The sequence below is a fragment of the Falco peregrinus genome, chromosome 4 (genome assembly GCF_023634155.1).
Source record: "Falco peregrinus isolate bFalPer1 chromosome 4, bFalPer1.pri, whole genome shotgun sequence".
NCBI classification, from domain to species: domain Eukaryota; kingdom Metazoa; phylum Chordata; class Aves; order Falconiformes; family Falconidae; genus Falco; species Falco peregrinus.
In genome coordinates, this window is record NC_073724.1 from 99790904 (window position 1) to 99935082 (window position 144179).

The 144179-nt window shown below is 41.4% G+C and overlaps 2 protein-coding genes across 10 annotated transcripts; one reads left to right on the forward strand and one right to left on the reverse strand.

Moving 5' to 3' along the window:
- Window positions 1–2850: 2850 nt before the first annotated feature.
- Window positions 2851–8539, forward strand: GPR12 (G protein-coupled receptor 12). Its single transcript, XM_027781566.2, has one exon. The coding sequence runs from the start codon at window positions 3239–3241 to the stop codon at window positions 4241–4243; it is 1005 nt and encodes a 334-aa protein (XP_027637367.1). The 5' UTR covers window positions 2851–3238; the 3' UTR covers window positions 4244–8539.
- A 31145-nt stretch (window positions 8540–39684) lies between these two features.
- On the reverse strand, window positions 39685–114534 carry WASF3 (WASP family member 3). 9 transcript variants are annotated; one of them, XM_055802846.1, is made up of 13 exons: window positions 114438–114518; window positions 113534–113662; window positions 92847–92993; window positions 91310–91396; window positions 90517–90588; window positions 67174–67316; window positions 60843–60977; window positions 56597–56750; window positions 54366–54483; window positions 48011–48186; window positions 44973–45236; window positions 43004–43374; window positions 39685–42280 (listed from the first exon to the last, which is right to left on the reverse strand). In XM_055802846.1, exons 6-13 carry the CDS (start codon window positions 67304–67306, stop codon window positions 42123–42125), a joined length of 1509 nt encoding a protein of 502 aa, XP_055658821.1. In that variant the 5' UTR covers window positions 67307–67316; window positions 90517–90588; window positions 91310–91396; window positions 92847–92993; window positions 113534–113662; window positions 114438–114518; the 3' UTR covers window positions 39685–42122. The 9 variants fall into 9 exon arrangements, with proteins under 9 accessions (XP_055658821.1, XP_055658818.1, XP_055658819.1 ...); XM_055802843.1 differs by lacking the exon at window positions 90517–90588; XM_055802844.1 differs by lacking the exons at window positions 90517–90588; window positions 113534–113662 and having other exon boundaries at window positions 114438–114534.
- Between the last annotated feature and the right edge of the window lie 29645 nt (window positions 114535–144179).

The window sequence follows — 144179 nt, forward strand, 5'->3', positions numbered from 1 at the left end:
AACAGGAAGTCACTGGGCCAGGTGATGCTTTGCACCCCTCGGCTGTATGAACAAGCTTTCCGTTCTTGGCACATGGGATCCTGGAAGCAGACTTGCCACTCAGGACATGGCTGGGGCACAGCCCCGGAGGAGCAGTCCCCACGTATTGCTAGTCACAGCTACCTGAAGGGAAGAAGTGCACATGCCTGAAGTCATCCAGACCTCCTGGACACTGCAGGCCACAGACTGCCTGAAGAATGAGTAACTTTCAAACTATGCCCTGAGACAGATAACAGCACTAGACTTCACAGCCGATGCCTCAGCATATGCCAATATTATGAAAAGTCATATTGTGTTACCTGCGATAGGCCAGAGTATCTTTGCTCATCACCATGACAGTCATAGCATCAGACAGGGATCCTAGCTCGGGTCCAAAGCCAGCACAGCCAGACCTCTGCTTCCTGTTCCAGCACCAGGCTGTTCTGTGCTAGCTTGAGGGCCAGCAAACATCTGTATCAATCAGCATGCTCACAAGAGAGAGACAGAAATCAGTAGCAAGACAGTGGTGCAAGAGCTCTTTAACTACAACCCATCACTAATTTTTGCATCTGTTAATCTTCACAGTGCCTAAAAGGAGATCTTCCTCTAAATTACAACCGTTCTGTATTGCTACAGGGTGAAATCCATGCCAATGCCATCTGCCCTAATGATGACAGTCCACTATCTCACTAAAAAGCGACAAACTGGCAATACAGGATACAAACATTAGCTTGTTTATAATGTGTTGTAATTGGAACGGAAATCATTCACAAATTAACTAAGTGAATAAACACAGCTCTCCAAAGTCCTAAATTGAAATATTTAATTGAAATGCTGGTTTTTCCTATTTGTGAAACAAATAATAAAACAGGATGAAGAAAAGCTGTTGTATTTTTTAAAGCAACTGTTCTAAATGTAAGAGTGAAAGATGCTGAAACACACCAAACATAGTCTAGATCACATGGAAGTAATTGTTACACTGTCACATAAGAAATCAGTAGATAAATCAGGAAGGCAGTGACCAACAGCAAGGTGATAACCGTTTTTAATCCTTGTTATAAAGCAGGAGGTTCACCAGAGATATGAATGAATTATCCTGAAGCATCCAGCAAAGTTTCCCAAGGCTTAGCACAATGGCTGAGCTAGACCTCAACGAAGGATGGCACTACACAGGCTTGTTGAGAGCATTACTCCACAATGGAGAAGGAAATCGTCCCTGTAGATTCCAGACATCTGCCAGGGTCAGATTTTCCACAGTGCTTTAGGTATATAGCAGTGTAAATGACGCCAAAGCAAGTTTTCTTAAAATTGCCCAGGCTCTTCTAAAGACCAGCTCATCCCACTATTCTGACATGTCCTGGAGGACACATTTCTCTCCACTGACAGTATAGGGGACCTTGGGGAACCATCTTCTGCATACAAACACCTACGTCTGGCGTCTAAAGCTGTTTGGTGTAATTCGCCTGACCCAACGACTTCTATGCAAGTTCAGTTTCTAACTCACTAGAAGTCCCACTGGCCTGCCTGCACTATCCAATATGTAAGAGCTTTGCAAGTCTGGCCACATGTCCCTAATGTCACCCTCTGAAGATGGCAGGCATCCCCATGCCCAGGCTTCTCCAGCAGGCTCTCTGCACGCTGTCAGATGCTACCTGCTCTAGATCTGATACTGTGCATTGTTCCCTTAAACATTTTATACTATATTTTCATTTTCATACGGTTATTATGAATTATAACCACAGATTCACAGAATGGTTGAGGCTTTAAAGCGCCTCTGGAGATGGTCTGGTCCAGCCCTGCTGTTTGAAGTATGGTTAGAGTAGGTCACTCAGGACTGCGTGTTTTTAGTATCTCCAGCGATGGACACCCCACAACATCTCTGAGAACTCACCGCTCGATCTCATAGTACTGGTAATTTTTACTCAAATCATTTTTAGGAGGCCCTGCTGCAAGCGAAAAGCCAGCTGATGACTGGAAGACCAGCAAGGGGCTTGGTGGGCACAGCATCGCTTTATTTCATGGCTTTTACTCTGCGACCACCCCCTCACCAAGGTGCACAGCTGCTGTCAACATTCAGCTGCCACAAATTAGAAATAAGAGTCAGGAACGCAGGGCTGAAGGGAGGGCTTTAACTTACACTCGTACCAACACCCTCGTCGCCCAAACCCTCCCCAAACCCCCATAGCCCCCTTCAGCACCTCAAACCCACGGGCAGCCGGTCCCTTCCCCCGCCCACCCCGCGGGGAGAGGCCCGGGTGGGCTGAGGGGAACGATCGCCTCAGGGCGGCCGCGGCGGTACCTCAGGGGCGCTCGCGCGCGGGGGAGGGACTTGCGCAGGCGCGCGCGCACGAGGCGAACTCCCCCCACCCCCCCACCCCCCGCATCCCCCCCCCACACACACACCCTGCGCGCGCGCGCAGGGGGCGCGCACCTGCGCTGCGCCCTACGGCCCCGCGCCGCGCCGTGAGGGCGGCCGGTCCCGCTGCCGCCTTGAAGGGACCGCGGCGGCCCCTCTGTTCCTTCTCCTCCTCCTCCTCCTCCTTCCTCCGACCCGCCGGGGAAAACCCAGGTGACCGTCGCCGGGGGTGCGTGGGGCGTGTGGCGGCGGCGGTGGGGATGTGTGGGGGTGTGCGCGTCGAGTTTGTAAGTTCGCAGAGAATATTCCCCAAACCCCCCCCCCCCCCCCCCCCCCCCCCCCCGCCCTCAGCCCCAGCCCGGGCGGGGTTTCCTCACAGGGGGTCGGTGAAGGATGTCCCCCCCCGCCCCCCCTGCCCTGGCCGCTCCCGCCATGACCAGAAATAACCCCAATTTGAAATCGTGGTTGCTGAATAAGGGGGTTTCCACCGCCCTGCAGCCGGCCCCCACCCCAGATGGCAGCGCTTGGCGGGGGGTGGCGGTGGGGGTGGCTGTGCTGTGGGCTTCCCCCCGTGCCTGTGCCTTCTTCCCTGTGCAGGTGAGGGGAATTACCGTTAAGATCACCCAGCCTCCATGTGCCGGCCCCTTGACAGATAATCTCGGGCAGTTTTAAATACGTTTTTCCCCTCTGTTATTTTTTTTTCTTCTTTTTTTTCCCTATTGTCACATTTATGTAACAAGTGCCTGTCTGCACGTTAGATTGGTGTTGCCGTCTAGGGCGTTGCATGCTCTGGGGGTGCTGCATCCAGTGCTGTGTCTGAACATTAAAAAAAATGTCTTTCCGTTGAAGAAGACAGGGGTTAAAATGAATGAAGATCTGAAGGTTAATTTGAGCTGGCTGCCTCAGGATCATGTAGAAGCCAGCTCTACAGAGAATGCCTCAGCCACAGGCTCCTCCCTGGTTCCTGTCGTAGACCCAGAGCCAGAGCTTTTGGTAAACCCCTGGGACATTGTCTTGTGTACTTCAGGGACCCTTATCTCCTGTGAAAATGCCATTGTGGTTCTTATTATTTTCCATAATCCCAGTCTTCGTGCCCCCATGTTCCTCCTGATAGGCAGCCTGGCGCTGGCAGATCTCTTAGCGGGCATTGGATTGATCATCAATTTCGTTTTTGCATACCTTCTGCAATCAGAAGCTACGAAACTGGTTACGATTGGACTGATTGTTGCCTCTTTTTCAGCATCTGTTGGCAGCTTGCTGGCTATTACTGTTGATCGTTACCTCTCCCTGTATTATGCTTTGACTTACAATTCAGAGAGGACTGTCACTTTTACCTATGCCATGCTTATATTGCTCTGGGGAGCATCTATCTGTATTGGACTGCTGCCTGTAATGGGCTGGAACTGCCTCAGAGATGAATCCACCTGCAGTGTTATCAGACCACTCACTAAAAATAATGCAGCTGTCCTTTCGGTCTCTTTCTTGCTTATGTTTGCCCTCATGCTGCAGCTCTACATTCAGATCTGTAAAATCGTGATGCGCCATGCCCATCAGATTGCCTTGCAACACCATTTCCTGGCCACTTCCCACTATGTGACCACCCGAAAAGGCGTGTCTACTTTGGCCATTATTTTGGGGACATTTGCTGCTTGTTGGATGCCTTTTACGCTCTATTCTTTAATAGCAGATTACACCTATCCTTCTATATACACCTATGCCACGCTCCTGCCAGCTACCTACAATTCCATCATCAATCCTGTAATATATGCTTTTAGAAACCAGGAGATACAGAAAGCACTTTGGCTCATCTGTTGTGGCTGTATCCCTTCTAACCTGTCTCAGAGAGCAAGATCACCCAGTGATGTCTGATTGGCAGCTAGGAGGACGCTCCTTAACATGTTACTTTCCAGACATTCTTGCGATGCTGTCTTTGGTTTAGATGCATTCATTAAATGGTGTGTGATGGGTTCATATAAAAACCACAGGATGCACTGACCTTTTTATAAACAGAAAACCCCAGTGACAAAAATGAATCAAGCGGTTTAAGGGAGATTTCCAAAATCAAAATAATCAGTGTTCTTACAGATTTATGGTGTTGCTCAGGGCCTTTTGTTACATTACCCAGACTTTGCCATGTTTGCCATGATTTTACATTAAGTTTTCAAATTAAAATCAAATGGAAACAGCATACCTCCTTTGAAATTGTTTATGTGATTTTGAGTTTAGTCATACTGCATGTTACAGTCTGTTGTCAGGATATTTTTTCCCTCTTTAATTCTTTTTAAAACCAGAAAAGAAAAAAAAGAAGAAAAAAGAAAAGAAAACCCAAGTCCTGTTACCCCATTTGTATATCATCAGAATACTCTTCAAAATAATGGCCAATTGTACTGATTTATATGGTATTTATTGTAATAATCTCAGTGCACCAAATTTGCTCTAAGTGAGGAAGTACTTGTATAGCGTTTTATTTCACATCTCGGTATGAATTAGCTTGATAATTGTTTTAAAGGGTTACCTGTTCTCTCCTGAGTTCTGGCTGGATGTTAAAACAGAAGATATGCTTTGCCTTCCTTTTGAAAAGTCAGCCATATGTTTTCACTTAGATATGGGACATCAGAGCTCATTATACTATTAATTTTAAAAGGAATTCAGGGGGGATCTTCGAAACTGATGAAACAATGTGGCCTCTTTTGGCTATGCATTTGTAATAGATACAACACTAACTTTCTCAGCCAAGTTTATCTTTTCAGAAGTGCGTAAGAAAATATCTAATAAAATAACATACAAATTGCTTGCAACATGTTTTTAGCATCTATGTGAAATGGTTTCCCTTAAGTTTGTTACCAAGTCAAAACTATTACCACTTGCTTTCAGCGTTCTGTGATATAATTTAAAATACTGACATTTATAAAATCTCAGAGCATATCTGGTTCATAATTTTATGCAACCAGGGCTGCAACATGAAACAATATTTTCTTTTCTGTCAGTTTCATCCATTACAGATTGTGATTCTTCACACTGTACACATGTCAGTTCGTTATAGGGTGATAGTTCTGGTCTGAAAAGCAGAGCTTCCTCTCATGAATGGTTAAATTTCAAACTGCTTCTAACCTTTGCTGAAGCCACATTAGAATGCACTAGAAATAAAACATTGTTTTTTAATTTGAAGGCTTGATTGTCAGAGAGAAAATCTTCCTGGCAGATGTTGTCATGAAACTTAAGGTGTACCCCAATGTCAGTGCATGGGAGTTTATAGTACCACTTCCATTAGTGTTGATGGGAGCTCAATGTGTTAATGCCCTGGCGTCAGTAGGAGGTTATGTTCTCTTGAATGTCAAAGTCAGCATACTGTATTGTTGCTTCAGTATCTTCCATTACAGTTTTAAAAACCCCAACAAACTCAAGTGTAAAACTAGCAATATTTACAGTTCAATGAAAAGAATATGCCTGTATAGTGTAGATAGTAGAGACAACTGTGTTGCTGGTCTGAATTTTTCCAAATGGAATCTGTCCTTTTCACATGGACATTTGGATGACTGTAGCTTTTTGTGGCAAAGTTTCTGTGACATTAAGAATCGTATGCTATACACAAAGCTGGATCTCAAATGTGAATGAGTTGTATGTAAACAAGGCTCTGTAGAAAATTTTATGAGCAATAATTGATTTTAGTTGCAATGCTGGGCTCAAATTCTATTATTGGTTCAACCTTCATGATATTTGGCTCATGCTTTGTAATCTGATTAGTTTAATAATTGCATGGCATGGTCCAGTAGAGCTGTGAACTTGCAGCTCCCTTGGCTTCACTGCAATTTACAGATGCTCAGCACAGTTAGACTGTGACCCCTGCTCAGTATAGGATATTGGTGTTCTTTATCTACTTCTGAATGCTAACAAAACTCTAGTCATTGCATTTTATTATGAATTTTTGTATAAGAAATAATCACTTCTTAAATAGCCATGCTATATGTATATGTGCAATTTTGCAAGTATGCAAAGCATTGAGAAGAAATACCAGTAAAAGTCATCAGCTGAATAATGTAGAGAGGCTGAATACTGTAGAATGGCACTTTTAAAAGCAAAAGATAGGTTAGTCATGCAGAGTTTACACCACACCTACCCCCTTTTCTCCCCCATTTATTCTTCTGTATCGAATTGCTAAAAGGTGTGATGAAGACAAGCAGCTACAACTGTGTCCAAAATTGAGTCCAGAGGGCAACTCCTGTTTTGCTTAAGTAGACCTGTTCTCAACCTCTTGGATAACCTCACAGGCACTAGTGTCTTTCTCTCCACAACACCTGTGTGGGCAGGAAGCCAGAAAAAAAATTATATAGGGGGAGATAGTGTCATCCCCTCTGCTCATGCTGGTTTACCCATCGTCCTTGTCATCTTCCTTGCTCTACAGGCTGCTCAAATCCACAGAGGCTCTCCAGAGTGCTGGGAGAGCTGACCTTTTCCTTGTGGCAGAGCAGAGAGATTTGTAATTGGAAGCTTCTCTCCTGAGGAGCAGTGTGAGTCAAACAGAGGAAAGAAGGATTAATTATAGAAGTCCCACAAAGCTAGCTCGTAGGGATGTGATTTGCCCTTGTTTCAGGAGTAATGCATGGTTACCTTTCACCACAAACAGATGACAAACGCAATTTATGCCTCCCAAGCTACTGCTGTGACTTCTAGTGAGGATGTTGTCTCTTCCAGAAGTATGTTCTTAAACTGAGACTCTGCATCATAGGCCAGAAGACCCTTGTGGAGGTCAGTGACACAGGTTTGCCCACAGCTGTCAGGCAAAACTTCTAATATGGTTTGCAGTACTGGGCAGATGCTATATTACACCCCCGTGAGTTCTTGGGAGCAGGGGCAGAGCTGTGGGTACAAAGCTACCTACCTCACTTGCACAAAACAAATGCTTGACAGACAGCCACTTCTTCGACCCTGCAGAATTAAGCAATTCTCTGTTGTCACCTCAGAATTACAGTGTAGCTCCTGGTTCTGTATGATGAGGTGCCAGTATCCATCCAAGATACCTCTGAGACTGGCAGAAATCCAGCCAGCTTGCAGGATTCTGTCTTTTTGTTGTCTCATCAAACAACACCTGTGTGTAAGACTAGGGCTGTTAGATTCACAGCTCTATGTACAGTGAAGTATCTTTCATATCTCCATTGTAATGGCAAAAGAATGCGTAATTTAGTTTAAAGAATTGCAGTTAATTTTTATTTATTAACATGCTTGAACCAAAGTTAGTAACAGGTTATATCTTGGTGGGAAAAATATACTGTAGTCAGCTTTTTCATATATTCATCCTCAAAGCTTGAGAGAGAATTTTAATTTTTTTCAATTATTATTTTTGACCATTTCTCCTAACAATAAGATTTCAGCAATAAGAAGAAATATGTATTTAGCACAAGAGCAATAAAGTCCTCCATGTTGCGGGTACCATAAAATGCTGAGTAAACTTAGAGCAACAGAGAGGATGCAATATATTTTTTAGACAAAAAATAGTAACTTGCATAAGGACTTAAAGTAAGCAGAAGTCTTCCCTTGTTAAGTAGTTGCTATTGGACCGATGTGGGACACTATTTCTGGTTGGTTTGTGTTAAAATTATTGAGTTCCTGAATGGGATTACTGAGCAATAATCTTCTACCTTAGTTCTTGGATCCTGAATTCATGTTATTTGCAAGAGGGAATTAGGTACTGCAGTGGAGATTTTGATTCTTTCATTGTTTGGCATTTAGTTGTGCAGCATTCTATGGATGTATTTGTTGCGTTCCGGATTTTCAGTTGTAGCTTAATACTGAGAATACTCTTCACCAAACAAAAACTGAGAAAATCCAAATTTGTCATGCCCATCAAGATGGATATGATAAATGGTGATAACCCATTCTGAAGGCAGCTTTGCCTTTAAAAGAGCAAGATTATGGTGTCATAGAAGAAGACCCTCACCAATACCAAGGGTATTTGGAAGCAAGCTGAAAGGCCTGCTATTGCTGCTCTATCTTCCTACCGTGGACACTTAGTAACCTAGGCAGCTGCATCCGTCCTCTGTGTTCAGGGGCCAGCTTTGAGGCATCTTGGAGTCACTAAAATTCCTCCATGGACAGCAGTGAACTTAGACTAGCAGCTGTTCTGTTCCCAAAGGGTTATTTTTCTGTTGCCTCATTTTCTTAGGGATTGTTTAGCTTTTAAGAAATGAATCCACAAGTACCTTATTTTTAAAAGTGATGAGCAACCTGCAGAGTGACTGGAAGTTGGGATTAAATAGCATCACTACAAATCAAGTCCCTGAAACATAACCACACACTCATTACTTACAAAAATTATATATAAAAAAAAATGGTTCTTTAACATTCAGAACCATATTTGCAAAGTCTTGACCCTGACTTTTATGAAGAGAAAGTATGCATGGTCTGGTTTTTATATGTACAATAAATAAAGGAAAATAAGAATTGGATGGAGTAGTCGCTACTTAAAAAAACACCAGCTATTCTGTCACTTTAACTTTATCTGAGATACCAAATGGTCCTTGAAATGCCAATCAACTCTGGCAATTTTCTAGAAATTCCTGAGTACCTACAAGTCAGTGTTAAGCTTTGTAGCTAAAGTAAGAGGGCTAGCATTGTTGCCAGTGCAAAACAATTTGGTGTAACAACTCTGCTGTGAGTGAGCAGGAATAAGAACAATATACCTGCACACTAGCTGTAGACAGATCAAGTCCTAGGTGTATAGGAATAGCATTACTTTAAATTGTACTGCTGTAAGACAATACCAGATAGACTCTCACTGGATATGGATCCTATGTTGTCAGAAATCAAGAATCTTTTAAAGTGCTACTTGCTAACTATTCAGGAAAGGGTGTTGTGGTGGTGTACTTTTTGAGAGGGATCAAGAATGCAGCTAGATTTATGAATGAAGTAATTAAGGATTATGTTACCTACATGTAGATTCATCCCATCTCTTTGGGAGAAGGTCTGAGAAAAATTTTAAGGTTTTACTTGGCTGCCTTTGGGAGCAGCCAATTCTAGAGCAAGAGGTTGCTCCAGTACATACATTCAATGCAGTAAATAATCTTATCAGTCTTTACATATTTACTAAAAGGAGCAAATAGCTCTTTTCAGTCAGAATTGTTGATTGATAGATCAACATCTTTTTAATAATACTGTAGGAGACACTTTGTGAAAACTGATAACTTAAGTGGAAAACTTAGAAAAACAAATTTTTCCTATGCTTAGTGTATTGCACACTTACTGTATTGCGTGTTAGCAAAAAGCCCTGTAACTTGGCATTAGGTGGCAAGGCCACTCAAAAGCATGTGAAATTCAGTGCTTAACCAAAAAAACAACAACAAAAAACCAAACAAAAACACAAGTGCAGATAACAGTGCATTACTATAATTGGGAAACACAATTTTAAGTAATATTTCAATTTCCTGACTTTTTTGTTCTGTTTTTTGAATGCCATTATATAAAGTGGTGGTTTACTTTCTCAGTGCCACGTTTAGTTTGGCTTGGTGGTAGTCCAGAGATGTGCAATAGAGAAAAAGTAAGATATCTCAAATTCTGCTTATAGAGAGGGGGACTAAAAGGAAGGGTCATGATTTATATGTCATGGATAAGTAGTAGTACAGAAAAGATACATTAGGTGTGTGAATCTCTCACATCTGTCAGTAAAAAAATGGTTGGATTCACAGTAAACTTGAAAGGTCTCGTTTCCGGAAATATTTTTCCAGTAAAAAAGGAAATTACTCCATAAAACTGGGTGTGCTCCTGGCTTCTTCAGATCAAGAATATGCAATTTTAATGGATCAGAAATCTGGATCAACTGCAAGGATATCTGCTTTCATATTAGGTAGATGATGAAAGATGAGAATGGAAGTCTTTATGGTTTGGTGAATCAGCCAGGTACACTCAGTGCCTGACCTTGGATGGGAATGATGCTTGAATATATGCATCCCCTGTGAGAAGGTTATTTTGAGCTGCCCATTTTGAACCTTACCCGATGTGCACAGAGTAGCTGAGAGGAGCCCTGTGGCTCCTGTTGTTCTGGGGTGTAGTGCAGCAGTCCTGTGTCCCTGAGGCTGGCAGTATTGCTGTTCCTGTTGAACGGTGTCCAGAGAAAAGAGAGGAGGAAATATGCACAGAAGTGAGGTCCTGCTTCCTTGAAAATATGACCTCATATGTTTTATTCGGAGTATTACTTGTTAGCACAGTCTTACATGGTTCCACTTGAAATCAGAAGAGGTTTTTTGTGGAAAAATACTGAAAATAGAACCAACAGCAGATTATTTTACAGTAAGTCGTTTTGTATTTCTGTTTTTTCTGAGGACCAGCTGAGTCTGTAACTTTGCAGTAACTGTTTTTTGAAAACAATATACCTTTGCACTAAAAACCAAAAAAAGTCCATGCTGCAGTTTATTCACAAAATTATTGTAATCTTGTAAGCCAGACAAGAGGAAGCAGTTGCATATTTCACCATTACACAAATTTCTTCTAGAAGAGAAGGAAAAAAAACAAATCGGAAGGGAGGTGAGATGAAACCATATTGCAGTTAGATAGTGCATCACTGCTGTGATGCCAACTAACTCAGAGTAATTGAGAGAATAAAAGGCGATTTTCCAGTGGAGGTTCTTTGCAAATGGGTTGAGAGAGGAAGACTCATTTTAAAACAAAGGTCAGTTAAACTTGCCATCCCAAACTCCTTGAACTGGCTTTTAAGGAAATTGTCCTCACCTCCCCAAACCTTTTGTTTTGGAGTCTATGTATGCCAAGGCAATTTTTACAAACTTGCTGACATGCTAGATATTTAACTGGACAAGACAGTGTTATGGGTTTCCTCCTCTCAGGGCCTATGTCCCAGAACTAGTGAACTGACTGATTTAACTGATATCTAAGTAAAACAGACCTTTCTAAAAAGCATTGTACTTATGGACATTCACTGCATGTTTAGAGGCTTCATGAAATTACTGGTATAGAGTAATTCAGCTGATGCCTATACAATTACAGGGTTGTGGGTTTTTTTTCCTTTCCTTTTTTTTTTTTTTTTTAATCTTTTTTTCTCCCCAGTAGTAGGATGCCTGGCACAGTCCTTTTTGTTTCAAGACAAACACTGGTTTATGGTTGGACTCTGATCTTAAAGGTCTTTTCCAACCTAAATGATTCTATGATTCTAAGAACCTGCCTCTCATAAGTACAGTGCTACATTCTTAGGTAAAACCTTATTTACAAAGGTTTTAATAGTTTGTTATAACCCTTTCAAATCTATCAGCGGCACTTTTTCGTTGAACAACTGTGGTGAGCCTTTGCTTTACACTGGAAATTTATGAGATGGCGGGGGGAAGCAAGTGAACTGCTACCATTTTCTTTACACTGGTGGTAGTCTTTTTCCTCAACCCTTTGATCCCAACCATATGATCTACCATAATATCTAAGCACAGGTCTAGTCTTGGTTTCTCAAGGAAAAAGCAAGTCAATACTAGCTGCACATGCTGAAAGCTGCATCCTACAAGGATTTACCTTAGAAAATGGAGGGGCCTTCCACTTTTAAGGAATAGATGCCAACAAAATAAATTTGTTTTTTAAAAAGCATAAACTAATTCTTAAAAGGAAATACCCATGTGCAGGTTTAACTTAAAGAACTGAAGTATAGTTCTATTACATGCTCAGTGGAGAAACAGTTTCTTATTTGCTATGCCATTAAGTTCATTATTATGAACTATTATACGTAAATAGCAAAATTAAATACTTAAATATAATACATGTACCTAATTATTATGATTATTTAGTTTACTTTTTATATGTATGATATGCTAGGTACCATGCTGTCTATCTTCAGTGTTGTCATGGTCAAAGTGTAACCTCTTTGCTGAGGCAGTTTCATATGATTAAAGAAAAGCATTGCCAAACTTGTATGAAGGTTGCAAACACTGAAAGATTCAGTGATAAGTAATTAATATTTCAACAAAGACAATCCAGAGGTTTTGGAAGGGAGGTGAATTCTCATGTCTTTAATTTGGACAAATCCCACTGCCAGCTTTGGGATTAAAGGAATGTGTTATATGGCCACATATGGGACAGAATACAAGCAACATATTTATCCTAGTGTGAGACTATGTAACAGTTACATGTTCCTGCACACACTGTTCCCTATTCTCTCACTCTGTCTCTCTCTCTCTCTCAGGTGATTTTGTAACAGGACTGCACAGATCGTGAGTCTGAAGAGCTGTCCACACAGTCATATGGCACAGGTGCACCTTTTGCACTGGCTGATGCTAACCTGGGGAATATTAAAATATCTAAAAAATCTTACGCATTTATTTTTAGAGGGTACATGAAATACACATATGCTTCAGGGGAATTCTAGGAAAAGGGACTAGGACCTTTAAGATTTAGGGCCAAGTTATGGAGCTTTTAACGCATTGATTACTTATGGTCCCCACAGAATTTTCCTTTTACTTCAGTGTTTGCTAAGGTAAACCCCATCAAAATAATCAGGAATTCAGCTTCTACTGCTTTTGGGGAAGAGATATTTCATAATATGCAAAGGAAAGCAGCATGGCCTGGCCCTTTGAAAACTGAGATAACCACCTCCTGAAAGGGATGTACTGTTGTGTACCCATGGAGCACAGGGAGTTGTGCCCTGTCCATGGGGTTTTGTTTTGCTGCTCCTTGGTTGCCCTCTGGCAATGTACTCCCTCAATATATGAGCAACACTCCGACCACCTTGTGGTGCCTCTGCTCCAAAGGGCTCATGAGAAAACAGCACAGAGGTGAGGCTTTTCTACAGTGTTGATTGCAGGGTGAAAGCATGCTGGGTTTGGAAGGGTGCTCTGCTCTCAGCAGAGAGCTTTCTGAGGACAAGATAGAAAAAAAGTGAGCCTTCTTCAATCATGTTCCAACCAAATTTCAGCTCCTTTCTTTTGTATTTCCCTTTCAATGTAAACAGAGACTCTTAGCTGAGGAGGAGAGTAACTCATTGCTAGGACTTAGCATGCTCCAGCGTGCAGCTTTTCACATGGCAGCTGTGCCAGAGCCGAGCTGCTGAACATACAGTAGTCTGCTTCTGAGCTCAGGGCTGGTCCCACAGGTTAAAATGTATAGGAGGAAAATGCGGTTTTCCAGAATGTGGAAACAGTATGTGTGATTTGTGCCAAAAGTGTGGAATGGGTATTGCAGCTGAAGAGGCAGGTAAATTGCCTAGATTGCATATACAGCAAAATACTTGGGCAGTCTCTAGGGTTACTTGCCTGTGCTCAGATACGTTTTCTGTTGAGGCGGATAGCAGTCCCGTGTATGTATGGAGCAAGAGAAGAATACAGACTTTTCTGTTGGGCCTCAGACGGAGACCATCAAAGGAAATGGGCATTCTTATTTTTGTCATTATTTCAAAAAACAGCCATATTGAACCTCTATCCATTTTGCATGTCTACATCTTTTTACTCTTTGGGGCTAAAATCTACAGTCATGTTGTCCTTTGTTTGGTCTCAGCTTTACTGTCTCACTAAAACCTACAAAAGTTGATTGTAAAAGTGTTTACCAAAAAAAAAAAAAAAAAAAGACATTTCATAGAATAAAATGTTATAACTGTGTCTCTGAAATAAAGCTATAAAACTTTGCATTTAACTTTAGGCCATGAAATCTGGAATACCGTGGCCTAGTAGAACCACTTGTAATTTTCTAGACTTGCTACTAGACCCTACATTTTTGAATTGTCAAATGCAATTTGAAATAACCGGTGGTTTACCATGGTCATCTCATGAAATTCTCAGAGAGAACTTTTCCTAGGAAACATTGTACAATTCATGTAAACTCCTGATACTACTGACTGCAGTGTGATTCCATGCTGAATTCTAAAAGCTTTAGCAAAAGCAGCTGCATGGAGGTAGTTCTTACGCTACACATCTCATGAGGAGCCAAATGGCTTTAAACCAGTGATTTAAATTCTGCATGTTGTGCTTTTCATATGAGAACCAATTACTGGTTTAGTACATAAAAGCCTGTGGTTATTTCTTATACTAATTTAGGACGGTTTTTTTTCATTTAACTGTGGCTGAAGTTTGAACCATAGCTTGCCAGTATATGAAGTAATTTTAAAAGGAAGTGAAACATCTTTGCCTCAGTTTCCCTTAAGCTTTGGATTGCAACTACAGAGTTTCTTGTTGTATACAAGATAGTCATTTAATGCACTTTATTTAAAAAAAGGCACAAATTATTTTGTTTATAAAATGTTACAATTGCACTAAGCTGTTAGAATCGGTTACTAAATATAAACTGTACAGTTTTGTAGTCAACATTGTAAGTGTTTAGTCATAAATGAATGAAACAATTACATGTTTCAGTTAAATGTTAATTTTCTATGTGGTATATGTAACCATAAATAAATTTTCCTTTCTAAAAAAGAATGGTTGTCTGCTTCATTTCATTTAATTTCATATTCTATTTCAAATGATAAAACAATATTCTTTCTATAAATATAAAATTAAATATGTTCCAGTGCAAAGAGATGGCAGATGACACTAACTAAACTTGGGGGATTAAATTCAGGTATGCAAACTTAAGTAGATCCTCCACATCCACTAACACCGCAGAAGGATACCAGGCACTAGTTTTGTACAAAAAGTCTGAAAGAAGAGCTAACAGGAATTCTTGAATGAAGAGTTATAAATGAAAGTCAGGGTGCCCTTCCAAGTCTGCCTTTCTTGTCCCAGTTAATTTACCTCTACTGTAATCCTCTTCTAACACACGGCAATGTATTGTCATTGTATATGCTCAGTTTTGGGGAACCAAGTTGACTATGGATATACAAGAGAGTCTGCACTGGGTCTTGCTAAATGGATGTAAATATTTACTATCTGAGTTAGTGATCATTAACTGGGAGAGGTAAGAGTTGAAAGGAAGTATGTTAACCTGGATTATATATATTTTTTTTTTAGAAGTTTGGTCCTGATCCTTCTATTAAGTAACTGCAAAATCAGATACATCATCAGAGTTCTGTTTTTCTATTTGACTGTTATAGACAGGCTAGAAGAAAATGGTGGAACATCTCAGTTTCCAAACTAATTTTCTTTTTAAAAAACTGTGTATTTTTGTTCTTATGAATTGTTTTCTTGAATACCCAGCTTATTTTCCAGGCATACAAATTGGTGGAATGAGCTACATCTCTAACTGTGAAACTGACTCTTCCATACTGTAGCCAGTGAAAATACGACTTCTGAAAGAAATTGGCCAGCGACTGACAGATAGCCAGGTGAGTAACAGAGAGTGAGGCTGATTCCTTTATACTATGCAGGACTACAGTCCTGCAGCTCAGGTGTATCCTGGAGGAGATCTTAGTAATGTTTACTTCTACCAGACACAGCTGTCTTCTCCACCTCTCACATCAGATATTTAGGCACCAGCCATTTTATCTAGAAAAGAAGAAATTGGTATTGTGGTACATGGGCAGAGTCCCAGTTTGTGTCTCCGCAGTTAAACTACAGTCAAAAGGACTACAGCACAATGGTGATCAGGATGTATTTGATAAATGGTTTTTGCTTAACTAAACATGAACTGCAATTACACAGTATAGACCCTTAGGAACTATAAGCCGTCCAGTCTACTAAGCTGGAAAATGAATAAAAATTAATGGGAAAAAACAATAGAGAGGGAGGGAAAATAAATGTTTCACCTAATGGAGAAGCCAATGTTGAAGTCATGTGACCAGGACTATTTGGGGATCTCTTTGGGCTTAATTGCGGGAGCCTAAAGTAGGACGATCAGCTGCACCTGTTTTAACCATATGATGTGTGTTTAATGTAATTTTGCAGTCAGGAGAACCAGGAATGAGCCTGGAACAGGAGAGGCAGAAAGCTCAAACATCTTGGTGTTGCTGTGTTGGTGCCACTTCCACACCTGACAGTGTTGGCATCAGCCTAACAGCTTCCTATAGAAATATTGCTAAGAAGGCAAAATGGCTGACCAAATCAATAAGTAGAATAGTAAAAACCTGCCAAAACTAATGGTACTGAGCCAGAATTCTAAAGAAATTCCTTTTTAAATGGTGGCAGCATTAATGGCGTTACAGAACTGGTAGGTATCCTGGCTGAGTTTTTGTTTAGTGCAGATAACGTCCTGCTTACAAAGCAATCCAGCGGTATCACAAGCTCAGGAAACAGCAGTGTTACTAAAAGAAGTGTTTTGGATTAACTGGGAACTTCAGGCATTGGCAATGCTTAGACCACCCAGAAACAACTAGTTTGTGCCCCCTGCCAAATGTATAGCTCTGCATGCACTGTGGTTGGATATCTGATGTGTCAACTAAGTTTGGAACTAAGCAGAGGGTAACAGCAGAATTTTTAATAATGGATATACAACAGAAAACTTCTGTGGCCAAAAATAAATGTTCAGTATATTTACAAGGATAAAATAATTGAAAGCTGTCAGGACATGAAATAATTTCCATACTACAATAAGCAAAAGAAAGTTTCTTTGTATGAGGCCCACAAGCAGAAATTAAGAGTGTAGTCCAGTGTTATTCTTTGGCGCAAGGAGGCTTGGCTGGAGCATTCCAGGTGCATGTGCCTGTTCTTGCATTTTTAAGTGTCTATAGTTCATGTCAGAGATGAGCTGCTGGGTTAGGTGGTCATTTGGACACAGTGCAGTGTATCTTACCTTCTTACTAAATTCTTATGAATAATCTTATTTATAGCAGGATATTGAAGAGTGTCTACAATCTCATTGCTGTTCTATAGCAGGAATCTTTGGTGTCTATGCAAAGTGTGAGGCCTGTGCAGTTAATGAATATTTTACATTCATCATTAAAAACTGTATAGGTAATACCATCAGTCTGGCATGTATGACAAAGACAATTCTATTTGCAGGTACTCAGGCTTTTGAAAAACTCCAATTTATATACACCTTTTAAAGATGCTTTGACATGGTCTAGGATCATATGGATCTAAATAATTTTTTTTCCTCTAGAATTGCTTTTGAAGCTGGCAGCTCAAACCTATTTTTTTTGTTGTTTTTTGCTTTTTGTTATTGAAATGTCACCTCATAACAGAAATGCGCCCTGGGGTTGTTACACTGCATTCCTCTGGCTTGGATGCGAGCTGAGCAAACCCAGTGCTTTACAGCACATTACAGCCGATACTTGGTTATTACGTGGCAATCAGCTTACCTGAGCAACTTGCGCTTGTGGATTTTATTGGGATTTTGTTCTTTCATATCTGCCAAAGTGTTTCACCCCCTTATTTTGTGCTAATTGTAAAGATGGTGGCCTTTCAATGGAGGGCATCCTTTATCTAACATCAAAAAATATTGTAATGTACCAGGACACTGTCTTCCTGTCAGTGGCCTAGCAGAGCGGGTTTCATCTTCATTTTTTATCATGATGTATGGGGTTTAAATGATGCTTGACAGAGAGCCTATATAAATACGTTTTTAAGATGCATTGAGTTTGCCATCATTGTCAATTTGAGCTGTCAAGTTCAAAAGCATCTCTTGTGATTTCCAGAGCAAGGATCATCACACTCCAAATCATTCAGCTTACAAGGGGAATGCAGACGATGTGGCAAGCTAAGGTAGGAGAGAGCCCGTACAACTCCAGTTTCGGGCACTAGGTGGGTCTAATTGAGAGAGAGAGGATTTCAAAATTTCAAACTAACCTAAGGATTCCCCTTGCTCCGCTAGATATTCTTACTCTGTCACCTTTGCAAGAGGCGTGACAAAGAGGAGGCTGGTCAGGAAGCCTTTGTGTTCCCCTCTTCTCTTTTACATGCCATCCATTGCTACAGCCTCCAGTTCCCATTTCGCTTTTTCCAAGAGCTGGCCTTTCTCAGTGGTGCCACTGGTGGTGCAGTGCAAGAACATCCATGGAAGCTACTGTTAGCCAAACCATGCATCTCCAAGGGCATCAGGCAGGAGGAGGAAGCATTTGCTATTTGCCAGTTTAAACCAACAGAAAAGTATGTCGTTCCTGACATTCCAAGACCCACTGCTCTTGAGAGACAAGCGAGGGCAAGCTGCTTCTTCATTCCCGCTGACCAAGATGCAGGGGATTATTGCAGAGGAGGGGCCAGTCCCTGCGCTGCATGGCAAGGTAGTATATGCTACACTGAGCCAGGGCCACGCAGCAGCAGCTCATCTCTCTCAATGCTTTGGCTCCTTCTGCAGCCTAGTTTCTTATGGAAAGAGATTCCAGGATTTATTGTCAATGTTGGGTTCCCAGTCCTTTCAGACAGCTTTCTGGTGGTGCTGCTGGTGGTGGTGGTTTTATGTCGTGACTCCTTAATGCTTGGTTCATTTCATTCATCATGCTCTTTCTGGACAGTTGTTAGTTTGCCTTCTATCCAGCCACAGCTTATGCACAGCCTTTACAGAAACACTGTTAGCCTTGCCAATAGATGCTTCTGGTCTTAAACCTGCAAACCCCTGTGCCTGCTATTACAGTGTAGTTCAGGCTGGTTCAATTTCAGCAGCTGCATGTCAGCTTTGGGACCACTCTCCTAAGCCTCCCACTTCCCCAGGAGCAGCAGCAGCCCTCCTCAGACGGCGACAGCAATCCACCTGTGCACCCTCCAGAGCTTTTGCTAAAATTGGCCATTTCTGCCAGGAGGCCAGAAGTTCCTGGGATGCTGGTTGCTGCTGCTGTAGTTACCATATCCCTGAGGCCTGGGAAGAGTGGGGTGTGAGAGGCAGACAGCAACAGGCACTGGTCAGGGAGGCTGATTTTTCTTGCTTTGTGATACCAAGTTGCAAGCAGGTGCAGGAATAGATATTTACTTGTCCAGGATATGTTTGCTGCTCAGACATCCATGGTGCATCTCCTAGAGGGAAGAGTCACCAGGCTTGTTGGGTATGTGTCATAAGCTAGACTTGTCTCATGGATGTGCAGCTAGGCTGTGCTGGTAGGAGTAGGGCCACAGCAGACAGTCATCAGCATTTTGGTTTCCAGTTTGCATCAATTCAGTGGTTTTTTTTCACTTTACACTGAATTTGTCTTACTAGGGAATGCTGTGTTCTTCAGAGATGAAATAAAGCATCCGTCAGAGCCTGGTAGTTTTCCCTGTTCTCTTCAGTGTTTTTCTGCTTCTACTTGATTCTATTAGAGGCTGCTTTAATGAGCAGTCATTAAACGCATGCGTCTCTCTCTCTCCAGAGATCTAAGCAGTGGAATCTCCATCATTTCCGCTGCTTCAAAAAATGATGTAGTGCTTTGTTTTAGTCAAGTTAACAACAGAACAAAATGCTTCTCTGTTTTCCTTTCAGTCATCTCCCCTTCAGCAGTCATTTTCAAAAAGACTGTTGCTTTTTCCTCTGCTTAGAAGTTATTTTTTACACCATTTAAAAGACAGATTAATCATATGATAAAGGACTTCCCTAAGCACAGGTCTTTCCCATGTGTCAAAATATCAGCAGATTCCGTATTTAACATCAGACACAGCTGCGCTGGAGCCATAGGTGAAGTTTCCTCTGTGAATGTGATATTATATCACTGTAGAGAGTGCTTCCTTTTGGAAAATTGTTCTGAGACAAAAGTCAGCACGGCTCTGACCCCCGCAGTGGAAATCAGCAGCAAAAAATCCTGAAGAGCAGCTAAGTACCTGTAAAGATGCTGCTATACATGGAAAGGTAGGGCTATGTATAGAATAATTCAGGCCATTTATGATAAAGTAAAAGTATTGTTTTCAAAGATACAGAAGCTTTGGCAAACACATATAAAGTACTTCAAAGCAGATGGCAATATGAGCAGGAAAAGGACATAGCATGCACACAGCAAATAATACAAATGTCTGCTGCTCTTCCTTCTTGCTTCCCTGACTAAATGCTTGCTGTGAGAATGGGCAGATAAGACTAGTGCTTTCTTTCACTGTGAATTTGCAGGATTAATGCCTAAAAGAAATTACAGTGAATTTAGCATCTTAAAAGTTCTGAACGATTTCCACTCCTGCCAAAAACTAGGTTCCATCACATTACCTGCATGTCTCCCTGACAGTAGCTTATATCATCTGGAAGAGTGCACCACCATGTCGCGGTTGTAAAGCTTAACATAAAATTACCATGTTGTCAAGCTTACAGTGTAAAACAGGCTGGCATCAGCCTTCTAGTGATGCAGAAGCAAATAGTAGCATAAAAAAGAGCCGGTAACTTGAAAGGCTTCCAGTTACAGGGTAGGGGAAAGGTACAGATACTTCATGGATTCTGTGGAGCTGTCAGGCCTTGTGTGCCATCTCCCCTTGTGCACTGTAGACATGTCGCCAATCTGAACCAGTGAAAAATCCAAGGGGAGATGCAGCAACTGGGAGTTTGTGGTTAGTGGATCAGGCTATTAGAAGCCCAAGGTTTACTCGACCCATTGAAACTTACAAAACCCCTCATCTCTAATAGGGTTTTACCAGATGCTTGCTAACACAGATGAAGAATGGCTTCATTTTTTCCTGGTGAAGACAGAACCCAAGAGGTGTTTTGCAAGCAGTGTCCATTGGTTCAGCTGCAGCAGAGGTTACTATTTCATGCAGAAAGGTCACAGGCCATCTGCAGCCTTCTGAGTCAATCCTTAAAACTCCAGCTAAAAACCACCTAGCAGCTGTATAAAGGACTGTAATTGCCCCCGGGTTGCTGCTGACTATGAGAACCAGAACTAGAAACAAAATCCTGCCCAGGAGAGATTACGGGTTTGTGGCTGATGGCAAAACCAGAGCAAATGTGTGAGTAGAAGAGCAGGACTGTACTTCACGTGCACAGCATCATGGCTAGGATATGGTTTCAGGAATAAATGGGGCTGAGCTGGTGCATGTATTATGTGAGTGTACATCCTCTATACGGTGAACATTGTAAAAGAGCCCATGCAGTAACGTGGAAACCTCGTGATAGCTTTGCTTTCCCTTAGTTCGCCATCAGAAGAAACAGAGATCTGGGTAGCTAGCTGGTGAGGTACGGAGATGACATTTGAGATGACTGTGAGACAAACAGCTGGGGAGCCAGCAGGGCAGCTGAGAGGGACCTGGCTTGGACCAGCCTGGAGGGAGAGGTTTTAATTCTGATGCCTGAGCTTTGAGCTAGAGGGAGGGCAGACAGGTGGTAAGAGGAGGGCACAGTCCTGGGGGTGCCAGTAGCTCAAGACAACGTCTTACCAGTCAAATTTAGCAGATGAGATGAATAGAGAGGAGCTGATGGGAAGCCTCTGACATTTATGTAAAATGTATAGACATCTGTGCTTTTATTTTACAAAGGCTTTTGAATATTCAAATTGTCATCAAGATAACTGGCCTAAGACTGTTCAACAAATCAACATCACCTTCTGCTGCATTTTGTGAGCACACACCTGTGTGGAAAGGTAACAGTACTGGTAAGTCATAGGGGGTTCCACAACAGCCTTGTGGAGCTTGGTTTATTCAGCCTGGAGAAGACATGGCCTCACAGGGACCTGGAGTGCCAATGGGGAGATTATCAAGGCGATGAATCCAGTATATTCAGTGGTGCGTGATGAGAGAATGAGAGACAACAGGCATAAGTGAACCAAGTGAGGTTGAGGCTGGGTATAAGGAGAAACCGTTTCCCCATCAGGACAGTCAGACAGTGACATAGGCTGGCCAGAGAGGCTGTGCAGCCTCCCTTGGACGTTTTCAGGACTCTACTGCACAAAGCTCTGGGCAACCTGGTCTGACCCTGCTTTGAGATGGAGATTGGACTAGAGGCCTCCTGAGGTCCCCTCCAGCCTGAGTTATCCTATGGTCTTCATGGAGAATGAGACACAGCTGTGGGTATCCAACCCTCTTACCATCAGTCCGTGGAAGGCAGACCGAGGTATAAAACAAGGCAGTTTTTTGGTTTGTTTTGGGTGGGATTTTTGTTGCAAAGTTTGATCCAAGCTGTCCCACAGCGTCCTAGTAATCTTGAGTCAGAGACCCATACCACGGTCCAGAAAGTTTAGACCATGACAGAGCAGTAGTTCTAACAAGGAGGCAGAGGTGAAATTATGTCAAAATGTCTACCCCCAAAACCAGTGCTTACAGCATCACAAAATAACTTGGAGTGGGTGCAGTGCTTAATGCAGTGCTCCAGCTGCATTTTCAGACCGGCTAAGTCTGAAATACTGGAAAGTATTCTCTAAGGAGAATAATCGCTGCTGGCTGCGCTCTTGCTAATGCTACCCTCCATGTTACATCGCTTCACAGGCCACCGCTGCCTCCCATTCAGCTTGCTGCCCACCGGGACCTTTCCAGCCTGGGCTGATGCATGGATTTATTCCATACCAGGTGTAGAGAATTTGCATGAGGTTTCTGTGAGTCTGTTCCCCTAGTTTACCAGCGTCCGTGTGAACAGCAGCCCTGCCCTCCAGCTTACCCATCCCTCCTCCGAGTTTGGTATCGTTTGTGAGCTTGCATGGATCCTGTCCTGGCGTTCAGGTTACCGATGGCAGTATCAGCCGCAGTGTCACCCTCTGAAGAATAGCTCTTGTCCTTAGCTGCCGGCTGGATTTCAAATTGATGAACCTTTGAGCCTTCCTGATAGTCCTTCCACTTTTTCCACCCACACTGCATGTCCACCTATCCACTCCCACTTCCGTGTCTGGCCACTAGTATCTCATGGGGAAACACCATTGAAAGCCTTGCTAAAGTCAAGGTAAATAGCTTCGCTGCTCTGCCTTGTCCCCACAGCCAGTTTTTCCACCATGGAGGTCATTGTGACCTTGCTAAAGCTGTGCTGGTGGTTCCTGATCACCTTCTGGCCCTTCACGTGCCTGGAAATGGTTTACACAGGACTTGGTTCAAAATCTTCCCAGGGACTGAGCCTGTAGCTCCCCATGTTACTGCCCTTTTTGAAGATGGGCATAAAAATTGCTTTTTTTCTAGTCACTGGGAAACTCCCTTGATTGCTGTGGCTTCACAAAGATGTTAGAGAGCACCTTCATGCACTGACAGAAGCCTCAAATTTCCTCGGCACCTGTGGGTGCCTGCTGGCAGGACATCCTTAGCCCTGAATTCCTGGAGTCTGTAGCTCGGAGTTGATACGAGGACAAGGCAGACAAATTTAAATGGTGCAGCTTGACACAGTGTGCCAGATATTACTGCGTGCCAATACCTAGTGAGTTTCTATGCCACCCGTATGATGGCAGGGTGCCTGTGCACACTGCAGGGCATGAGCCCAGGGGCTGCAACACCGTGCGATGAGCCCAATGGATGCAGCTCTTACCACCATGCTTTGAACCCAGCTTCTCTTGCAAGTGTGAAGATGGAGAAACCAGCCCTGGGCAGTAGAAGAGCCAAAGGCTTTTACCCTGAAGCCACACTTCAAGAGTCCCACAGCAGCTGCAACCCTTTGGCCAGATCAGAGATACTCCTTTTCCAGACAGATGCACAAACACTGTGCCCCAACAGCAAGTAACGCAGCATCACTAGACAGGCTGCAGCCCCAGCAGAGCTGCCCCAGTGCTGCTGTATGTCACAGTACCTGCTGCACAACACCTCCTGCCCCTGCTCTGAGCCAGCTCTTCAGGGGCAGGTTTGTAACACAGAGCCTCTCTTGTCTGGGAGTGACCTTCCGCACGAACAAGCTCTTCTTCCCTCTTTCTCCTTGCTCAGCATGGCTGCCCAGCTCTGGCAGGAGGTGATTCTGATGATGTCTCTGGCAGGAGGTGATTCTGATGATGTGACACAGTGTGTGCAGGTCTCTTGCTCCTTTAGAGCAAAACATAATCAGGCTTTTAAAAAAAATATTGCCCCAAATGAAAAATTCAACTAAATTTAGAGCAAAGCTGTCACAGGAGAAATACGGCTTGTTCCTCCCCAGGGCCTGGAGAGCTGCTTCCCACCAGCCCCTCAGCAATGCTGCTGGCTCTCCCATCCTTCTCTCTCCTGCTTTCCTGTCACCAGCCAGTGACAACAGAGGACATTTGATTTGGGCCCACGGGTTACATCCGTGCATCAGTGTTCAAAGAAGGATACACTTCGAGAATGCCCCTGGACCAGGTACCTCCAGCCACTTCTTCATAAGCCGAGTCCTTGAATGGGAGGTGATCGTGGCTTTTAGTTTCACACTGCTGAGATGAGACGAGCCCCAAATATTGTGACCCAGCCTGTTCCCGTGCTTGTAAAAGTATGTTTTAACATAGTCTGAAAAAGAACATTTATGGACAGTTGGGAGGCCTGACAACGCAAGTTGCTTTGCTTATCCAAGGAAAGCTGAAAAGTGACATGAATATAGCATTATGGGAAATACATTTGGAGAAAATAAGATAGATCAGAACAGCAGAAAGATCAGTTATGGCATGAGGCAGCATTAACATTTGGATTCTGAGTGGGAGAAGTCTCTCAATACCATTAAAAGCGTATCCTTTGTGAAACCAAATGGCTCACGGTCACTCAGCTCCAGCCCAAGTTGTAGGCATAGTTCAAGTCCTCAGGGCCAGATCACCTGGAAGAGTTAAGGCCAGGACTTTGTGTCTTCAGGGAACTTGGCACAACATACCCTGGTCTTCACCTTAGATTCATAGATGGCCTATGCTTAATACAAATAAAAACCCGTAAAGATCAATCACAATTACCAGTTCACCTTGATTTATTTTTCTGCTTGAAATAATCCGGGGATATCAGTCAAGTTGGTGGTGCCTGACCCATAATGGCTCTGACATTTGGCTCTCTTATTCACAGACTGGAAAAGAACCAAGCACGTGTAAGTAACTTAAAGACCTAAGGCTGAGGCACAAGGAGAAGTTTGCACAATTTCTGGATAGAGTGAGCCTTCTAGTCTCCAGGACTACCAACATGACATACTCAAAACACTGAAGTCATGGGGAGATGGGGGCAGAAAAAGGAGGAAAAATATCCTACTACTGCTAGCATTACCGATCAAGCACTAATCTCTATGAAATTAAAATGTTCTATGGCAGCTGGTGCTTTGCTAAACTAATATATATTCCTTAATACTATTTTCCATATTATCTCTCTAAGTAGAATTTTGCTGCAATAATATAATAAAATAATACACATCCACGGTTTATAGAAATTCCTGTTCCCTGCTCTAGCTTGACAATGGATCAAACGACCTGAGTAAGTGAAGTAACAGCCCATTTGTCACTGTCCCAGACAGCTGTATAAACCACCTTCTAGGAGTCCTGTTGAGAATGCTTCTGTATCTGATCTTAGGCTTTTGTCCTGTTGAAAAGTTTCATTGAAAGCCTTGACTCTGCAACGAGAAGTTGTTCCTGACTTGCGTTATGTGCATTTTTTAGAAGTTTTCACAGTGAAAAACATCTGATGGATACCTCCACGTAAGCCACCTGGACTGATTACAACAGGCCCACCACCATCCTGCCCAGCCAAAACCTGCTCACCTGGCAGCTCCCATCTCCATCACACTGGGAGAGTAACATTTCTGCAGGTCATCTGCAGTTTGTGACTAAACCCTGAGTCCCAACTCCTGAGTGACGTTAGCCCACTCTGAAGCACAACAGAAGTTGCCCTACACCAAACTCTCAGCAGCTTGCCCTTGGAGGGGTATGCAGCTGCTGGAGAGGTTCATCTCTCAGCCTGGGGACGGGAGGAGGCTTGTCCTGGGTTATAAACTGTGCCAAGTTTCACTTTAAAACAAAAACATTCCTTCCTAACTTTTCACGTAGAAAAGAAAAAACCACACACACAAAACTAAAAAATGGCCCTCCCTGCCGTTGAAGCCTGGGCTGTCTGACCTGGGTTACTCTGCTGGCCACCAAACCTCTTTTGCTTTGGGTAGGAGGGAAGTCTCTGTGAGGATGCAGAAAGTGAGACCTGGGGTGCGTGTGCTCACATCACTCTGTGAATACTTGTGGAAGTGAAAGTGTGTGGAGAGTCCCATCCTTGTGTCGTGGATTCCACAGCAGAGACTTACCAACAGAGAAAACGTGAAGATCCAAATGTACCAGAAATAGCAGCGCGCACACATTTACATCCGTCCATAAGGTGAAGGCCATCCATCACCATGCTATGCCTCAACAGGAGCTAGAGCAGCTGAGGAGGAGTTCCTGAAGGAGCCTGCTTAATACTGGGTTTCCCACAGGTTGTGTCTATGCAACAAAAAGAAGTATAGCTTACATACGCCCAGCAGAGTTGCGTATGCACTAGCTGGGTGTAGCGTACCTGCTTCCTACCTCTGGTATAGCATGAAATCTGGCATGAGCTAATACACCCTGCCAAGAAGCTGATCTTAGGATGCACCAGAGCATATTCTCACTTGAAAGACAAAGAAACTAAAATAAAGGAAGAAGATTTGTCTTTATGAGTACGGCTCCCAGGACAGCAGGGCTTTTCCTCAGCTCTACAGCACCAATAAAAAGGAATTACAGAAACTACATTACTAAAATTATCTTAGGTGTGTGCATATTCCTGCAAGAATTATGAAAAGATTAAAACCAGAGCAGCTAGTTAGCAGCGCTCGCTCATCTAAAAGATTTGCCTGCTGATGAGAGACAGATACTCTTTGTGTAATTCTCTCAAGCAGAAGCCAAGCACCGGGGGCCGAAGGAGCCCGTAGCTGCTTTGGGGCAGTCCTGGCACGAGCGCTGGGGCAGAGGCACCCTGACCACTGCCCAGGAGGACTGTGCAGGACAAACTGTGGTGCCACCTCCCTTTTAGTCCTGGTTTTCTCTTCTTTGTCCGTGCTGGCAGGTATTCTCTTCTCCCTTGTTTCTGCTTGCTCTCTGTCTCCTGCCAAAGTAGTTCAGGAATTAGCAGGGGATGATTTTTGGCCTCCTTGTCATTACATTTAATTAGAAGACACCCTTATTTGCTTTGCTTTCACTCTCCTGCCTGGCAGAGTAATTTGAATTTCACAGGCCTTGTTGAACTTGCAGAATTTCACTCGGGTCTTGTTGAACATCTCCTACCTGAAGTGAGCAGCACAGAGAGTCACGCTGAATGGCTTGGCAGCAGCAGCTGTGGCACAGCCAGAGCCAACAGCTGAAATAACACCTGAAAAGTCTACAGGATGGTTAAAAATTAACGAAAAAAAGAGAAATGCTGAACATGCGGTTAGGCTTGGGCTGTCAAAGTCAGTGCAGACAGGGAGAGAATCATGACTAGGTGGCACACAGAGAACAAACCAAAGCCCTGAACCCCTCTCCAACGTAAAGTGGTAAGAAATTTATAGCAGTGGTACCATCTACCTTTGTTCATAATTATGTGTGTGCCTGAAATATGACTTGCCAAGGAGCTCAGTTCTTGAATCCCTGCCTCCTCCCTGAATGGTGCAGCAGTGAGGCAGCAGTTCAGTTTCCACACTCCATCATTGCGCTTTGCCAGTGCTGCTACCCAGACTGATAACTTGTACTGGATCCCCTGCTGGATCTCCTGCAACTTTTTGGGGTTTGTTGCATATTTGCGACGCCAATATCATAACAAATCACCTGCTTTCAGAGACCAGATAGCTTTGCAATGCCATTCCCCTTGCTAGCAAGTTAATAATACAGCAACTTTAGGTGCTCAGATGAAGATGATTACAAACACAAAATGTGTGAAATAAATCGGGTTTTTCAGGAACAGTTACCTTGTCAGTGAATTCTGAATGCTAAAAGCTTTTCAGATCTTTGCCATAATAGTATGGATCATGTGGTACCGTTTCAGTTTGCTCTTGACTTCACTTTTGTCCATGCCTATTCTTAAGCCATGCTTCCATGGCTGAAACTTCCAACCTTCAGTAGTTACAAGTGAAATTTGATGCACACAAGCTTTTCTTCGGTCCACTCCTAAACTGATCCCAAATGATGAAAATTACTAGAGGGCCAGGAAAATCCGTACATCATCAGATGTGTCAAATACACCCTCTGTGGCAGGTGTGTACATGTGTTCACCCAGCACAGGGCAGCCTCTCAAGATCAAGAAAGTGCATCTTCACTAGAAGTGAATGAAAATACAGCAAAGCACGTACACATCGAATCCTAGAAGAGATTCATTGCTGAAAAGGTTATTTAGGAACAGAATGATAAAAAGAAGCCTGTCTGCTGTACTTTTTGCCACCTGTTCACACAAGGTTTTTTTAGTCTAGTTCACTTCAAGAAACTGCACTCATCTAGCACAGCTGAAATGCAAATACAAATTAAAATGTCAGCCCTGGAATTTGTTTTGGCTAGAGATCTACAGAGATAGGAAGATACGATAATTGTACAATTTTCAGACTCCAGGCACTTCAATAGACTTATCCGTGGATAAAATGCAGTAAATTGCCTTGAAAGAAATAATTCATTGAAATAACTAATTAAATGGGCGGCATCTTTAAAAACAAATAATATTACAATCTGTTTTCTTTTCTATAAAACATCAATCTGTTTAATCGAATTTGCAGTATCTAAAGGTTTCTTCCATATTTTATTTGCCTAGATAGGTCACAACCAAAAAATCAAAGGACATCCCCATTACGGTATGAGAAATAGGGAATGCAAAGTAGACAGAGGCTTTAAACGCTGCAGCAGAGACACAGTGTTACAGAAGAAACAGCCTGTCTATACAGGCATATGTATCTGCTGTACACACAAAAGCTGCATTACAGGTTATTAACCCAGCTGGCTCAGGACTTTAATTTCTATTCTCCAAGAAATTCTGAGAAAACCTTAGTCTAGAAAAGTCACAGTTCTGAGTAATTCACTTAGAAACCATTATAGGTACTCTGAAAAAGGAAATTTTTCAAGCTATTAAAACGGCCTGCCTGAAAAGCCTTCCAAAATTTCATCGTGCACCCAGCACTACCATCCCAAGGGCAAGCCCCACTGAACTCTCAGTGTTCTTTATAACGTGAGCTAGCGGACAACACACAGCAACCCACAGCCGTCTTTGATTCAAGTAAGACATGGAGAAATGGGCTCTGCCTCTGGTTCCCAAGACCTTTCCCAGCAGTAGAAGAGCTCTGGGGTTCCACTTCAAGGCATAGCAACGATTTGTCTAGGAGGCACAGACACCCCTGCCCATTTCCCTCACGCACTTTGCCCACCTTCTCCAAACCATGCTTGCCCTGCTTGCAGCTTGTCCTTTAGTCGACTGTACCAGGTTTTTCTGCTTTTGGTACCAGCAATCCCAGCTCCATCCTTTCAAACTCCCCTTACCCCTCCATTCCCAGCTGTAGCCCCCTTGCCTAGCTGTTCCCCATCCCTTCTTGGGCAACTAACCCTACTTCCATCGTATCATGCACCCATTCTCCCACTCCCACGGTTCTGTCATCCTCCTCCCCCTACTTCAGTCCTCCCACACCTGCTGGCACTTCTTGTCTCTTTGTGAGTCAAGGTATAGCGGATTTAAGGCAGACCTAACTGGGCTGTGCAAAGCTGGTTAAAACCAGAGGAGGAAAAAGTAATGTCAAGAGTCTGAGTAAGGTTAATCTTGGACTAATGACTGTATTCATCATACAGAAGAGAGAAAGAGCACCGCAACTTGGACTCACAGAAGCTGCAGAGATCCAGCCAGGTATCATCAATAGTGCAACACATCATGTTCACTGCGCTTTGCTACTGTGAATCACCATAAACTGCACAGCGTAAGATTTTATGTACCAACTGTGGGCATTCAGTCAATTTTAATTGTATTTCACATTGTGAAAAGCCTTTGGAGAGAGGCATTGTTCTGATGGAAATATTTCTTTCATTGTCACCCTCCTCATCTATTCAAGATCAAAGCAAACTGCAGAAAAATAGAGCCTGAAGAACAGAACGGTTGAAGCAGATTGTTATACGGCTCCTGTCAGCTCAAAGGAAAGAACAACAAAATCAGGTGGCAACACCACCTTTCTGAGACACCGTGCAGCCAGGTGCTGTGGTTGCCCTAGGAGCAGACCCCCTCCAGAAGCAAGCTGGACTGGGAATCACACCCTACGCTGTCGGGATGCACTGGCAATGTGGTCTTTGCTGAGGCGGCTGGGTTTAATCAGAATCCACTCCCTGCTCGATACCATTACAGCATTAAATCGAGTACAGTTTGCCTATGGCAAATCTCTCTGCTCATGGGTGGGCTGCGAATTAAGGGAGAGCCGAGGCTCCTGTTCAGGCAATGGTGCTGCCCACCAGCTACCCCTCGAAGTCAAGTTAGGCTGCAGGGATCACCTTTTCTTTTTGTGTTTATACACCACCCGGCATTGCAAGCTTCTGGCCATAACCTGAAACACTAATAAAGCCTGCAACATATTTCTTGTTCTGAAAGAACAAAAACCCCAGCTGGAAACTGCAGATATAATCAAGTTTATTAAGAAAGGAAAAAATGATCCTTTTTATACTATTAGTATTATTGGCTTGTAATCTCTTGATGCAGTTTAGATATTATGGAGTTTCAGATTTAATATTCCACCTAGAGGATGATATAAAAGCCACTATTGATTTCCACTCCCTGCAAGCAGGCTTCATCTCTATGTAAATTAAAGATTCTAGAATATATTTCACAATATAGATTAGTTGTCATTCAAGCATTTATCTATTCTGATACAAGCAGGCTGACTTATTGGCCAGTTCCAGACAATAATGCACCTAATGAAATCTGGTTAGGCCTTTGTGCATTAACACCTAAACTACAGACCCATCATAAAACGTCCTAAGGGAAATTTGGGATGGATTTCTTATGAGAGAAGGAGTGGTGTACACAGCAATGCTGTAAAAAGCATCGCTCACCATCATTGTCCCAGGGGAAAAACTATCCCCTTTCTTTTTACGAGAGGAGGACAGGGGAAGACACTGACATCTTCCATCTACTGATTATTCAAATCCTTCAAATATTTGGAGACGTTCCAGAAGACAGACAGACAGAAAGCGAAGCGGCAGCATAAACGCACTGTGTTCCATACAACACCCCAGCTGCCTTCTCCCCCGACAGCACACCTGGGGGAGTGGGGAAGGCCGGCACTGCCAACAGCTCTCCCCGTACCGCAGCGGAGGTGTTTCCTACATGCTCTTCCCTTACTGACCAGGAAACACTTTCTCTGCTTCCGAGCAATGGCAGAGGCAGTGGTGGGGCCCAGATCATCCGTCATTGTGCTGGGGAGGGGAGAGCTTAGCTCCATCGTGAAGGTCCTTTTCATATATGGGGAGAGGGTGGGGTGGGTGGGTGTGAAAAATATTACCAGAAGCACCAGGGACCACATCAAGCCCCGAGCAACTTGTCTGACCTCAGAGCTGACCCTGCTGCAAGCAGGGTGTTGGACAAGCGAACTCCTGAGGCTCTCTCCCGCCTGGATCACCCCGCGAATCCTATGAAAGAGCAGAGGAAAGGCTTCCTGCTAAGTCTCATTTCCACCACCCAGAGGGGTACTGGAGTCCAAGGAAACAGCATTAACTCTTGCTGCTGAACGTACTTCCCTTCTTGGCTAGGAGACGGGTTTCCAATGACCTCCCCCATCCAAACCTGTGCTTGCTCACACAAGAAGGGAAAATCTTAGGTCTGCCAAAACCTCACCCTGTCTTTCCAGTCCTTTTCTCAAAGGCAGCCACAAAACTCTTTCCTCCTCCTTGGAAAACAGCCTGATCAAACCCAACAAGGCCCTCAGATTGTTTCTCATTAGGTTGCTGATGGGCATTAGAAAACCTCTCAGCATTGTGAAACCCAAAGCACATCCCCCAGAGAAGAACAGCCAAGGTTTTCTAGCTTCATCTTAGGCACAGCTACAGCCATCAGAAGTCCAACGATGAAACCTGCTGTGCAAATGCAGTCTGTACTAACTATTTATTTAGTGATTTTTATCACTGTGTAACTGAGAAGCAGAACAGCACACCCACTGCTAGCCATAGCATCCCATGTAGGAAGAGGAACTTGCGCCATTTTTAACTGAAGCCCTGTGCTTACAGCAACGCAGTCGGTGAGCAGAGATGCTCAGCAACCCCACGGCTCAAGCACACAACTGAAGGCAACGGCCACAAGCTGACACACAGGAGGTTCCCCCTGAACATCAGGAAACACTTTTCCACAGCGAGTGACCGGGCACTGGCACAGGCTGCCCAGAGAGGCTGCAGAGTCTCCATCCCTGGCTATATTCAAAAACCATCTGGACATGGTCCTGGGCACCCAGCTCTAGGTGGCCCTGCATGAGCAGATGACCTCCAGAGTTCCCTTCCCACCTCAACCCCTCTGATTCTCTGAATGAAAAGCTTAAACCAGCCAACATTAAGCTGCTGCGATTCACCCCCCTCTCCCAGCTTCCCTGGAGGCCTCATCTTCATTTGTGCGAAGTCACACCACCTCACCGCTAGGGCAGGCTCAGAGGACTTGTGAGGACACTTACAGGCAGGAGCTCAGCAGAGGTGTAGTAACTTCCTCAGCTGTCATATCTTGTCCCATCAGTGCTTACATCTTCATGGCAGTTTTACATTTCAGAGCATCTCTGCCTTGTTCCAACTTTGTACACCTGCTTCCACCGCAGTCCCACTCGGTTACCGAGAGGGGAACAAACAGTTGAAAGATCTGCAGAGGACAGTTCCCATGGTCTCGGTCCTCCAGGAGTTATCAAATTAGTAGAGCGGAGCTCATGTTAGATCATGTCTTAATAGCTGGGTTTCTCTTATTTCAGCGTGCTTGTCCACGTGGGGCAGTGCCTCCACAGAAAATGGGTTGAAGAGAAATCATTTTATTAAGATGATCAGCAGTTTTAAAGACGCTGCAACTTGCTCTGCGGTTGTATGGAAAAATAAAGGCGTTGAGGGTTTGGGGAATAGCGAAGTGCATGAATCTCCGTATCTTGAACCTCTTTATCTCCTGCCCAGGTTGTCACACAGCTCAATTTCCGTCAGAACAAACTCTCACGATTGCCCCCTTTGTCCACTGGAGGTCAGTGTCCTCCTGCAGAAAGCCCGTCCCTGCGGCACGGCGTGCGGCGGCGACAGCGGCCCTCCAGCAGCACCTCGTTTCCCTGTCAGAGGATCTTAAGGCTTCGGATACAAGACAAAGACGGGAAGCTTCGTGCAGGTCCATCGCCGCCAAAGGAAGCCCTCTCCTCAGACATCCCTTCCCGATCAAGCCTACGTTTTAGTAAGGTCACACAAAGACTGAAGGATCCTCGCATTTAGCGTTTTCCCAGACGCTAAGCAGCCTTGAGCAGGGCGAAAGCTGCCAGAGCCCTCGTGCAGCTCCCCTGCCGCCGCTGCGGCGTTGTAGGAGCCAAAGCCTAGCTCCCCTCTTGGGGAAACAGCATCTAGTTGGGCAGGGAATTCCTGACTGACGAACAAACACGTTCACGCTTTCTGCACTATCTGGCCTTGTATTTGAATCAAATACTAAAGTATAATTGCCAGCTGATGGATTTTTTACTATCCGGTTAATCCTGCTTGGCTTGTTTGCCGGGATGTGCTCCAGAGAAGGCGCCTGTTTAGGCTGCTACACACTCTGCGTAGGAGATGTGCTGCACCACATTGCTTTCGGAAACACTCCCTCATTAGCAATGCTTCTTCAGCAACTGCCAACACTTCGCGAGGCGTTCAGTGCATCAACGTGCTGGTGTACTGCCTCTCGCTCAAGCTGAGCAACGCACGATGCTGAAGGATGACAACAGGAGCGGACAGGAGCGACAGCCTGGTGGGGAAGGGTGAACAGCCATGAATGCAGAGCTGTTGGGCAGTCACACGCAGATCACAGCCACTGTTTAGGCCCTGTCCATACCAGTATTCTAGTCTGGATCAGAAGCACCTCTGAAGCAAATCTGCTCGTTCCCATTTGCCATGCTTTGATTCCCATTGCAGAGAATTTGACTGATCCCTCGCAGGCATGGCTAAGCGTGAGAGCTGCTCTCACTGCAGCAGCAGGCACTGAGCTCACGCGAAGTGAACTCCTGAAACCCGGCTAATGCTGACCAGCACCCGCTGCCCCCTGCCCTACAGATTCTCTCCCTTTGAGGTCCACTCCAGGGTAACACGGACGTGGTCTGACCAACTAGCTGGCATCATGGCTGCTTAGGCTGCAGTTTTGCCTATTTCCAGTAGGACCTATCATCCATAAATCTCAAGGCAATCCCAGTGGAAGGAAAGTAACACCACCAGGGACCCTCCTTGCCACCTTCATCTCTCTGGTTTGGGCACCAAACGGAAGAACTGAGACTAAGTCTGATGGGGTGAGACAGATCCCATGCCATGTATCTCAAGACCTGGAACTTCGAAGTTCTACATTATTTTCTTTAAGTTCTGTGCTAACAAATTAATGGTGCCTCAGATACCTTCAGTTCTGTCCTGCCAAGACGGCTGATGTTCTCGGAGGGAAACTTCGCTCTTTCCATCCCACTACCCCTCTATTTCATTCCACATAGGCTTCCTGAGCCAACAAATTTTTCTAGATCCTTTCTACAGCACTGGGATCCCTGCTAGCATTCAAACAGATGGGTGAGAATAAATGGTTGCTGTCCAAAGCCCAGAGAGAAGCAATACCTGCAGCAGGCTGGTGATCGCAGCAACCGTGCAAAGCTCACACCTGGAAGCCTTAAAACAGACCTGAACTTTAGAAGTATGCTTTACCCACATAGTCCTTAAATATACTACCGCCCTGAATATGCCTGTTCTGCTTTCTGAGCGGAAAACATTCCCAGTTCACTGGACTGCTTTAGTAATTCTTGTATTCATGAATTTTAAAAAAGACCTATTTACTATTTAAATGTCAACTTAACGTCTATTCTAATCGGGTATCAAGGCCAGCAGCACTGTCAGTGCCGTTTGTACTCTCATGTCTCAAGTGATCAGTGAAGGAAATAAAAGCTGGAGCAGACAGATGGCTGAATCAAAGAGAAAGGTCATTACATACTGCAGCTGATAAGGTGAAGAGAATAAAATGGGGAAGGTGATCTTCAGGGAGAAGGTTAAAACTGAGCCTCGCCATTCAGAGGATGTTTCTCTATGGAGAGAAAATAAAACAAATACAAAAGAGAAGTATCATCAATTATTCACTGAAAGATCTCCTACTATTTAGCACAGGAAAAATCCCGGCCTTTCTCTTCTTCCCCAATCTCCGTCCTAAAAATCTTTATTTCCCATATAAGAGACAGAAGAAAGTCACAGATCTGTGGTGCTGTTCTCCCCATTTAAGTGAGGCATCCTGTACTTGAATGCTTTTTCTCTGGTAACACAGTAAGCAGCAGAACGTTACAGCTGGACAACTCCCATGTCTCTTACCTTAAATAATTCTAGTTGTTGGCAGCTGCCTCACAATTTGGTGTATTTTTACTAGGTTTGAAAATCTCTAAAGTGAGGAATTATCTCCTCTTTCGGCAAGTACAAAGTAAATCTATCATGCCATATAAATAATTCATATAAACTCTAGAAACACAGGAAGGAATATAGGTCAGGAGGGGCACCACAGGAGAGGGATGGAGCATCCTGTACTTAAAGAATGTGGTATACCTAAATTCAGTTTCCTAGATAGACTACTTAAAGAATGAAGATGGCTGTTAAGTAATTTAAAAAGCAAAGGGTGACTTGACAGTCACTGGCATTTTTTAACAGAACACCGAGGTTGAACAAAAATGAGATACTTCCGGGGGGGGTGGGGTGTCAGATAAGGGTTTGTCTGATGGCAGTCAGTTGGGTACAAGGCAGCTATCTTGCCTAGCTTTCTTGAAAGATTTGTGAAATGTGACAATGGTGGTTTTCAACAGTTATGACAACCAGTGACTGGTTACTGGGAGAAGCAAGGAGCCAGCAGGATGCATATATTTTAAAGTAAACTCCAAATACGCCTAGGAACCTGCGACATCTATAAATCAAGATCCAGGTGTACGCCAGTATTTCAATATACACATTGCAACATAGCACTGCACACACTACATACCTTAATGTTCTGTTTTCACAGTCAGATTAAATATTTTGATGAACCTATACAAGAGTTCTTCACAGCAATCCGAGTAGTTCCCTAACTACTGTAACCAAAACTTCTAACCCTTTGTTAGAGCAAAACATGCCATAAACAGAAATCACACAGAAATAAATTTATGGGGAAACTTCTACAGTCTAGAAACTGTTAACTTCCATAGTCATTCTGAGAATGAAAAAAACAAACAAACAAAAATCCTTCTTCCTCAAATACAGAAATAATATTTACAACGTAACAGCAATCAGAAGTAGTTTAGCCAGCTGCGTGAAGACACCCTAAGGAAAGTTTTAAGGAAGCACACTAAATTGGAAGGAAACCCTGAACAGAAAAACAAACCAATCCAGGTATAGCTGAAAACACCACAAAACCAGAGCAGACAAAATTAGCACAAACAAATCTGAAAGTGTCCCAAGCGGCTGGAATGAGCTGTAACTTCAGAAAGATTCACATTTCATCACTAAACCAAACCTATGATAAACAATCCTGCCTGATAAACCATCATCCCGCTTGGTGGAGGAGAAAGGCCCCCTACCTGGCAGCAGCACCCCTTGTAACATCCGCTACACCAGCACAGAACAAGGACCGACCCAAGTGGAAAGAAACAACAACAGCCAGCCAAACCGTGGGTCCTGCTGGAGCGGGGAATGGCAGATCCATGGCTGGTGACATGCAAACTACCTCTTAAAAACCAGGAGGAAAAGACTCAAGAGAAGGATGCAGAGGGACAGGCTGCAGGTCGAGGTCAGCTCTGGGCTGCTGCCTTCAGGAGAGCAAATGCATTTCTTTCTGCAACGGCTGGTGACTGCGTCCAGTTTGTGAAGGGTGACAGGTGGTGGGCACAGGCCATTCGGCAAGTCAAGAGAAAGGCAACTGCTAAGGGATGAGAAAATTAAATCCACTAGAGAAATAAAACATTAACAGCAGTGATTCTCAGAAAACTGAATAAAGAATTCATCCGGACTGGCGGACACCGAGAGAGTGCCCGATTTTTCAAGGACAGAGAACACGTATTTCTGCCATCCCCTTCAGTACAGCTGGGAGGACTGCTGTTTGCGGCTGCTGTCAGGAGGCAGATGGGACAGCACCCAGTATCAACCAGTACCAGGGTAGCTGTCGGATTCCCGGCCCTCTCTTCCTCCCTTTAGCCCAGGCGGCACCAGCAGTGCAACTGTCCAGCGGGGCAGAGAGCTCTCCTGGGAGACGACAGCATGTGAGTGATTGAAAATGCTGAGTGGCCGGAAAGGCTTGTCGGAAATAAGCTGTTGAGATCTCAGAAACAGTTGCCCTCGGCTCTAATCTCCAAAGCATGCTGGATGTGACCCCTCCTCACCAAAGGAAAAGCACACCAGTACTCCCTGCTCTGGCTAATCAGATAAGAACTTCTCTGTCTGCAGCAGTAAGAATTAATCTCCAAAGACACTACTATATTTAGCTAAGAATCTCTTTGGAGCTACTTGTTTTCTTATGTAGCTGAAAAGAAGCCTAGTCCAGCACAAACGCAGGAGACTGCTTTCCACATGTAGGCGCACGCACCTATGTCACCCGCAGATGAGAACACATTTCTCCAGAGAAACCTACGGGTATTCGACAGCACACGAAAAACCATTCTTTGCCTCTATTACTAGAGAAAGCAAACATGAAGTTCCTTCTCCCTGTTTTGTACTTAAAGGACTTTTTTTTCCCAGGGTTCTCATTCTTTCTCTTCATCTCTTTAATGAAAGATGGTGGTCAACTGGAAACCCACAGTCCTTTAAAGTCCAAAGGAATTGGGAATGGTGTCAGTGATGAGCTCAAGTCACTCCCGGCAGACACCAGGGCCCGAGAGATTCTAGCAGCGATCATAATGTATTTTCATTCCCTGTGTACCACTGAGCACACTGACACTGCTTAAGTACCTGAACACAGAGCTGCCTCAAGATGCTGAAAATCCCTGGACTTGTGTGTGTGTGCATGCGTGTCTCTATGTACATATTTATGTCAGAACACTTCAAACTCAGAATTAACAATTCAGGCTGGCTGCCCCACAGGACAAGAATCTTTCCCCAAAGCAGATTACAGCAGGTTGGATTCCTGTTTATTTGGTTTTTCAGGAAGAAAAAAGTGTAACATCACCCTAAAAATAAATAAATAAATAAATCACTGTCAAAGCCATCTTTGGATAAACTGTTACAATACTTATTTTACTCCACTGTTAGGAAATAGTACCTCAGCTCAAGACTGAATTCATGCAACTTTAGCTTTCAGCCACAAGGTTCTAATGAAATCTTCATCAGGTTTGTACTCAATTCAGTTTATAGTGAGATTTAAAAAAAAAATTTAGAAATTACACATTTGCTGTATCCTTAGGTATGTTGTTTCAAGTGGAAGGGAACACCTCTTCATTACTACAACAATGCCCGGCACCTGAGAGAGAACACAGCTGCAAAATACCTCAAAAGAACCAATCTCCCGAGGCATCAGTTCCCTTCCTCCCAACTGCATCTGCATACTGCAAACGAGCTTAATTTTGAGCTTGTTCTGAGCAGCACACACCTGTCTTACAATAAAAATTTTTCTTCTTCATGCAGTTCATCTTAGTACAGAGAAACCTGAAATACCTAAAAATCCAACTCATGTCGGTTTCATTACACGGAAGGATTTTTTTAACATCCAAAAGACAAACACAAAAGCTGTAGAAGCAGTACACTGAGAGATCGTCAGTCCTAACTCCAACCAGTAAATGAGCAGTTACAAACGCTTTACCAAGACAGCCTTTGAACAAAAATAGCAAGCTTGTATGTTCAGTTTCTATGTAGAATTTATGTCTTTGCTGTAAATTATCTAAGTTCAAATCAAAGATGGAAAATTTCAGCAAAATAAGAACCGAGCACCAGGGGGACAGGAATTTTCAAGGTGAACAGAGTAAAGACTAATTCACTTTCCCAGGAAACAAGAAGTATAAGATGCCTAAACAAATCTGTTTAATTTACCATTAGGCTACTATATTACACAATTGGTTTATGCAAGTTCATCCCAGTATGATGAAAAGCCTGTCCTGTCACCATACCAGGTTTTAACCTGACTACAATTAACAGATCCGATCAAAAAATATTCTTCTAGTAGGCAGACCTGGGTTTGCATTTTACAAAATTGTGCTTGGTGTCATTAACCTACAAAGACTCTTTCTTACTAAAAAAAGTGGGGAAGGGAACTTGCTAATACATCGCATACATTCTGCCATGTTCTTTCTGGAAGCAAAGTTGCTGTTTAATGCATTGCACTGAAAAATAAAAATTAAAGCTGCCTGTGAGGAAATTAATACCTGTTTACAGCAGCTAAGAACTTCAGCTTGGAGCTTGAATCAGGGTTGCAAAAGAACAAAGTAGTAAGCATGTTAGGAGGAGCAGCAATACCTTAAAGAAGTCTGGTTTTGTAGACTCCAGCCTCTATCCCAGTAAAATCATGGTTCCTGGGATCACAGGTAGCACTTGGAAGCGTTACACTTTCATTCCCATTATTTATCGATAAGGGATAAAGATTTTGCTATTAATCTTACTAATCTAAGGAAAGAAACACAGGGGCTCAAAAGTGAGATTTTATTCATATTTGTTACTTACAACCGAAAGTATGATAAAACTGATAAAACCAGCCTAGAATAACATTAGTTTACGTCACTAAATTCAATTCACATTTTATTAATAAAATATTGAAAAGAAAATGACAACATTGCAGGTCCAGAAAAACAGGTTGGCTACTATGACAGAAAAATCTACACAATCTTAACTGGTCACAACTGATAGCTTGTTTAATGTTTATTATTTAAAATTAACACAAATTGCAAAATTTTAGACACCCAACTCCTGTGCTCATAAAATATATCTTCTATCATATCAAATTTCAGTAGACTGGAAAGAATTTTTTGCTGAGATATTTCATTTCAGCACGTATTAAAAGAATACTGAGCGTATTGTCCCTACCTATATGGCGATGTAACACTGCAGTCCCAGTTGCACTTTTAGCCTACTAGTCCAAAGAAACATTTTGCAAGCCACTGCGCAATCACACCGTGGTAAGAACAAACCATCTCATACAGTGATGAAATCCACCGTCATGCTATGGCCTAAATTCTGTCCTGTGTGGTGGACACACAGACCTCGGACTCCAGGACACAAAATAAAGCAGGCAGCAGCTCTGTATTTTAAGGCAAAGACAAAACCAGCTCCAAGCGAAATGGAGATTAGTCCCTTCAGCTGCCACCGATTACCAAGAGCTGTAGCTGCTCACCATTATGCAGAGATTGGTCCTACTTTACGTGGTAGATTTTAACACCCGCGTTGAGGCAGCATGTTACCACCCCAAAGACAGCCACCACAGACTGAAAAATCATATGCAAATTAAACAGCAATGCAGTAGCCAAGAGTTTGCATGCAAACATCATGTCAGACTTACATTCTCAGGACTAAAACTGTTAATCATGTAGAACACAGGTTAAATAATTATCTTCCATTTCTCTTTTTATTTTACATACTTTTTTTTTTAACAGATGGGGCCTCACAGAACAAAGGAGCTTTACCAAATGTTAGACCTGGAATTACACAGACTTCAGTTACAAAGATTAAAACTGTAATCTGGTAAGGAAAGAACTCTTCCCCTGCTATGAATATATTTTTTAAAGCCTCATTAGGCAAAGCAGCAGCCTGACTCAGTCCAGGAGAGAGAAAAAAAAACCCCAAACCCCCATTTTTAATACCATACTGCGAAAAAAGGAATGGGTTTTAAAGAAAACAGACAGCCAAAGCAGACTGTATGACAGCAACTGTTCCTAGGGAAGGAGGGGAAAAAAAAGTGTGTATCTATGGCATAGTACCTAAACAACCATTAAAACTGCTTTAACTGCTGATGTTTTATCAATGGGATATACTGGGAAAGAAATACATTCAAAGTAATAGTAGTTTTGAGTAAACATGCTACAGGAAACCTAAAACGACCTGTCATGTACATGTACAAATCAACAACAACAGAACTTATTTACAAACATCTATACCTACAGGCATAAAGACCAAGTTTAATAGTTGTGAAATGGATCTGATTGCTAGATCTGGACTGTTCCAATCTTTAGTAATAACAGAGTAACATTTCTACACTGCAATAACCGTATGGCTTTAATCAGGTCTATCCTGAAGTCTTTGCATCTAGTTGATCTGTATCATAAAACTGAACAGCTCTACAGGTAGTTTAACTTTCATTTGTAACACAGACATGCATTTGCAGCCTACCTGAGACACCCAGCACCCTACCCAACAAGCAGCCAGCAACCTTAGAGCTGGTACTGTTACAAACTTATCCAGTCTGCTCAAAAAAAAAGAAAGTTTATTTTGGATCACGTGGATTCATTCTTCAAAGCATATTTCATCAGCTGCTTCATTTTTAAGATAAAAAGAAAGATTATAGAAAAACAGTTCTGTATGCAAAAAAACTAAGCCCAGAAGTGAATAAAAATAGACTAAGGTGGGCATAATTAGTAACTAATAAAAAAAGCTAAGTCATATTTATGGAACTCAACACTTCACTCGGTCATATAGTTAACTGCTCTCAAAGACTAACAACCAGACCAATTCACAAGTACCTAAGTTGCTTACATAATTAAAAGAGTAAGACGAAAAGTCAAAAAAATATATTTTATCCCTTCAAGATCAGGAAAGTAAAATAAAATGCTGGTTCTGTAACAGTGCAACAACTGCAGCATATTTTGCACGCAGCACATGATTTGCTACATTTAGTGGCACTTAAGTATTATGCGGTAAATACTGAAAGTAAGACAAGTTTCTGATCTGCATAAGCATAATCACATCATTATTTACCAGAGTTGCTAAGCTACAGCATTCTGAGTAATACCAATTCGATTTTAGCACTTCGATCACTAGCCTTAATACATGTCAACGTCCTGCTTTACATCTTGCTAAGGAAGCAGTCACTGAAGCCAAGGATTTAATGAACTTGCCACTGGGCTTGGACCAGGTTCAATCTGACCAATCGTTCTCGTCAAACTCTGAATCGTCATCAGAATCACTGTATTCCACGGCAATGCGTCTTGAAAGGATGGTTGCCACATCGTTTCCAACAGGCTCTCGCTTTGCTTCTTGCTCACGTTGCTCCTGTACCTTTTTCAGCTGGATTCCTGTAAAGACAATCACTCTGAGACAAAGTTTTCTGCACAAGAGATTTTACATTTCATATTGTTTACTGATGAGTTTTGTCACAATATATTCTAACAATATATTCAGGAAAAAGAAGGGAAAAAAAATCATTGAGTTAGAGAGCTTCCCTAAGCAAGGAAGGGAAGAAGACAAAAAAGGTAGATTGGAATCCATTTTCAGAGCCTGAATACCTCTAGACTTTTAGAACTGTCAACAATATGTTAAAATATTCAAGACTGTACAGGTCCTTTTGATCCGAAGATGAAAGTTTTCGTAATTGTATTTGGAAATACCATTAGACCCACAGCTCCATATTGTAAGCGAAGTCAGGAACAGCCATTCATCAACGGTGAAAGAGTCAGCGGGCTGAAGCCTGCTGTTGGGATAACTCTGTTGTTCTGAACAGAAACAAAAATCCATGTACATCTACCGGCTGCTTTATGCAATGAACACAAGCACTGTTTTCATTTGATTATGTCCCCACAAACACTAGCACATGTTTGTCAAAGCTGCACATTTAGGCATTAGAAAAAGATTCAAAGACAGGGCTGACAAATGTTAGCTGTGTGGTACCGGTGGTTAACTAGGCTGTCAATGACATTTGCCCAGGCGGGAACAGAAGCCATGAAACTCAGATGACTGGAAAACACAGTGCTTTCATTGAAAAAAACCCACAAGTATCTGAACCTCACACGCCTACTTACCCATTCGAATGGCAGCAAGAAGATCGCTCCGTGCATCACTTACTGGCGGCTGCGCAGGCTCGTGACGTTTTGCCTCTGTAACTGGAGGGGCATGCATTGGGGAGGAAGAGAGGGACGAACCTGCTGCAGGAGGGCCTGGAGGGGGAGGAGGGGGACCAGGAGGAGGAGGAGCAGTGACAACGAGCCCACTAGAAGGAGGAGGATGAGTAGCTGCGTATGTAGAGCCAGTCACCAGTCCAGAATGGGAAGGCGGCACAGGAAGCTGAAGGGGACTAACAAATGCAGTTTGTGCTGAAGGAATCATAGGGGGAGGAGGAGGAGGGGGAGGACCGGCAGGATTGTAATAATCCACCATCTGAGCTGGAAGCATCCTATATAAAACAGAACAAAAACATTTAATGCATTGAAAGTTAGGCCTTACAGAATCATCACCCCTTAAACTGCTCTCATTCACCCACCCTCAGCTAAAACAAAAATCAAAAGGAATTTAAACTGCTGAGTTGAATATGCAAGTGATTATAAACATATGAATTGTCGATTACTGGTAACACATCGAGATTTAAGGCAGATGACAAAGTTAAAGGTAGTGTCCTTTCAGCACTCCACGAACAAAGTCAGATTTTTATCTTAATACTCTTGCCTAGTTAAGTGTAAAGTTGTATTTGTTACTAAATCTCTATCTGTGAGAATATTAAGTACGAGGCCTATGACAAAGAAGGGACCAACAAAAACTGTAGACTACACGTATCGCTTCCATAGAAGACCAAGTGTTAGAACAAATATTAAAGAGATAATAAAAGATGTAGGCATGGAGGACAATGGAAAATACGAATGGAAAGATTTACCCAAAGGTATATCATGCATCTCATGTGCTTCTTTAGTGAAGGTTATCAATTTAAACATTATTTAATTAAATTGATATATTTGATTGATACTTTGAGGAGGAGGAACAGGGAAAAGCTAATTTCTTTGTTAAAATGTCATTAGAAGGATTATTGAGCAGAAAAAATGGGAATTAATGTAAGAGTTATGAAGTCGGTTAAGAACTAGATGTAGGAGATGGGAGTTGAAGGGAAGTTACTAATGACATTCAGTGATACATGTCAATGTATGACAACTGTGATACACTGACGATGGTCATGTACCTGGGGACTAAGCACAAGTATTTCTGTTATAAACTGGAAATAACACAGAAAATGCAGGTTGGAGCAGTCAATCATAGCATAACTGAGTCATCTACAGCATGATACAGTCATGAATCAGGCAAATGCTACCCCCGGACGCATCGAGTGAGGCTGAAAAAACTTGGCTTGCTTAGTTTAAAGCAACACAAGCAAGAATGATTACAACTTTTCTGGGGTTACAGCTTGAAAGCCTAAACTATTTAAGCAAAAGAACAGAGGCACAGACTGGTTAGAAAACAGGTGTTTTCTTGCTGTTGGAGAGCAAGTACTCTGGAGAAGCCTTCCTTCAGAATGCATTCAGGTCAAGTATCTACATAGGAATTTGATAAACTCATATCTGGAATTATGGAGGTGTCTGTGGCAGTAAGGCATTCAATCTGCATCTGAAGGAGATCCCTTCCAACTGTTATAAGCCCCTTTAAAAAGTCATTTCAGGGATTCAACATGGACTGCCACATTCATCACATTCAGCAATACTTCATCTGCATGTTTCCTGAAGTTCAAAGTATTATTCAAATTATACTATAACTGTTTTCCACTTTACAGGAAAATTATCGCCTTTTTAATATTTTACAAGTATATTGATTTCACCACATTCAATGCATGGTTCATCATTTCTGCCTTCATTATTTCTTCACTTAATTTTTTATTCTGTCCTCCCCAGGGAGATAACTAATGTCTTTGGGGTCTTTTTGTGTGTATGCATTATATGTTATGATGGTTATGAAAAACATGCAACCCTCTAGTTCTGTCAAGAATCCACTGGAATAAATCAGGAGTTTTACCCATATTCTGCTGGTACCACAGGTACTGAGCTATGTTGGCCATCTGAAGGCTGGGGTGGAGGTGGAGGTGGTTGTTGAGGTCTGTTTAAAGTAGCATGTCGTACAGTGGTGGAAGGTGGTCTGTATTCATGCTCATGGCTTTGGGATGCTGCCATGTACTGCGGACCATCTCCTGTTCCATATGAAGGCATTGCTATCTGCTGATGGAGGGAATGATTCGGAGTAGCAGGATAAGAATAATCTGTAACATCAGATGCATGGGACCTAAAATTAAAGTAAATGGATGCAGAACAGATTATGTGAGTGTAACCGGGCATTATCTAAATAGCTCACAAGAAAAGCTAGGAAGAATGCAATCAGAACTATTTTTCTTGCAACAGGACTCCCTGATTATCAAGCACCATTCCCTTGTAAGTCCACAGAAAGCACAAGAGCAAATGCAACAACAACAAAAAAAAATCACAGTTCAGTTTAACATGACTTGAAAATAAATTAGTCTGACAGGTCAGCATACAAGGACTGCAATTGAATGTTTTCAATATTTCAGCACACTAGCTGCATGCAGCATGTCCTTCTATACTGCAGACTTTTAAAAAGGCAAAGAAACATTTAGAGCTTTCTCCAGATTTTAGAGTTCTTCAGTAGCCACAAAGTGGCATATTGGTTTTGTCAATGATTTTGACAGTCCATTGTTTGAAATCGTAATACTTACCAGGCCTGCCTTAAGTTAACAACGGCAGTAGAAAAAGGAAAGTGATACTGCAAGCACTCACAATTATGCAGAAGAATATATTTTACCAAAGCAAAGAAAACCAATTTCAAAAGTTAGAAAATGCTTTTTATTGTGTTTGCACAATTAATTTTGCTGGAAAGGCTTAGAGAAACTGGGAAATGTAAATATTAGTTGAGCAGAGAGTTCATAAAGATACAAAGTCTAGGATGCTCTGTCAAATAAGCCCAAGAGAGGGAGCAAAAGAATCTCTTCATCCCATTACTGCAAATAGTTGGTTTAGTAATGAACAATCGTGCAGCCTGGCTTTTAGTGAACACAGTAAACTGATGCACTTATCTGTAAGACTGGAAGCAAGGTAAGCAACAAAAAGCCAGGGCTTTGAGTAAAACAAAATGACAAACCCTTTGGGCATTTTGTCCTCTTTCATGCTTCCTGCCTGTTCCATTTTCTTTGCGTCACTCATGAACTCAATACCCATTTTCCTTCTCTCCCACTCTTCTTTTCTTGTTCTCACTTTTCTCACATTAATTTGCTGGTTTCTGTTTGGATTCAGCTTGTGTTTCTCTCTCTGAAGCACAATAAGTATAACAAATAGATTGTAAATTGCCAGTCTGGACACCTGAATGTTAACGTTTAATGCGTAAGTTTTACAATTAGCAAGCTAGAAGAAACATGAGCCTTTTTTTCACTTTAGCATTAAAAAAGAATCACAATATAGCCAAATGCACTTTTTTGGGACCTTATAGATAAAACACTGATCGTACAGTAGCTGTCAGCATAAAAATGGCTCTGAAACCAGTACTTACTTCTACATGTATGGGTCTTTTCTGTAGCTTAGTTCCTACAGCTAAGACTACCCTAAGATAAAAATAGAAAGCCTTTCTTCTCCATCTCACCACCACTCACAAAATTAATCCTTCATGCATGTGAAACACAGATTTCAGGACTCAGTCACTGATATTTGATTCACTGAAATTTATAGTTCTCTATACATCATAAAATTTGAAAAGCTTATATAAGTACAAGACAAGCCATACCACAACATCTATATCGAATATAATAACGCATCCTACAATTTCTGCTTAAAAAATTCTACAGGTTGCAAATATTATGGGTATTTGCAAACATCCAAATACAACATGCTGACATTGCTGGGAGATAAAAAAAAAAAATAATCACTTCAATTATTTAGACTCAGGAATCCTGGAAGCAAGGTATTAAGGGTAGAAAAAGACTTAAAATACGTGAAACGGAACTCATGATGAAAAAAATCCACGTCCTGCACTTGACAGTTGAACATCAATGTAATTTTACCATGTCAACCTATGGAAAGTTTTGTCAGTCTGCAATATTTCATCAAGACTAACAGGAGTCAGTGTTTTGCATTAGAAACTGAAAAAAAAAATCGGTCATTAAAGGATCTTAGAGAGAGTGGGTCTGAATATATTATTTAAACAACAGCTGCAATTTAATTTTTTTGTTTCAATTACAGTGGACTAAAGAGCCACACTTTTTCAGCGGTGGCTACTTCCTCAAAATAGCCATTCAACAATTTAAACACTAAATTGTCACACACTTTTTCCAGTAGATTCTATTGATTCCTAATATTACTGTTAGCAATTAACGATGACAGACCAAGGAAATAAAGTGGGAAAATCCTCTAGTGAGACCAGCTTAGTGAAAAAACTTCTGTGCACACCAGGATTAGGTAAACCCCACTGAGCTCAAAGGGAGTCTCAGTCAACAAAGATGAATTCTGCTGTGTGCCCTGAGCAGAGATCCCTGCTATTTCAAGCAATAACGTTGCATCTGGTTTTGTAGCTTGCTTTGTAGACAAATTTTACACCAATAAAGCTGAACTATTCCCCCATTAAAGCATTCTGTTAAAAGCAAAAGTATGTTCAACTGAGTAGATTAAAGAAAAGTACTTATTAAACTCTCAGCAGTGTAACGTGACAAACTAGACAGGAAGAAACAGGTACCAACATCATCTGGCAGACACAGACTTAAATGCTTTTGTGACTACAACTACTCATGATCAAATATAAAGCATGCAGCAAAGACTTATTTCACTATAGTGCGTAACATTATGATGACAAAATGCCCATCTGAAGCTGAGAAAGAAAAAAATCATTACAGAATTTTATGTTATTTATGCTTTAAAATGACTTTGAGAAGAACTTTAAAATGTGCATTGTACGTTTTGTCTATTCTAACTATTCCCAACCTGTAAAAACACCTAGTTCTACGTAGTAGTTCTGAACATACAACTGTGGTATAACAAACAGCTTTGCTGTAAACAGACCTAGTATCTGGGGACAGTGATCCCTCGGAAGATGCTCCATGGTACACACTTTGAGACAACCTGTTGTCAGGTCTAAGCTCTTTGTCATATGCCATCATATTCCACTCCTGGCGTCTGTTCCTGGCTTTTCTAACCTTTTTCACCTCACGGGTGGTGCCATCTATACGCTTTTGCTCCTAATGTTCAAACAAAAGAAATAAAGCATGCAAAGAGAGAAAAAAAAGGAAAGGAAAAAAAGCTGGTTAAAATGCAGTTAAGAGTGCATGAAAATAAGACCAGATTTACAGATAAAGCCAGCAAGTCCATAAAATTTCTCTGCACCGAAAATGAGAGTATCTCCTTACTCTATGAACCTGTGAGTTCTAAGCAAGACTGCTGCTTTGCCATTCTTTAGGATGCACATGCTATTGTGCTGCCAACCTACTGTTTTTCCCAATATGGAAATGTGACCGATTTAAAAAGCTTAAGTTTAACTTCTTCTGACATTGTATGTCATTTATCTAGACCACCCCGAAGCACCTGTAATTTCCTTCTCCTGAAAATCAATCTTACGAGAGTATGTTAAATATGCTCAGGGTTATTTTGGTTATTTGTTAGGGTCACAATCACCTGAGGCCTTAGGGAAGTATGGAAAAGGAAAACACTTTCCTATTTCATAGCATATGTGAAATTATTTTCTGTTTGTTTTAAACCTCCTCTCCCTTCTTACGTGTGATTAACTACCAAAATTCCTCCTAGTTTTTCCTCATCATTGTTTCCCGTTACCTTATATAAAAATGAATGACACTAATCCTCTCTGCAATGTGTCAGCAATATTCAGGCCACTAATATATTATAGCTTGATAGCTTCATGACAGATCATTCCATTTAGTTTTTTCTATCTTTCTATATAATTTCAGGCTCAGTATCAGTGTTTAGCTATCAGTAAGATCTTCTAATAGTGGGACTGAATACTTTCACACCTCTGAAATGTTGTCCTAACCTAGTTCTGACTACTCAGTATGAATATAAAAACCATATCGGTGCTTCACTTTTATATTACACGTTTTCTCATTCCAAACTGAGAAGGGTATTTATGTGCTACTCCTTTTCTCAACACCTACGAAGGTGTTGGATTTTTTTTTTAATCAGCTTTAGAGCTGGCTGGCATCTTAGAATGCTAATTCATAACTAGGTTAAACGTTTTATCTATTATATTGCTAATGGGCTTTTAGCTGCTAGAAAAATAGTTTCTCAAGAAGCAATGATACCGATATTCTGAGAATGCAGTCATATTCGATTATATTTAGGGAAGAGTTTCGTAAAATGCTGATAGGCAAACATTTTATGGTGGATTCTCTACCTTCAAAGTAAGGGATAATAGCTGGAAAGGCAGTCTTGCCAAAAGGGGTGGGGGGAGTACTTCACAGATGAGCATAGGTATTTTATGGCAACTGTCAATCACCACCAAGTAAGTAATTCTGAAATAATGTATTTGGCATTATGCAACCAACAGAAAACTATCAAATGGCTTGCTTGCCCTTGTTTTGGATCTCTTGCTTGTTCATGCATGTCCATATGAGGGACCTGCTAACCTGCACCTGCTAACATTAAGAATGACAGAGGAAACGTCTTTTTGAAGTTCAGCATCCAAATGTTCTGACAACACTTGCTCATTCCTGGCCCCTGCAGTGAGATTTTTATCTGATTCATGTTAAGTAAAGATCATCACTTTGGTTCTTAATTGCTCCCTATAAAATCACCTTCCTCCCCAAACTTTTTTAAATCACACCCTTTTTTATCCAGGTTATGCAAGGGTTTCGTTTCTCCTTTAGTATCTCTTCTTCACATCAAAGTTTCCCAATACAGGAATTGGAGCAGAAGGGAGACAGATTGAGTCATGCTTTATTTTAAATGCATGAAGTTTTGCTAACTGCAATGGTTAAATATCACAGAATGGTCAGGTTGGAAGGGGTTCCCCCCCCCCCCCCCCCCAGCTAAAGCAGGTTCACCTAGAGCTGGTTGCACAGAGTTGCATCCAGGTGGGTTTTGAATGTCTCCAGAGGAGACTCCATAGCCTCTCTGGGCAGCCTGTGTATATGCCTGTTAAAAGGGTTTATATTTGTCTTTTTCATTTGATTGCTTCAAAATATAATTTATTTTAACTTCTGACTTTTATTCTGTTTCATTTATTAAGATTTTGTTACTAAATCCTGACAGATTTGAGAGGAAAGGACAAGTAAGCCTTTTAACTGAAAATATGCTTTAGTCTTCACAGAATAGTAACTCCATCCTCTAAGGGTCACAACTCTGCATTTCTTTCAAGTTTCTAGATAAAGTAAATAGCCACCTTTTGAGCAACGTATGATGCTGCTTGAAAGACAATCATTTTGATACAACTCCTGTACAACCAGGAGTGCTTACATGGCTGCTTACATATAATCACCTATTTAAAAGTTTGGTTCCAAAGAGATTACTGTATTTTTTATAAAAAAGGTAAATACATATACATGTGTAAACAAACAAACAAAAAAACCCCACAAAGCTAACTCTGCTTTTATTGGATCAGATTTCAGTTGGACAGGTTGTTCCAAACCAGCATCTGTAAGCGTGTTAATGTGTGAGTATGCTGGAAACCTTTTACTCGAACAATACTAAATCCTACTGGAATTAATTTTTGGACTAAACATACAAATACATCTATAAAACATTTAACTCCTTCCAAATCAGTGAGGCAGGCCAATTACTAGCAGCTGACAAAACTATATATACACCTCTGACTACATATACCTCTAATAGAGTAGGTTTAAGTTGTTCCAGTAATACTTTAACTACCTTGACAAACAATGGTGACAGCTCTAGTTTTATTACCTAGGGCAATGACAGTTCTAGGGGAGTGGAAGCCTTTCAAAATAACTATAGTTAGAAATATTTCTTACAAAAGTTAATAATAAGAAGAGTTACTTCCTTTAACCAAGTGTAATAGAAGCTGTGGCAGACAAGTGGATACTGTAGGTTAAGGTAGAAAACACATACATGGTTCAGCTGTTGGCAGGAAATTATTTCAGCAAACACAACAAACATATTAGAGCCCTCGAAAAGGGTTAAGTTTGATATTCGCATCAAGAGTTAGCAAATGATACTTCAGGTCTCTCAATAAAGAATTAGAGCTAGTAACAAGGTAGCTTCAGTGAGTATTTGCAATACTTTCAAAAAAATCTGGAAGCAAGAGCCTAGAGTGTTTTCCCAACTTCACAGATTTCCAAGATTCTATCAATCACAAGTCATCAGGAATGATTTTTGAAATACAAGCCCTCCAAATTTAAAGACTTCTACTACTTTAAATAACTACTCATTACTCATTCCTCAGAAAAAATGGGGAACAATAAAAAGCAAAGTTAAACAACCTACCTTGGGTTAAGCAATGGCTAACAACTGGTCTACTATAGTCATTCCATTCAGAACATTACAAATACATGCAAAAGTCAAAACTAATTTAATTGAACTCCTAGGCACTGATCTAGATCTACTGAGAATCTGACAGTGAAAAAACCACAGAGACTACACCACAGATTTTAAACTTAAAAGATTTAAAATTACAGTTTTCTTCAGAGGAAAAAGTTCACCTGAAAGAGCCAGATCAGAGAAAGCCTCTGTTAGACTTCTTCAGTTAAAGTGAATACAGAAACAATAAATAAGTATGATATTTGAAGGCAGGAAAATGAAAGTTCTGACAAACCTTCTGCTGCAACAGCTCAAGCATTTAAGGCAAATTACCAAAACAGTACTGGAAAACTGATTCTCTAGTGCAAGGAGTACTCTCAGGCTTCACTGACCACCTGAAAAATTGAGACTAAAAACATTTGGTCAGCTGAGTCGGACTGCATTTGCATGTCTAGTTTATAATTTACTGAACAATACACATCTATTTCACCTGCAATGTTTCTCAACAACATTCATATTTTGTGCTTCTGTAGAGTACAAATTGCACAAGGAATTTTCACTTAGTAGATTTCAAATTAATAGATGCTCTGGATTCATTCATTCCTGGTCACTGTTATCGTAAGGACAAGAAGAAAAGAAAATAACTGACTTCAGCAACCTGTGGAATGAATGGTGCCTGAAAGACATCTCACCCAAACCCTACAGCTCTCTACAGGTTTCAGAAGATAAAAAGCTCATTTGCACACCAGCTTCTAGAAAGCTAAAAACCAGATTTCTTCCTGTCAAGTGACACCTATCCATGCAAATTCAAATCTATGCAGCTTTTTTCTTAGTAGGTCTTGTTATATATTTAATCAAATAGCACTTCAGGTAGAATTTATCAAGGGGTATTTCTGTGATGTGTGCCTATAATCCTGCATGACTGGAACTGAGCATATTTTACATCTGGTGTGTAGACTGTAATAAGACAATTAAAATTACAAAAAATACACCATGGATGGAAATAAGTGAGATGTGTTGCTTAAAATATAATCTAAAAGCAAGTTTATATATATAGTGGTTCTGTAAAAATATATCAAAGAATTTTCATGCAATATTGTTAAAATTTTTTAAAGCTCTTGTATTTTTTCCTTTTTAATATTAAATCAGAATATTATAAAAATAGTAGTAGTTGATAGTTTCTTTTTATCCCCCTCTCGTGAAAAGATCTAAATTTGAAGGAAAAAGGTGAGAGAAAAAAACCCAAAGGGGGCAGTTATCCCTATATATTTTTTCAAAGAGAAATACCAAACAAAATCTAGAAAAAGCAGCTAAACTAGACAATGAAAGCTGCTTTAACTATTTCCAATCTTTTAATCAGCTTTGTGACTTACCATATAGAGAATATAGTGGGATTATAACCTTGCATATACATTTATATACTATTATACAAATAACCAGGTGAATATTTTCCAATACTTTACTTTAGACAGTAACTTCTAGTGAAAACATCTACTCAGCTTTTCCAACTCTATTTAGTATTTCAATACTGAAATACCTGTCAAAACAGAAAACATTTTTGATTCATACTCCTAACGGGAAGACCCAATTTATTTCTTCCAGAACTCTTAAAATCATGGATTCACAAAATGTTTTAGTTAAACCAAGTCTTCACGTTTAAAAATGCTGTAGTCAGAAAGTTTTGCCTAGCAACAGGAACAAGGAATTAACAGAATTTTATAAAAGCAGAATAGTAAAGCTTCCCAGTCACACCCTAAAACTCGATTTCTAAGCAGGTGCCATATATATCGGCATGCATATACACATGCATTATACACATAATGTATATACACAAATATACATTAGCATGTATATTCACGTATTAGACGTACATACATGTGTATAATACATGTTTATATATGCTGATATATTATGATACCTGCTAATATATATGACAAAGGTATACACACATTTTTGTATGTATGTGTGTATGTGTACTGAAAACTAAGTAGCTTCCATTTTCTCTGAGCAGTCTGTGCATCATCTGGATTCCTTTTATTTTAAATCCCTTATCTCTCACTGAACCTATATAAAAGGGCACCTTCTGCCAGATAAGATAGGCAGTCGTTCCTTCAAACTTCCCTTCTTCACTTTTTATTTTTCAGAATTATCTTAAAAAAAAATCTTTAAGTCCTCAGATCTGATAAAAAAGTCACTGCAAAGAAACTGCAGAAGTAGCTACTGATTTCTTCATTCAAAACTAAAATCCATTAAGAAAATCTTGATTGCATCAGAATACAGAACTTGGATCAAACCGCTAAGATATTCCAGGACTGAAAACACTTTGCTATGAAAAACCCTTTTTTTTGTTGGAAAAAGAGGAAAGAATATTACTCCTACAATCCACCTTTTCTTGTTGCTGAACCCCAGAATAATTTTGCTGTGTGTTACCATCTTACTAACTTTAACAGGTATAGGAAAGAGTCACTATCAGGAAATTAAAATATCCAACAAATTTTTGGATAAGCTTATGTTTTCCTACAGGAGATGATGCTGCTGGATAAAGAACTATGAAAACAAAGGAAACCATAATTCAAATTGCGCCTCCGCTTGCCCCCTCACCCCTACCCAATCACAGTGCCTTTTTCTAAAGCATAACAGGGCCATTTTGCTGAGTACTAATAAGCAGATACTGGCAAAGGATAACAAAAAAAACAAAAACAAACAAACAAAAAAGTATCTTGGAAGGTAACTACAGTACTCCTAAAATATAATTTTCCAACTTTTTTACATAGATCACATGAACTATTAAAACTAAACCAACTGAACCTACAGCCACATAGAGAGGAACAGTCTTTTCATGCACACAAAGTATGACCTAGAAGTTTTTATGCCTGGACAACCATATACAAAATTATAATACATACATTTGTTATTATGCTTCTGCTTTTACCTTTTGTCTCCTCTTTTCTTTTCGCTTATCTTCAGTATCTTGTAACATTTTTTCTTTCCAAAGATCAAAAAAATATGAAGGATCAGTATAGAACTTCAATCCATCCTTCTTATCATCCCTGGAAATACAGTAGAAGAAAAGCTAAGAAAATACGAATTAGTATTTTTCAAACCAACAAAACTCACCTTTGATCATCACCCAAGCTTCACCTTCTTTTGCATTACAGGATGACTGTTTGCCAAATGCATTAAATGCCACTCTTGGTAGTTACAGCTTACTATTGGTTTGATTCATGCCAAGAATTTTAGGGGAAAAGGGTGGAATCCCCAGCCCTTTTTTGGCGGGATGGCATGCTCCCAGGCTGTGCCTCAGCAGCCCTTAGCAGGAGCTGACTGGGCTCCTGCACCAGCCTGCTCACCAGAGTGAAATTTGCTGGTGCTGCAAGAAGATCAGTGACAAGACAGGATGTATAGGGGAAAGAAGAGCTTAAGAATGGAACTCAACTGTCTCAAAAGAACGGGAAAAGGAGTACTTGGCTCAATCCAGACAGGTCTGAGTACCTTCGCCCTTATGAGAGGAAGCACAAGACAGCTGCTATTCTCAGTGGGAATCTTCTAACTAGGGGAAACGCTAGGAAAGGGGTGGCAACTGAAAGGTTGAATCCTACCAGACTATTCTAGGAGGATTTGAGACAGAGTTCATCTGGGCTTGCCAGCTCCAACTGGCAGCAGGAGCCAGGGACACCCAGACTGAACAGCCACAAAAAAAAAAAAAAAAAAAAAAAAAAAAAAAAAAAAAAAAAGTATGCTATCAAATCCTAATTTGACCCCATGACCTGGGTATAGGGAATCTTCTAATATCCTAAATTCCTGGAAAGCAATAGGTGTAGGGGGAGTCAATATGGCAGGGCAGCTGGCACGGTCCAGACAGCAGTGATCCCAATCTAGCTTGCTAAACTGGTGTCCTTCAGAGTCAAACTTTCAGCTGTGGGTCCTAATTTCTTCCTGAGCAAATTCTGATGGCAGCTGAGCATTGATTTCTACCAGCAAGATCAAAAGCAATGGAGATCCAGCACGCAGAAACTTTACAACCACTGCAGCAGGGTACAGACAGCAGATCTTGTATACTATTTGGTCATACAGCCGTAACATTCTTACTTTTTGTGTGCTAGATCTCCTTGCTACAAATGTCTAACCTGCTGAAGGTGGTACTGGGGCCACTCTTCCACCCCTCTGGCTTTGGTCGGACTACAATTTGAAATTCATTTAAGTTTTGTCCAAGGCAAATACAAGTAATTATGATTCAGCAGGTGTAAAGGACTTAGCAGAAAATATAATTTACGTAAATTTCACTAAAGTATCCCTAATAAAACAGGAATAACAATAAAGGTCACTGACAATGTCATCCAGATACATATTAGGACAGAGCTCCCCAGAACAGCTGATCAATAACAACTCTTACTAGCTGGATGCCTATAAACAAACACCACCATTGTCTGTAGCAGCAGCACAAAAACATGTCCTTCAGCTACAAATCTAACAATTTTACTTTCCAAGTAAAAGCTCTTAAAATAAAATACACTGAAAATCCTCTGCTATGTCATTCTGAAAAAAGGATCAAATAATCTACTGCAGATTGAGTGCCTGCTTTACACAGACACCTCACAGCCTAACACCTCTCAAAAATTGAAGGGCACAGTAAAAACATGCTATCCACAACTCTTCAGATGGACAAATTACACTCATTTCATGAGCAACAATAAACTTAAAGAAAACAGGAGACAAAGTCCTGCTTGCTACTCTCTAATTCACCAGTAAGTAACAAGGAAAAGAAAAGGTAAAGATTGTGTGTGCGCACATGTGTATGTTGGGGGTATGAGAGAGAATAGAGGAAAGGTAAAAGCAACAAATCCAGCTTTCTGGGTAAACAAAGCAAGCAGTTTAGAATATTATTAATTTTCTTTTAACTTTTCACATAATCAGTGGCCCTCACTCTCTGATCCTGTGCTGCTATATGACACTTATTCTGAAATATGATGATTTTTGTCAGGTGCAGCTTATAACTTTTAAGTATGATACCAGCAATTTCTGTTTCCATGAACAGGGCAGTCCCTGAAAAAAACAAATCTCGACAAAGAATACAGTTTTTCCCTCCTAACGTAATTAGTCTCTGCATACAACTAGGAGATACAGGGCAAAGTACAAGAACATAAACAATGAGTATTTCCATACCTATAAGGTGAAAGAATATTCAGAGGTGGTGGTTTGTCACTCTGATTATAAATATCCGCCACTGGGTTAGGAATGCTGTTCTTTGAAACTACCTGCTGATCTTGAATAGTTGAGCTTTTGAATGCTTTTTTCATGTTGATATCCTGTAATGATACTGTTAGAAACAAAAATATATTTTACAGGTCTGAAATTAACATAAGTGGATAAACGAAGTTCATTTTCAGCAAAATACAGGAGGAAAACTGAAGAATTTTCCTTCAGTAGATAATCATGATATTTAAGTGCAAAGCTCGTAAGAAATACCATAATAAATGAGAAACAGAATCATAGAATCATTTAGGTTAGAAAAGACCTTTAAGACCATCAAGTCCGACTGTTAACCCAGCACTGCCAAGTCACCACTAAGCCATGTCACTAAGCATCACATCTGCACTGTCCTTTAAACGCCTCCAGGGATGGTGATTCCACCTCCCTGGGCAGCCTGTTCCAGTGCTTGAGAAGCCTTTCTGTGAAGAAATTTTTCCTAATATCCAATCTAAACTCTAAACTTCCCCTGGTGCAACTTGAGGCCGTTTCCTCTTATCCTGTCACTTGTTACTTGGAAGAAGGGACCGACCCCACCTGCCTACCCCCTCCCTTCAGGCAGCTGTAGAGAGCGATAAGGTCTCCCCTCAGCCTCCTCCTCTCCAGGCTGAACACCCCCAGCTCCCTCAGCTGCTCCTCATCAGACTTGTGCCCCAGCCCCTTCCCCAGCCCCGCTGCCCTTCCCTGGACACGCTCCAGCCCCTCGACGTCCCTCCTGCAGCGAGGGGCCCGACACTGAACCCAGGGTTCGAGGTGCGGCCTCACCAGTGCCCAGTCCAGGGGGCGGTCACTGCCCTGGCCCTGCTGGCCACACTGTTTCTGACACCAGCCAGGACGCTGCTGGCCCCTTGGCCACCTGGGCACACTGGGGGCTCATGCCCAGCCGGCTGTCAGCCAGCACCCCCAGGCCCTTTCCCACCGGGCAGTTCCCAGCCCCCTGCCCCAGCCTGTAGCGCTGCCTGGGGCTGGTGTGACCCAGGTACAGGACCCAGCACTTCTAAGTCTCATTTGGTCCAGAACTTCACTTAAAATAATGCAACCATGGACTGTGTCTTGGAAGATGATGCAAGGATCCTGCCACATGTAGATGTTCAATAATCTCCCATTTTAATGAGGTTTAACCTGGACTTCCAATAGCAGAAAGACTGGCTTCAAGCCTGAAACACAACGTCTGGTATTTCTCTCACACAGCACATTTTATAATTTCATATGGTATCCATATACATTCAACCTCATTCTAAGTTTAATTAAATTATGTCCTCCCCAATTTCCTGTGAAAGAGTTCCATACCTTTTACTATAGTTCACCTCAAAAATCTTTCCATATAATTTAAGATCCCTTGATCTTAAATATTCTTCATCTCTCTAGAGAGAAATACTACCTTCTTTATACAGTCCAGTAACATACTTCCATTTTATCTTTTCATGTTCACAATTCTGAGGGAAACAATACCAGGCCCTTCTTTATTTTTTTTTTTGCGCCAGATAAAAGGTTTAAGTTGCTTTTAATTGTTCCTGACACTTGTAGCAAGACTTTCTTTCATCCTTAATGAAAGGAGAGCCTAATTTTCCCATGTTGGAGGGACCATTGCTAAAAAGATTCAGATAATGCCAATCACAATTTAAAAGTGGTAGTAACCTCTCCACATTATCTTCCATCCTCAGGCAAACTGAAATACAAGGTTTTGTCTGCAATTGAACAGAGCACTGAAGTCCTCACCGGTTTGTTTGCAATGGCACTAACCATTTCTTGAACCAATCCAACTGTTTTACAATGGTGTAAGCTGTAGAGTAGTGCAAACAAAATGCACTGGCTTGTTTTCTTTTTATACACATTGACATTCCACCTAATTTCTTGCCCATTTATCTAATTTATCAAGTCTCAAGAACAAACTGAGAATTTCATATGATAACTGAACAATACTGGGCAAAAAAATAACATATCAATGACCTGCAAAAAAACCAGAAAGGCATGAATTCTGATAGAGACCCTGTAAGGTACACTGTTATCCTTTGTCACAATGGAAACTGTATCCCACTCCGACTTTTCTACCCAACTATTTTTGCTGCCTGTGCTGAGGTCTTGCCTCTCACCCCAAGACCACTTAGATTCTTCTGCAGCTTTTCAAGCAGCAAAATATTAGAAATAGAACATTTAATTCCAAAACATCATTCTCCCACCTATGTCATCTGAAATATCAAAACATAATTTTTGAGAAACTACTTTCTACTTAAACCTGCTTATAAAAGTAAACCAGTAAGGTATTTCAGGCAGTTTTTTCAGATGCATACATCTGAATTGTTACATTCTTGTTTGAAGAAAGACATTCAAAAGAGCTCAAATCCCATTTTTCTGGAGCTTTTTAGTGTAAGTTACTTATATGCCTTTGGAAATTTAACCTGAACTATTTTAAAGGTTTTTTTTCAACTGTAATATTAGGTATATATAAAAATACTTTTTAAGTATCTAAACTGTATATTAGTTATATCTAAGAGTGTAAGAAATCACTGATACAATTAAACCCAAAGGTGTTTTTTTTAAAAAATCAGCCTAAAAATTAGCAGTTTACTTAAATGTCTAAGCTACCCAGAAATATATTTAGTGTGACAGTATAATGAATTATAAAGACTTCAACTTTTACAGCAGAACAGCTAGTAAAATTTCCTACTGACACTAAAGTGACAGCAGTTTGTATATATATAGCTTACTAATGTGAAAGACTACTAGCAATGCAAGAGTAGTAACTGCTGTCAATTTAAAATAAAAACTAATTAAATTCTCAGTCCATACACTAGTTTCCCCTTCCAACAGGCTGCTTTTAAATACTCTCCAAAGTATGGAAACTGGCCAGGAGGTATTGCATAATACAAATGAGACGTTAAAAAAAAAAAAGAAGAAACAAAAGCAAAAGCCTCTGATGAGGACTGCTTTTTCAAAAATGTTGGACTTGAAAGTCATGAGGATTGACATCATCCACCTTCAGCACTGAGCAAGTACAATGTATGAATATCATCTAGTTTGCTCATATTACCACTACAACATGCCTCAAAAACGAAGCTGAACAGTGACCCCATATAGCTCTTGACCTCTAAGACAGCAAAAGAAAGGTGCTAGTATCAACTGCGACACACTACCTGTTGACATGTTTAAAAACCAGAAAAAAATCAGATGTAATAGTTTTTGGATAGTAACAAGCTAAAAATAGAAGGCTAAATATTACACTATTGAATATCAACAGTAATATTTAATATTGGCATTAGTAGTATTAAATATATATAACTATAAAAATATAAATATTAAATACAATATAAATACTGCTATTTAAATATATCACAAGTAGTATTAACTACTGAGTAAATATTACACTATTGTCCTGATGTAACAAGCTTTTACATTTTCTGAAAGTCAGGAATCACCTAAACAGGGAGTACAGGCAGTGACTGGCTCAGACATGTAACTGAACATGGAAGCAAACATGCACATTACAGCTTTTAGAACGAGACAGAAACATGTATTTTACTTACCCAAATAATCGCTTTTGAACAAGGCAGTGATTTTACTTAAATCCTTTGTTTTTACTGTGCCTTTATGAAGTGAATGACCAAATACATAAGCAATTGAGGATGTAACAGCATTTTAAAGGAAATGCTGTTTCTAATGACTAGAACCCCCAAGAGAATTTCACTTACTTGATGTAAACACGAAGTGTCTCACAGTGATAAAGAGTATTGTAAGATCTCAGATGACTGCAGAACAGACTAATACAGTTCGTGACCACCCTACACTGAAATAAGTAAGTAGATCTACTGTCTCAAACTTTTTCCAATATTCTGACTTATTTCCAGTAAGGTCTAGATTTACTGACTTCTGATTTATTATGCCTAGAAACTAATCTTTTCCCCTGTGAAAAAGGCAGCTTAATGGCTCCATTACTATACAGGCTGCTTGAAGCAACACTAAGTAAAAAATGAGGACAGTTCTATGACTTGAGAATATTTTTTCTCACTCTGCTAACACAATTTTTCCCAGCTTGCCATACTGAAAAAACCAAGATCAAATACTGGTTCAGGATTACTTTGAAAAGACAGAGATTGTTGTGTAATTAAATACTGTGGTTTTGTCAACATCACTTCTGGCTCAACGCTTTCATGCAATTACCTACCCTCTTCTACTGTTGAATCCAGCTGGGTAACTTTGACAGCAAGGCGATCGATTCTGTCTTGAAGGGAATTTGCTCTGATGTAGAAGCTGTTGGCCTCATTAAACAATTCACCAAATATGTCTTCAGCATGTTTGCCTGTGTAAGAAAATAGACAGGGAAATCCCTTTGCTAAAGGCTTATAAAACATAAGACAAATGGCTTCAATATTATGAAGTTATAATAAAACACAGTAGCTGTAGGATTGTAACAGCACAACTTGTCATTCAGCAAAGTTTTGGGCAACAGATTCTACAAGTCTCAAAATATACCAAAAATGCTGCCTGAAGTCTGTTCTCCTGGACATTCTGGTTAGCCTTCAACTTAAAAAAAACAGTGAGACTTCCAAATTTTAATCCTTATGTAGCAGAACCACTGCCAACTGACATATAACTGATCATTAAAACCTGCCTCTGTGATGAAAATAAAAGGCCCAAAGTTACTGCTGTCTATAAAAGCTTCTGATGTAAATCCTTCAGTCTAAAACCTTACAATTCACAGCCATTAAGATTTAATTATGAGCATAAGCACAAGCCTACACCAAAATGGAAGGCAGAATGAAACAGATAAAAACCAGAATCCTCATGCAAGGCAGCCCACTTACTCTCCAATGACTGCAGTGACAGCCATATTCATACAGCGAACATTCGTAGAGGAAAGACAGCATTTACCCATGGCCAGCCTGGACTTCATATACCACCTAAGAGCAGCCTACAACCTTTTCAGCATCCCTTTCAGCTGCCATGTTTCCTTAACCACTGTAAGAGTGGATAGTCCAGTTCAGATCTGCAGGCTGAAAGTGCTACAGTGGACAGGAGTGCCACGTGATAAACTCAATCCCCTCTTGGTCCACGGAGCCTTGAGCGTGCCCATTCCTTTCCTAGATCCCCCACCTCCCAAAGTACTAGGCATCCTCATCCAGCTCGGCTTTCCTTTCTGCCTCGGTATGAACCTCTCAACCACTCCGGATCAGAATTCCCAATTTAACACTTATCCTACCCCAGAACTTCAGCAACAAATTTCAGATTCCACTCAAAATCATTACTCCTGTTCACTCAACTGACAGCACCTACTTATGTCTCAGTCCCTCCTACCCAGATACTGCAGCTTCATTTAAGATCTCCCCTCCACAATTTCTGCAGCCAACACCCCTCTCAAGACATCCACACTCCATCAGTTCTCCGTGCAAAAAGGAAAATCCTGCCTCCTGCATTTAACAATGTTTGTTAAACAAAAATACATTTTAAAACCCAACTTCTGAATTAAACCCATTTTGTTATGTCCTATATCAAGACAAGTCTGAAGAGCAGAAATGGAGAGGACAGGGAAAGTGAAACTTTGTCTAACAGTTGGAACAATATGGAATATGTGGTAACCACTTAAGCAACAGTAACTCCCAAAAGAGCAGCAATTGTTGACATATGAAGTTAGGTCCTATAATCAACCTTAATATTTTACAAAGAAAAGTACAGAAAAATGAAAATCCCAATCAAGATGCCATCCTGTGAACACCTACAGACCATAATTCAAAATAAAAAATAGCCCAACTTAGGAAGTCGACAGAGGCTTTTCCTTTCTTTAATCATTTACTCAGGGGCGAGGAGGAGAACACTAGTACCACTAACCAATACCTGAAAGCACTGTTTGTTAATCACAAATTAAAAAAAAAAAAAAAAAAAAAAAGATTGACTTGCCTTGGGTGGAGGACCTTACCAGTAATAGATTTCTTCACTAGATGGTTAGATCAGCCAATAACTAACCCAAAAGGGTAGATATTTTGGTGTATCCGATCTCTGCTTTGTATGTATGTGGAAGGTGGAATGGCAAGGTGTGCTGCCTACCTGCTCCTAATCTCCTCCCCCTCCAAAACAGAACACAGAACAGCTGAGGCTGAAAATCATCTAGTCCAAGTCTCTGCTCAAAGCACAGTCAAACAGAGCAGGCTGCCCAGGACTGTGTCCAGTTGGGTTCTGCATACTTCCAAGGATGGAGGCTCCACAGCTTCTCTGGGCAACCCATGCCAGTGTTCAACCACCTTCACACTAAAACCATTCTCTAAGTGCTTGTCAGCACCTAGTTGAGATTCAGTTATAATCCCCATTTGATTTAGTTGCTGCAAATGAAGAGGTTATTCTGAGCTATGGAACAAATAAGCTTTTCAACTTTTCAGCTAAATAAACAAGATTCTACATTCTTCAGTCACAAGTATTTGTAGCTCAAAACATCAATAAATTTTAATGGCTGTTAGTTTATGTTAATATATTGAAATCAGCCTGCTGAAGGACTGCTGCATTTTAAGATTAAACACAGTACCCCTAGAGAAGTCAAGCAGACAGGGCTTGCTTATCAGTTATCTTTCAGAAGACAAGTTGTGATGTTGATTTGTGGGAACGTACTCTTTTAATATTGTATTCTATTTGGATTTTTTTATAAAACACTTGCTACTCTAAAACAAGTGAAAGACAGGTTGTCAGTCTCCTGTCAGTAAAATCAGCTACATGGTACAGCAATATTAGACATATTACTCTGATTAACATAATGCAGTAAGTTTCAGAAATCAAGTAATACTTCTATAATGTTTTCTACATTACCATCTTTTCAAATAGATTTTTAATAATACAGAAACAAGCCGGGGGGGGGAAACTATCTGACATTACAAGTATGTATCTTTCTAACCTAAGAGCCCATTTTGGTACTATAAGACAGTCATTTAAAAGCATGAGGTGCTTCCCAACATAGGGACAACCTAAATATCAATTTTAAAAAACACCAAAGGAATTAGTCTCTCCTTCCAAGGCTCCCTCCAGCCACAGAGGCAGTTGAGGGGAAATTTAATCATGACGCTGCCTCACCAAATCCCCATTCTCGATAGGTTTTAATGTCAATTAACAGAAGTGCCTCTTTCTAGCACTTCCACACATCATCTTCACTTCTGTATATTTGATTGCTCACAAAATACATTTCCTGGCATTGTGGGACCATTTCTGGAGATAAGTATTTCACAAATAATTGAAATACCTCTACCCAAGTTCTACAGTAATTACATGAAACACCATCTTGCCACACCAGTTTATAATGTCTCTAGCAGATGCTAGACACCACCTGAATTAATTACAATTGATTTTCACATACTGTGTAGGAAGGTGTGCATTAACACATTGAATACGTTGCACCAAAGGAATCTTTTGTCACTAGTCAAGACGCTCAGTGCTCAACAGAAGAGGAATTCAATAATGGCACTGGCTTATCTGAAGACCAAAACCCCAACACTGTTTATTACTTTAACTAGTTTCCCTTCACATATTTTAGTTTTAGAAGTACAGCTTTCCTTTGCATTCTTTGTCCCACAGCACAATTACATGGAAGAACACATTCAGGTTAACAGAAAAATTTACAGTGTATTAAAACTCTTAGAGTTTTCCACACCATGACTATGCTTTATCAAAAAGGTAAAGCAATGTCATCACCTGGCATTCAGGTGTCAGTTCTACAGGACACTGGAATAAAGGTGACACTAGGGCTAAAGGCAGCCAGCGCTGCACTAATGCTCTCCTCAGGGTCCTAGGTAAGGACTGAATTGTTCTGCAGAACTAGCTGGTGTTTTGTAAATCAGAATTCACCCTGGACATGACTGTTTTATCACAACATGGAGCAGAAGACAGTGATTCCACCCACTCATTTGTAACTGGATTAATTAGCAATAGAATCATGCTCCCCACACACTTTTTTTTAAATAAGCAAAAGTGGTAGGCTGTTATTAACCAGGTCTTGATTCTTATCTGCCTACTCATAGTACCTCCAGCACGATAGCTAATGCCAAAAAAACTAACTTCCCAACTCAACCTGATTTAGCAGTGGTAAAAAGCACAGTGACAAAAAGCTGGATGCAGTGTGCTCAGGCCTGCATGCAAACTAGTGAAACTCTGAGCCGACGGCCAATCTACCCAGGGAAACACTCGGAGGCAAGCTGGTGGACACTGCTCTCTGCATGAAAGAAAAAGTCTTCCCAGTCCCCACACCACAGATCATACTTCCACTGTTTTATGTTGTACAGCAAAAAATGTCTAGCAACACTTGCATATGGGTCAAAGAAAGTAGCTCTGTACCCACGTACAGATGGTTTATACCCATATAGAAATAAGATTTCAACCTGACAACTATCTGAATGAATGGAGAAGCCAAAGATACAAAAATATTTAAAGACTCATGGAAAGCAAAGAAGTTAAAGAGTAGTAAATGCAACTTGAAACACAATGAATATGTTAGCATACAGACTGAAACCTAATTAGGAAAATCTCAATAAAGGAGTACAATATGCAGTTTTCAATAGTCTTCAACAACAATCAGATGTAATTTATTATTTCTTCTCCATATATAGACATATGCAAAACTCGGGAACAAAACCATGGTGCAACAGATCCGGTTGCAGAGAGTGTCCCTCTTTACTGACTGGAGTCCTGCAGCCATCAGACCAAGCTCAACTGCCAAAAGTAAGGGAGTATTTGGTGGAAACTTCGTTCAAAGCCACTGCTCCATGACTGTTTACTACGTAAAGCATCATGGTAGTTACAGGTACAGGCTGCAAATGCTCCCAGTCCTCTCCCCAATAGATTCTCTCCTAGCTGGTGATGAATCCCTTAAGGCAAGCTTTTGCCTTATATAAAAGTGCACAGTTTCATACAGAATGCTGCTCACTCTGCCTGTGCTCCAAGCCAGCTGGCTGCAAACAAACCCAAATCGGAAGACATAATAGAAAAAAGCTCCACTGAGCACATTCCTTTTGGATAGAAACTTGTTCATGTCTCCTGAAAAGAGCAGAGGCAGAAGCAAGTCCAATTTGTATGCAACAGCACAGATCTGTCAGTTTTTAAAATCCGCACTGAACTCACAGTGCAACATTAAAAACCAGCGTGACTGCAAGATAGACCTGTACTTGCTCTCTCTCTGTTTCAAGCTGTGGGAACACCAACAAGCTCTGATGCTGTCAGCAGGTCATACTACATTAGCTCCAGCACAGCATTTTTCTGTGATCATTTCCTTGCTCCCCGTTGGCTTGAAATACAGGCAAAACAAATGCTGTCTGCAGAAGAAAGCCTCTGCAGACATGACAGATTTTAGACTATGGACAAGCCTGGTGGTAGACTTCGCTCGTTAAATACCACATATTCATCTATTAAAACAAAGGACGCTTTTATTTGCGTAGATCTTTAACCTGACTACACAGACTTATGGTGACCGAAGAAATCTGCTAAGGGAAAACTGCAGGATATGGATTGTGTAAGTAGCCAGTTCCTCGGCAACAATCCTAAGCGGATCTGAATACGAAATGTAACAGGCAGATTAGACCCAAGACCAAACCTGGAGAAATGAAAGCTAAACATTCCTAGCAAGTCAGACAAGTAAATAGTATATTATCCATACTTTCACAATTATTGTACAACACTAAAATGAGGTCTTATCAGATATTCGTGAATGTAATTAAGACGTTAGCCATTCTTCTCAATTTTTTGAAACTTAAGTATCTCAATACTGAGAAACTACCTGATAAAACAGTAAGTGAAACTCAATGACAACACAAATTAACTATAAATAACGCTGGATACTAAATCAGCAGCTACTGCTCAAGAAAGATCAGAGAATCACTTGGAGACTTCTTTGAAAATATCAACTCAATGTTCATCAGCAATCAAAATTTTATGAATCCTTAGAGAACTAATGATAAAACAGAAGAAGTCTGTTTTGGTTACGGCCCCAACACCCCACCTTAAAAAAAACCCAACATACTCTAACTTACACATCCAAAACAGAATTAACGATGATCAGAATACAAAATCGTTTCTACCCAAAAAGATAACTAACAGATCAGGACACTCCAACCTGGAAAAGGTATCACTAGGAGAACACAATAAAAACTTACCAAAATTACAAATGATTATGGAAATGTATGAGATTAAATCACCTTTCATTATTTTTCAATATATTAACGTTATTCTGGGGCATTTGCTTGGGGTTTTGGTTTTTGTTTGTTTTGTTGGGTTTGGGAGGGGTTGGGGTTTTAGGGTTTTTTTGTTTTGGTTGGTTGGTTTTTTACACACTTGTAAATCTCAGAGAGCCTTTTCTTGTATGAATTTCAAAATACAGAAGAGCAATGAAGTAGCATTATATTACTATAACAAATAAGTGGAAATGTCCTGAACCATAATTTTGCTATTTAAAACAAGCCATCTTAAAGCTTTTTAATTTATTCAGTTTTTTAGCAGGAATCAAATACTTGCAAGAAGTTACAGATACTTACTTAAGCTGCTTAGCTGGCGTATGATAGCAGCAAGGGTACTATTTGTTACACATTCCAGTTCACTTGTAATTCCCTCTGGCAGAGCTCCTCGGCAGAGATGCCGTGGTTCAATGTTCCTTTTCACCAAAGGCATGGCTCACAACCTGGAATTTACAGAAAAAAATGAATTGTATTTACAAAAGTGAAATTACGATCTATGAATCTGTGTAGCATACATTCATTTTTTTTTCTACAAAATATACTTCAGCTTTCTTCTTTTAAAGCACTTGCTTCAGCCTTCCAGCTGTAAGATAACTTGTAGAATTCCAATCAAGGCACTGGAGTCACGCACTCAAGGCAGAACATCACAAGAGCACTACAGATAAGCACAGAGGATACAGCCCACGTAGATAACGTAAGATTTTTGCCTTAGAATTGGTGTAAGAATTACTGCATAGCCAGACTTGTGCTACAGCACCAGAATCACTGGACTTCAGTGCACATTTGCATTTATAAAAAACTGGCAGTCCCCACAGGAATGGCAGGAAAGATCGCTGTCTGGAGCAAGCTGGCTTGCTGCCTCGACAAGCAGGCCACCGACAGACTGTCCGTGCATTAGAGCTCCCTGGCTACATCAGACACTGACCTACCCTCACCCTGACAGTTTCCAGCCAAAATGATAAACCCGTCTGACAGATAAGGACAAGGGCCTCACAGGAACAGGCTGGGTGCAAATAAGAAAGAAGCTGCAATGTGAGAAAGATTGTTTTCCACAGGCGGTGCTGAATGACAATCTGAATGAGGTAAGAGGAAGCACTGAACAGTTTGGGAACATGCCAGATGTGGCAAGACATACGTCTGAGAAAAAGGTTGTCAGAACTGGTTTTCCTGTAAAAATAAAAGAAAACAAATACAAAAAGAGATCTCAAAGCATTACCAAAGGGCACAATGGCATAGAAAACCCTATCCTGCAGAGAGCAGCTTTGAGAGCAAGGATGCCCAGGTGGGACAGAATTCCCCGAAAACAGAAACAAGAGCATGTAATATAAAAAGTTCTCCAGCAGTTTTCTTTAAAATGGCATTATCACAATTATGAGTCAACTTGATGACTGTTTTGTAACACTGACAATTCAATGTTCATACACTATTTAGGAATAATATCCTGTTTGAAGACCATGTGGCACCAAAATTTTCTGAATGAGAAAGTGTTACCAAGGACCTAAGTTCATTTTGAAAAGACTTGACTGAAAAATTTGATTTTATTGCACTAAAGCAATTAATGTAACCTTTCAACATCTCTAATTAAAACCACATCAGTAATTTAAAAGACCTTTTAGCTTTTCAAACGTTGCACAGTAATTTTTGTAATGACTTCCCTCCAAAAGTTTAAAATATTTTTTCTCAAGAATATTACTAAAAAAATTAACAATTTAAGTAATCAGCAAAAAACCAAATTATGTAACTGTAAGATTATTTCAGAACAAGCCAGGAAGAAACAGGCTCATGACTTTTAAGCTATAGTCTTCAATTGTATTTTACATCTTTCTTAATGAGACACTTTATTCAAATATGTCAGAATTTGAGGCCAGCTGAGTTTGCTAAATTTTAAACAATGCATCAGAGGTAAGACAGGAACATTTTCTATTAGACCAAAAAGCCAAAAAGCTTCCTGTTTCTGTTCTATGTTTTCATATTCCTCTACAAACAGATGCATTTTAAATTATTACTGAATATCCAATGCAGTCAGTTCTCTGAACTTGATCAAAAATACGTAAAAACTGGAAATTCATGATTATCGAAGAGTAACACCACACTGCAAACAGGCTAGCACATTGCAACTATGGAATAAAAGTAATTTATAAAGAATTGTTTCACTGTGCAGTAACGTGTTCATAAATATAATTAGGAAGTAGTAAATTAATCTGAGCACAAATCAGTGCCAAAGCATCCAATTCCAAATCTTGGTATTACTCAAACACATAAGCTACAATTGGTTTTCTCTAACATTAACAACAATGTTGCACAAACTAAAGGCACAAAGACTCCCTACAACTATGACAACAGAATTCCTGAAATATTTGTGAGTGATGAGACAATTCATAAAACAGTCTTTCCTTGGAACTCATGCTTCTGTGCAATTCATCAGTGAAACACTTTGATGAACAAGGCAACCATTCTACTGGGTTTGGGGTTTGTGGGGGTTGGTTTGCTTTAAGACATTCACGGGAATGTGTTTTGCTACACATGTTCACACCTCAATTTAATTTTTTTAACCTATCTTATTTGAATTCTTACACAAAAACACCAGAAGACCAGCAGAATAAAGCCTAGTTTCCCCATGCCTTTCTGTAGGGCATTCTCAGAGCTGCCCCCCCTTCTTACCTGTTGCAGTTTACCTGACTTTTCCCCACCACCCCATGCAATGTGCTGGGGCCGCTTGGAAGTTGGCTGCACCCTGCTTGGCTAATTGCCTACTACCTCTTGAAACTGCTACCACACTGGGAATCATCAAATGCCTTTCACCAGAAACACTACTTTAAGTCCCTTCTCTACATCATGTTCTTCCTCACCCATAAAAGCTAACGTAAAGAAAACATACAACTGCAGTTTGTTTTTCATTTTCTCACCAATTCCTTATGAAATGGTCCAATGTGTTCAAGAGCTAGCAGGGAAGAGACAGACTGTCCAAGATGTCCCATTTCTTTGAAGAGCAGGCTAAAAAACACCACAGTGCTGGTGGGGGGATCACCAACCTTCATTTTTTAATGCATGATTTAAATTATTCTGTCATCTCGTTTTGGTGTGAAGTTGAATTACAAAAGGTAAACTAAACACTAATGAGCAAATATATGCAACAGATTAAGCAATGCATTAACTGCTTCTGATCAGAGGAAAAAAGAAACACCACAAAAAAGGCCTGCAATTGCAATTAAGTTTTTTCTAATTTAAAACCTTCAACTATCTGAATCAAACACAGACCTATGCAGCTACTAATCCATTAATAAGTAAAAAAGCACTTGTTACTATGTGCCTACTAGAGCACAACCACCCTTTTCTTCACCACACACAAATCAAACAACCTTTCTTGAAGAAAATTCATGAGAAGCGAGGCTAAATTTTTTTCAAAATATATGTAACAGGACGTTAAAAAAAGAAATCAAGACAAAATAAGCCTCTGAATTACAGAGGCTTTGTCAGGCTCAATAAGACTTCCAGGTAGTATGTTACCACATGCAGGAGAAAATAAATAAATAAATAAAGAGTTGGCAGTGACAGTTTCACTGCCTTCTACATTCGTCCCACCTGTTTTGAGTCACACTTCAGCCCCTGTTTATTACTAGACATAGATATTCATTGTGATATTGCCACCGAATTAACTACTCTGGCATTTGGTAAAACATACTCAATATTACGACACAGGTTAAATAACTTCTGTTCCCTTTCATTCCCAACCAAATGGAAAACATAAGGCAAGTAAGTTGGTATTATTTTCAAAAGCTGCATCAGTTCAGAAGATTGGGACCCATCATAGTCGATAATTTTCTTACACTTTTTACCCCAGCTAAGTATGCAATACAGTCATAAAATTACAGCCTGGATAAACAGGTCCAACTCTGCTCTCCACGTGGAGCCACCTATGCACAACACAGCTGGCTTTAAACCACCAGCTGCATCTGGCACAAGAGATGAAGGATATAGAAAGATGCTATACTGCATAGATAGAGATATATAGATATAGATATAGATATATATTTAACTGGCTGCAGTAGAAATGTATGAGATATCAGACCAGAAAATTAGGAACAGGAGTCAAAACAGGAAGAAGAAAACTAAGAGGGTGAGATGTCACTTAACATCTCACTGAATCCACACGTGCTTCATTGGACATGGATCAGACAAAATCTGGCTGGACTGAACTATGACTGGAGCAGAAATGGACGTGGGTCTCAAAATCCTGCAGGCATCAGCAACTGCACAGCTAACCTAACACGATTTCCACACACATTCTTAAAGGACAGGACATCAGAAGCTTGAATTAGCTCAGACCATCCCACTAAAAATTCACATTAAGCATGTTCCCTCAGTATTCTCGCCTCCCTTTTTCTTCTCCCTGCCCCCCCCCCCCCCCTTGTAATAACTTGCATAACTGTCTTTTGTTTTAAAATTAGAAGGCACTTATTCCAGTAGTTATTGCTGCAGAGGCAAGCAGGGCACAGAAAGACATAATCTAAGCATTTTTGGTTTTCTTTCCACACTTCCCCTGCAGTTGCAGCAGTATCACTCCAGGTCAGCATGGACCACCTTCCTCTGGATAACAGCTGTCAAACTTCTGACATGCAGTTTAACATTGCCTTGGCAAGTCAGATTTTAAAAAAAAATAAAATAAAAGAAATTCAAGCAGAAAGCAGATGTACAGTTACAAACATAAAAGACTACAAACACAATGTACAATCTTTCCAAACAGCAGAGCACTGCTATTATAAGAGACAAGCTGGGTCTTCAAGTATTTGAGCAACTGGCAAAAACTCAAAGCACCAGCTGTTCCCCAAACCTGCCTGTTGCCCTTCCACATCCCCAAAAAGGCACTGTAATTTGCAGTAGCACTAAAAATATGTAGTTGAATTTCATGGTTCTTTAATATTACAATTTCTTTCTATATTCACTAATGCCACAAAACGAATGCCAATTCCTTACACAGCCCCTCTACTTCTGAATGTTTCTTTATTACATTCAAAGACATTGTTCAATCCCTTTTTTAACCTCTTAAGATGTTTCTTCTTATATCCTCTAGTAAAATATAACAAAGCTGAATATTTTTAACCATGAAAAGGAGCTTTCCATCCATTATAAATTTTCCCTGAATATATTCTATTATTTTCAGGAAGCTTTTGAGACTTTCATTGATGAATCTCACAGACCTCTATAAAAGAAGAGAAGCTACCATAATTCTCCTTTTGTGGGGAAGAAAAACAAGAGATGGATTGAACATGCAGCTTATCATAAGTGGTACACCAGATGGGATTCCATTCAAAATTAAGCACCTAGATTAGTAAGACTATATATATATGAGGTCAGTGTCTGTACCATATTGAGAGCTCAGCAGTAGCCCGGGGAGCAAATAAATCACTGCATCTATTGATAGATACGAGAATGATACAGTGAGTTCTGACACCTCGTGTGTAAGCTCTGCTTTGAATCTAAAATGGAATTTCACCTCATCAAAACCAGAGAAACACTATCCATTTCCTCACCTCTAGCCCCACAATCAAATTACACTACCTCTAATCACACTGTCTCTATGCCTAAAGCATTTCAAATGTTTGCAGATAGTTAATTTTTCCCATACCTAATGTCCTAACACTCAGTTCAACACACTAAATGTCCATCTCTGCATGGCATCCAATTTGGTAACACTGCAATTGCCCCAACTTCAAAATTTGTGTATGTGCTAAATAGGAAGAGAACGGAAAGTGAAGATGAAAGACCCCAAACAGAAGTTTTGGAGATGCTCTCCATCCTTTTTTTTTTTTCCACGGCGTCACTATTACCACAGATCTCCCTGTCCTCCAAAGCCCCTCATCCTTCACTACAGGACACAAAGAAAGGGCTACACAGACAGCAGGCACTGCTCTCCTCTTATCTCAAGGGAAAGGAATACACATGCCTTTCAGGTACGTCCCTTTCAGTTTTTCCCTTGTCCTAAATGACTGGGAACACAATGTTTCTGAATCTTTCCTACTTACCATCTGCGGAGGTCATTTACTTCTGTATCAGTAATGACAAGTTAAAAACAAATAAATTTGACCTAGCATATAGTCTGGAAATCATTATTTTCAGTTCACGATTCATTTAATGTCATTCATGTGTACTTTTTAAAGTTTGGGGTTCGTTTTTTTTTTAAACTGGCTTCATTCTAACAGAGTTTAATTCCACATTTTGTACACTGCAAAAGAATATAAAAAATTTAGCCATCAGTTGTTGTATAACACTGCTCCAATGCCCCAGATTTCTTTAATATTTATCAAAAAAGCATCTAAACATGACTGATTTTTAATAACGTCTGCTGGTTATTCTAATTCTATCAAGTATGTGATTCCTCTCACAGCCACATTACTATGGAACAAATATCAAAACAGAGTAAAGTTTTACTAAACTTCACAATTACACTTTAAGTACCAAGTACTTCTATTACAGCTATCCCAATGTAAGGGACAAACAGTGTAATTAGTGGTTAATATACAGGTTTTTTCACATTTCCCCTAATATTTAATGCAACTCTCTTCATTTTGATACTCAGCTCGCTGAAGCAAGGGCACACATTAGGTTTATGCACAAAGTCTAACAGAATTCTGTTCCTTAAGGATAACTAAAAAATCAAGAACAATTTTTTATCTGCAACAGTCTTTCAACAAGACAATGCACGTAAAGTTAAGTGCCTAGAACATGTCCACCTGAAAAGAAATAGCTAAAATTTAATATATAGCCAGCTGTCAACATCATTTCCACAGAACTTCCTCCCGATGGCTGGATCTACATGAAAGGCATGACAGTCAAGGCTGGAATGAAAAGATATTTTTTCTTCTTAGCATCAGACCACCACTCCAGATCTTCCTCTTACATCATACCAACCTACATATTAGCGATGATGAAATGGGCACAGAAACCCCTTAAGCAATTCTTTTGCTTTAATAGAGCTCTTATTTTAATGTCTATTGCTATGAGCTATTTCTGAAGGTTCACCAACTTGGAGGGTTGCTTGCTTTCTTTGGCTGTGTTTTGGTCTGTGCTGAGCTCTTCAGGGCAGATTTTATGGTCCTGTGATATTATGAAGGAAATCAAGACATTAAGCAATAACAAAAGAAAAGACAACAGGGAGGGGATGGCGTTTGGTTTTGTTTATTAAAAACTTAAATATATTTTATGGATCTAGGCTTCCCTAGCCAACCCTTCACATCTCCAAAAACCCCATAAAAAGCAGAACAAAAATTTTGAGTCGCTAACTCTGCTTACCCTGTGGGCCTCCAACACAAAAAGTTTATTGAACCATTAAAAGGGAACATATTAATTTAGAAATTTCCTCTAATTAAAAAGTCAGGAGAAAAGAAAGTAAACTGATCTCCACAGCACCAAACACTGACATTTACTATTACCTTAAATTTAGTTCTCATCAGAATTTCTCACTAACATTAACAAGCATACACAAGACAAAGGTCACTGATGCAGGAAGAAAAAGTCCTGAGAATTATTTAACGTGAAATTAAGTAGCTACTTATATTAGTGTGGACTCTAATATAAGAGAGGTTTTTAAATACTACCAGCAATTATGAAGACAAGTCAGAAATCTGTGTTATTTTCTCTAAAGCTTGCTGCATTTGGGGTTTTTTTTTGTGTCTTTGTTCTACAACCTCATCTTTGTATTACCCATTGACTGTGGTTCAAGAAGATACTCATGCATCTGCCACACTGTAACAGACTGAGGGACCACTCTAAAGTTACTGCTTTAATTTTTTTTTTGTCCCAATAGAAATAAAATATTCCAAAACTACAATCCCAACACTAACTTTTCTCCATCACAATATTTTCCCCCAGAATTTTCTAAGGAAATAAAAATCTTACTATTATGAAATAGAGGCAGATTATAATCAGTTTCACCTTCTGCTCCAAAATAAAGGATCTTATACATGTCATCCAACTAAATGGCTTCAGCACTGTTAAAGGAAGAAATAAAGATATTTCTTGGTCTCTGCTAATGAAGCAAACATATAATCAGTAGCCTAACTGAGGTTACTGCATTGTTTTATCCCCATTTCTGGACATACAACTATGATTCTTTTCAGGCCCAACTAAAACATATCTAAGGAATATAGAACATACTTATGGACTGTCACTTTTTCCTGTATTAATTTCTCATAATCCAAATTTATATTTACAGCATTTTGTCACACTGCCCAATATGCAAAAAACTTTGCCAGTAAATTAGTTTGGCAATTTTTTTTTACCCCTGTCACTTGAATCTCTGCAATTTCTAAAGATGCCTTAAGACTTTTATAAAAATACAGGAAAACATGTACACAGTATATTTTTACGTTGAAGTATTTGGTTTTAAACACTAATATTTACTTGACTTCACCACTCCATTTCTTTGCAGGATAAGCTCTTTCTAGAACATCTGTGAACATCTCCCGGCTAGCTTTAGCCTCTCTTCTTCTACTCATGTTTATCTTTCCTCTGAAAGCTGAGATCTTTGGCTGTGCCACTTTCTTCAGATTCACCTTTTCACTTAGATTAGCTCACTACAGTAGTAGTTTCAGGTTTTCAGCATCTCATTATTCTCAAGCAGCCTTCTTGAATCTAATGTCAGATTTTAATTCCTTAAAATTCTTTTCATGCAAAGAAACACAAAACAATGGGAGAAAAACACCGTGGTCCCAACTGAAGCTATTTGTTAAGCTTTTAATAAAGATTTCCCCTTCACTAACACATTGTAATCTTTCTTGGTACACTTAATGTTACTAAGATTATCTATTTAAGAACAAATTTGCTTACCTGAAATCTAATACTGGTTCACAGACTGCACAATACAACAGCTTGCTTTACTGAATCCAGCCTTCCTGCCAACATCAGAACCACCCACCCTTTTCTACCCATCCTGTATCAGAACACAGAAGATCCAGGACAACTTCACACATGACTGGCATCTCTCATTTCTAGGTCATAAGATGCCCTTTCTCTAACCAAAATTTTGTTTAAGCCAAAACACTAATCACACTTTCTCTCAAGAGAAATAAGGCTAAAGGGTACTAAAGAAATCCAAGTGATTAAACTGGAAAACAGCCACATGTGGTATGCTTGTTGCTGCAAAAAAAAAATCAGGGAAAAAAAAAAAAGTACATCAAGAGCATGGACTAAAAAACTCTGGGAAAACGTATACAGAAGCTTTTACACAAATACGTCTACTACCTGACACTGCGCTAAGGGTAAAAGGTGGCTAGTGACATCAATATAGCATACTGAATAGGAAAAAAGTTGATTTCTGCCTTTGTGGGTCATGTCCAGACTGACTACCACTGTTTATTATTTTTTCTATATAGATCATTCTTTTCTGTCTTTGTTCCATATCCACATGGAGAGCGTAACCACACACGCAATGACAATTCACATTGCTGCTTTCCAGTGAACAAGCAGTGACCAGTTTAAAGTATCAACAAAATACGCCGACACATTAATCTTGTTCTTAGCGTGATGGCTGCTCATCCTGCTCATAGTCCCTTCCAGATGGTTCGGTGTGAAAGGGATGGCAGGATGGGGAAGAAATATTCCATACTGTTCTGAACATCTGTTCCACTGTGTTTATACATTAAAACCAACAAAAGCCTTACTGCCACTATCAATTTTACTATTTTAACCTAATACTACTAGGCTAACACCAAATATAGCGTAAATGTTGTAAGTGTACATGAGAAAGGAAAAAAGTCTTTTCAAGTCATGTAACAGCATCTGGCTAGTTTTTGCTATCCTAAGAATGGACTTGTTTCAATAAGGAAGTACTTATGCTGCACTGAAAACACGTTTTTCTTTCATATGGCCTTTCTGGAAATCTCTATTATAGTCCAAGAATTTATCATCATCTCTTCTCCTATTCAAGCAAACAGAACTGAACTGAGTCACCACTTGTTTCCCTTCAGTTTTATTCATTTGTCTTTACCGAAAAGATACACACTATGCATTTGTTGGAGCTTATTTCAATTCTATTTGAACAGTTTTGCACAGTAACTCAAAATATTTTCCTTGCACATATACAGAAATAGTGGTAGCTTTGGGGTTTTTTTAAGTAGAGTTGAAAGAAAGAAAAAGATAAATATCTTGCTACAGTATACAGTCTGCCTAACATTTACCCTTTAAAAATACCATCTCTTGAAAAAAAAAAAACCACTGAGCCAGAGCAAGGAGAAGGAGCTCTGTGTGAAGTTAAGAAAGAGAAGGAAGCAGCACCCTGTCCTACAGCACAGCAAAGACTTTAAGACTGATCATCCCTCGCTTTTGTATCATCTTGACATGTGCAAATCATACGGCTGCTGAACCGTTCAGCTCTTTCTGTTTCAAATAACCAATGACTACATGTATGAAGACACAGAAATACTGATACACTGGTTGGAAAAGTGACATCCTGTAAAATCTCCTTTTATTTTAACCTTTAGGACCTAAATGGTAACATTCAGTGAGAAGTATAAACTAGATGAGGTCAAAAGGAGCGAAATCACAAAGCAGCAATGAACTAGTTGGGTCAGAAACAGATGTCCACTAGCAGGTCAAAATGTTCCAGATGTCATAGGCTTGGATCTTAATCAGCTCTGAGCACAGAGCTGGTTGTGTAGACAGAGCCACAGAATTCTCGCTCTCCATAGCCAAACTCAGCAGCTCAGATATCCAAGAAAATGTCTACAGGCCACTCTTTCAACAACCAGTAGTATTCCCATGAAATACCTGAGATTAATATAGCCTTGAAGGAAATCATGGTTCAAACATCATGCAATGCACTTCCATCGCTAGTGATTCCCACCTATTTGGCACCTCTTAATTTTTCCAGCATAGTAATACCACAGGGTAATAAAATGTAAACAATTAAAACCAAAGAGAACTGCTATTTAATGCTATTACTTAACAGTCAACCATACCAGGATATTTCCCACCTAAAGAAAGTTTCTTTCTTGTTCACCACCTGCCTATTCCAGGATCTTTTTGGACTACAGGCCAAAAAGCATCATTACAAACACAAATTCCTTCTTCACCCATCTGACAGTTAAAATAAAAGGGCACAGAGTGGCTTTTCGTTTCCCAAATTACTACAAACTACTGAGACACTTTTTAAGTGTGATTCTTTCAACATAGCCTCTCGAATGATAGCCTTACACATCTCGGGAGTGCTTACTTACATACATATATACACTATATATAGCATATATATTTTGATATATATACAATATACTTTTGGATATCCAAATGGATACACATTCTTCTAATAGTTTAAAGTCACATTTTTATCTACATTACAGAAGTTGAATACTTCTGTAACACAAGAATCATTACTGCATGATATTTTACACTAAACGATTTGATGCTGGAACAACTTGTAACAGAGTATTACAGTACAGTCTGTAATTATAAACAAGCCATTTCTTAACATTTCGGCTACAATAATGCACAAATAGATGCTGAAGATCATTTAGAGCATGTTTGTCTCAGCATTCCTCCTTCACAAACAGGAAGTGTTATCAGAAGCAAATGCCTTGATTACTTAAAGAAAACATAAGTTGCAGCTAGGCCTTGCTGACTTACATTGATCCTATTTAAGAGAGCCTTAGTGGATTTAAAGTGCTTGAAACAACAGCCTGGGTCACAGCCCATGCGACAAAGGCTGCCCAGTAAGGCCTCCAGAGCCCACCTGCAGTGAGAACATGCCACTCAGATCCCCAAATGACCTCAAGGTAAACCAGAAGCAAATTCAGTAATTTGTTTCTCAGAACTCAAATTAACCCTAAGTTGGAGGGGAAAGCACAAAATAGATGAAGTATCCCCTTCATGTCCGATATTACCCATTTTACAGCAGCACACAATGCTCCCTATTTCCCTTGTCTGATATTTACCACTAAAATCCTTTCAGAACAGGATTTTTCGGGGGCGGAAATCTGCTCTTAAACTATTTTCCCCATAGCAGTTGATCTAAAATGTCACAGGGAAGTGTTAAGTTCTCATAGTTCAGTTAAACCAAAATCTAAAATGTCATAGGAAAAGTGGTTTTTTATAGTTCTTTTCCATACCAAAAAACCTCCAAAAGTCATATATCCATATATACACAAGTACACAGTTTGTGTACATATATATTCAGTATATACAGACATATATACACAAACACACATTTAACATACATATGACACTCTGCAATGATGCAAGAGAGCAGTAACTAGGTCAAACAGTGAAAAAACACTGTGTACTATGACAATTCAGTATTAATCTTTGCCTGCCTCAGCTCCTCATATGCCACCTTCATTCCCAGTTCTCAACAGGCAGGACAGACTTTCCCACTGGGAAACAACTGCCATGATGCTTTATTCTACTACCACAGTATATCACAATCCTTAAAAAAACCTTGCAGTTAAGCAACTCCAATGCCCACCTGAACAACCAGGTTCTTTGAAATCGCAGCAGAAATTTCCTGGCATGTAACAGGAAAAACACAGGCAGTCCATAAAGATTTAAATTAATACAAAATAAATCAACATCCCTAAAATTCCTCAAGGTGGAGCTTCCCAGCCACCCACACAACGTAATTTCAGCAGGAAACTCAGGATTTCCCTAATTATCCTGATTGTGAAACTAATACCAACATTTCACTTTCCCTACATATAAGAAACCTGGAAGTGGCAGCTAGTCTATGTGGGGGGAAAAAAACAGATTTATTTTGGGTGCATTTTACAGAAAAATTCAACAAAATATTTTGGTTTTCGATCCAACAGCTGAGTCTAAGTGAATCAACATAAAAATTACCAACTATTTTCATCCTGAGCCAAGCACACCATCTGTTCCTATGCTGTCCATCTTCTGGTGGCTACTTTACTACAGCATTATGACAAAGTGCCATGCAATCAAGGACTAGTGCATAAATCAAGAAAGACTTGGAGTGCCAAAAACCAAAATACACACCAAGCAACCCACCACCCAAAAAACCAGCACAAAGCACAAGCAGCCTTACTGAGGTCCACCATTAACAGTCAAGTATTCTGCAGCTTTCTGCTGTGGTTATTTTGCTCTGGTGCCTAAGGATGACTGAACTCTGATTAGAGGTTTTCCCAGGTTGAGGATGCTTCTCTTATCTTTCCTATATTTATCTGGCTGTGTACGGTAACTTGAGCACTAATGATGCGATTTCTCTCTATCAGGTAACCTTCCTCTCTCTCCTACATGGTTAACATCATCTAGTTAATCACAGAAACCATTCATGTTTGATGCACAAGAAATTAGCAATCTGTAATTTTCCAGTTCATAGAATAAAGTAGTAATAGTTACAGATGGCATAGCAGAACATCTAGTTATCAGAAGTACAGGAGCTCCATATACCCCGACAACTGAATCACAAGCAAGTAGCACGGGGTCCAGAAGAAATCAAGATGGATCATAACCTTTTTCCTGGCCTTATCGATACTGAAGACATTTTTAAAGATTAAGTTACATGGATATATATTCACCAGGAACAGAATACCAAGAGAAACAAAGCTGCAGTAAAAAAACCTGGAACACACTTGATATATCCAGTATGTTAAGATATGAAGCACATCAAGACTGAAAGCAGCTGCATCTCCCCAGACATAAAACGTTACTTGTCCTTGTGTTTCCAGCTCTCTTGTGACAGATTGTCCCTTTTACTAGTATCCTGAATTCAGATGTCAAAGTTCTGCCCACCATTAATTTCCTAATAATTCAATGTATAATCCTTGTCTCAGGATTTTTATTTGGGTTTTGTTGTTGTTGTTTTCTTTGGGGTTGTTTTTTGGTGTTGGGTTTTGGAGGTTGTTTGGTTGTTTGTTTTTTTTCTTGGGGGGGGGGGGGCAGGCAGAATAAAGCCTAAAAATCAATGTCAGGCATTAGTAAAAGTAACATGGTTTGATACAGTAATACTGGCTTACAAAACCTTATTTGCAGCATTAAAAAGATTTCTTCATTACACATACAGTAGCTCCCACTACAAGACAAATAAGCTACTATAAAACCACAGTGAGTCTCAGACCAAATACAGCAGCTAGTCTTCTCTAAAAATCCCCTTTCAAGATGCAAAGGCTGAAAAGTTGTGTTCCATGAAATCTGGCATTGTATCAACAGATCTCCATGGAGCTAGCAGGGTGGAAGTGCTCCAGAAAGCAGCTTCAAGGAAAAAAAAGCATTCTTACCACTAAGTATGATCAATCACTAAAGAGACGCTCAAGCAATGCTTTTTCCCAGCTAAAGTCATCAAATCTTAGCTATGGTTACTGGGGATGCAGAGGTTACCAATGATAATACTAAGTAATTTTTAAAGTCTGCTTTCTTCCAGCATTTCTAATCAGTACATTTAAATACCCTTTGTGGAACCTTTTGTAAACACATTTTTTTCTGCCTTTCTTCAAGACATATATACACACACATATTTTAAGAGCCTATAAAATTTCAGAACCTAACACTGAACTTCTGAAAGTATCCTACTGATTTACAGCTATCTCTAATTCTCCTCTTTTAGTCAATGCCAAGTGTGGGTGGGTTGAGAGGAAAAATAGTATAGTAGTATAATGTGGCATAATAAAATCAGAACTGAACAAAATACATGCAGTATTATACAAGAAACAGAGCACCACCATCCATGAGAGGTTTTCCACTTGTGGACCTCTGGGGATGTTAAAAGACTTCAAAAGGAATTAGGAAAACAGCAACTAAAGTTAAAGACTGCATTGGCAAGTTGTGTGGTACAATAGCAGCAGAGACACCTGCAGAGCAGAACAGTTGGTGCTGATGATCCTGTGTCCATCATACATGATTTTTGGCAGGGAAGCAGGGATATTTGTTCCCAGCTAGCTCTCTCCTGTTATCATGGCCCATTAGATGCTGAACACCATCACGTATGCTCCTAGAGGGCACCTTTTCATTTTAGACTCATCAGAAAGGGAAAGAGTGCATATACTCCTCAACTGGGGAATTTGCATCATAAATATACTCCTGGATCCAAACCAATAGCATAACGCACCCTAAAATGCCTGTTGTCTTGGCATGTTTTAGTTCACTACATAAAGGTTGAAAAAAGAACAGTTTTATTTTGTTTTAAGTTTATGAGGACACGACTGAAGAAGAGGCAAATACTGGTTGGAGAAAAAAAACCACAATCGTCTTGAGGCTGAAAACCTGTCCCATAGGACTTTTTAATTATGGCTGCCTCCAATATTTACCAATGAAGGCTCCACAGGAAAGCAGGGAATGAAGACATTTATGCACAAGAGTCAGAGCTTCATCTGTTCTCTCTTTCCCTATAATGGCACTCAGTCATTCGACACTTGGGGAAGGAGCTCATCTTCCTCACTAGCTGGCAGTCAGCCTCATACCAAACTCCTGGCAAAACAGCCAACTAAAAACCACTGAAACAGGAATGGACTGCCTAAACCTAGCAATGCTGCAACTGCAAAGTACCATCAGAAAGCCTGTTACAGTAAGGTTACATAATACCTGCATTACTACAGTGTCTGTACACCTAGACATTAAATTTATTCCCCAAACTTGAGAAAGGCAAGAAGCAGCATTCTCAATCATACAGTCGAGAGGCACAAAGCTATTTGATAATGCTGGCCAGCACACAAGGCCCATAGAAGGATCAGAAATCGGACCTAAATCACACCAATGCTTAGCAACAAATGCTTAAACCACAAGATGAGCTATGTTTCCTTCTCAGAAGCAAAATCCAGTCATTGCCTTCGGATCCACTCCACTTAAAGTTGTGCTTTTTAAGACAGCTGTAAAGCCAACCACTCCTTGATTTAATTAAATAGATTCCTTTCCCCATTCCCTGTTTCAACATTTGTTATTATAGCTGCTCCTGGCTGAGCTGCTTCCAGGGCTGGAATCAGCTTGGAAGTAAGCAGAACAGAAAAGAACTCAAAGCAGTTTATGGAATTACTGCTCTTACAGCTGAGACCACGCAAGTAAGAACACTCAATCTGCTTCAGCAAAAGGAGAGAAAAAAACCAAACCACAAAAACCCCAAACAAATGGTAATTCAAACTAACCTCCCATTTCATAGTGAAGCAGGACAGAGGCATTCAAATGACCAGCTAAGATATTTTGTTGTTGTGTAGATAAATAGCAAGCTAAGCACAAGTGACTACCTAAAACGTGGTAATAGATCTGAAAGATTAGTAACTGCTTTAGTAACTGCGTTCTACAAGAAATGGCATTGATGTTCTCAAAGAAAGAGGAGTTAACTCTAGCCAGACACCAGAGAGACAAGATCAGAACCTCCCTTTCTGCTCCCCCTCATGAGGAACGTGTAGGCAGTGAGGTCACCCCTCAGTAACCTCTTCTCCAAGCTTAAACCTGGAATCTTCAGCTGCTCTTCGTAAGTCGTGCCCTCTAGCCTTAGTCCATCTTACTGGTAGGAATACAGACCTATGACACTGAAGAGCTCAGAGCTGTTGCAATTTTCTGTCACCCTCTGCTGCCACATTTCCCAAAATCACGTAGGAGGTCCCAGGAAATTCTGAGATGATCAATCAAATCTTACTGAACAGAGAAAACAGATTACATTTCTTATGTACTACTTCAGGCTCAGAGATATCTCTTACGTCCCAAGGACTCTACTACATGATATCTAATGCATGCATTACAAATTCTGTTTACCCTGTTAGCCATGTAAGTACTTTATGCCTGCATCACCTCCATCTTTTTCAGAAAAAGATACTTTTGGTGAATCCTAACTTGATATACATTGATTTCTGTGATTTATTTACAAAAAGAAAAAACAGCATATACCCATAAATATTTAGGACCAAATTAATATTAAAGCATGAAGTATTAAAGGGTAATTTTTAAAATAAATATACAGTACTCTGAAGGAGGAGGGTGGATAGAACCTCAACAAAAAATTGGTCTCCTCAGGAAGTCACCAATCTGATGAAACATACCATCACATCTTAAGAAAAGCAGTTGCTCTTAGCTCCTGGTAAATTGTGAAAGTCCCTTTTTTCTTTTCTAGGAAATTAAGACTGAATCAAGGACAAATCACTGGGGGGGGGGGGGACATATTCTATGTTTTGGATCTAAAAAGTCTTAATTCTGACAATTCATAGAGAACAGAATGTTACTTATTTCCCACTACTTTAATCATAAATATCATAAAATAGTGCACAAAAAGACTGCATGTTGAACTGATCACATTTGTATTTCATAATTCCAGAGAAAAACACCCATCTATCAAGACAGCAGCCAAACACCTGAAGAGAAGCCTCACAGTTTTATATTGAGTTTTTTACACTGTGTTTTATACAGACATTATGTCCTGCCCACATTGTAGAGCCATGGTCCAACCTTAGCCTCCTTTACAGGAGCCCTACTGACAGCGCTTTCTCTTCTCCTTCGCTTCTAGCACCACAGCTTTTGGCATACTCTCTACCCCCATTGCCCAACTACAGCAAGGCAGGCTGTTGTGTCCTTCACACATCCTACAGCTGCTTTCCTCTAACAGACAGTTTACTAGCTCAGACTGGGCCTTGCACACCTCACTTGGCAACGGCGTAACTCACCATCCATTTACAACTAGACAACTGGTCTGACAAGAGTTGGAGCCACTGGTAACTAAGGGCAGGGGTATAAACTAATGCTTCCAACTACCCTTTCCCCTCTGCAGTTTTACATTCCAACGTTTGCCTACAAGGCCTGCTTGGTACAAAACTTTGCTCTTAACTTTATTATTACGACTGTTTATTAGTTGTAGACAGATTCTAGAGACTGTTGCTTACTCTCACAAAAAGAAGTGTCCAGTAACTAAGAGTATGCAACTGGGTAGTTGCTCTTCCATCTTTCCTATCTGCTCCCCACAAACATCCCAAACACCCCTCCCATTGTCAGGGTAAAATATCATATTCAAATTATTTGAATATGAAAACTCCTCGGAGAGGCACCATAATGTGTCAACTCTTCCCAATAACCCTCAGGACAGCAGCTTCTCCCCCAGTCCCAGGGGAAGGGTACCTATTTGGTACTTGCTAGGTAAATGCTGACAAGCTACAGATCAGGCAGCTGTCTGCAAAGATTCTCAGTAGGTTGTTTTTTTCATTTGGTTTGGTTTTTTTTTTTATTTTTCTTTTTTGTTTGGAGGGTGTTTGTGGTTTTTTTCAAGTATAAGAAAGCCCTTAATACCTATCTTTAAACTGTTTTAATGCATAGCTGAGGCAGCTACATGAAGAAGGTAATGGCAGCTTCCTTAACCCTATAAATATACAAACCGCACATCAAAAAAAAAAGAGGAAGCTTTACAAGTGATGTTTTATTTACCAGAAAAGGTATATGATTGCAATGAGTATTGCTAAAACACACTTAAATTTTATTCCTGAAGTCACAGGAAAGGGCAACCATCTAGATCCTGATGATCACTGTAGTCTCTTGAAATTACTTGAAGAAAGCTGTTTGAAATTAATTTTAACATCTATTTTCCAAAACATGTGATGATTTTCTCCACTCCAGTTCCACAGTAGTCCTGAAGATTGCTTCAAATCATTTTGCATATTGGACAAAAATACTTTCAATATTGAGCTATTACTAAATTGTTCTGAACAAAAGTTTCACAGAATCACAGAACAGTCAGGGTTGGAAGGGACCTCTGGAGATTATCTGGTCCAACCCCCTGCTAAAGCAGGTTCTCCTAAAGCAGGTTGCACAGAGTCACATCCAGGTGAGTTCTGAATGTCTCCAGAGAAGGAGAGTCCACAGCCTCTCTGGGCAGCCTCTTCTAGTGCTCTGTCACTCTCAAAGCAAAGTTCTTCCTCATATACAGGTAGAACTTCCCGTGTTCCAGTTTGTGCCTGTTGCCCCTTGTCCTGCTGCTGGGCACCACTGAAAAGAGCCTGGCCCCATCCTCCTGACACTCACTCCTAAGATATTGGTAGACATTGATAAGATCCCCTCTCAGTCTTCTCCAGGCTGAAGAGGCCCAGCTCTCTCAGCCTTTCCTCATCAGGGAGACCCTCCAGTCCCGTCATCACCTTTGCAGCCCCCTGCTGGGCCCTCTCCAGTAGTTCCCTGTCTTTATTGACCTGAGGAGCTCTGAACTGGACACAGCACTCCAGATGTGGCCTCACCAGGGCAGAGCGGAGGGGCAGGAGAACCTCCCTGGATCTGCTGGCCATGCTTCTCCTGATGCACCCCAAGATCCCATTGGCCTTTTTGGCCACAAGGGCACACTGCTGGCTCATGGGCAACTTGCTGTCCACCAGAACTGCCAGGTCCTTCTTTGCAGAGCTGCCTTCCAGTAGGTCAACCCCTTGCCTGTACTGGTGCATGAGGTTGTTCCTCCCTTGGTGCAGGACCTTCGTTGAACTTCACCAGGTTCCTCTCCCCCCAGATCTCTAACCTGTCCAGGTCTCACTGAATGGCAGTGCAGCCTTCCGGCCAATCAGCCACCCCTCCCAGTTTTGTATAATCAGTGAGCTTGCTGAGGGTACCCTCAGTCTCTCCATCTAGGTCATTGATAAATAAGCTGAACAGGACTGGACCCAGCACTGACCCCTGGGGAACACCACGAGCTACAGGCCTCCAGACAGATCTGCACCATCTAACACAATCCTCTGAGCTCTGCCATTCAGCAGTTCTCAATCCACCTGTCCACTCACCTAATCCACACTTCCTGAATTTACATATGAGGATGTTATGGTAGACAGTGTCAAAAGCCTTGCTGAGGTCAAGGTAGACAATATCTACCACCCATCCACCTCTCTCTAGAACTAGGTGTTCTTTCTTAACACAAGTACATTTTGAACCTGAACATGCTGAAGTCAAAGCAACAGGGGGAAAATTAAATCCTAGAATGTTGGTGTCCAGGATATTTTTGTATTTCTTTAAATGACAGAAACAAAGATGCAGAATTCTGAAGTGAACTTACTATAAACTTGCCTCCATCCCAGCACTGCAGTTGCTGTTATACTGGTGATCAAACGTTCCTCTGTGAAATGCAATTATTAGTTTAAAACCCATAGAGCTAATGAGGTCTCACAATCCATGAGGAATAGATTGTAGCCAGCTGGCTGCCGAGCAAAAAGCGGACCGCTCTTGCCACCTCGGTGATGAGGCTCCAGGAGGCAACACTGTGATTGTTGGTACCTGAGGCTATTTGAGAATCACCAGCTGACAAAACTTGTGCAACTGCACAGGAAACCAGAGTTTTTGCAGACTGACAGGGTAACACTAAGCTCAAACATGCTGACTGATTCTCAAAGACTGTCATTAGAGGTTATCTATGACTACATGGATCTTCCCCAAATTATGTAACAAACCTATCAATACTTACATTGCTCTTAACTACACTTTAAAATAGTCAATGCAATCTACAGACTACAAGTCCCATGTATAGAAAAAAACAAGCCATCAGAGACTAATCTACACACAGCTGAAGAAATTTAACTAATCACTTTAAATCTAGAAACTGATTTAGTTAATCATAGTGCAGGCAACCAAGATTTAAACCTCATCTTCAAGCAGATCTCTATGCACTAGTTGCATAATTCAGAAGTGAAGTTATGCCAACCACAGAAAAAGTTCAAAGAGGTCAATGACTGTGTGTGTTTGCAGTATTGAAGTAGCACTGAATTTCCCAGTCTCTGGCAGTAATAATGAAGAATACTGCTTTATGTGTTCATATCACTATGTTGAAAACATGATGGGCATGCTATGGCTCTCACAGCACAGATGCTAGTTTTACCAGGTTAATCCTCCTATGTTAACATTATGCACATTCCCAGATTGCATGTAAAGTCCCTCAACTCCATACAGTCAAGTCCAAAAATGTAAGTGCACGCTGAATAATTTAACCCAAGACAGGCAAGAGTTGAGCCCAAATATCCAGCCTCTTCTATTATCACAAAGAGAAAACAAGAAAAGCTAGGAGAAAATGCATGCACCTCTTAAGATCAGAATCTGCAATTAGAATTCTCGATCATGTTTTAAATCACTCTCTCCCAAAACCAGTCCCACCTCATTTTGGCTTTACCATTTGTAATGCAAGGATTCTGGAATACCTTCTCCTCTCTCATAGGCCTTTCTTCTCCCCAGGATACTATTTGGAAAACACTGTTGTGTCTCTCTCCCCTCATCCAATGCTATGTAATTGGTGATCTTCAGCTTTACTTTCCACCATTCTCCAGAAGATTATTTCTCCCTCCTGCCCAACCCATCTTTGACACTCACTCGCTCCTATTCTGAAAAGCTTCCTTCCTTCAGGGAAAATGCTAACTTAAGTCTTCAGATAAAAATTCAGAAGAAGCTTTTCCTAAAAAGTTTGTTTCAAATCTGAACTTAAGTTACTAAATCATTCTATAATTTGCCAGCTACTAAGCATAAAGGTTATGTGACTGAAGAATCACACAGTACAGGCAAGTCTTTGCAAATAAGTTTGGTTTAACCCTGACTAGAAGTATTGAAGTTGATTTCACAATATAAGCATTTCTAAGGACTGTTCCAGTTTTATTCATACAGAAATCACAAACATAATTTTAATGTCTTTCTTCAAAATATGTAAATGAATATGCAACATTTTTATATGCCAAACTATGAACACATACTTTTTAGATCTGCTTGTATCTGATGACAAAGGAACTCTTCAGCTGGTCTAGTGAATTGACATTTGGGGCTGGTAAGCATCAGGGTCCCTTTTCAAGCCCTGCATTTGGGATTTTCTTCCCAACTACATGCTCTCTTAACTTTCTTTGTGGGGGGCTCTTTTGGAGCTTAGTGTTGCAGGATTAAAATGGAACTTTAAAAAAGCCAGTGCATGCTACTTGAATGGAATGGCATGTAAAGGAATCTGCAGCTTGCACAAACATCTAATAATTGTATTTTGAGCAACTTGACAACTTTCGGGGTGTTTATATTAGCAAAACACACTAGGAAATCCAGAGAAGCATGACAAGGCACAATTATAATGCAAGCGACAAAATGAATGACTTGATTTAAAATGAAAATTCCTTACTATGCATGCAAATCAGGCAAATTAAGTCATTTAACTATTTAATTATGACTTGTAAGTTCAGTTCTTTGAAGAAGAAATTTAGAAAGAAAAATATTACCTTTCTGTAGAAATCAATCATTATTTTAAATACAAGCTTATTTTGTTGACCAGGTGGAGTTTCCAAATTGTATGTCCTATGAGAACATTTGTAATACACGAGTGATCAGAGTTCAACAAAAATTTAGAATATTATGTCTACTAAAATTAAGTTTTAATATCTTTTTAAAATCAAACCCTGATTATTTTCAAGTATGTTCAGCATTGTATTGAAATACCTTTCAGATACATTAAACTCCAGACTATTAAACAGTAGATACCTTTCAATTAAACTCTACATGAAAGTTGTGCTTAACCTGCACAAAGAAACAAAATATTTGATAATACTACACTGAGTATGAAAAAATACCTCAAAATAATTTTTGAAGTTCTGTGAACACATACAATTAGGTAAAATATTCCTACACATACATCCTTATTCCTGCAGCAAGCAATCTCTACAACCTCCCATGAATGAAAGCAAACAACGATGTTTCTATGTACCATGAAATGAAACAGAAATATGTGCTGTAACAATGGTTGAGCTTACAATATAAAAAAACATAACACTGGAAGTTAGAATATGACAGTTGTGACTTTTAATCTCAAAAGCAGAAGAGGTCTGTAAAGCCAGCTACTAGAGAAACCAAAGTCTGAAGGCCAGACACTGGAGAGAATTGGGGTCTATAAAAGTCAGCTACGGCACTGACCACAGATATCAATTAGCTACTGGAGAGACCTTTGCACACACACACACACCTGCACACACACTATATGACAACAGGACACATATTAAGATGAATAATTCTCACATTTTCATTGGATTAGTGTATTGCTGCTTATTTAATGATCAGTAGTGAAGCGTATTTTCAGTCTTTGATGTGCCCATTTGGTTTAAAAAAATTTTTGCAGACTACTTCCTTTCCCTGACATACTTCCTCCACCTTTGTAATTTATAACAAATGATCTTTTTTTCCAAACAATTTCAGTATATAACCATAAAGTTATTTTACCATTTAAATGGGAATTGCAGGAAGGTCAGAAAGGGGAAAGGTCTGTATTCACATTTCTGTGTGCACCATATTGCTTCTTGATCCCTTTATCCCTCAAAATCAAGTTTCTTTCTTGAAATTGTGAATGCATGCATAGAATTTCCCAGAAATCCTTTGTTTTTCCTCTAACTTGAGGTGTGATCTCTTTCAGAACATATATGCTGACAAGCATCTTGAATATCATCAAGCACATAATCAGCATTCAAAATTAAAATAAGCATACATGAATTTCAGCTGAGGGGAGACAAAGTGTGCCAGAAGATCACAACCAGAGTTATAGCCAGTCAGCTCGAGGACATAAGCAAAGTCAAAAATATCCTAAAGCAGTGCTGCATACTTAGCTTTTTTCAGACCTTGAAGCAAGCATGGCTGGCTGCAGTTTCTGCCAAAGGCAGCACTGTGGCATGCAATGCAGGAAGGAAACAGTCTCTCCTACAAGTAGCTAATACTACTTTTAACCTCCTCATCCTCTCAGAAGGAAGAACAAACCTGCTTTCCAGCTTCTTCCCCTGTTCAAAAGGTTTATCTTTCCCACTGCAGAACCAGACAAACTGCAACCCCCTACAAAAAAAACACACACACACCAACAAAACCAGCTTTATTTTAACAAATTTGTCTACACTTTGGCAGTAGTCCTCCATTAGCACCACCCAGCGTGGCCCACATCTTATGTCACATATTAAAGGAAGTGCTACACAGCTGTTTTCTTACTTTTCGAACAACACAACATATTCCTCATCTAAAGTCTGTGGTGTGCATGTTGCAGCTGAGCCAGATTGGGGGGGTTCAACAAAGCTAGTTTAATATCAATAAATGTAAAACTTTCATTATCCATTGCACTTTGAGGCAAACAGTCAAACAACTAACCTCAGCAGATTTAATTTAAATCTCCAAGACAAAGCTCAGCAAAACACAGATTATACAGGGTGAAAGTTATTAACAGATGCAAATTTATAAATCCAATCTCTCATGAACAGCCATGAATAAAGTAAATTTATTTGTTTTCTACACAATAAGATTAGCGTTTACATTATACTAGTCTCCTGCATTAGTAGTGCTTTTAACATTTGTTTCAGAGCCTAATACAGCGTATCTTCAACATCACAAAAATATAAACCTTCCTCCCAATGCTAACTCAAAACCTTCTGGTCAGTTTCCAAACTCCACCACTGGTCTTCAGTTCAAGGACTTAAGAGTTTTCAAAGCTATCTGGACCAGATTCACACAAATGCAAAAGTAAGTGACAAGGTACATTCAGTAAGAGCTCCCTTGAACAGCTTACCATTTAAAAAGGAGCTGAAAGTAGTCCCTTTACGCGTTTTAGAAGACAGCTGTTCTGTGACTTGCTAGCACACTCAGGTAGCTTTCTCTGCAAAGACAAATTCAACTTAGCTTTTCAAGAACAGAATAATTGAAGATATGCATTAAAAATCAGGTTCGATGATCAACTAGAAAATTAAAACATGCATGTGTAGAATCTAGACATACTTTTAACTGTTTAGAGATAAACGTTATTTCATTATAGCTTAAATTTTTTCAAGGTAAGAAAATAGCTTGTATTATTTTATAACCAATGCCCTTTTTTAACTGGAAGTATCTACAGGGAAGGTTACATTTACCCACTTTAAGACTGTGTGGATGTAAAAATGTGACACAATGATCTAAAGTAAAGCATAAAAAAACAGGTTTGAGAACCTTACATATTTCACAGTAAATATTACTAAACACAAACCCACTAAAACACACACACTAAAGCAATGAGACTCTCTTGCAAAAGCTAAACAATGTTTCCAAAAAAGTACTACAGATCCTAGAATCAAGAGGATATTCTGACTTATAGATGACCATTTAGTCATACACTAATTTTTTATAATATTTTTCGTGATTAAGGCATAGCTGCCCTTTCTGCAAGTACTGTACAAAGATGATCTTCTAAACCAGATCATAGGAGACTAATATTATAGCCATATTATTCAAGGTTGCTCCTATATATTCCTTGATGGAACCTGATTAGGCATTTTAGACGACAAAAATTTGTCAGAGATATTAAAAAATCTTCTCTATTTCAAGGACATGTATAAAACAGGATTTATAAAAAGCCAAAGCACCTAGAAGAGCAAGACACTGTTAGGAGTCACCACACACAGACTCCTCCAAGGCAAGAAATCAGTAGCCTAGACAACACCTCTTGCTCTCTGTCACCACTCTTAAGTTTCCTTTGCCCTCCCTCAAAATATTAGACCTCTGACATCATGGCACCCCACCTCAATTCCAGTAAGCATTGGTGCAGTGGCCACCTATTCCAAACATAGCACTGCCCTCTAGTTAGCCTGCTACCAAGGTCTACCAGTTGGCCAAGGCCTTGGTCCTCACTTCAGTGTTTACATACTTACAGAAGGAACTGTTCTAAGTTAGACATTATAAAAGGCTCAACTACATATCATTTACATTCAGAGGTCTCCCTATCTTATCACCAGGGTAGATGTACTATGTGGGGAAGAAGGTGCCTTCCAAATGCTGCTTCACAATCCTGACTGAAGTTGTCAGACAAGATCCTATTAACCTAAGTGACTTAACCAACAGTGACTTCTGCAGGTATACCTGTGGTTCAGGAAAGACTAACAGTGCTTTCAAGTAATCAGCACTAGATTGAAAAACACTACAGAATAGATGTCATGGAACACTAGCCTAGCACAAGGTGACCAGAACTTCACATTGAACTCAAGCCTTTTAGGTACTATCAGGGTGGCTGAAGATATATTTACACATTACATTAGCCTCAGCAGCAAGGGCACCTTATGATGTTCTCAGTTTCCCACCTTAGCTACTCATTGCTGCCCACGCACTGCAGTTCACTGCTTCCATCAGTTACATCAACAACTGTAGTGCAAGCACTACATGAACAGGATCACCAAATCCATCCTGTGATGGAGGAACTCTCCACTCAGGTCAGCAGTATGTGACACCTATAGAGGGATGGGAAGGAAGCCAAGAATTACCACATGAAGAGTGAGGATGAGACTCACACAGCTTTCACAGTGAAATGAGATCAACTATCCTGACACATATTCCAGGGGTTAGTAAAAAACCTTGGCTAAAGACACCAAGACACAATCAATGTCAAGTAGTTTTGTATCTTTAAATCAGAATTTTCTGATTGTTTGTTAAATAAAATATTGAGAAAAGACTCACGATAAGCCAGAGAAGAAATGCTGGACTCCCTCACTGCGTGTTCTACATTTAAGATATGTAGTTATAACAAAAAAAATATTGCAGATGCACACAACATGAGATATAGAAAAGAAAATGTTTCAGTACACCATTTACAGTCCAGCAATATCTATATACTGGCGTAACAATATACTTGCTCCCTTTTGAATGGATTCTTTCTTTCCCATAAAATCTTTAAGAGGAAAGAAATCCCAACAAAAAACATTATAAAGGGATTCTTACTCATTACCAAGAACATCACTGACTCCTCTGCCAAGTGCCCCCATTTGACTCATTCACTAATTCACAGAAAGTACTGAACAGTTTCAAGAGGGTAAGATTTTAGAGAAGCAGGATGTATAATGCTGACTTCTAGTCAGAAATGTGTATTCAGCTGAATTATGTTTAAAATCAATGTTGTAAAACTTTCTAAACAGGACTCCTAGAAATGAAGGGATTGTACAGAAGCAATTTGAAGATCAAGCTGCATAACTTTTACAGAGATTGAGGATTAAAAGCATCCAAATGGTAGGTCATCATTAAAATAGTGAAAAAAGGATTTTATTTTAAAATCTGCTTTCTGGGGGAGGGGTTATAAAACATGGTTTCATATATGGAGATCCAAAGCTTACTAGTGTAGTTTGAATTACAAAGTTAACCATTTTATCAGTACATAAACACACAAAAAGGAAGTGCTTTAAAACTCCATTTTTCACTTCCTGTGTGTATTCAATCTTGAAAGCACAAAACTAAAATTTTGGAAAGTACTGTAACTTTACAGCAGACATGTGGAAAACCCTGACAGTTTCTGGAGTCTTCAAAGAGCAGAACCACACACCAATTGGTAGGTAGGTCCCACTTGGTCTTAAGTACTACTACAGTGGGATGGCAGCTTTTCTGTAAGAGCCATACAATTACTTAAAACCAAGGGACCTCTCAACAGCCCATCCTAAGCAGCCTTCCTGAAACTGACCAGGACAACTAGAGAGTTTCTTATCTTTAAATTAGGCTTGATCCAGATCCCAATCTTCAACTTGGGCACACAATAGGAACAACATAAAGGAACAGAACTCATGTTTTCCAAGTAGTCTTTAAGACAATTGCTGTTGTCTAGCTTCCACAGACATCCAGAAACACAGACTTAGTTAGGACACATGCTGTCCTTGGAATGTGGAAAGCTACCTGCCCTCCATCAAGCCCTCAAGGGACAATTTCCTACTATATCTTTCTGAGAACTGCTTTGATGGTCAGACTTGGTCACAGCATCCAGTGTGTCCTCTACCACCAATTCCTTCCGAACGGGGTGAAGATCTTGGGAGTTTTCCTTTAAAACACAGGCAGATAAATTAAAAATAACCAACCTGTTGTGAGGTACCTGGTATCTCTTTTACTCATTTTCACCAGCGGATTACGGTACAAATATTCACTGCTTGACTTGAGTAGAGCAGTCCTTCAGTATTGGACAGCGGAGACCTATCTAAATTGGAGGCTGGCAAAATCCTAAGCATTGCATGAAACTTATCTGAGATTAAACATGATTCTTGGAGATTTTGCAATCTACAAAAGACAGCCCATCACGCTTATGAGCCAACTAGTAACAGCACTGGTCTGTCAGACATTCTTGGCTGGTAAGAAGCATGGTAGCATTGACCAGCCCCAACATATTTCACCTCTTTGGCACCTCAGTGGTTAAAAGGCTTGCCCAGGACAACACCCTCTTCCTTAATAGTCAGCACTGATTCTTTACTGCAAATGAAGCTAAGCATAAAGACAAGGCTATACCACAAATGACTAGTACCAACCACAAGAGCTCTTCCACTCTCTCATCTTCAATACAAAATTAAAAGATTTTCCCATCACTGACAACAAAATAGATCTAAATATCCGAGAAGGAACAAATTTCAGCTGGCATGTAAGTATTAAAGTGTTTTCAAGCACTGGAAAAGGTTTTCTAGCAGCATTTACCATCCCTAAATCTCCACATGTAACAATCCTATCTCACAGTACAAGTCTTCTGTACTATCAGCCTGCTCTTTCTCCCAGTATAACCCCATGCTCTTCTGCAGAAGTTTATAGTGTTCCCATCTTCACAGAAAGGGAAAGAGCTCCCTCCTAGCTCAACTTGCAGTGCCCAGAGATGTCTCCCTAGTGCTCTACACAAAGAAATGCTTCTGGATTTACATCAAAGTGAAAATCCACTTGAGTAACAATACTAAAAATGGACCTTCCTCAGCAGACAGCGCCTCTGTAATTTCAGTTTTTGTCCTCCCACCCAGAGGGAGGATTATATACAGTAATTTGTCAGTTAAGATTTAAGAACATACTTCTTAAAATAAAAAAGTCACTCGAATTCTGCTTTCTAGAGCATTCAACCTCCTTTCTTGTGGTTAGCAGATACTGCTACAAGGCATGAACATCTAGACAGAAGCGTTATATAAGTACCCCAAACAGAAAGAAAACCTGTGGGCTCCATTAGAAGGATTAGTCCAAGGCTAGATGATGGGCCAGACAGAGGTACAGGCTTTCAAATTAGATGCTTCACTAAAAAGAAGTGAATATGGTGACACTAGCAATACAAAAATAACTGTCAGAAAGCTGACAGTCAACAGTCAAAGCAAATAGTGGACTGCACCATATCCTGAACAAAACTTAAGATTTTATTTAGCTCAAACTTCTCCATAAGCAGTAGGGGGTCAAGCAGTTTGCACCCTACTGTTTCATAAAATTACAGTGAAGTAGCAGAATAAAGGAAGTATGAATTAACACAGGACACAGAACTCCACTGAAAAGTGCTCGTCAAAGTATCACATGTACACATATATAGCACTAAAACGAGACACTACCTCTGAGATTGATAAACGAAATTTAGTGGGCTTCAGAATGCCTAAGAAAAAAGGCAAATCAAAAAGAATTGACATAATATTTAAAAAGGAAAAAAATACTGCATCTATAAAGTAGTGCAACAGGGAAGGAAGCAGCAGCAAGGTCATACTTAATGGCTCAGCACTGCCACAGCCAACAGCCAGATTCAATGCCATGGAATCAGAATTATGTAGATGGTCACAGGCTGGATCAAGAAAGCAGCTGCTCTCCCTAGCACGACCCATCCAGGGGCAAGATACTTACATCTGGATCTAGCCGATAGCAACCACTCACATCACTATGATTAATTCCCCTACAGCCTCCAAGTGAAAGAGAAATGGAAAAAAGAGAAAAGCATTCAGATTCAATGTTGGAGAATGAGAGGCACATCCTACACCCTAGTAGAAAAGAATAGTGCTTTGGGATATAGACTGGGGTCATGGAAGAATCTCACGTTCCCTGTAAAAATGTTCTCAGAGTCCACATCCTCAGTTCAAAAACACATGCGAGATAGGAAGCTTGTTTCCTTTGTAAACTTTCTATGATACCTTAAAAAGGTTTTGGTTGAGTGTTGGGTTTGTTGGGGTTTTTTGTTTGGTTTTTTTTTTGAAGTACATTAATAGCAAGATTAGGTCTAAAGAAAACATTGGACTGATAGTTGTTGAAGATGGTCATCTGACTAATAGGGATGAAGAAAAAGCAGAGGCATTCAGTGCTTTTTTTTGTCTCAGTCCTTAATAATACCGATAGGTCTTGGGCTGCCCAGTCCAGAGTCAGAGAACAAGTGCAGGAACAGCGACTTTCCATTTGTGGACACAAACTGTAAGGGACCAGCTGTATCAGCTGAATGGTCACAAGTCCATAGGGCCTGATGGGATTCATCCCAGAGTACTGAAGGAGCTAGTGGATAGATATTGTGGCGGGAGCCCTCTCAACCATCTACCAAAGGTCTGGGTAGGTCACTGCTGACTGGGAGCTAGAAAGTGTTATACCAGTTTACAAAAAGGGTGTGAGGGAAGACCCAGGGAGCTGCAGCCCTGTTGGTCTGACCTCAGTTTCTGGAAAAATTATGGTGAGGATTATACTGGGTACTATTGAAAGACATTTAAAGAATACTGGAATCTGGCACGGTCAGCATGGGTTCACAGAGCAAGCCTCGTTTAACTAATTTTATATCCTTCTATGATAAGGTCAGCCACCCAGCAGATGAAGGGATGGCAGCAGATGTAGTTTTTCTGGATTTTATAAGGTTTTTGGTACTGTCCTCTACAGCATCCTTCTGGACAAGCTGTCCAGCTGTAGAACGAGCAGGTTTACACAGCTCTGGGTGAAGAAGTAGCTGAAGGGCAGAGCTCAAAGGTGGTAGTGAATGGGGCTACATCTGGCTCATGACTGGTCGCCAGCAGTGTTCCTCAGGGTTCAATTCTAGGGCCAGTCCTGTTCAATGTATTTGCCAACAATCTGGATGCGAGAGTTGAATGCATCCTTGGCAACTTCGCTGATGACACCAAACAGAGGTGCGGCCGACTCTCCTGAGGGACAAGAGACCTTGCAGAGGGTTCTAGATAGTTTGGAGCATGAGGCTGTGGTTAACGGGATGAAATGTACCAGGTTCAAATGCCAGATTCTGTACCTAGGACGGGATAATGCTGGGCACAAGTACAAACTGGGAGAGGAGTGGCTGGAGGGCAGCCGTGCAGAAAGGGATCTGGGGGTGCTGGTCGGCGGCAGCAGGCTCAACACGAGTCAGTCTGGCTGCCCTGGCCAGGTCGGGGAACACAGCACCCTGGGGTGCATCAAACACAGTATGACCAGCTGGTGAAGAGGCGATTATCCCGCTGGATTCAGCACTGGTGTGGCCTCACCTCAAGTACTGTGGGGCCCAGCACTGCACACAACTTCAGAAGGATGTGAAGGTCCTTGAATGCGTCCGGAGGAGGGCAGCAAAGCTGGTGAAAGGGCTGGAAGGAATGTCCTGTGAGGAACAGCTAAGGGCTTTGGCCTTGTCTAGTTTGGAGAAAAGGAGGCTGAGGGGCGGCCTCATTGCTCTGTACAGCCTCCTGAGGAGGGGAAGGGGAGAGGGAGGTGCTGAGCTCCTCTCCCTGGGATCCAGTGACAGGACACATGGGAATGGTTCAAAGCTGCATCAGGGAAGGTTCAACACTGAACATCAGGAAGTATTTCTTTACCAACAGGGTGGTCAGACACTGGAACAGGCTTCCTAGAGAGGTGGTTGATGCCCCAAAGCTGTCAAGCGTTTAGGAGTCATTTGGACAATGCCCTTAACATGCTTTAACTTCTGGTCAGCTGGTTGGACTAGATCAGGGGTCCTCAAACTTTTTAACCCGGGGGCCGACATGCGCGGATGCAGTGGCAGGCAGTCATCTGCAGCTGCTTGGTTTCCCCCCCCAACCCCCGGGGGGGAGGGGGGGGAGGGCAGGGGGGGTCTGTAAATACCAGGGGCCGGATTGAGGACCCTGGGGGCCATATCCAGCCCACGGGCCGTAGTTTGAAGACCCCTGGACTTCACTGGACAGATCACTGTAGGTCTCTTCCAACCAAAATATTCTATTCTTAATAAATGTTCTCCCATGTGTACATACTTGAGTATGCATATAGATATATATACTATTGCAGTTTAGTTCTCACTGTTTATAGTCTTTCATATCTACAGACACAAAACCTTTATGAAAGTTCAGTAAAAACACAGACTGGAAGGTATTTGCAAAAAGTGTGTTTTTCCCCCAGACTGAAAGTCTCAAAAAGCATGTAAATTGTTTCTAGACAGACATAGGTATCATACAGATAAATCATTAGTCACCATTTATAAAATTAAAATTCAATGGAATTAAACAGCTAGATACTCTTTACAGCTGACCCATGGAGTTCAGTTAAGGACATTACTATGGAAAAAAAAATAAGGAAAGTGAAAAGGGAGGGAGACAAAGCATTTGACACAGGTGAAACTTATGTATTAATTATTCCATTTTTATACCCCCACTGGAGAGCTGTTCTTTATAAAGAAATTAGCATACACCAGTATTAACTACATGGTTCAGATTTATCCCAGTTTCTCAAGGGGTTTTCCCTCCCCCTATCCTGTTTTTAAAGGGCCAGTTGAGGCAGGTGGTTTTGTTTGTTTCTTTTGGGTCTTTTTTGTTATTAGCATTTTTACTTATAAGCCAGTTAAACTAAAGCAGTTTTTGCATGGATCTGTGACCTCAAATCTCATTCAATGTAGAGGAGCTTAGCAGTTTAGGAAGATCAAACAAATCACAGAAATCCAGAAGTATGTGAAATAAAGTCTACTTTTTCTTTTGAAAAGAAGGTTGAAGTGGCTTAAAGTCATCATGCCTGCCATTACCATAAGATTTTTATGTTTTTAATTAAGACTTGTTTTTATAAAAGGGAATTTTAAAACTACTTCTGCTTCACACTATTTAATATGGGTAAGGAAAACTATGAACTTCATTTCCCTAATAGCATAACCCATCCAGGTTATATACTGCATTACCATCAGACTCAACACCAAGCAGTTGATAGCAACTCAAGAGAACAGATTTGCCTGTTCCACTAAATATTCTCATAAATGCAATAAACCCTATTCTTCAGATTACTTCATATCACTTTCACAGCCATGTTTAGTACTTGGGGGGGAGGCAGTAGTCAGCTGTCACAAATGCAGCATTTTACAAAAGCAATTTCCATGAAGAGATTTTGAAACAATGAAAAAAATCTTGAACTGACAACCAAGTCTAAGAAAACCTAATTTTCTTAATACATACAACACTGTAGGCATATATATACCCCCCAGATATCCTTTAACAGTTCATAATAATGCAACTGCAACTATGCCATCCTATTCTTTCTCAGTTCCTTGCCTGTGTCCTTTCCTCAGTCTTCCAACAACCATAAAAATATCTGTTTCAACTACATTTTAAAGTTGTGTTCCCTTTGCCTTCCTCTATTAAAGATTTTGAAGACTACAAATAATATAAATTATTTTCCAGAACTACAGATTTACATTGCATAAGATGCAAAGTAGCTTGAATTTGGAAAAAAAAAAACACCTTTAAACGTTTTGAAACAGTGGCAACCGTTGCTGAAAGGCATGGGCTGCCCAGAAATCCACAGTAGGTTGTGGGTTTTTTTATTTGAAGAGCAAAAACTATTCTAACACCATGTAAACAGGACTGGAGGCACTGAACATATCACAGGAGAGGAAGCATGCCATGTCCCAAAGCAATACCATGCCTGCCCAGACTTCAGTTGACAGCTCCAAAGCAATGTGTGGCTTACTGTCAGGAACAGAAGCAACCAGGTATTTCAGTTACTACTGACCACTCTGCTCTGGAATGAGGAGAGAAAGGACAGCAGAGAATCTGGTACAGCTTCAAATCCACATCTTCCCTCCTCTATACAGGAAAGCAGACACCACACAATGCTTTCTCGGGCTCCAGCTCCACTTCCAGGAGGATGGGGTAAGAGCTGCCCAGCTGCAATACATTGCTTCCTCTTTCCTTCATTTATCAACTGCTTGGTGCGGCAAAAGGGCCGTAGAGGAACAAACTACTACCAAAAAGGGAGAAAAGGGAGGCTGAATTGAAAGTTTGAGAACTACTGATATTCAATGTGATACACTTCTGCTCAAAGAACACAAGCACAGGCATTGCAGATGTGTACAAGCTAGCATGTAAATCCGCAACAGATTGAGAACTTGACACATCATCTTTACTCTTCTACCACAAGTGACCTTGGTTTGTAATGCCCATGCAGCTCTTCAGAGGTTACCTCTATGACCACAGTGTGGTGAGGTGGTATAAGCACCACAATCATCTGAGCTGACCACTCATGTTATTACAGGTTACAGAATTCCTGGCAAATTCTACATTGAGTACAGTGAACTAAAACAGATCAACCAATGAGGCATGGAATCTTGTTTGTTTTGAGGTTTGCAGTTTTTGTTGGGTTTTGGGGGTTGTTGTTTTTTTAAAGCCTCTTATGAGAAACCACTCCTGATCCCACATAATATAATTTTTCTTTTACCTCACTACAGATGCATACTGGCTTTCTCACTGTAGCAACTCTTGTTGCAGATTACTATGGGATCACACTTTAAGGTACTATTACTGCCAACACTTAAGATTCTATTATGGCTGCAGAATTAACAAGCAGCATAAAGTGGCATTTCCATAAACTACTGGCAACATGCTTCCTGTCTCACTAATTTTACTGCTGCCATGCAGGTCTACCTTTGAAAAATCAAAAGACATCAAACTAGGCTTCATTAATGATTTCTCTCTCCTAACTCATATGGAAGAACCAAGCTCAGATGTTGGAATTGCAGATACTCAGCAAGTTTTAACTTGACTGCCCTTGCATGTTTGGGGCATTCACACCAGTGGAAAATATAAAATTTGCATTTAAATATGCCTAAGTTTTGCTAGTCAACTATATCCTTGATGTCTGTCTTTTTTTTTATTTATTTTTTCTTTTTGAAGTCAAGACTTCCAGAAAGTGAGATTTAGCCATGCTTCTGGCTAAACACATAGAAGAAAACCAAAGAAACAAAACCTTTCACCTATCTCATTTTCAAGTATGACAATAGTACAAGAGATGCCCTGCCCTTGAGAAAGGCTTTTATTTAGGAGTAGCCTGTTATCAGGTTAACATGTAAATAACTACATGTTCTGCACCAAATCTACTGCTTTAAAGAGGATCTTGCAACTTTAAAGTTGACAATGTAAGTATTACTAGGACTTGAAACAAATAATCCACCATCAGGACCAAGTAGGTAGTCACAGAGAGTGGGTATTTTCCCAAGGAAAAAAAAAAAAAAAAAAACCACACACACCACAGTAACAACTGATAGCCACACAAGAAAAAACCTTTGCCTTCATAAAGCCCACTGAAAGACTGAGGTTTAAGATTTTACAACTTGGATCAAGACAGCTTTCTAGATACAATCTTACTGCTACAAAAATAGTGATGTCCTCCCCTGTACACAAAGCAAAACAAACAAATGTAGAATAAGAAGTCCAACCATGCACTAGCACCAATCCTCCACTGATAATGTTTTGCTGCTTTCCAGGCAAATAGAACACTGGTTTTGTGCAAAAAAGAAATTTGGATCGCACAATTAAGTGGAATTTTAATCTCAAAATCCTTTCTCCATCAGACTCTCTATCACTTCAGGTTAGTCACTCTTTTATTCAAGTCATTAACAACTAGTAATATAATCATTTGAATAACAACAAAACGTACCACAATACTGTATAAAACTTTGGAGGATGGGTCAATGGGATCCCAGGTATCAGCAGACCTCTCCTTTTTCCCCTGCCAGCATTTTGTTCTTTGAAAAATTAACTTGCCCTAAGGAGAGTTAGGACTTGTTCTTGGGAAATTTAAACCCAAACAGACTATTATACAGAGTCATACTGCACCAGCAACAGGAACCCCCACAATACCTATTCCTACAAATTCAAGGCCTCTCTACCCCAGCACAGCTCTCCTCTCCCTCTAGAGGGATTATGGCACTTTTTTTAAACCAAGATAATTAACTAAGACTAAATTTTCCAAGTTCTTGTATAGTTACAATACAGCTGATAATAAAAAAAAAGAATGTAGTAGAGAAACAGTAGCAAACAGACTTATGAGAAAAAAGTTTAACATCTCATACCACATGTACTTCTGAAGAAGTAAGCAAAATAAAAGGGATTAGCTAGAATTCAAACAAAAGCACATGAGAACACACAAGATGCATGCTTTCAGATTTCACGCACCTTTGCAGCTTACATTCTTTGCCAATTCTTTCTGCATAACAGGGGAACACTGACTTAACAACTGGAAGTGATATTATGCTATCAACAGTAACTTTCATCCCCAAGCACAACTAGCTCTAAAGCAATGTATCTGTGCATTAGGGGCAAGAGGTATTAAAAATAAGTAAGAAGTGGGTCAAAAGTAGTACTAGATCAGTTAAGTGACTTACAAAGCCTCTTCTTGGCTACCAAGAATCTATCTGGCAGACTAATCATTAATAAGGAAGAGAACCTCACTTTCTCCCAAGCCTGTCGAGTATCAGTATCTGTTCCTAGATAAAACTGCTGTAAGGCCCAATCTTGCATGAAACAGCTCACAACTAACACTGTTTGAGGGGGAAGGGGAGAACTGGGTAAATGCAGCTACTGCATCTTACGGGCCAGCTGTTCCATAAGCCACATTCTTTTCTATTCAGAATCACCAAATTGTTTCAAGCCTACAGAAATAAGTGATACTCAAGCTTGCCACTTTAAGCCAGGTTTGTTCTTTTAACACCCAATAAGAACTTGATATAAATCATGAAGTCCTGCATGCTTTGAACCAGAGAAGTGGATCAACGCTTCATTATACACCTGCAGAAATGAGCAAGAAAGCATGGAAGGTATATTTCATAGTTCACTACTAATACCCTGCAAATTAGCTAATCCACAGTGGAATTTAATTATTTCTACAGTTACATTTTAGTATTTTGTTCGAAGTGGATTTAGAAGACTCAAAATATACTTCTGACAAAAGAACACTTGTCCTTCAAGCTCTGTATTTCAGACAAGCTTTTGTTTCAAGGCTTCCTCACGTATTTTAGTTATAAAACACCAGTTCTGAGCATCTTAAAGCTAATTAATAACTTTCAATAACCCTTAATTAAATTCACTGGTTTCATCCCTCTAGATCCAACACTCATACTTCCTACCCTCACAGTTATATCTCACTAATGTTTCCCACTCACTGTAAAGCACATGATTTTTCTCCATTCTTAGTCTATTCCTGTAATTCAATGAACCCAGACAAATTTCCTTGGTTAACTGGGACTGTTCTGTGCTGTATTTATTGTTCTGTAATGAGGTATAAAGTTATCTTTGACAAACAACCCAAAGCTGTTCACAGTTTAGACTGTCACCCCTTAGGTTCACAAAACTTACTTCAATGTATTTTCTAATGCTTCATATTCAAAGGCTTTAACAGCCACAATTCTACCAAGATGAACCAAAGTGGGGATATTCAAACTACAGATTTACAGCCATGGGTGTTAGTTAACATCACAGTTACCACAAACGTAAAATGAAGACTTATTTATATCTGAAGCTCAACTTTCAACTTTAGCTTTGAAAAAACTTCAAAATATTATTACAGGCTGCCTGTGTGCTTCTCCAGAGCCCAGTAACTTGGCTGAGGAAAGCTCCTGCCAGGCTATGATTAGCATTTAGCAGCTTAAAGGCTAACTGTGCTTGTTGTTTCAACCTTGACAACCAACTGTAAGGACACATCATTAAACTTGAGCTTCCAGAAGCATTTAACATTTGTTTCTGGAAATCAAGTTTTATTACATGTTTTGAAAATAAAATCACTTTTTCCTCTTTTAGAAATCCATGATCATGCCAGACATATGCTTGTTTTCCAAACAACAACTGTTTAAAAGAAAGAATACTCTCTCTGATGTTCCTGCCAAAAACAACATTCTGTGGCTTAAAGAAATCTGATAGCAGACAGTTCACTCAGTTGAGGAAAGAAGGATTTACATTTGGCAAGGGTTTACATTTCATGCCTTGCATCTACTTCTCCCCATTTTAAGTTTCTTTGGGGATGATTGCGGCAGTGGGGAGAGTTTTTGTTGTGGTTTGGGTTTTTTACATCTCCAAGCATTTCGCTTTCTAAAAAAAGGCATCTGTGGGTTTCACCAGAAATGACATGAAGCAGAAGTTCATCACAATGCCCTTCTTACAGGAAATACTAGGATATACAAGACAGTTTGAAAGGGAAGTAAAAGACTTCAGAAGAAACGCACAGAAGCAAGTTTGCAGCAGGAGGAAGCAAAACAGAAAATTCAAACAAGGAAGTAGCATATGAAGAACACCAACAGCTTCATCTTAATACACAGGACAAGGGAGAGAAAGAGATAGATTTGCACAGGCAGCAAAAATAACCACCTTTACTGGACAGGTGGTATTTCACTGTTGCCTCCATAGTTTCAAATTGCAAAAGAGAACAGGTAATAAAAACATGCAAATTGGACTATTATTTCTGTACACTTCAGAAAGACACAAGATACGGATTTGATCTGCCACAGTATTTGACTTTGTCCTTCATTACTTATACATCACATAATTACTCACCGAAATAGCAACTGGATCATTTTACTACATAATGTAAAATATTTAGTCGACTTCAAGCATTTAAGACAACAGAAGTTCCAGAATTTTCCCCAGTCATGGAGTTTACTAGCCACTTCCAGGTGGTTTTTTTGCAAATAGTTATAAATCCCATCGAGCAGAACCTTGCCGCTCTCCAAGATCCAGAAATTCCTGAAGGCTGCTAAACCTGCTCCAACATCAAGCCAGCTAGTCAGACAACACTTCAGCCAGCTAAGTGACCAAGAGTATCATCTCCTACAGGACAGCAGGCGGCAGATCCATGCAAGCTTAGAGGCCCTCAGAACTGTTAGCACAGCAACCAGAACATTATCACAAAGCACATACTTGCTATTCTACTGGAGAAGAAATTTTAAACAAATAACGTCAGAATCCCAATGATCTTAGAGTAGTATTTCAGATGCAGCTATTTCAGGCTAATAAAAATCCTTAAGGTTAAAAAAATCAACTGCTTATTAGTCCACTGACATGGACATTCTTATTAGCTATGTAAATCCTGCACAGAAGTTCAACAACTAGACATGAAGGTTTGTCTTTTACAGCATTATAGCTCAAGCTAGTAAATTGGTGTTGCTCCTAATCTTATCTACACCTTTGTGTAGAATTACCCACCCTGAATCAAAGGATGCTTGAAACTTCAAGATAGTCTACAAGAGTATGAGCAGTGTTTGATGACAGAGGCAAATGTTATAACTACATTTCACTTGAGGGCTGGAAGACTATACTTCAGTGCATTCTCAGACATTCCTCTTACAGGCATTTCTACCTCACCACTTCAACATTCAGGTATTTCACACTTGCCACGCACAAGCTCTACAACTTTTTACTTGCTATAAATATGAAGTGATTGCTACAGTGAAGATGCACAAGACCTGCAGGATTTGAAGAATGGAGAGATTCAAGAGAAGCAAGTTGGCTGAGCTGAAGGAGACAGGATGCCCTGCATGCAGAAAAAAAAAGAAAAAAATGAAGCTGCTCAAATGCTAGTTCCTAGTTCTTTCTAAAAAAGGTGGAGATAGAAAGCACATGACTTGCACATCTGCTTGTCGAGCATAGCCTGGCATATACCCTTCTCCTACTAGGCAGTAATCTGAAACTGTAACCAAGCCACTTGTATAACTGTACCAAGACATTCTCTTTAAACATGACTGAAGAGTTAGACCCACTCCAGCTTCTGAGTTGGCATGCAGAGGTCAGAAGGAACTGCAATATTCAAGCTGTGTAAAAAAACCTAGTAATATACGTATGAGAATGTCTCTAAATTTACCATAACATCAAACACAGGCTTCATTTGAAGTGATGTGTTTTCTCCACCTTTGCAGCTGTTTAAGCATTCAAAGCAACAGCCAAGCTTTAAAACGAAAAACAGTACTTTCCAAGGAAATAACTCCACAATAAACCTGTGCTGATGTGAGTTCCAGAAAATTTCAACATTCTATAGAAAACAGCAGCAAGTTCTAACTGCTGTAGAAGAACGAACTAAAAGGCACACTTTCACTAAAGCCCCCCTTCCAATTCAAAAGTTCAAACTTCATTTTTTTCATTCACAAGTAATGAGGCAGAAGAACTTCTCAAAGAAGTGTTTCCAAAGGCTGTGTAAAGTTTCAAAATAAAACAAGCTTCCCAGGCATTGTCTTGCAGCACACCAGTCCCCACAGCTGCCTGTTAGGACAAAAGCAAGTCCACAGCAAATGAATGGTTTTCCTCAGCATCATAGAATACTAACCTTTTCCAGTATAGCCACAAGAAAAAAGCTACTGCAGAGGGAGGAGTGGGCAACAGCTGCATACATCATATTAACTATAAACCTCCAAATATTCAAAAGAGAATACTCCAACTCAGCTGGCCATTACAGTCATCAGCACTGGAATAAATCTCACCTCCAGACTCAGATTGAACCCCAGCCCCTATTAGTAGCCCTGTCAACACTATCTCACTCTGCAGCAAGTGACAAGTGGATAACTGGTTAACCAGTCCATGGAAGAAAGTCCTGACTGTCACATTTTATATAACATTCTCCACCTATAAGTACAATGGAGCTCCAGTAATTCCCAACTTACACCCACTGTCCTTCACACACAGCCTTAACATTATGCTCCCTTTGCCCTGGCAACTGGACTTGAACAAAACATTTTTTGAGATTATATATGTTTTTCAGTCTTCACTGATGAGGTGCTTTGTCACTTTAGTTTTTTTGAATATATCAACAATACAAGAAAGTATTTTTGCACATACCATCTTCTAAACAGCTGGTGAAACTCAAGTCCTCTAAGGCCTCTGAAATACCATTACATTACACCTTTCATGTTAATCATAGATTATCCTGAGTTGGAAGGGACCCAGGAGGATCATCAAGTCCAACTCCTGACTCTACACATGGCAACCTAACAGTTAAACCAGATACCAGAGAGCATTGCTCAAGCACTTCTTGAATCCTGACTGGCTTGTGGTCACAACCACCTCCCCACGGAGCTTGTTCCAGTGCTTGACTACCCACCGAGTGAAGAGCTTTGTCCAGATACCCAATCCAAACATCTTCTGATGCAGCTTTAAGTTGTGTCTCTGGTGTCTGGTGGTGGGGCATGAGAAATCAAGATCAGCACCTCCCTTTCTGCTCCCCATCATGAGAGAGTTGTAGACAGCAACGCAGTCATGCCTCAGTAACCTCTCCTCCAAGTGGAACAAACCTAGTATCCTCAGCCTCTCCTCATAAGTCATGCCCTCTAATCCTTTCACCATCTCCATTGCCCTCCTTTGGACACACTCTAGTAGTATCCTTCTTATACTGTGGAGCCCAAACTGATGGAATAAAACATACCAACAACCACCTCTGCCTTCATAACCTACCAACACATTAAAAAGGCTTTGTAAATCATGAAGAAAGCACACTAATCCTGAATATTACTGTATGCCGAGATCCAACTAACCAGCAACATGGAGGACAAGACACTAGAGAAGAACCAAGAAAACCAGGAACACAAGCAACTTACAGCATTCCAAGAAAAGCAGTATCATCCAAATTCAACAATAACAAGGAAATACAAGCGTTTTCTGAATGAGGAATCTTTAACATACTAACAGTAAGACAGTCCATGTTTAGTATTAAGAGATAGTCCCCTAAAAATTCAGGGCTCCCACTCAGGTAACCCAACAGGAAAAAACACACAGCAGCCCCTGAGCATGGTCATCCAAATACAGCTCTTCAACAAGATGCAGTGGCCTCTACATCTTACTAGTACAGCCCTAGCCCAAACAGCACCTTGTTTTAATAGTCAACTGTTCAACAAACAGCTTAAATATAAATAAAATAGTTACATGTGTTCACAGACAAGCCAGGCACCTGAAAACATGACATTACCTTAGAAAGACTGAAGGAGCCAATTTCAATTAAATTGCAAAGTTAGAAAAGGCTGCATGACAACAAAGTATTTCAGCATTCTTCACCTAAAAAACTACCAAATATCAAGCTTATGTAAAATTTCAAATATCTGAAAAAACTGTAATTGCTAGCAGCACTTGCTACAAATTGATTTTTTTTAATCTATGAATTTCATTCAGATCATGCATTAAACAGCATTTTCACTATTTATAGCTTAAACTTCCCTTACCAATTTTGAAGTTCCATAACCAATCAACACAAGGCTGACAGAGGACTTGAAATCACTGTAATATATATAGAACTCTAAAGCAAGTGCATATTCAGATACTAAAAAAACTGCTCCAAAACACAATAACGCATAATTACAACAGCCAAACAAACCTTAACTATTCATTTACACCAGCATAGGAGGAAACATAACCACTGCAGAAGTTTCAAAAAGTCTGTCTCATTTGACCTTAATGGTGTTAAGTATTTTTCATTGATGTAAGTTTATCTGTGTATACTGCCATCTAAGTGAACAATGCTTGATAGTTTTTCTACAAAAAATTACTCTATAGTTTCTGTATTGGGCAGACTTTCACGATAGGGATGTACAATAATAGCTTGGGCCAAAGAAACAGTGAAATAAGAGTTTTCATTTATGGAACCAGAGAGAAAACAAGCCAGGTCGTAATTCTGTGCACAAGGTTTGAAGATCTCGTTTTTTCTTGTCCGAAAGAAAAATACATTTAAGTCAACCTAAAACTCTGGGTTTGACAGATTAATGGAAGTTACAACTGCCTTAGCATAGGCTACTTCTATTTATATTGATTATGACGACTGTAAAACACAAACCCCGATTGGATTCAAATTACCATTGATACCTATACATACTTTATGTCACCAGCATTTGAAAGGTTGCATCATTCTGAAAACTACTATAAAACCTAAGTATCTACAGAATGCAAGATTAATTCAAAAACTAAAGGAAAAATATCTACATGCCAACCATGTTCTAGACATTTATTTTTGTTACATTCACCACTGCTTAGCCAACTATTTAACCCAGCACTCCATAGTCTGTATCAGTTCTTTCCACTACTTCTTACTAAAATACTCTTGCAAGGAGCCTTCTAGTTATGAATGAACCTACATGTTAAGTATAATCTCTTTGATAGCATACAAATGATGGGAAAACATTTTGCTCTATTGTTTTTGTTCTAGATTGACATGTTTTAACAAACATCAATCAAGTTAAACTTGAATAACAGTCAATTTTTTTCTGCTTTTAAAATATATTTTTTAGAATACAAAAGATTATTCAGAGTTGAAGCACAAGTAAAATGAATATTCAAAGTATTAAATAAATTTCATGTAAGATGTTCTATGCTTAATAGAAACACACATTGTCCCAATAACTTTATGTGGCTACCAAATCATTGTAAGAATCAAGAGGTGATATTTACAACCAACAGGTAGGAAGGAGCTCCAAGTATCTAGAAAGAGAGTAACTAAAATTCTGCTAAATGGAGAGGTCCACAAAAAAAGAAAATCCCAAACACATACAGGAATCTATTCTAGATCCAAAACACCATTAGTTCAATGGCTGAATAAGTACATGAAAGACTAATTTACAATGTGTTGAAATTCAGAACAACTCTAAATCCTTAACACAAATTTTTTTTTTAAAAAAACAAGCAAGCAAATCCAATAAACACTTACCATACTAAACAAGCCTTCAACAAAAATTTAACAGCTATCTCACCTCCCAAAAATAAAGAAATCAAGCAAGATAAGCTCCTAGTTTACAGCCTGAATGAGCATGAAGCCTTCCATTTTGATTTCCAGCTGCTTCTACAGAAAAATTTCTTAATTTCTTCCCAAATGTTTTGTTTCTGCTTTTGGCAGAGGAAAAAGAAGTGACATCTATCTTCAACTAAAAATATTTCAGTTATCCAAGTTTCCAAAAGAGGGGTGAAAAACAACAGTGCTTTTCCAGTTTAAAAAAAACCACCCCTTTTTTCAGCAGCTTTTCAGCAGGCTGGCTTTGGAACAATTAGATCTAGATAACATAAGTGTAGAGGAAAGAACTCACTTTAAAGTTGAATAAATAAATCTGGTGTAACTTCATGTTATTTCGATTATTACCTCTAAAGGTAGACCAAGTTCTCAGGAGAGAATAAGCGCTAGCACAGTTCTGCTACATAGCTAAGGCTCAAGATGCCTCCGTTCTTAGTCGAGTCACTGATTTTCTTGCATTGCAGGTATCCTGTACATTAGACTTCCGTATGGAGAAGTTAATACTCACCCTCTACCTCTCTATCAGTTCCTATAAGAGAATAAACAATTACAACCTGTGACCCATAGTACTGCTGGTACAAGGAATCTTGTGAAGGCAGCGTACCATTGTATGTAACACTGGAAGGCATGTATTTACAATCCAATCCTATTAACCATCTTCATATACTGAATGACTTTAAGATTAGAGGGGTAAGAAAACCTGATAAAAACAACTTCTCCCCATCAGTACTGTAAATCATTATCTTCCTGCTAGTAAGGTAATTAACCAAACTACACATCATAACCCACCAAACACACACAGCCTGGCTAGTAACTTACACTACTAGTCCAATTCACCTGATATACAGCCTGTAGCTCAACACCCTACACAAGCAAAAAATACAGTCACTGTAATGACCGCAGGAAGTCCAAAAATTTTAACTGGAGCCACCCAGGAATTGGGCAGATACCAATACACCACCTTTGAATTGAAGAGGCCAAAGAGTGCTGTATTATACAACCTGTATCAGATTCAAGCTCAGTGACAAGACCGTATAAAGCCCACCCCAACTAAAGACACGCCTGGAAGAGCAGACTGCAATTAACCACAACAACATGTCTTGCTCATTCCCCACTAAAAGCAGTCAAGAGAGCTCTGGAAGACAGGGAGGACTTGAAAGAACGAAGCGTACACCAAGATACAACTGTCCATGCAGGAATTTTAATCAAAAAGGGAGGACTTGCAGAGGCATGAAAGCTAATTCACTGTCCGAGTGACACCGATACAGTGAGCTAAATACTCAAGATACCATCAGCTCTTCTGGAATTCTTCAATAAAATACCTGCTGTAGTTTGGTTTTCAGAAATCCTGCCCTGCTAATCACTGTACATAAGCTTCAAAATAGCATTCCTATTGCCTGTCACACAATGCCTTTCCCCCCCCCTCTTTCCTCCATACAGGAATACTGACTGCAGACACTGTTATTCTTGTTTCAGAAAAATACACAGTATGTACCTTCTCATTGAAGAATAAAGTAAATAAACCTGACATAAAGTAGTCATACCAAGGAGCAGATTATCTGTAAGAATTTTATATTACTAGTCTTAAAATCATAATCCTTTGAGGCATGTTGTACAGACAAGGCATATACTGAAAAACAAAGCAGGTTTAAGCTGCTATGAACTATGAAATGTCATATGTGTTGTACCATATAAATCAAACTTGAAGCCTCAATAACTTACCCTTTTTAAAGTACAAGGAATTCTATTTCTGACATAGAAAGTCATCTTTTATTACTTCCATGGACAAATAGGAAGATTAGCAAAGACTACAGTTTCAGTAACTATTGTGTATAATCAAGACTATTGTTTCAGTACCCGATTAAAAAAATGTCTACTTTTTTAGTTGGAGAAAATTGCCACAGAAAAAAAGAAAGAAGGCTCGCTCAGTTATATATTATTTCACATACAACAAAATCTGTGCTCACCACCCAATAACTACATCCATGTTACCACTAGCAACATAAACACAAAACTGATCTTCCAGCAGGCAGTAAGAGAAGTTTGCTTTGCACAACTCATCCCCAAAATTCAGCTGGAAATAAACGGAGCTTCAACACTGCTCAAGGGGAACATGATCTGGTCCTGATCTCAAATGAAGAGCTACAGATAAAACTTCCTTCTTACAGGACTTCCTGAAAGCCACGTTCTTACTGAGTAAGAACGACTTAGGGCCTTTATTTTCGTGTAGGCAGATAGATGTCCTTCCATCTTGGCGTATCTTCTTCTGATGAGAACTTAAAGGCAAGAGTAAGCTGTAACTGAATATAATACCCAACAAAGCTCAGTTCCACAGCTCAAATACAGGGTCTAATCTTGAATAGTTAAGTTTGCGAGCACTTTAGCTTGTACCTTTATTAACAGGTTTTCAGCTTGGGTGTTAGTCTACATAATTATTCCATATCACATCAACCTCCATATGTAAAAGGCCACACGACTTCACATCTTGCTGTAGCATCCGAGAACATGCTGCAGGCTAAGAACTGTAGCCTTATTCCATTCCCTTCTTCAGGCACATACAGTATTTTCCATAGTAGCTAATCGTGTATCGGGCAAAGTCAAAACACCAGTCTATCTCCTATAAATGTAATACTTTTTGATTCCCTAAGTAAAGTTTTAAAAAGAAAAAGAAGAAAAAAAGGCCAGTCTTGCACAACAGGCAAGGCAAAACCACCTCCTTCTCATCCCCAGATTTAAAGCCTCTAAGTTCCTGGCGGCCTTCATAATTTGCCCCCATCTTTTTCTAATAGGAATACTTTCCCCTCATTCCCTGTAGTTTACAGAAGGGGCACAAAGAACCACAGCTAGACAGCTTTTTCCTGTTCCTGCACAAACAGCACACAAACTAAACCATTTGTGCTTTGAAGTATTTTCTATCAAGGAATCTCACAACTGCATCTAATAACCCATCACTCAAGGACTGGCCCCACTTCACAGACTGTTGCTCAGCCTAAAACTATCAGTCCTTCTCCTGTTAGTTATCTGCAGCGATTACTGAACTGTATCAGAAACCAGAAGAAAAATAATAAAAAAGGCGTTTCTTAACTGTTTTCAGCTAGCATTAGACATTCGGCAGTTGCAATATATCCCTGTGTTCACACGGCTGCACTCACTCCGACTCCCAGCTTCTTCTCAGCTATAGTCACTTAAGAAATAAGTGGAAAAAACAATTAACCTGAAAAAAAACGTGAGCAGGGAAAAACAAAACCAAGGGGGAATTAAAAGTTCCCGAGCCGTCAAGGACTCCCAGCGCCCTTCAAAGCCAAAAGCGGTTATTTTACGTACTTGAAAACCGCCGGACATCAGAAGAGACTTGCCAGCGCCACGCTACGGTGCCGGCGCGGGGGCCACTCACGGGGGGTGCCACGGGTGAGGAGCAGCCCCGTACTCACGGGCCTCAGGGCCGTTCCCCGCAGCCCGGGCTGAGCCCCCGCGCCAGCCCTGAGACCCGCAAGCTCGGGAGCCCGTTCCCCGACCCCACGCCCGGGGGCTCCGCAGCCCCCAGCTGAGAGCGAAGGGGGGAAAAGGGAACGCGCCTCGCGGCCCCGGGGGCTGGCAAGGGGCCGAGGCCGGCAGGAGAGCTGGAAACAAAGCTCCAACCCCCCCCCGCCCCGGCTGAGGCAAGAGGGCCCCAGGACGGGCAGCTCGGCCCGGGCGGGAGGAGAGCGCGAAGCCCCGGAGCGACTCGCGGCTGCTCCCACCGCGGCTGTGAAGAGAAAGGCGCCGCCGCGCTGAGGGGGCTCGCACAGGGCAGCGGCGGGATTATCCCCGCGGGCGGCCAGAGACCGTTAAAAAGCGGCTGCTCCCCCTCAGCGCCCCTCCCGGCGGCGGCCGCCGAGCTCCCAGGGGAGGAACGGACCCCCTGCGCACCGCCGGCCGGCCGGCCGGCCCGCCCTCCGCCGCGGCTGAGGGAGACGGGAGTACGGCCCCGGCCCCGGCCCCGCACCCACCTGGCGCCGCACTCCGTCCCAGCCCGCGCCGACGCCGCTCCAGCCGCCGCCGACCGCCTTCGCGGGCTAAGCCTCCGCGCCCATCACCGCCGCCCCGCCCCTCCAGCCTCGGGCCCCGCCCCCTCGCCGCTCCTTTGGGCGAGGAGGGGCGGGGCAAGATCCGCCAATGAAGGCCAGAGCTTCGCCGCACACATTGCTGATCGGCGTGAAAAGCATCCAATGAAAACGCTAAGAGGGCGGGGAGAACTGTCAATCAGAGGCCCCTACCTGGGGGTCGCAAGAGGCCGGAGCCGGGGCGTTTCCTCCCGCTGACCGGCTCGCCCGTCCCCTCCGCCGCCAGCCCGGGGCTCGCGCCCGCCGCTCGCTGCGGCCGCCGAAGTCCCTGGGGTGTGGGGGCTGCGCTGCGGCTCCCGTCACACACACAGAGCTCCCATCTGGGGCTGTCACACACATACATGCACCCCGCAGATCAGAGCGCCCCTCAGGAGCAGCCACCTCGTCTCCCGGTGCCACAGCGGCCCCGGCCCCGGCCCCGCCGCGGGGCCGGCCTCCCCCCCGCTCCACAACAGGGGGCCGAGCAGCCTGACCCCTGTGCCGGCTGCCGGGCGGGGATCCCCCTTCCCGCAGGGCTGCGCTCCCCCCTCGCAGCCGGGGCGATGTGCGGGCGGCTGCGGCCCCGTCGCGCCTCTCCAGCCGCCCCTTCCCCACCCAGCGCCCTGGCCTCGGGACACCCATTCCCAGCCCCTCACAGCAACGAGGGTCGCGTTGCGCGTCCTCCGCGCTGCCCCCTCCCCGCGCTGCCCCCCCCCCCCTCCTCCCCTCCAGGCCCCTTTCGGCCTGCAAGAGGCCTCCGCGCCGCCTCCGCCCTCATTACTGACCGCCACAGGCATCCACCCCACCACCCCCCGCGCCCTTTGCCTGCCCTGGCGACCCAGTTCCCACTGAATCCAGCTTCTGGACATCCGGGCCCCGCGGAGATCTGTGTTTATAGGGGCAGGCACCCTAACGCCGAGGGGTCGGGGGGGCTTGGGGGTGTGGGTGTGGAAAGGCTAGTGGGGCCTTTGCCCCACTGGGCAGGGCGCATTGTGCGGGCTGCAGCTGCTGACCCAGCGGGAACAATATGGCCTTTCCTGCTTTGCCTGCGATGCCGTCCTTTGTGGTTATCCCTATAACGGGGGCTTTTGTTGCTGGCTGCAAAGCCTGTAGAAAAAAATAAGTCGGACTTTATCATGTGAATGAGATTTGGGGAGGGGCAGGGAGGGTAGAACAATCGCTGAACGAACTTTAATGGCCCAGGGCACTTCAATAAATAATCACGGCTGAGAGCAGAAGGTTATTGAACGCCATCTCGAGTCAATCATCTCTGGCAACTTACCCAACTCAAACCCAACTGCACCACTGGCAATGCGTTCTTGTGGCTAACAAAGCACCGTCCCCACTCCGCCTCAACAGCGAAGGTGCGGGCTCACCGGCAGCGCCTTTTCATGAAAAATAGCACGCAGCATTGCCATGAATTTGAGAAAAATAATTTGTATTTAAGATGCTGGTATTCATGGTAAGAAGCAGCAGCAGAGAGCCGCTGCTGTAATCACGCAAGGTTACCTGGCCAAAAGCAGCATGCCGGCTTTGAAATGCGGAGGGTGACAGTTTCATGATGGCTAGCAAAGCAAACAGATGGCTAGCAAAGCAAACAGAAAAGGAGTCACTAAGTGACATAACCCTAAAATAAGGAGGCAGCAGTCTTTTTACTCAGCACGAGGGCTCACCGAGACAAAAATCATTAGAGGAAAATAGTCTCTAGGTTTTGAGAAAAAGCCATCTATTCAAAAGGAGAGTATTTTGCCTAGAACAGGTATGCAGCAAGGAAGAGGAAAGCTTCAGAGACTGTAAAATAAATCAGAGGGAAAATGACCTAGCATTGTTAAAACACAGCTGCATTCACGCGTGTTCAGTGTTGCTTTTTCCGTGCTGAAAATGGGAGCTTGAGGTTTGAAAAATATTAATTTCACACAGACCTAGCACTACCAGTAATTTTTTTCTGCTCCATCAATACAAGTAAGTAGCTTGTGTGACGCAAGGTATTAATTAACATTTATTTCATTCCAGCTGCTTTCCAGGCTCTTGGATTCCTTCTCAACTTTAATTTTTCTCCTCTGTATTCATGACATTTTTAATGCTATTTTTAATAATATCTGCATCTCGTAAAAAAGGAACTCAGGCAGACCTCTCTTACTGCTGTTATGACCTTGCCTTTGAATTTGCAAATAAGGCAAATCTGCCAAACGATTTGTATTCAATTCGCACTGAGTTTTCATTAAGAGAGAAAAAGAAAGGGGGTTAAATTATCTGCAAGGAATAATTGAATCGGCTTTTGTCCGAACCATTACTGTTTTTAAGTGAAATCACGCCTCAGAAGAGTCCTCTGAAGGCAGTAGATACAGGCTTGGACTGACACACTGAGAGATATCCAGGATTGATCTTTCTCCTATTAATTTCACTTGCAGGCAGAATCAGGCTTCAGACTAATAAAAAGGAAAGGATTATTGGAGACTGAAGCCAAGATGAGTTAGCAGAAGTAAGCATGACATTTTCTTGATATCTGCTTATAATATCACTGACTTAGATCAAATTTATGAGGACCTCCTTTTCTTGAATAGTTCATTTCACAAAAAAAAGGGACAACATAAGAAGAAACAATATTTTAAAAGTTTGTTACACTGCTTGTCTTTTCCTGCTGAAGAGCATATTTCATGATACAGAAATCATTTTGTCTTTCAGGAAACACAAAATTGCTGAATAATGTTAAAATAAATAGTGTTATGCAAATGATGTACAACACCACTGATAATCATTACAGCATCTCTGGTTATTAATGGGACATTGATAGGCCCCTGAAGAGTTTCTTGCTGAATCAGCTTTTGAAATAAATTGCTTTCCCTCCAGCCGCAGCCGCACCCCAGAGAAAGGGGAACCATGTCCTGACTGAGGTAATTGATTTAGGATAGCTAGTGGATACAGGCAGTGCACAACGTAAGATGCTTTATGAATTACTATGTCTCTGCTAATGGAGTTTATTTTCCATTAGTGCAAAACTATTTAGCCTTGATAAGGCTGTGTCTGTATTTCTCATACTATTCATATTTTCAATATTATTGATATTTCCATACTATTCATATTTTTCAGGAATATTTTCCTGAGGCTAGTAACTATTTTGCTTTTTTGTTTGTTTTCCTTTTAATATCCCTGGATCGCTGGAATACTGGAAGACTAGGAAAGTATATGAAAGCAAGACGCAAGCAGATCCTCAAAGGAAATATTAAATGTAAGTTCAAAGAGGCACTGTGTAATCAATCCTGAGAAAAAAATGTAGGGAAACAAGAACAAAAGGAAGCCTAATAACTTTTCAAGACAGTTACTTTCATGAACTAAACAAGAGTTGTAATTCTGCCAATTAACAGTAAGGTCCATTAACTGTAAGTCATAAAAACTATTTGCTATGCAAAGCACTCATATTTCTTTGCTGGCTCTGACACTTTGGTAGGGCAGTGTAGTAGGATATCCAATGAAGCAGGGACTGGTGATCTATAGCAGGAGTGGACACAGTCTCTTTATAGTTTTACAGCATTGTCAGTTGAACAAGCTCCCTTTATAAAAATAAACACACGGAAGACATGACTCCAAGTTCCCAGAGAGATTAAAACATTATACACAGAAAGCTGTAGTTTGTAATAGGCTGTTGATTTAGCAGCTGTACAATGCAGGGCACAGCTAGGACTAATGTGACGAAGCTAAGAAACAAGAACCACAGGGTGAATATCTATCTGAAAGAAAAGGTCAGTTCACAAGCATAGTTGGGTTTCTGCAAACATGACTGTGGGAAACGTTTCAAAGTGTGCTATACCAAACACATTTCCATCAGCTAAGGGTGAGCTAAATTGTATTTCTCCCAGCTGGATTCACTATAGCTGTATGCTTTTTACAAACCCAGCAGTCTTTTCCTAAACTTCTGTGCCTTGTTATATTATGACCACCAATTATAACAGAGGTATAATGTCAAAGGAGGGGGGCAGGATTCTTTTACTAGGTTCAAATAGGCTTTCCTGCATAAAAATACAAAGGTAGGGAATAGCTCCATGTTTCTCAGTGTCAGAGGATTTATGCAGCTGAGTTCTGGGAAGTCCCTAGCTGCTTTCTCACTCTACTGAGCCCATAAACAGACGTGGTTATTGAAAGATTTATGATAACTATGTTTGATTGCTCCCAGCCTGATATCCAATAGTTATTGGTATCCTTGTTCCATCGGATTTGTCTGTCTCTCTTGTAGTATCATGGGTAAAGTTTACCAACACATACTGCAATCATCCACTTCCCAGTGACTTTCAGCAAGAGATTATAATCTACCTCCTTTTTGTGCATTTAGAAACCTCTCTTATTATCCATAGAAGCACACAAAAGACTGAGTGCATCAGTGTTGTACTCCACTAACATTTTTTGACTTTGAGGAAGTTAGGGGGGGCAGTTAGATACAACCACAGCGTGAATATAAGCTATCTGACCATCACGTGGCTTTGGCTTACATTTGAACCTTTGTGATTTGCCTTAAATTTGAAGAGACTTGGAATGACACATGGATGTGCAAAACTTCAGAGTCAAACCCAACCTTGTTCAAGATCTTGGAATGTCCCAGCAGCATTCCACCACTTTGGATGTACATTAGCTGCAGTCTATGGTATAAGGTAGGGTAAGGGAAGAATAATAAAGGAGATGGCTGTGATGAGATTGTTAATTATGTTAAATTATTTTCCATCTTTTTTATTCAACTATAAAAATCCTAGTGAATGCTAATAAAAAATACCCTCCTGAAATTGTTAGGAGGCATACCACATAGCAAACAAACATGGGGAGTACAATCAAAACTGAATAAAAATATAAAAAATATGAAAGCATCCCAGTGTTTCAACCATACCAGTATGCACAACTCATCAGAATAAAACTTCATGAGAACACCTTAATAATTGACCTCAGTGTCTGCTTCACAGGACTCAACTTCTCTATATGCACAGCCGTTTATGTGCCTGCTCTTAGATTGCAGTCTTTTCATAGCAGGGACACAATGTGTGTGTAATTTTGCACACAACGAGCACAAAATGCTTCTGAGCTTTCCCCAGGCCCAATGTAGGAGGCCTCCCCTTAGGAGTACTATGACAAGTGCACTGTTATATCCTGTTACATGGCAGGGGATTGACACAAGGCCAGTGAGACTGTCTCCTTTCCTTTCTTTCCTTCCAGCACCTTGCCAAGAAGTATATTTTCCATTTGAGACACCCCTCTCCAACTTCCTGACCTCAGCTGCTAGACACAGCTGGATCACAAGTTAGGCTTATCCAGTGGACTTGGCATCTGGTGTCCCAGAGTGGAAGAAGCTGAGATACAAATGATTGAAGTATGGAGGTAAAGGTAGGAGAGCACCAGAAGAAAATTAAATGCATGAATCTCATATAGTTTGAATGAGGTGAGACAGATTTTTATTGAGACCACCTTTCAAAAATATATCTAAATTAATTGCAAATAGAAAAGTTCACACTAAAATTAAAAAGGGAGGGTAGTGATGCAGGCACGGAAAACGGGGCCAAAATGACATCAAGAGATCTCTCAATCCACCCTCCTGTGCCAAGGCTGGGTAAGTGAGAGAGATATAGTTATGGACTGACATACAGAGAATTCCACAATTTCCTCTTGCATTCCTGTCTAGTGTTTATTCTCAGAAGGTTTTTACTAATGTCTAATGTAACTCTTCCGTGATGTAATTTTAGCATTCTTGTGCTATTCACAATGGATGTGGACAACAGATGGCAATCTGTGATTATTTGAAAGCTTCTCACGTGTTTCCAGTCATCCATTCAATAAATTAAACCCCTAGATCTTTCATTCTTGCCTCATAAGACATGTTTTCTAATTCTCTGGTCTTTTTCCTTTCTTTCTTTTTGGGTTGCCTCCACATCTGCTGAAGTTCACTGCACAGAACTAGACACGTAGCACTCAACAGCAAAGCCACATGTTTGCTTTTACTGTGATAGTATGACATTGTTGATTCATATTCTACTTGTGAGTCACTGTAACCTCAACATCTTTTTCAGCAAAACTTCTGCCTAGTCAGCTGTTTCCCATTCTGTGTTAATGCACTTGATTTTTCCAGATGAAGTGCAGACCTTGCATTCTCCTTTTTGAAGTTCATCCTGGTTTTTTGGACCAGCTGTCCCATTTGTCAGGATCATTTTGATTGCTGCTCCACCAGGTTTGTGACATCTGCAAATGTGCTAAACATACTTTCTACTTCATCATCCAGGTCACTGAAGTAAACACAAAACATTACCAAACTCAAGACACGTTCCTAAAGAATCTCAGCCAACAGTTTTCCATGGTAACGGTGAAGCTTTGATAACTGTACTCTGATTATTGCTTTCCAAATAATCTTCTCCAGCTTCTGAAAAGAATGTCATTCAGACATGTCACATAGCAATGTAAAAACCCTCTATCTATACCAACATTTTCAAGGGAGCTGCAGTTAAACATTTCCTTAAAATTCATGTTTACATTAAAGTTGATAAGTTACCTTTTGTATCTAGTATGGAACATTTACATTGACACAAGAGACACAAAATGATGTTTCAGAATTGTCAGTGAAAGCCGGGCGTTTTGGACACCAGAGAGGCAGAAGTTGGATTTTCACTTACACAAGGTCCTTAGATTTTGAGCATCAGTAAGTAATTCGTATTTGAGCGTTTGCTGACATGCCTGAGGGTCGACATCACTTTTACAGAGATTGGAAGGCCTCCTTCCATCTCTAATGCTCTGAATTCTCACTTCCCTATGCTTCCCCAGTACCCCTGAGTAACATATCTGGCGGTACTGCGTTCACTGAAAATATCAACCTGAAGTTGAGCAGTGTGTTAGATGTTATTACAAAATTTTGCCTAGACTTTATCAGGAGTATGTTATTATCACTGTAAGGACTGGCCAATGATACCTGGTATGAAAGAGAGGGACTTTGGTAGTCTTCAGGGAACTTCAGTATCCCACTCTACCCCCGCAAACAGCTGTATTGCTCTAAATACATTTTTCCACCATAAGCCCTTCAAACGTTTCCTTCTTCAGCAGCTCCAGCCACTATCAATTGAGCTCCTCGTTTGAGCAGCCCTCTGGTGAAAGAAGATGCCTTCAATAGGGCAGAGGTGAATGAAGACCAAAATGGAAAGCAAAGTTATTTCCTGCTTCAGAGGTAATAGTGATTGTGGCTTGATCAAAAAAAGCCACTAGATACTAATTGTGAAAAATAATCAGAGTGAAAGTTAGATCTTCATCAAAGCATTAATATAGTTGAAATGCTGTCAGTTTGAAAGACCAGCTTTCTAAAAATAGAGATGAGTATTTGAAAATCAGCTGACTTTTTTACAAGGGAAAGCTTTATGCATAATTAATATGTCACTGGGGAAATTTTCAGCAAATAAATATAAAGCTAAACTGTTTAATTATCAAGATAATTTAAGTAACTTATTACTGCTTCTTCTGGTAGGACAGACTTCCCCAGTAGTCTGGAGTGTTACTGAAATCAACTAAAGCTGAAATCCAGCTGATAGTTTAAAATGTAGAGCTTGAAAACAGGGGGAAAGGGCTTATTTTCATAAATAGACACATTTCCTGATCTTGAAAATGACAGTATTTCTTTGTAATGAACTTTGGAAGTGCTATATTTATTGGATTTCTTTTGTGAAGCATATTCTTTCATTGTCCTTAACAATGTATCTTCAGCATATGAATTCTCTAGCTTTTGTTTTTCTTTTGGCTGAAGCTAATACTATTTAGCTGTATTTTACATTCAAAAGCAAGGGGAATCATACTCTTCCTCAAAACTCAATGCACATTTCATTATGCAAAGTTGAAGAGCAATCATCATGTTAGGTTTCCATCTTGCACATTATATCGTAAGCCTCCTGTTGTCTCCAATTACACTTGTGTACCCACAAAGCATGAAGCACGAGTCTCTTCAGATATCAGTCATGAGTTCAGTCCTCACTGCAAAGCTCCCTTGCCCTTGCTTTATCGCAGGACATTTTGGCTGAGCCACCTGTACTTTCTGGGTCAGTATGCTCATTTCTTTGCAGGATGAAACCTTATACGAAAGACCATGGAAAGTACCATCTTCTGCAGGTCTTATGTCTGCCTGAAAGCTGCACGGATGCCTGTGGTCTTCATTCTCATACACAATTCATTTACAAGTGCCCCAATGCACAAGCAAATCTTATCCATGTGCATGCAAACTGGAACAGGCAAGAGGTGTTGCACGGCACTCTGAGTGCTTGGTGTGCCAAAAGGAACAGGAGCGCAAACTCCCAGTGGTAATTAAGCCTTGCTGAGAAATCAAGCATATGTTATATAGAATAGGCTCTTTCCTGTTTTCCTTCACTCCTTCCTCCCTCAACCTCATTTTGGGTAGAAAGGAATCAAAAAAAATGAAAGGAGGGGAAGATTTTAAATGAGTCTTAACAGCAGCTTGTTAGTTGTAGGAAGATCTGTTGTTTGGATAACAGCATTAGAGGAAAAATTCTTAACTGATACAGGAGGGAAATAAAAGCAGCCACAGCAAGACAACAAAAACCTGTCAGAGTAAAGAAATCTCAGCCAACTGACAGAAAGGGCTGTTGGGAGGCTTTATGGGAGAAAGAGAGTGATAAAGTCCTTATGCAATGTAGATGCTCCAGGAGGCAAGGCAGAAGGGAGAAATAGAGGCTATTTGCTCGGGTTTTTTTAGATGGAATGGGAGATGGCTGTCTTTCCTACCATACATCAAACTGAGCTCCAGAACTCCAGGACAAAAACAGTTCAATACGGACTGTCTGCAGCTATGTCTTTTTGATTCTCCTTTTTCAACCAATGCCTCATGGGAAACCTCCTTCCACTGCTCCCCTCCCCTCCCAATCCCCCCCCCCCCCAAAAAAAAAAAAAAAGTCAGTTTAGAAACCACTGTCATTACATAGCATATTTTCCTCATTATAAGGCACTTAAAGAACACGAAAAAGCCATCTGCTGTAACTTGGCTGCCCTTTCCATTTTAGGTTAATCCACATTTCTTGCTTTTTCATCATCATTCCTAATTAAATCCTCTCCAAAACAAATTTAGATGGTTTTACAATTTTTATTTAAACCTCCTTATTCAATTCCAGTCCCTTTGGCAGAACATGTGACAAAATCATCATATCTTATATGAAATATTTCTGCCTAAATTTTGTACCCATAACTGATCTTCCAGTTTTAGATTGATCACTGGGGAAACAAACGGCAAACTCCCATGTGACTAATAGCCCCAGCTTTACGCTGGATGCTGGACTACAATGGCATCATTGCAAACCCTGAATTTTAAATACTTCCTTGCATGGCATTGTTACGTGGAGCTTTCTGTTCACTTCCACTTTACATTTCTAGGAGGCTACTAGAAGAAGCTGTTGTATTGTGCTTTGTACAGTCAGAGAATTGCACCGTGTCCTGTCTCTTCAGGGGATGTTTGATTTTTGTTCTGCCTAGTTCTATCTATTATGCCTTAATCGAATAGAAAAGTATCCATGTGGAGAGCAGAATGATGGGAAATGCTTGCCCTGGAGTTCTAACACTGTCTTTCCTATTTCAGTCTTGTTAATGAACAGCAAAACAAAACAACAAGCCGACAAGTCTAAGCTTCTCTTAGATATCACAGCAGGCACATGGAATGGCTTCTCCCAGGCATACTGATCGCTTTTACCACATTTATAGTACTCTAATAAATGCTGCTTGGAGCCGCTCCAGGCGATTGTAATTAATTCTCAGTGGGATGCTCATAGTGGTCACCCCGGATCAGAAAGGTCAGGACTTTGTCTGTGCCTTTACAACATCAGTAAAAATTAAATACCCACTTTCCCCAAAGGTCATCACAAGCCGAATACACAAAACAATCAATCTCAATCAGTATCCCATTCCCTGCTGTTTCTCATTATTTCTGCAGTTATCCTAAAAATTAAAGTAACCGCATAAACAAATCAAAGCAGACGCCGTTTGCGGTGTTGAGCTAATCCTCTCTCCTGTGAAAGCAACCGATGAAGACACGGGCAGGACAAGTGAGAGAGCCCCTCACCGCCCCCGATCAGGCACGCGGAGAGCCGTTCACCTATGGGGACTCTGGCTTTAATTAATCTCCCTTTGCCTTCTTAGGGTGGCTAAAAGAGGAAAATCCAGGCTGGCAAACATCTGTTGCGCCGCGCACGCAGCAGCAGCCGCGGTCCAAGGTACGAGCCGGCGTCACCTGCCGGGAGAGGCGCCGGCCCGGCCGCCGCTCAGCACCATGGACAGGGCCCGCCCGGCCCCGCCCGCCCTCCGCCCGGCCTGGCCGCCCGCTCCCGGGGCTGGGGGCGCAGGGCGAGGGGCGGCAGGCTTGGGAGACGTGTCCTCCTGTACCGCACGCCCTGCATAGCCAGGGCTTCGTTTTCCGTAACTTGTCACACCCTTCCTTTGAAAAGGGCAACGTGAAACTGGTGGCGAGTTTTCTTTCCGTTGTTCTCCCCCCTTTTTTTTTTCTTTTTTTTTAACGCTGCATATCTTGGAGCCTAGTGGTTTTGCAGAGTAGGAGGGGGGGAGGAGACCTCAACGCAAGCGAAGCACAAAAATAAGGAAGAAAAATAGAGCAGTGTGCGCTCAGCCAAGAGAGGAAGCGTTGGCCAAAGTCATGCACAAAACAAACGCTGTTCTGGACCATTTTAACCGCTCAGTTACTCAAAACTGATGTCTTCCTCAGGGGGAGAACATCAGTCAAATTTTTCTCAGAGACACTGGTGTAAATCCAGGTGTCTCTCACTGTCACTGGTTTCTATTCCCAGTTTCAGACATCAGATTTGACCCTGGTGATTTTATTTAGAAAATGTAAATTTTACAGTAAAAAAATTTCCTGCTTTTTCTACCGTATTGTTCCTTTATCTGACAAATACTGGTTTCTTTCACTGGCCTGGTGGAAATACTGAACACAATATCACTTCTTTCAGAAACCCTGTAATTTTGCTTGTAAACGTCAATTCTTTGGCATGGGAAGGGACAACCTTAGGGCCAAGGCAACCAAGTTGGCTTAAACAAGTGCAAGAACAGTCTCCAAAGACTATCAGGCACTGATAGTCATTACACTGCTAATTTCCCTTGGGACACTCTCCATCTTTGCTCACAGGCTTCTCACAAACACTTCCAAAGTCTTCATCTCAGCCTCAATCACCTTATGCCAGTCTCTGCCTCCCTCTCCTCCACCCTCTCCTCACTTGTGTGCATCATCTCTCTCACTTTGCTTTTCTGTTTAGTCACTGTGCACCCCCATTAAATCAGCCAAGGAACAGAAAGCTCAAGCCTCACTGCCTTTTCCGCACTGCCCCACTTCACTCAAAAAGCCAGGGAGCCAAACTAATGTGGATGCCATCACATCCTACACAATGTTTTCATTGTATTTGACTTACCTCAACTGCAACTCATTGGGCAATTAAACTCTGAACAGTATAATCTCAGTAGATCTTTGGCTGCTGCTGAAGTAGAAATGAGAAGAAATTATCTGTCTTCAACTTGTACACAAGATAATTTCATTTTCCATCAAATAGTGGGCTTGTGAAAGATGCAGACAGATGATGGACTCTGGCTAGTGTTTATTATATGAAGTGCAACAACTCCTGTGATGCAGCCCTCCCTCTCTGCTCTATATATCTATTGATCCCCATCACATAATTAAATTGTGGACTCTGAAAGGGAAAGCCATCTTTCATTTCAAGTGCTGATCAGCATCTAGCCCACCAGGGCTCTGAGCCCTTATTAGATCTCTGGTAATACTGCAATGCAAATAGCGAGGGAGCTGCATCTGCCTGCTCACTAGCCCCAAGACTCCATGCTTGCCTAATGCAGAGGATCTTATATATCCAATAACACAATAGCTGGAGTGACAGATCATTACAGAGCTATTGTGCCAGAAGTGCTGTTATGAGTATAAAGGATTGAGCTGGTTATTAATCATCTCAAAGCATTTTACAAGGGCACAAACATAAATCACAGCACTCCATCCAGTTGGGTAATTACATTCTGCCACAATAAATCCCTTCTAAAATTTCTACCAATAATAGTATTTTTCACTTCCAGTCCTAAACTTTGTGCTTTGTTGCTTTATACCACTAAACAGCTGATGTATTTCTCTTCTAAGGTGATCAATTGCCTTCTATGGAAATTCAGATGTATACAGAGCTGCACTATATTCTTTCTGTAGCCATCAGAGAACTCTATAAAGCCCTTTCTTCATATTAAATTATGTATAAATGCACAATTTTCTTACTCTGAAGAAAATACATTAATGATGTTTAGCAACAGAACTCTTTAGGCAGCCTTTTTGAATGCCCAAATGGTAAAAATTGACTCCTAAATCATATTTATCCCACGATGTCATCAAATCCAAAAGCAGCCAGGCAAAAGAGAAAATAATCTCCTCTTAATGCACCTTTCAAAATCTCCACACAGTTTGGACAGTTCTGAATATAAAATAGCAATGTCATTTGCAGCTGGCTATTTATTATTTAGTATACAGGGCTACATAGCTGTGCATTCCTTTATAATACATGAAGGGAGCTTTCAATTAGTAAAGCAGGGAAGATCTGGCCCTTTAGACAGCCACGCTTGAGGACGTTTGAAAAGCCTTCCTGAACCACACTTTCTGAAGACTTACGCTACTATTCATAGCTACTACTTAGGATTTGTTCCTCAGAGAGAGCAATTTCCCATGGCCACAGTAAGTGTTTGTGTCCAAATGAAAATGACATATTAAAGCATGCCGTCCTGGTAGCAGTGCAGGTCATTTCCTTTATTAAAAAATAAATACATAAAAATCACTTGCTGGTTGCCTTATGTAAGCCCTGATGCACTCTTTAAATCAGCTTCCAAAGAGAGGATAAATGGACCATCTTTTCAAAACAATGTCTTGAAATTGTGTATAACACCTGATATCATCAGTTTTGCAGCTATCTTTGGAAGCTTCTCTGGCTTAGCAGCAAACTAAAGAGATAAGCAAACACATACTTGGATCTGCATCGTTGCTTGGAAACAATCAGTTTGGGAATGGCGTAATCCTATTAGTCTAAAGAAGACCAAAATTTTAATAGACTTCATGCAATTCAGATGCAAACTCTTCCTCTCAAATCAAATTTTATTACACATATCTAACAGCTTTCCTCCTTTTTTTTTTTTCCCCCCTCCCTACTAAAGGGCATACATAAATGCCTCATGGTATTGCAGCGATGAATAATGATGTGCTAAATCTTTATTGATTTGCTTGGCATTCTCAGAGACTCCCCACTCCCAAAACATATGCATTGAATTACACACGCATGTTTGCAGTATAAAAAATACATTACATTCAAAAGAGAAGATTGAAGAGCTTAAAGGACTGCTAATGGAATATAGAGGTCTGGATTATTCAAGCTGGGCTTGGCACAAGAGCACATCTGGGAGCACAGAAGGGATGCTCAAACCACAGTTTTAGGCAACTCAGCTAGCACGTGTGATTAGAGTCCTGCTGCTGTGAATGGAGAAACACCAGCATGGCCTGTAACTGAGCCAGAGCTGTCTACTGTCCTACTCTTTCTCCATTGAGTACAGAAGGAGCTCAGCTACCTAAAAAGATCACTGAAGTTGAGCAGAGCAGCCTCAGGCCTACTCTGATGGATTTGCAGCTGTCTCAGGACTGCTGCGGCGCAGGGGGACCCATGCTGCAGTGCCAGCCTGCAGGGTGCTGAAGCACAACTTGGTTCCTCAGCTCCGAGATGTAGATGGTTCTAGTGGTGCCTCTTGAAGACAACAGATTCAAAGTGGTGCAGAGCATCAAGAAAGTAAGAGAGGATGAAGCCTGTAGTTTTCCATGGGTAAAATTCCATTTTCAGAAGTAGCGAACTACACACTGAAATCCATCTTTGTTCAGAGGAGCTGTCATTTACACGCTGAACTCCCATCCGCTTCAGTGGAGCAGAAACTTGTGTAAAGCTTTCCCAGTGAGAACAGATCCCACCTCGTGGTTATGGCTGCTGGCTTCAACCCAGCCAAGAATGGTCGTCATCTAACCTCCCTGTATCCGTGTGAAATTCACTTACTGATCCTTCTGAACAGATATCCGGATCAGAGCCACTATGACAACCCAGATTCATTTCATACCTGGTGAGCAGCAAGGCAAAGTGTGGGAACAGCCTTACAAACAGACCCGCTTTTTGACCCCAAGACACTTCTCTTCAAGGCAGGGTTGACACATACAAGTCAGGGATAATGCCAAGGCACACACTGATGTTGCCTAGTTTGAACTCCATTCTCTCAGGCTGTCAAACAAGCCTGCACTTTGAATGGGTACGATATTCCTATTAAAAGCATGAATTGTAAAAGTACAAATGGGAGATGGTTCTCAAAAGGCATTTTTTTTTTAGCCAGCAGAAAGCTTCATGCCAATTGCTTAAAAAGGCTTTGAAAGTTTTCCAAGACAGCACAACACAGGTCCAAATCACTCCTACCGGTTTAGCTTCATAATTGCCTTCCCTTTCAATACTTATTTTTGTCTTCAGCTGAGCGCCTCCCTCCCCCCTGCCCAAGTCCCCTCGCACTGCCAGTATCCTTCAGAAAGGGTGGAATCTAGCTTCCCTTCCCACCCCACACACGTGACCCAGCTGTGACACAGGTTGCCGAGGGCAGAAGCGCAAGGTGCACTTACCCAGCTGTGCCCAAAAATACTTCCCACCATCCCCACAAGTATTAGGGAGAAAGTGCAGTCCTCCTGAAACCTGGAGCAATCCCATGGTGTTTGGCAATTTCTGCTTTGCCAACACAACTCTTGCAAAACTCAACCTGCTCTGTCACCAAGGATTCATCCGAGAAGAGGAAATATTTGTGTTTCAGCCAGCCCCTCTGAGTGCTGGGTTTTACCAAGACTAGGTTTCCACAAGCAACTTGAATAAAGGATTGTATCTAAGCTCTAACACAAGTTTCCAGAGTTTCCCAGAAGCCTTTTTCCACCTGTGTGACTTCTGTTCTCAACCAGTGCTGAAGATCCCATGAATTTTTAAATGCTATATTTGGATCATAATTTTCCTAACCTCCTTCGCTGCCATTTCAGTACACATTGCAGAAGAGGTAGTCTGACCTGAGCTCTCTGAGACTGTTCTAGAGACTTTTACTTCTTTATTAACTGTTCTGCTGGTATCTAGACTTCCTAGGCACTTTTATTTCCACTTGGAGAACCCCAGTGGTGCTGTCCTCACTCCCACATCCAAACACTGACAAATTTTTGAGCTAGCTAGAAATGTGTGTCAGTGGATGAGAAGATAATTACCTTTTCTCATTTGTGGTCCTTAACTACTGTTTCTGTTAGTAAAAATTCTGCTTCTTTTCCTTGTCTTTTCTACACCTTCAGCACTTGAATGATTAGTCTACTTATTTCTTCCTCTTTGGATTTTTTAACATATTGATAACACATTTTTATCTTAGAAGGATTTCCTGGGTTCTTCAGGGTCTAACCATGAGATTCTTCCTTTTTAATACATTATTGTTAGTTAGCTGTTATTAGATATATCTATGTGGGATATGGCTGTTTGTGCACCTAACTGGTCCTGATGGTCACCTTTTGATGGGGTGACGTCAACACTGCATGAGAGTGATGACATCAAAGTAGCTCAACACCCATTTTTTATTTTCTTCTCTGGCTTTTCATAGTCAAAATCTGCAAGGGCATGTCTACTCTGAAGGTGAAGCCCCAGTCCCAGTCCCCATCACATATATCTGCAAGGAGCAGGGGGATCTTGCAACTCCACATGTGATCTGAGCTCTTTTTTTGCTCGCCTCTCCAAGGAGCCTGGTTTTGGGATGGCTGTGGATGCAGTTCGCATGGAAATGTCTGCAGTCATTACAGGACAAATACTGGGAGTCCAGGGCCACCACAGGGAGCAGAGGCTGACATCAGCAAGGAGGTACAGGTGAGCCAGCTGCATGGACCCCGGCTGGGTGAAAAGAGGAATAGCCAAGGAAGTGAGCCTGGTATTACCAAGGGGAAATTTGCCTTTCCAGTAAGGCTGGAGGCAGCAGATCGTAGCAGAAAGTGAGTGTCCACATGCTGAGGAGTTAAGAGCTTGCCTGTTTGTCACAAAGCATGATGAAGCTGAGGATGAAGGACAAGACACAAGCACTAAGCTTTTCTGAGAAGCTTAAACGTTTACAGTATCAGCATCTATAGCCCTGTAAGTACAGCACTGCCACTGCTCATAACGGGCTGTTACGTGCGGTGCTGAGTTTTCAAGGTCTCAGGAGTGAGGTTCATCAAGCTGGTTTTGTCTGAACTTTTCTTAAGCTGCCTAGAGCTTTGTTTTATGTCTGGTTAGCTGCATCTGCATTTTTTTTCTAATGACCACGTGGCTATGCTTGATTTGTTTCCCTTTTGCTTCTTTTTGCATGCTATAACCATTATTTTTACATTGATGGTAGCAACAAAAAGCTCTTCCATGCACAGTGAAACCTTCATGCCTAACACAAGGAGGTGGTGTAGAGGAAAGCAGGCTGGACATGATAGCAGGGGCCTTGAACGTCGGGACACAGGGCACAGCATACAGGCATGGGGTGATAAGAAAAAAAGAGGCTGACATGGCAGAGTTCAGGGCTGTAAACAACTCACATATGGTCTATTAAAGAAATGAAGACATGGGAGCTGGACAAAGCATGTTTCAGGGGTAGCAAACAGAGCCAAGAACAAGTATCTAACATGAGTGAAAGGTGTCATATCTGTAGATTTGGTTGCAATACAGAGTGGCAAATCAAGGTGTGAACCAAAACTTACAGAAATGATCCCATTTGGCTTCTACAGGCAGGAGGAGGAAGTCATCAACCTGGCAAGGGACTCATCCCCCTGGTCTGAAGCCATCAATCTGAGCACCCAGAAGGACAGTGGGAGGGGTGGAAAAAACTGGAAGAAGGACCAGACACTAGGACTGGATATAACAATTTTAGCTGTGTTGATATTATGGAAACTTCTTTAGCAATGTTCTTTGGTTTTTATTTTTCCTTTCTTTTGCTATAGTATTTAGGTCTGGATTAATAAGAATTCTTTGATTAGATTAGAATTCAATTATGCTAACAGAAGATTCTTAGCTCTACATAAGGTGTGTTTCCTTTTTGTCCGTAACAAGATTTTGAGCTTAACAATTCAATAAATCCCCAGTGCTCTGGAGACTGAGGCAATTCCTGATTTCTCTCTCTGTTAACAACTACGCACACCAGACACCTGAAGGCACTAACATTCTCACTGTTCCCCCAGAGTAATGTGAGGAAGAGCAGGAAAGGAACCCTCATTGTCCACAAAGCATTCATTACAGCCACTCAGCTGGAGTAGCAGCTTCACTGAGGCTCTACATATCCACCCTGGCATAAAGGATTTCTAAATCCTGTAAAAAACATTGCTTTTTCACATGACCCTGCAGTGCATGCAGACAATTCCCACCAACTCAGTCTTAACAGCTCTATGCTATGTGTTTTAATGTGCTCTCCCTGCTTTTCTGGGTATGACAGAACAAGGTCCCGAAAAACATGAGATCATCCCCAGCACCTTCGTTTCTGCACTGGCAAAGGGGCTGTAGCACTCTATTAAGACAGTCTTCAGCCAAGCATCGCAGAGCAGAAGAAAGCCCTAGCTGATAATGGACGTGTAGGACCCATTATGCCAGTTTCTTGCCCACAGAGGCAGAGTCAGCTCTTAACTATGCTGGGTTTATGGTCATTTTGCCTGAGGGGAGCAATTTAAAAGCAGATGCAGCATCACCAAGAAATGAGGCCAGTCATGTGGAGTTTCAAAGGGATTTGAGCATCTAGATGGAGGTACAACCTTGCTGAAACTACCCCACAGTCCTTGGGATACTCCTTCCTCTACTACTGACTGCTTGGAGTTGCTTTTTTCCTGGTTATTTCAGCACTTCCAATGTTGCTCGGGAATTTCCAGATCTCTGCTGAATGGATTAATTTAGGAGACAAAATGCCACGTTTTCCTTCTGTAATCATTGAGGTAATCCACTGAATTTCCAAAGCTGCTACCTGCAAGTCTCACTCAGTGTCAGGAGCTCCAGTGGGAATTCAGTGCCTCTGAAAGTCCAGCAAGGAAAAGACCCCAGGCTTCAGGCAAACTGGAGATGATATTGGTAAATGACACGGAAGAATAACTCTGAGAGATGCAGTACACCCTGGAGAAGAGGATGCCCAACCTGGCTGCTGTATAGATTTTTAGGTTGCTTTTGAAAAAAAGTGTAATTATGAATATGTGGGAAAAAAAGTTTTCATTGGCAGATTAGCACCTAAATCTTTTCCAGAAGAAGTGAATTAAAGAGGAATTTGAGAGGGAAAGGAGAGTTGTTTGGGACAGGAGAGCAATCCCCTATGCACAGTGCATATGCCTGATGTACATGCATTTTCCTGGTGTTTCCCAACTTCATCTCTGCCCTCTAATTTAAGGTTGCATGTTCCAATAGTAAAGGTCTCACAGCTGTGGAAAGGAAGTTGCAGACAGCCTGTAATTTACTGCCAAACATCACTCTAAAGAAGTTTGCAATTTGTGATAATGGTATTGTTCCTTCAATTCTGTTCGTGTAGCTCATCCTTCATTATACACAATGCTTTACAAAGCCTTCTGTGTTTAGCAGCATTAGCCCCTCAAGCAAGAGATTACAGTAAGAATATTTAAAATTTTATTACTGCAGCTATTTTTTTAAGTCCCTAGTGGCAGTAAGTACAAGGTATGAGTGGGTAGTGCCAGGAAAAATCATTCTTGTTTGTATCAGGCAACAAATAAACCCCACATGTCTAATACAATTTAACATAATAAACCCTCAGTGCAATTAGCCCTTAGATTAGTAATTTTGTAATTCAGATGATCAGCAATGACTAAGACCTGTTGTATGCCATCTTTCAAGTAACGATATAAATAGCTTTAGCAAGCAAAACAGACACTGGCAATATATTGTTTCAAAATACAGTTTTCCATTCCAGATCTCTGATCTTTTTCCTGATAAAACTGCCTGAAGATGATTTGGACTAAATGGATGGGCTTTACCCAAAGCAGTCTGAGGCTCAGCTGAGAGTGTATAATCTGTGTCAGCCCTGAATGGACTGGGAAAATGTACCCTTGCTCAACAATAGGCCATTTCTCCGCTAAAGAATTTGCACTTTACTGCTTTCTCAGGCAAGATACGCATCACCTCTTACCTCTGAGGAGGGGTGGGGGTGTGCACAGAGAATCACTGCCACAGAATCATGCAGGCAGGATTCATAGCAGCCAGGTTTGCTGTTTCATTAGGCTAAAGGCTGAGGTCTGCGTCTAATTACATAGGATTCAGATTTATGAAATCCAAGGGGTTTGTTTGTTTTTAATTTATTTTGATTTGTGATATTGGTCTGGTTGAGTTTTCCCATCAATGACTCCTTCCAGAAACATTAGTTAGTGTCACCGAGGGCCTCCTGGGGAAGGGGGAGCACTCCGCTTGGCTGCAGAGCTGTTACTCACAGACCACATGCAGTTGCTCAGGATCTGTGACAGTGTTCGGGTACTCCTGGATGGTTACAGCACCCAGCGTGTCCTCTGCAGTGTTACCTTTAAATAGTTAAGCTTTTCCTCTTCTGTGTTCCGGTATGCTCGTTTCTTTTCCCCAGCTGGGATACACCTTTCCTCTAGAGAAATAATATGCAGTGCCTCAAATTTTTCTTTTGCTGTGGAAATACACTTCTTTCTTTTTGAAGAGTTTGTTTTACCCTAAAATATGATTTTGCCCTCTGGATTTATAAACCCACTTTATATCATAACCTGAACTCCTCCACTGCCTTATGTCCCATGTCTTTCTTTCTTTTCCACTTAGTATGATGAGAAAGAGGGAGCCGTGCAGACTAGATCGCTCACCTACTTCATGGAAAAGTGACCCAAACTGGTAGCTAGTGGGTTGCACTCTTAAACATGGCCTCAGTTCAGCAGGTAAAAGGTTTTCTAACTCTGGTAATATATATCAAAAGGAACAGGGCTCCTGGGAGGCCACCATGGAGGCTGCTTCTGCTGGTAAAACAGGACAGGAGTATGAATGATCTATCTTTTTCATACCAATCACTAGCTATATTTAACTGAACACCAGGTCAATAAAGGCTGGTGATCTGATCCTGATAATTTCTTTAAGTGGAATGAACTTAGACGAGGCAGCCAAGTTGTTAAGGCACTTGTGAATTTGGATTGATTTTTCAAGAACTACTTTGGTAAAGTTTTGTAAAGCTAATGTGACCCTAATAATGTTAAATGTAGAGGTGATATAATTAGAAGATAGTTCATAGTTAATAATTTTCTATAAAATTCTCCAAATAGAGATCATCATATATAGTTGTAAATAAACATACAAATAAGATTGGTTGAGAAAAAATCATATTTTCAGAGAAAATTTGGCTCATTTTTTTTCCAAAATACGTTCTCGTTCTGCCAAGACAAGAAGTTCAACTCCACAAAAAAGAGAAATTGCTACAAGACTGTGCTTTGTGAGAGTGCTTTAAAAATCTACTAACAGAAAATGCTTGCTTTGCTTTCTGATTTCTTCTTAAAGAAATCTGTAGCCTCTGTCAGTAATTTTTGTGGGACTGGTCAGGAGTAAATCCAGCAGAAGTGTTACCCAGGCCCTATCTCATGCAATGTAATAGAAGTAAGACGTGTCATCTGTGTGATATTTTTCCCTTTTTATTATTAATGTTTACATCTTACAGTCATTTCACAAATACAGCATGCTTTAATGTACTTCTACCATATCCTAAAGTAGAACTTTTACTTTGGTTTCTTCAGGGAATGATGTCTGTAATTTTCAGGGATTTGTGTCACGTGCAGCCATGTAGGCATGAGACATCTTTGGGCAGCAAGGTCTGGTTTGGCAGCCCTTATTTTCTAGCTATTGCCCAGCTTTCCTCAGCTAGCGAAGAGCTCCATAGCAGCAGGAAACCCCAGAGGACATCACGGAACCTGTATGAACAACACATTAAACACCTGTTGCAGAATAATTACTGTCTTTACTTCCATTTTTTACGTGACCAGCCACATGCAGTCTCCTAGCAATCAGCAAGCCGTGCCTTCCATCGCCCACATGGATGCAGGTTGCAGCTGTGGGGTGAGATGTGGGGTGAGATGTGAGCTCTGGGTGGAACACAGGCTGACCCCCAGCAGGGCACTGTGCACATTTCTGAGGTAGAGCTGCACATGGGAGAGTTTTCAGAAGACCTTGCTTCACAGGGCTGCTGGCTTCTGGGAGCATAGCTGAGAGCGTGAGTGACGTGGTTAGATGGGGTGGTATTCAGGTTTGCTGTTAACAGTGGGAGACATTTCAGCTACTAGTCCCTAGAGAAAAGAGGCTGGGAAAGATGTTGCTTCTGCTTGCTGGGGACAGGTTTCCACCCAAACTTGGCATTAAGAGATACGAACCCTAAGAATAGCCTTTTCCAGATATTTTGTGAGTCCTTAGGATGAAGGCTCCCTCACATCTCTCCTCTCTTTGTTAAGCATTCGTGATACCTGTGGATTAGCACCTGGCCCTCAGGTTTGTCTGAGCCCACCTCAAGAGTAAACACACATGCTGCTGGTAAGACAAAGTGCCATTTACCCACCAAGAGATAAGGTCAGGTTTCTGTTAGAATACTGCAAACTAAATTGCCAGCAAAGCATAAATACAGTTTTAATCTCAGCCCTGCAACACAACGTGTCTGTCTGCTTAGACTCTCTTATCTAGGACATATCTTTGGTCTCAGAAGAAAGGGCTGAAGGCACCATCCAGTCGCCCTCAGGGTGTCATCCCCTGCTGTCCGAAGCAGAGACCTCTTCCCCAGCATGGAGCTCATTTATAGGCTTTAGGGCTGGAGTCTGAGGTGAAAAGGCAAATGCTGAGGAGAGTGTTTAGGACCACTGAGAACCACCTTAGATACCTACAGACCATCTTTCCTCTGGTCTCTGGACAAGATAACGTAACGCATTGCTGTTATATACTTTTCCAGTAATTGATCACAGAAAAAAAATGGTGAAGCTCATGCAGTTTCCTGCATACTTGCAGCACAAATATCCATTTAAATATTGCCTTATTTCTGTCCTTCTCCCTCCAGCAAATGTCACAATCAGCACAGCAGAGCTTCTGAAGGTCTTGTTTTCCTCTGATAGCATGAGGCAGCCCAAATAATATCAATGGGCTGTGGCTAGAAAGCTTCACTAGGGAGGAGAATTAACCCAGCTGAATAAATATGGGTTAGCTTTGGCTAACACCTCAGGGTGAAATCTCTAGGTCATGTTGGCTGAAAAAGACAGTACGAAATGGGTCAGACATCCAGACCTCAGCTCCCCCTTTTCCAGGCTCTAAAGGCAGTTGTTGCAGGCAATGGAAGCAGGGAATGTTTTCCTGCTGACCTGGTGGGGCTCACAGGCTCTGGGAGGGCACAGGGGAGTGCTAGACCTTGCAGAAGAGAGGGATGGAGACAACCGTTCTCAGGAAGGACAGGACAGTGGAGAGGAGGCAGAAAGGGAGCAGAGCGTTATTGCAGTGATGGTGAGCTCCTGCAGCACCATCCGACTGCACTCTGGTTCTCTGCACAGTCAACAGAGAAGAGTGATCATGTTTTGAAAGGGCTGGTTTTAAAAGACACAATAAATTTCCTGACTGACACCTCCCTGATAAATGTGTATAAATTCCCTTGGATAACATGCCCCTCGGAGAATTACAGGCTTTGAGTGCCTGGGTAACTTTTACTGCTTTGATTTCCATAGGCTGGCTAATGGCTGTGAAATTCCTTCCCAGCTCTTAGTTTGAACACTGCATCCACAATTTAAAAGCACTGACGTGTTTACCCCTATGTTAGATAAAGAAAGAGGCTACATGGGCTATATGGTATGTTATACTTACTGATGCAGCTAGAGGGATGCCAGAAAGCCCAGTCCATCAGCAAGGCTGTAACCTTAAGTGAATAAATACACAGCATAGGTTTTCGAGCAAAAAACAGCTTTGAGCACCAGGAAGAATAAAGTCTTAATTCTGCAAAGATATTATCAGCAGCCACTGCAGCACCTATTGTTTCTATTCATAAGCTCCCTCCCGTATCTTTGCCTCTTTTACTACATCAGTTTCAGGCTACTGAGAAATTCCTCCGTTCCCAAATCATGTTCAAGCTACTGTAACCCCTGGATGCACTTGAAAGCAGCTGATTCTGATTTGGTTTTTTGCTCTATTATCTCAAGTTTCCTCCCTTGACCTCTAGAAGAGATACCATTCAAACACTCTGAAAAGAAACTCTGACTCGCTAGTTACATAAACTTTCAAACAAAAGGCATGCATAATTAGATCACTCAATTTTGTGCAGTAGCAGAAGCCTTATTAACAGACAGCAACCCTAGAAAGATGCTTTTTCTTAACCAAAGCAAATATACAGTGCTCTGAGGCTGTAATGCTGAGAAAACTTGGACAGTACTTATCTACTGCAGTCTTATGGATAACATAACGCTGTTAATTAACAGACTCCAGACAGTCTTCTTAGTTTGTCTTTGTCTGCAAGCATATTTAAATAAAAACTTTTCTTTCATTGGCCTGAGCTCTCTTTTAGGGACCAATTCTGCACTGTGTTTGCTATGGAGACAAACACCCTGCACATACGTCAAGTAAAATAGCTTGGGCAGCAAAATAGGGTCAGAGACAGTTCACTCAGCACACAGTAACAATTTGGTGCTCCTGTCTGCTGGTGATGGCAATATATTACACATCAGACGACACTGGATGTTGCACACATTTGCACAAAGCAAAGCTAAAGCTCAGACAGCAATGGCAATGGTCACTTAGTTGTTAGGCGATGGCTGTTACAGCTAAACAAGTGAGCATGAGCTCCAGGCAGATTATGGCTCCTCCAGGCATGGCTGGTTTTCGGTTACTACAAAACCCTGTGACTTGCTCCTCAACAATGGGGCTACCCTACTTACTGAGCAGTATGGCCATCGTGGGTAGTGAACAGCATCTCCTGATGTTTCTCTGGGGATGCAGAGCAATTTGTATCTTTACTGCTCTCTCCAAAGAGACATCAAGAGAAGCTGACACTGTCCGCAGCAGGTATGGACCTAGCTATTGTCCAGCTCACAACCACAGTTTGGGACCATGAAAGGCTCAAACAGCTTCCTTCGGAAGAATGTCCCCTCCCATGGGAAATGAGGAGAATGAAGGCAAGGAAAACCGTTTTGGTGAGCTCAGCTCATCTGGAAGGACTCTAATGGCCTTGCACAGGCACCGTGTGGTGTCTTCTGAGGGTTCAAGAGTGTCTTTGGTTCTGATCTTGCATCCCTGTAGACACGTAGCTTTATTGTATTCTGTGTGAAAGCTGTGGGTGCACAAAGGATGAGCTGAAAGCCCAGCTGGGCCCAGGTGTACACAGGGACATGGAGTGTGTGGTCTGTGCAGGACTGTGGAGGAGCATGGCATCTGGGTGCTCCCCTGCCAGGATCCGCCTGTGAGCAAGGTGCCTGCTCTGCCTTTATAGGAAGGCACTCTCTGGGTCTTGTGGAAAATTTTACTCCTCTTAAAGCAGACAGCAGCTTAGCTAAGCTGAATGCTTGGCAGTTGCAAAGGATGTGTCTACACTATTGTTTTGGTTTGGATCACGAGTGAGCTTTAGAAGTGATTCTCCTGATCAGCTCCATGGAGCTTTCCGTGGATACTGACAACAGCCTAAATACTCCTCCCAGCATCGTTCTCTGCATTTTAGGGGGAGCTTCTGACAACTGAACAGTTGTCAGATTTCAAAGCTTGGCAAAGCAGCGGTTTCGCTCCCAGAAAGAGGTAGACTTTGTTCCTCCCGAGCAACCGTCCTGAAGTCTGATCGATGAAGTCTGACCGATGAAGTCTGACCATGATGACAAAGGGGAACCTGAACCAGGGTGGCAGTGGCAGATGACGTGAGGCTGGATTTAATCCCCTCCGCACCCCATGGCTCTCGAGCAAGTGCAGACCTGACTGTTTCCTCATGGAGATGAGATGCAGGCCAGGGTCACCAGAGCCCCAGCCCAGCTATCAGGCAGCTCCCATCTTTCCTGAAGTGGGCCAAGGGCACAGCTGGGAAGGATAATTTGATTTGGACACTACAGCTTGGTGAGGATGTATTGACTTCTCATTCCCTTTTATTTCTTGGTAGAAGTTTGTTCACCCCACTGTATTTTTTGATGGAAAAGAGATAGTTTCAATGGATATTACTCTGGAAGTTAAAATGAAAACAGTTTTGTGAAAAGCAAATAAATTATTTGGGCTCAAAACATCATTAGAAATTAATCTACATCTAATAAGATGTCAAATGTCAATGTCAAAAGGCAATGGATGTTGAATATCAGATTCTTTTGATCTGTGTGAGTGTTGGGGAGGTCCTCCTTCTCTCTGTGTGCCAGAGGGAGCTGGTGCTGGGGCTCTACATGAGAGCGCTCTGCCTGCCTGCACCGAAGGGGTCAGTCACCCTCATGTCCTCCATCGAAATGATTCAGCTTTCTGCCAAAAAAGACAGCACTGCCTGGCCAAAGCCAGCTCTGCCACCTCTCACTGAAGCATGCTGCCCTGCACTGGTCCTCTCCAGGGCTTGAACCAGTAATTTCACCTTGGCCACGTGCCTCGGAAAACGATATGTTTCTGAGAGAGAAACACGGTGCTGCTGTCATCTTCCAGCCAGCCCTCACCATGCCTCACATCCTCCAGGCTCTTCAGCGAGCCCCTTGAACACATCCAGGTGTTGTTCCTTCTCATGTACACTGAAAGCAAGCACCGTAGCACAGGCAGAAGCTCTTTATTTGATATTTGTATACAGAACATAAACCCATGAAGCTTCGGGTGGTTTGGTTCTGTTTCTTCTTTCATTCTTCAGATGGGACCCTAGAAAGAAATACAAAAAGAAATACAAGAAGAAAGCAGAAGGTGATGTCACACGCCATCTGATACAAGTTCTTATTCCACAGCATCCTAATGAATATGTTTTGCTGAATTTTTTAAAAAATAGTTTATTTTCTCAGCTGGCCATGGAAATGGAATACAGATGTGAAGTCAGTATGAGATAAAGATTTGTAACATCATCCAGCCAGGTTATGGAGTGCCCAGAAGATTTTCCTAGTCACCTAAATCAAGGAATTGTGTTAGCCATGGGACTAATAAATCCTGATGTCCCGTGTCCTCCTTCTGCATAAGTCTCTACTGTCTAATGAGGAGACAGTTGTTAGTTTTTCCTTCCAGAAAGGAAGGAAATTCGCTCAGACCTCTTGAGACCACTTCATCACTGGTTCCTGAGATAACTCGGGAGGGGCAGGACGTGCAATCTGCCCCAGAAACTCCCCAGAGGAGCCAGGAGAAGTCAGTACACTGGCTACGGCAGTACTGGAGTACCTCTAAGGAACTCTGGAAATGCTATTTGCGATATGGGGCTTTCTCCTTCCATCACTTTGTCTTGCCTAGAGGAACCACCACCTCTTTGGAAAAGCAATCATGCTTTTGTAAACTGTCCAAAAAAGGAGTTCTAACCTAGGCAGGTGATACGGGAACAGGGTGATCCTACCTTTTGAGAAACTTCTCAGTAGTCTGCTCACTCAGCCATATTCTCTAGCGAGATGCTAGAAGTGGAGCTGCCTTGATGATGATGGCTTTTAGCAACAGAGAACAAGTGCTCACAGCTCCGACTTCCTGACCATCAAGGGAAGGCAAATCCACACCTTTCCTTTCCTGATTCATTCCCAGCATGATGAAGTAGAAACTTCTTATGACCTAATGTGACTCCTGCTGGGAGATGGCAACCATTTGGAGAGCAATCTGATGAACTGAACAGATCAACAGCATGTTCTGCAAAAGACGTGGGAGTGCCCTGGTCAGCTTCTTCTCTTTGAAAGTATTTGGAGTCCTGCCTTGAATCCCATTTTTTGGCAAAATATAGTTACAGCTCCCGTTCCCTTGTCCTGCCCCTGAGAAAGAGCCGGGGAAACTGCCAGTCCCCTTTCTGCTGTTCCAGACATCCCATCTGATGTCCTGCCTGGGGAGCAGTTGTTCCTGGACCCATCCTGGAGCTGCTCTGTTCCTCTTCTCTCGACTGACAAGTCAATGAATACTGAACTACTTAACTTTCCCGAGGGGTCACCAGTTTTGACAGCCAAAGAGCTTGGGGAATACGCGTAGCTGATGGCTCTCTCAGGAGACATTAGACTTGTCTCACTCTTTACCTCAGGGAAAGACAAAGCTGAGGCCACCCTGTCACTGCTGGTTATTTCCATCTGTCCTGCTGCCCCAGTCAGCCTTGTTTGTTGTTTCCCTTCGCTGTTCTTTTTTGAAGTGTAACAGATGAGTTGTGAAGCACTGCGGGTGACGTCCTGGTGTCCCTGGCCTGCTGCCACTTCCGTTATGTCATGTAGGAGCTGCAGGGTTGTGTGAAGACCCTGGAAGAAACCTCGGAGTTTGTCTTCAGCACCCTGAGCAAACTTACTGCCGGCTATGGTGCAGCAACTCCACTTCATGCTCCAACGTGACACCCTCTCAGAGCTGGGAGAAGGGATTTTTCCCCCTCCCACCAGTGCTCGGTGTTGAACTGAAGGGCTGCAACATTGCCACTGCCTCTCACTGTCCAGGACCTGCTGCACACTGCGACCTGCTGCCACAAGTTCCCTCAGGGAAAGTGGGAGACCAAATCTACCAGAGACCACCTCCACCCTCCCCTCCCAGTCTCACCCTCGACTGTGTCCCTGCTCCCACCCCTCTTGCTGGAGACCAGCATGCAGGCTTCACCCTGGCAAGATACCTTCTTCCTTGGTACCTGCCCACTGACTTTCTCTCACATCCCTCGAGTCCCTGTTGCCCTTCTCCCTCCACCCAAAGGACCAGCAGCCCCAAACCCTTGCACAGCACAGACGGTGAGGGGTTTCCACCATAGCCTCTTGTAGCAGGTGGCTCTCCTTCCCCCCAGCCACCTCCCTCACGTCTTGGGAGGCTGTGCACACCACGATGAGCCAAGCAGGCAACAGCAAGCTCGAGCGAGATTTTTGTGGCTGTAAGTGCTTGCTGCAAGTGCCAGGGCTCAGGGGGAGCAGAGGTGGCCGCCCCATGTTGGACGCTTCAGTCTGTTCTCAGGCTGTTGCAGAAACTTCTGAACTTGGCCAAGTTCAGGCCTTTTCCAGCTTCAGCCTTGGCAAAACCAATGCCTGCAGCTCAGGAGATTGATGTGAACTGGAAGAAAAAGGCAGTTGATGTAATTCTGCTCCTTAACCTCCTGTGATGGGGCTTGGAGAGAAGACAAAAAGAAGGTGTCACAGGAAGAGGAGGAGGAGGTGGAAATAGCTCAGTACTTTAATGAAGACTTTTCAAAATGTCTCACAGCTTGTCCCTGAATTCAAACCTCTTCCAGAAATGAGCACGGAGGAGTGTAGTGCCACGGTTTGAGACAGCAGGGCATGATGATGCAAGATGCCCACACTGGTACGTATTTTTTTGTTGATCTCTTTTTCCCCTTCTTCTGTTGAAGTTCCAGAAACATGTTCAAAAAGTGTAAGTATTCACTGCAGAGCTGGGGAAAAATCTTCCTTCCCTTGGAGGAGGAAGGCTGGTTTTTTGAAAAATTTCCTTTTTTCTTCTGCGGGGTTATTAGAAACTGGCTTTACAGAGAATGATATTTCAAAGGGTTGGTTGGAAGTGATTGCAGCCCTTTTTGTTATTGCAACACACTGGAATACCTGAAATTCCCCTTCCAGTGCAGCAGCCTTTCCTAGAGCTATTGACAACCTCCTGGGATTAACCCATGGAAAGGACATCACGCTCCGGAGATGACGGATCCTGAAATGTCCCTTTCGCCTCTGCTCTGCCAGAGCTCTGCACCCACTGCGGCACCCACGGCTCAGGACAGGGCTCGGGTCCCCCCGGAAATCCACAGGGAACCATCGCCCCCTTACGGCGCGGCCCCGTACTGCACCCGGGCTGCTCCCCAGCGCCCCCGCCGCCCCCGCTCCACCGGGCGCTGGGGGAGGCGCCACCGGTGCCTGCCGGGGCGCGGGGACCCCTCAGCTGAACCATCGCAAGATGAGGGGCTCCGGAATGGGAGTGGGCTGGGAATTAGGGGTGGGTGTAACTACTAGCGGAGGAAAACGAGGGCGGGCAGGTGGCGATGACAAGGTTGCGCAGTTTATGCGTGGAGTTGGAGGAGGTGGTCACCGGTGGCTGCTGAGGACTGGGACTGGCGAGGCAGAGCTCCCAGCCGGTCCTTTACACGCCAAATACAAAACATATACCTTTGCCTGAAGCCGTGCTGGCTGGGGCTGTGCTGGGGCGTGCAGTTCTCCTCTGGGGGAAGGATGCTGGGGGTGCGTGTGGCACAGGTCTGGTTGCCCATCGGACAGGCGAGCACTATCCCGGCAGGACTTAAAGCTGGAGGAGCTGCTTTCACCGCTTTGTCTATACTCTTACAAATTCCATACATCTCTTCTCAGCAGAGTTGCTCTGTCCAGTAGAGCTTGCTTTTATGGCAAGGGGGGGTGCAGCCGGGGAGCTGGAGGACAAGAGCCGGGCAGGCTGCTGTGCCTGCAGTCCCAGCTTGCAGCTTGGCTCTACCCCCTCGTAACCACCATGGCAGCCCTTGTAGGTCTCCACCTGATGTCTGCTC

Excerpts from the sequence above, each read along its gene's own strand:
- GPR12 (XM_027781566.2), top strand. The coding sequence starts at position 3,239 with ATGAATGAAGATCTGAAGGTTAATTTGAGCTGGCTGCCTCAGGATCAT.
- WASF3 (XM_055802844.1), bottom strand. The coding sequence starts at position 67,306 with ATGCCTTTGGTGAAAAGGAACATTGAACCACGGCATCTCTGCCGAGGA. Across the intron at positions 54,484-56,596 it reads AATATTCTTTCACCTTATAG|GGATGATAAGAAGGATGGAT; the intron begins GTATGGAAATAC and ends CTGTATTTCCAG. Across the intron at positions 45,237-48,010 it reads TCACTGTCCCCAGATACTAG|GTCCCATGCATCTGATGTTA; the intron begins GTCTGTTTACAG and ends CTTTAATTTTAG.